Genomic DNA, 144,179 nt, shown 5'->3' with positions numbered 1-144,179 from the left:
CCAACAGGGTCATGTTTACTAGATTTGAGGACTCCAAAACAAAAATAATGCATAGTTCCTTCAATACTCCCCTAGATTGCTAGCAACCCAAGAAAGTGAATTAAGGCCTACAACTTGAAAACCTAGGATTGGAATAATGAAACTAACCACCCAAGAATTTTTATTCCTAATGTAGTTCAATATCACCAAGTAATAAGACCCTATCATCAATGATACAACCCAAATACTTGAAATCAACAATTAGACCTAAATGCTAATTAGGGAAATTTTTCAAAGGAAGTACCAATTAAACACATGGTAAAAACTTTAAACCAACTAGGTTAGATGAAAAACATCTCAAATAGCTTAATTCTATAGTTACAAGTCTTAGGAACAAGTTTTGGAGTCACAAAATGCTGCTACAGTAGGACTGTGTGCTGATGCATACAAGATATATGCATCTAGGGAATCACCTTTCTCCCTTGTCCCTACATATGAGAACCTAAAACCAAAATAATTTCAAAGTGAATTAGAAGTACAAGGATTCCACCAAAGGCCATAAATTTCCTATGCTGGAATATAGAGTTATAAATTGATTTCCTTCAAAACCCTACAAACCCTCAAAATCTAGGTTGTTTGCACAAAAATAGGTATAACCTAAATCTTACAAACTCTTAGAACATCAAACTAGTTGTATTAGAAAGTTGATTCAAGAATACATCCAACCATAGTAGGCATAGATCCCTAGGGATCCATACACATTCATACCATTTAGAATACTCACTGAAAATGTAGAAAATAGGGTTGTCTTTTTTTATTTTAATGCCAAAACATTACATTGTACCATCAACCCACCTGAAAGCGCTATATGAAGGTCTTCTCAAACTAATCAAACCAAATTTGAAAGGTTGTGACTATTGGGGGAATTATTACAAACAATTTTTCTTAGTTATACGAAAAGTTGCAAAGTTATATAGCAACTTTTGCACTTTTATTGCATTTTTTACATTTTAGAGCCTAAAAGGCATATTAACTACTCAGAAAAGTTTTAATTGACCCACTTAGGCTAGAATAAACAACCCTTGGATGAGAAGTCCATGGTTGTCAAAGAAACACCACATTTTGTATGCTTAAGGCACTTTATGCAATTTATAAGCAAAAGTTGCTCATTAGGAAAATTTGGGATTTTAAATTTTTTTGGTCAAGAAATCCTAGGATTAGTTATTTTTATTTGGTTTTAGGTATTTTGAAACCTTTTCCAAGTCCTATAAGTGGAATCAAGTGAAAAATGTAAGAATTGCACTTTTTGTGCCAAGATGCATTGTTGAAAGTTGTAAAAGTTGCTCAAATTTGTAGCTTAGTGGGAAAAGGGTTATAACTATTAAAATATTGGTTGTAACCATTAAATTATACATAGGAGATATATATGCCTCATTTTTGAGGTCAGGAGGGCATTAATGTATGAATTGGAAGAAGTTGCAAAGAAAGAAATTCAGTTTTGGAGTCATCATTACTATTGTTTGCACACTACACAAAATGTACACACTTTTAGACCAAATGTGATTGATTTTTGAGATATAGCTTTGAATCAGCTTTCTTTTTCTTCTGGTCTCATCATTCTACATTTTTTCTAACTCAAGTTATTGCATTTTTAGCGAAACTAGGTTTTTAGGACAACATTTTGGTGCACATAGCAAAAATGGGCCTCTAATTGCAATTTCCTTTGTTGAAATTTCATGGCCACTTGGTAAATGGTATTTAGTAGGGTCATTTTTAATATTCTATGGTTTCAAGACAGGAGGTTTTGTTTTGTGATTTTTCCAATTAAGCCCTAGGTCAAGTACCATGAAGGATTTGACCTCTTGTAGCGTATTGATTTGTGAATGGCAAGAGTTTGGGGATTGGTGAAGGGCTGAGCATTTGGAAATAAGTTATTTTAGTGTTATCAAACATTCCTAAGTATTTATTTCATTTCCATGACCCCATTTCCTACTAGTTTCTTTGTAAATCATTCATCTACTTAACTGGGACATGTTTGGGAACTAACAATCTCCATTTAAACTAAAGTCTCCATTTAAAGGTGGCAATGAGATTTTTGTTGTTCTATTAAGATCATTAATATATTTCAATGAGAAATTTGAGGTATCATGCCTATCTTGAGTGTCCTAGCTTCCCATGTCCTCTAAATGCAAGGCCATTGATGAATAGGCATTTCTAATTGAAACATTTGTGGTTTTGGAATGAACTGCATGACTAGATTCTTTGCCTACTAATGAGCCAATTTGAGGCTTCACTTCACATTGCTCTGTGGACATTTCCATAGCAATTTTTTCTTCTCTATCTAAAAATTTTGTGTCTGTGTACATGTGCACTCTTTTCCAATAGTTTTAGGTTTTGTCTCTTCATCCTAAGTAATTAAGATACCCTGGATAACACTAAGATAACAATTTTGTTTTGAAATGTCCTTTTCTGTTATATTAATCTCTATTAAGTAGGTATTTTATATCTTCCTTTGTATATTTAATAGATGTAGCTGCAATTCCTTTGTATATATTCCTCTATATATTAAGCTTTCCTTTGTATGAATGAGAAGGCATGGGGAGTGAGGCCAACTATTGGTCATTGTATTAAAAAGATAGTTCTTGGCCATGCCACTGATGGTAAATTTTCAATCTTATTTTTAATATTGGTACCTCATTTCAATCTTGCACAAAGTTGCCTAGGCATACATATCTATCTCATATCTCTCTCACCATTCATCATGGAATCAAATTCTCTATTCCATTAGCTCTAAGTGGCCAAGTAAACCCTAACCCCAAGCTCAACCTGTCCCGTTGAGTGCTCAAACATTCTCAGACATGCTGAACTGAAATGTCCCTAAGAGTACCTAAGTGCCCTAGGGTAGTGAACTTTGACAAGACATATTTGGGAGCTCGTGCAAGGTATGGATGCAATTCTAGGTGCTATAGGATTATGTTGCAAATACCAACAACAACCTCTCTCACTTTTTGGATATCTTACTCCGTTTTGATTTTGTGATGCCATCTTGGGTGATGCTAAAACTCATAGTATTGGCCAATACAAATTTTCCAACTACCAAATCTCCCTCACCATTCATTACGGGATTGAACTATCTATTTTGTTAGCTCTAGCTAGATGGCCAAGTAAACTCTAGCCTAAAGCTCATCCCATCCTGTTGAGTGCTTGAACATTCTTGGGCATATTGAGCCAAAACGTCCCTAAGAGTCAGTAAATGCCAAAGGGTAGTGATCTTTTTCAGGGCATATCTTGGAGCTCATGCAAGGTATGGATGCAATTCTAGGTGCTATAGGACCATCTTGTAGAGACCTATAATAACCTCACTCACTTTTTGGATATCTTACTTTGTTTTGATTTTGTGATGCCATCTCAAGTGATAATGACACTCATAGTGTTGACCAATTCAAAGTTGCTAGCTACCAAATATTCCTCACTATTTGTCATGGTATCAAACTATCTATTCCATTAGCTCTAGGTAGCTAGGTAAACCCTAGCCCCAAGCTTGTCCCATCTTGTTGAGCACTTGAATTTTTTTAAGCATGCTGAACTGAAATGTCCCTAAGAGTCACTAAATGCCATAGGGTAGTGATCTTTAACAGGACATATCTCGGAGCTTGTGCAAGGTATGGATACAATTCTAGGTGCTATAGGAATGTGTTTAGAATATCTACAATAACCTCTCTCACTTTTTGGAGATCTTACTCTATTTTGATTTTGCGATACCATCTTAGGTGGTGCTAAAACTTGTAGTGTTGGCTAGTACAAAGTTGTCAATTGCCAAATCTCCCTCACCATTCCTCATGGGATCAAACTATCTATTCCATTAGCTCTAGGTGGCTAGGTAAACCTTAGCCCTAAGCTCATCCCATCTCATTGAACACTAAAATGTTCTTGGTCATGTTGAACTAAAATGTTAATAAGAGTCACTAAATGCCACAAGGCAACGATCTTTGACAGGGCATATCTCAGAGTTTGTATGAGGTATAGATGTGATTCTAGGTGCTATAGGACTATGTTTTGGAGATCTATAATAACCTCTCTTTTTGTAGAGATCTTAGTCCATTTTTATTTTGCAATTCCATCTTAGATGATTCTGAAACTTGCAGTGTTGGCTAGTACAAAGTTACCAACTATCAAATCTCTCTCACCGTTCATCATGGGATCGAACTATCTATTTTGTTAGCTTTGGGTGGCTAGGTAAACCTTGGCCCCAAGCTCATCCTATCCTATTGAGAACTCAAATATTCTTGGGCATGCCAGACCAAAATGTCCTTGAGAGTCACTAAATGCCATAGGTAAGCAATCTTTGACGAGGCATATCTCAAAGCTTGTACAAGGTATGGATGCAATTCTAGGTGCTATAGGACCATGTTCTAGAGACCTATAATAATCTCTCTCACTTTTTGAAGAGCTTAATCTATTTTGATTTTGCGAAGCCATCTTGGGTGATGATGAAATTCATAGTGTTGGCCAATATAAAGTTTCCAACTACCAAATCTCCCTCACTGTTCATTGTGGGATCAAACTATCTATTTCATTACCTCTAGGTGATTGGGTAAACCCTAGCCACAATCTTGTCCTATCCCGTTGAGCACTTGAATATCCATAAGAGTCACTAAATTCCATAGGGTAGTGATCTTTAACAGGGCATATCTTAGAGCTCGTGTGAGGTATGGATGCAATTCTAGGTGTTATAGGACTGCATTGCAAAGACCTACAATAACTTGTCTCACCTTTTGGAGATCTTACTCAATTTTGATTTTGTGATGCCATCTTACGTGATGTTGAAACTCATAGTGTTGACCACTATGAAGTTTCCAATTGTGAAATCTGCCTCACCATTCATCGTAGGATCGAACTATCTATTTTGTTAGCTCTATGTAGCTAGGTAAACCTTGGACCCAAGCATGTCCTATCCTGTTGAGTGCTCAAACATTCTCGGGCAGACCAAACTAAAATTTTCCTAAGAGTCACTAAATACCATAGGGTAGAGATCATTGATAGGGCATATCTCAAAGCTCATGTGAGGTATGGATGCAATTCTAGGTGCTATAGGACCATGTTGTGGAGACCTACAATAACCTCTCTCTCTTTTTGGATATCTTACTCTATTTTAATTTTGCAATGCCATCTAAGGTGATGTCGAAACTCGTAGTGTTGGCCAGTAAAAAGTTGGCAACTAGCTAATCTCCCTCACCATTCATCATGGGATCAAACTATCTATTTTGTTAGCTCTAGGTGGCTAGGCAAACCCTAGTCCCAAGCTTGTCCTATCCCATTGAACACTTGAACATTATTGGGCATGCCAAACTAAAACATCCCTAAGATTCACTAAATGTCATAGGGTACAGACCTTTGATGGGGCATATCTCAGAGCTCATGCAAGGTATGGATGCGATTCTAGGTGCTATAGGACCGTGTTGTAGAGACCTATAATAACCACTCTCTCTTTCTGGAGATCATACTCCATTTTGATTTTGCGACGCCATCTCATGTGATGCTAAAACTCATAGTGTTGGCTAGTACAAAGTTACCAACTACCTAGTCTCCCTCACCATTCATTGTGGGATCAAACTATCTATTTTGTTAGCTCTAAGTGGATAGGTAAACCATAGCCCCAAGCTTTTCCCATCTCTTTGAGTGCTCGAACATTCTCAGGCATGCTGAAACCAAATGTCCATAAGAGTCACTAAATGCTATAGGGTAGTGATCTTTGATGGGGCATATCTCAGAGCTCATGTTAGGTATGGATCTGATTCTAGGTGCTATAGGATTGTGTTACAAAGCCCTGCAATAACCTTTCTAACTTTTTAAAGATCTTACTCCATTTTGATAGTGCAACACCATCTCAGGTGATGTTGAAACTCATAGTGTTGGCTAGTACAAAGTTGCCAATTGCCAAATCTCCCTCATCATTCATCATGGGATCAAATTGTTTATTCTGTTAGCTCTGGGTGGCCCAATAAACATTGGCCCCAAGCTTGTCCCATTCTATTGAGTGCTTGAAAGTTCTCAGGCACACTAAACTGAAACATCCCTAAGAGTCACTAAATGTCATAGGGCATCAATCTTTGATGGGGCATATCTTGGAGCTCATGCGAGGTATGGATGTGATTCTTGGTGCTATAGGACCATGTTGTTGAGGCCTACAATAATCTCTCTCTTTTTGAAGATCTTACTCTATTTTGATTTTGCAATGCCATCTCAAGTGATGCTGAAACTTGTAGTCTTGGCCAGTATAAAGTTGCCAACTACCAAAATCTCCCTCATTATTCATCATGGAATCAAACTATCTATTTTTTAATCTCTGGGTGGCTAGGTAAACCCTAGCCCCAAGGTCATCCCATCTTGTTGAGTGCTCAAACATTCTCAAACATGCCAAACTGAATCATCCCTAAGAGTCACTAAATGCCATAGTGTAGCAATCTTTGACAGGGCATATCTTAGAGCTGATGTGAGGTATGGATGTGATTCTAGGTGCTATAGGACTATGTTGTGGAGACCTAAAATAACCTCTCTCACTTTTTGGAGATCTTAATCCATTTTGATTTTGTGATGCCATCTCAGGTGATGCTAAAACTCGTAGTGTTGGCTAGTACAAAGTTGCCAACTACCAAATCTCCCTCACCATTTGTCGTGGGATCAAACAATCTATTCTATTAGCCCTAAGTGGCTAGGTAGACACTAGTCCCAAGCTCCTCCCATCGTGTTGAGTGCTCAAACATTCTTGAGCATGCCAAACCAAATCGTCCCTAAGAGTCAATAAATGCCATAGGGTAGTGATTTTTGATAGGGCATATCTCGGAGCTCGTGCAAGGTATGGATACGATTCTAGGTTCTATAGGACCATGTTGTGGAGACCTAAAACAACCACTCTCACTTTTTGGTGATCTTACTCCATTTTTATTTTGTGATGCCATCTCTGATGATGTTGAAACTTGTAGTGTTGGCTAGTACAAAGTTGCCAACTACCAAATCGAATCATCCCTAAGAGTCACTAAATGCCCTAGGGCAGTGATCTTTCACTGTGGTAACTAGATATGTCATCTCATCTAATGATGGAGACTCGTGACAAAAGGTAAAAGGGTGATCATTCACATCATTTTGAAATTTTTTTTTTTTTGGTAATAAGGTAATCCTTATTTGTAAGGTCAAGGAACTTGAGGTCACCTATAAACCCAAATCACCTTAGTCTTAATGATTTTCCTTTTTTTGTTGCTTTTCTTAATAAGTTGACTCAATAAGTGTTTTGAGAGTTATTACACCTTATATAGCTGAATTTTAACACTAAATGGAGTTAGTGGGAGATTTCAATGATCTTCTTCATTGTCTTAATAGTCATTTAATGGGTTTGAAACATAACCACTTCCCTTTGTGAATAGTTGTCCGAAAATCAACAAATTACATGTTGTTGCAAACAAAATACAGTCATAGGATGTTGGAAGATTGTTTACACTCATAGGATGTTGAACAATCTCTTTGAAGGATGGAATAGATGAAAAACTAAAGTTTTTGAGATAGTTATCAGGTATTCTTTGAACTGGCTAAGATGTTAGTTTGAAGCAAGAAGTTGATTATGATCCATTTCTCAAATTTGCTCATTTTTTCCTTATTGCTTCCCAAGTCTTGAATAGGGAAAGTGATCACGTAGTTTTGTGATGTTGGGTAGAAGTTTTTTCAATATTATAACCAAGTTGGAAAGAGTCTTTGAAGACACTTAGAAAGGTGGGAAAGGTAGTTTGCCTTAAAAATGTTCTTATTGGGAATCCACTAGCTTTTGGTGTAAGCACTCTACATCATTTTGGATGTAATTTACACTAAAATGAAATAAATGAAATATAATTAAAATATAAACAATAAAAATAAGATATATATTATGATAAACAATAATGTCATACATGAACAAACATATCATATGCAAGGTTGCACGGGGATGAGGGTACTTTGGGTACTTAGGGTATTGATACAGGTATGGGTACAATTATTTTTTATAATAGGGGACGGGGGTACTTGGGTATGTCAAACTTCATTTTTTATTATACTTTTATATTTATAGAAAACCTAAATTTATGAGTCATGAGCGCAAGTGCAAGAAGTTGGGTCTCACTTTTGGGCAAAAAGTGGAAGTGTTTTTCCTATTTTTGATTTTTTTTGTCAACTGATGTCAAAATTTGAGGCATTTAGAGTTTGAATATAAAAATACTTTAGAAATAAAAAATTTAGTATTTGGAATCTAGCTTTTGAATATGTAATTTATTTGTGTACACATGATAGTTTTTTTTTTGGTATAGATCTTTAAAAACCACTTTTTCAAAATGCCTGTTTCAAGACCATACCACACTCGTCTATGAACACCATAATTTGACACAAATAAATGAATTTTCATAAATCCTTTTAAAGGGGGTTACCTAATACACCTAAGATTGATGAAAATATTTTTCCTTAATTTTTTATTGAATAATTTTTTTATTAATAATTATTAATTGGATATAAAGGTAAATTTTTTAACCTCTCATGTACGGACACCATAATTTGATCAAAATTTCACTTTTTTCAAAAATTCTTTTTTTTAACCTCAAAAGAGTTATATGTAGATTGATGAAATATAAATTAATTTAAGAAAAAATAAAAAATAAAAAGCTTATTAAAGTTTTAGTGAACTTCACTATTTTACATTTAGGTACCACCTTTCATTCAAAAATAATGCAAAAATTATAAATAAAATCATAGCACTATAAAATTTATATTTTTGAAATTAGGACAATGAGAGCTCTAATGAATTTTTGTTTCATAAAAAATTTGATTGGGAAGACCCTCTAAAAATTATGGCAAGGCATGAATTTGTCAGTTCAATGCCTTAGCCAAATCTTGAGAGGTCAAGGCATAGGCTTGGTCTCACCAAGCCCATCCCAAACCAAAATCCAAGGTGGGAGAAAAAAATCCTGCCTAATGTTGTAAGAAATGGGTACCCATTATTTGAAATTCAAGAAATGGGTATTCATTTTGAAAATGTCAAATTGTCATACAAAAATGGGTACACATTTCTAAAAAATACAAATTTTTTATGTTTCAAAAATGGGTACCCGTTTCTTGAAAATAAAAATGGGTACCCAATTTTTTTAAAAATGGGTGCCTATTTTTTAAATCTAGGATCAAGTGTTGGAGCCAAAAATAGGCACTCGATCCTAGATTTAAAAAATGGGCACCTATTTTTGCCTATTTTTTAGAAAAGGGTACCTATTTCTAAAGGAGTAGAATCTCAATTTGTGAACTTCCATGGAATTGAGACCCAACTACTTGCTTCTACCCATGATAATGATTTTTTAAATCAAGAAGAGTGATAAAGTTTGCAAATGTAATGTATTGTTTTCAGTTTTAGATTTGCTATATGTTTGTAAGAATAATTTATGATAAATGTTTAGATGCATAACATAGAAGGTGGACTTTAAATATGAACAATAAGATCATAAATCATATGACAATGACATATTGCAAATGATAAATTTCTAGCTCTAATAGTGATAAATTTTATTGTTGATCAATATTGTATGAAAGTTTCAAACTGATTAGGTATTGAATTAAGCTTGATAAACAAATAAGAAAGAAGGAAAACTTTAAACATGTACAAGATCATAAATCATATGATGATGACGTATTGGAAATGATAAACTTATGCTTGAATAGTGATAAAGTTTATTGTTAATCAATATTCTATCAAAGTTTTGAACTAATTAGGTATTGAATTAAGCTTGATAAACAACAAGTTGATACACAAACCAAAAACCAAAGAAAATAACCAAAAATCTCAATCAAGGTCCTTAGCTATTATGCTCTCCATCGAGTAACTAATACTTGGGATACATGTACCTGATACTTAGGTACGTCGGTATGAGTACCAAGGGTGTTGATACAACTACCCATGCAACCTTAACAATATATTATGATAACCAATAATGTTATACATGAATGAACATATAATATATTATGATAACCAATAATATCATACATGAATGAAAATATAATATATTATGATAACCAATAATTTCATACATGAACGAACATATAATATATTATGATAACCAATAATGTCATACATGAATGAACATATAATATATTATGATAACCAATAATGTCATACATGAACAAACATATAATATAAAATGATAACCAATAATTTCATACATTAAAAAAACACATAATATATTATGATAACCAATTATTTTATACATGAAACACATATCATATATTAACCAATAATGTCATAAGTCTAATAATGTCATGCATCAAATATACATCATACATTAAATATAAAATGTCATATATACATCAAATGTATATTGAATATGTCCACTGATATAAAATCCTTCATATATGTCCACTAACTCCTATACATGTCTGTCTATCAACTATATCTTCTCCTTCCCACAAGGGGAAGTAAACAAATCCCTAGAGGTCTTTAGTTGTCATGTGGAGTGAGATGATAGGGATGATGGGGTCTTCCTCAGACGCTCACTCATCCTCTTGTTTAGGCTCTTCTCTAACTTGAGCTGATACAAAAAAGTAGATGTGAATCAATAATTATTATACATTAAAATCAAATATATAAACACACAAAATTAATTATTTTCTTACCACCATCAAATAGTCACTCTGTACATCCGCCTCAAAGGCTCATGGATGATTGGGTGTAGCAAGGCCCTACAACAATTCAATAAATATAATCACTTATAAATAACATTAGAAATTTTGATACTAACTATTGTAAACAACAACTAAAACCAAGAAAATTCTTGCATACCTTAGTCAATGGCTCTAAACTAGCCATCGCTATAGAAACACCACGATCGATGGACTAGCGAAGATGAGGAGGAGTCTCAAATATCAAGATCTCCATGTCATACAATACAAGTTACATGTAACATGAAACATGAAACAAATATAACCAAATGAATTAAATTAACATGAAACAAGTGTGCCTCTACAAAGCTCATATCATGCCTACACTCAAAGTCCCTAGTGAATGTCGATGGTCCTATAGAGAACTGATGCACATGCATAATTTTTTTTTTTTCAATCCTTATATGATTACTTAATAAATATATGTATTAATTTAAATGATTAAACTGATGCATACCTCTCGACTCATTGACAGGACGAAAAATGGGCTGGGGGATCTCTACTAGGGCTAGCAACACTTTGACCTTAAATTTTGAACAATGTCAATACAAGCTAATTAATTAGTCATTCACTATACATAAGAAATGTGATCAAATTGGTTTATCAGAATTGTAATTTACCTATGTGTCAATGCCAAATGTCTAACTTAGGAACTAATTAGTGACTAGCCCATCATCCATACTATCTCCAGCATCACTACCAAATGTGCATAAGGATCCATATGATGTGCACATGTGATTGTGATGCATAGAAAGCTCCTCCTCAACTAATGGACTCATGCAATGAATGAGACTTTGCATTAAAGCATCAATACTCCCTACAGTGCTAGCCTCTACATGTTCCTTCACAAATGAACGAATAATCACATGCTCACCTTGTTTCTTGACAACAATTGCCCTAACTACATTAGGATTACAATGTGCCCCTAGCCTCTCAAATGATGACCCCCCACCTTTACCATGAGATTCTAATATATCAAAATAATTGGCAATCTCCCCAAGGACAAATTCATAATACAATTTCTTTAAGAAATATATTGGAACCTCATGATTATTGCAGGGAGGGGCATCAAAGACCATCCACTATCTATCCCAAAAATTATTTCTAATACCATCATGTATGCGCCAATGGATGGGGAATCTTTTAGTTGTAGTTCCAACAATATTTTGTTCACCAGAATTTTTAAACAATGTGCAAATGCTACCTTTTGCTATTTTTTATTTTTTCTACATCTTGATATGATAATTTTTTTGCATAATATCTTCTTTTTTATCCCTCTTAACACACCAAATACCCAACTAACTACTAATAGAAGCTACATGGCTCATAATGGACTCGAGGGAGGATGCCAATTATGTTCTCATTGGATTGGTTTGTTCACAAGCTTTCAACCTACCAATGAGTGCTTCTAATTATTTTTTTCCTATTTATATTTCATTGATTATGTTGTCTTGTGTGCCAAGAGGAGGTCTTCCAATTGGTGTAGGTTGCAAAATTTCTTGCTCTTGTTGTGGAGGGTTTTCATATTGTTGATTCGGCTAGAAATTTGATGGTTCATAATTCACATTTCCTGATAAGAAAACAATTGCAATCTAAATAAATAAATAAATTTAAAACAAAATTGAAAAAAACCTACAAAAACAATGTAGAGACTTACAAAACAATGCAAAAACATTTAAAACAATGCAAAACCAAGAGTAGAAAACATACGACATGATCTCGATCTTGAACTTTAGTGATGAGGAGGCATTTTGACAAGGTGGGAGACAAAATTCTTCAACTTCTTCAATCTATGAGCACACTGTTTGGGAGAAATGAAAAGGCCAAATGAAATGATATAATGGGTTGCGGGTTTGTAGCCCATTTATAAAAAAATTCAATTTACAAAGCAGATACGTGCTATAGCACATACGTTCTTTGTAAAATTTAAAAAAAAACATTTGGAGTCATGTTTTTGGTACCACAACTTGGTGCACTTACTCTACCATCTTTCTGACTGGTCAAAGGTTATCATCACATATTGACCAACTCTTGGGAGACGGACTACTTTTTTAATATTCCTAAAATTCAATTTACAAAGCACATATGTGCTATAGTGCATACGTGCTTTGTAAAATTTAAAACAAAAACATTTGGAGTCATGTTTTTGGCACCACAACTTGGTGCAGTTACTCTACCATCTTTTTGACCGGTCAAAGGTTATCATCACATATTGATCGACTCTTGGGAGACAGACTACTTTTTCAATATTCCTAGGTCAGAGGTCCAAGTATATCTCCCTTGTGACACTCGTGACAACTTTTTCCTCTAGCACATAATGTTCAGCCAAGGTCATAATCAACTTTGATGATTGTACTAATGTCAAATGTGATCCTACCTTGACTAAGCCTGATCGCATAAGCACTAACACCAATGCATATCATTCTTTTAGCTTGTTACAAATGGTGAGGAATGTATTCCAGTCAATGTTGTTAAGCTTGGTGTCTCTAATTTTAGCATGTCCATCTTGGAAATGGAATTTTCTAGGTGCACCATGGTATTTGAAAACTATAGGTTTGGGAGCAATATCTTCAACCATTGAAGATGAAGATGATGCTATTTTATCTGCACAAAAGAGGAGACATTAGTCCAGAAAGCTGAAATCAAACCTAAAACCAAATCATAACAGACAAAACCCTAGCAAAAATATTCCAAAAAAGTGAAAAAGCTAGTTAATTCCTCCTTATGGTCATGATATGCAAAAAAGTTTACCTAGTGCACCCTAACAAATGGGTGAGGAAACTAGTCCCTATAAGACCATGTTGGTGTCATTGTCCACCTATGCACCTTGGTGAGGTGTGCATGTAAGAAAAGTGCTTGAAGGGGTAACCATTTACATTTTTTATTTTTTATTAAGTGCACAAAGCATGTGCATATGCACACCTTGATGGGGTGTGCATGTGTACACCTTTAAGATACATTGCAAAGCATGTAAAAGGGTGTGAATGTGCATACCTTGGTTAGGTGTGTTGGCATTATATTCTATTTTTCATTAGTGACAACACTTATTTGACTTTGAGTGATTATTGAGCTCATCACTTAGTCTACAGTGTATACCGAGCATTCAGTGGTTATCTTGTAGGTTCATCACTTAAGCAGTTCACACCAAGCATTCCTGAAGCTACCAAGTGAGTGTGCAGTCCAGTAGTTCACATTGAGCATTCCTGAAGCTATTGAGTGAGTGTGCAATCTAGCAGTATCTACCAAGCCTACAGTGTTCACCAAGCTTCATAGTGTCTATTGAGTCATCAGTTTGAGTGATGGAAGCTAGTGTTTATCGAGTGATGGAAGTGTAGTGTTTACTGAGTGAAAGCAAGGTAAATGAAGGATTCAATTTTTATCGAGTGAAACTATATCTACCGAGTCTCCAAAGGTTACCAAGTTCTATGCTACATTGTGTGATTAGTATGGACTAAGCTTCTACTTCTACCAAGTGCATGATGATGCCGAGTAATGCAGTGGATGCTGACTATCAAAAAGTCACCAAGTTAGCTTAAAGAATGTGAGTTCTCTACTATTTGGTTGACTCAATAATATTTTTTTTGCTTGTGTTTTGGCCGACCTTGCAATTGTAATTATTGGAATGATATATATGTAGCGTATTATATCATTTACAATATGACTGTATGTGTGTATCAAGGAATGGACATGTAATGCTTTGAGAAGAATAAATGTGAGTCAATAGCAGAGTAGAGTATTCAGCAAGGTCTACAAGGAGTGGTAAAGATTCATCAGTCACAAGAGGTTATTTGTACTTCAAGGATCTAATCAGCAATCAATTTGTAGGTAGATCCACTATTTCATCCTAACAGGTGAATCAATTTTGTAAATCCTTTAACAGGGTAGACTTAATAGTCTCTGTATAAATATCCTAACAAAGTGCATACTTCATTGTATGTTTGAAAATCCTCTAACAAGGTGGATCTAGCAATCCAAATTGCTCTTAACTAGGTAGATCATTAGAAGTGATCAATGTAAGCCCTAACAGGCTAAATTCATACTGTAGTAGAAAAGTTTTGTGGGTATCATCCCCACCCCAATTTTACTTTCTATTTGGAAGGTTTATGGGTCACCAAAATTCTGTGTTCATGTGTTATAAATGTTTATCTTTCTCATGCATACCGTAGATTAGATGACTGAATGATGAATGGATTAAGTATTGAATTGATTTAATGTTTTTGAGGTTACTGATTCACCCCTCCCCTCTCAGTAACCTAGCTAGTCTTGATTATTTTCAACAATTGGTATCAGAGCATTATGGTTCTTAGGATAAAGTTTGATAGCTTGAGAAAAGATCTAAAGGACAAATGGAGATATTCAAACTTAACAAATAAATTGAAAATGAAAAGCTAGATCTGGAAATGGCCATGGCTCAACTCAAGGAAGAAAAGGAAAACCTTTCACAGTCCCTAAAAATAAGAAAGGTACTTGCAAGAAAAATGAATGACCATTAGTATGTTGAAGAAAAGATTGAAGATCTCTTACCATCAAGTAGCTCAAATGAAGCTAATGAGGCAATCAAGGAACTCCTAGCAAAGAATGGCTCTCTACAAGAAGAAGTAAGAAAACTTAAAAGAGAACAAGAAATCCAATCAATTAGGCTATGTGAAGTTTTGGAACAAAGGAACAAGGAAAATGAAGACTTGGAGGCAAGTAACAATCAATCCAATCAGCATGAAGACCTCATGAATCAAATCTCTAGAGCAAATGAAGAAATCAAGATTCTCAAAGCATAGAATGAAAGAATAAGAAGTGATCTAAATAGTGAAAGGGAAGTTAATGAAAGAATATTGAGAGAAGTAAGATGTGAAAAGAAAATTGTTGAGAAATTAAAGAGTGACCTAAATACTGAAAAAAAAATCAATGAAAGAATAATGAAGTCACAAGAAGACATGAATCAACTGATAGAACAAAATGATAAAGCAGGACTTGGATACAATGAAGAACAAGGTGAACCTTCCAAGCAAGGTGCTCAAAGGAATCAAAGACCTACTTGCAATCACTATGGTAAGTTAGGTCATACATCAAACAAATTTTGGAGTAATGGAAAAGAAAAATTCAATGGAAAATGCTACAACTGCAATCAGCATGGTCACAAAGCTAATGAATGTAAGGAAAAACCAAAATTTGAAGGCAAATGTTGCAAATGCAAGAAGCATGGTCACAAGGCATTCCAATGCAGATCAAAATCATTCAATACAACTAAACAACTTGTTAAGGAAATATTTGGATGGGATTACAATACCTGGTGCAGATGTCATTATTGTGGAGAATATGGACACATTGGCAAAGACTGCTCAAGGCATCACTTGAGAAAAAGAGATACAATAGTGAGATGTTATATATGTACTAAACTTGGTCATATAGCCAAGAATTGCATGAATATAGGAAGAATTGAAGATGAAAAGAAAGCTAAAGCTGATAACATTTGGAAACAGATGAGACAATAGTGAATTCCTAAATCTACCGAGTAGAATAGTTCAAATGATGGCCACATCACTCAAGAAGTGGGTGACTCCACCATTTCTAATTAGATTCATGAAGGAGGATCTAGAACTGTATCGTCAAGCTATATCTAGAGTAGTTCCAAATAAAAAAAGAAAAAGAAAAAGATCCAATTACTATTTCAGATACAAAGGGTCACAAGAAATTAGGTCATACCGAGCAAGGTCAGTCACAGACTCAACTGAGCTAGATCGAGAGTAACAAATGTTTTGTTCAATCACTGAGTCTCAAGTTTCTACTGAGCAACTAAGTGGATGATAGCCTATCAAACACTGTCATCACAAAAACTTTTGTACTGAGCATTAATGGTAGAATCTTCATCAAAAAAGTAGAATTTCATTTCATTTCTTACCGTGTTTTCAAAATTCTCAGAGCTAAGTGATTTTAGGTGCATCTAGGCTATTTCAAGCAATTTTAGAGCAAAGGATTTGTTCAAAAAAATTATATCTTTTACTAAGAATCAATGGCATCAAGGAGTAGTAGTAGTAGCAAGGTAGAAAGAGGTTCAGAAATGCTAGTTAAAGATGTGGAGTGGAAAGTGCCAAATTTCAAGCTAGTTCTAGCAATTGCAAAGTCCCTCGACCCCAATGGAGCTCAATCAAAAATTCTACCAAAGGTACTCTTTATCAATGATATTTGTACACATTTCAAATGTTTTGTTCAAGAGATTGGAAACCTAGAGATAGACAATGCCCTAGGAGAAATGTGTGTTGATGGCTCTTTGAAACCTGAGCATAAGCATCTAGAGACCAAAGGATTAACCCATATCTCACATATGCCAAGGAATTTATAGATTAAGTGGATTAGGTACATCCTTAGTCATGTGCACAATGGTCAACTATAGCTAGAGCAGCCAATATTAATCACCAAGAAGATGATTCATAAGATTACTGGTCTCCCCATTCTAAGTAAAGCAAAAACTACCAAAACTCTAGGTCAGGATGAGCTTTAGAAGAAAACCCTAGCTGAATGGGACAGTAGAGGTTTGAAGGTTAGCATTGTTTCTGACATTGAATTAAGGTTTGACATTCACATCATTTCTTAGAAGATTTATAGCTCTAATCATTTGAATAGTGTGCCCTATAAGGCCATGGATTTGGCATTCAAGGTTGTGAAGAAAAATCTAGAATTTGATCTATCAGAACTATTGTTAATACAACTGAATAAGAATATGGACAGCATTAGGACTTCAAAGAACAACCCTTGCAAATTTGGTTATTTGTTAACATGTATTTTTCTATGTACAAAAATTCTTTCCATCCAAAGGATCTGTTGTGTGGAGAAAAGATATTCCTATTCTATATCAAATAACTGAGTTTGTAGCTGAAATGGGTGTAAACTTTGATAGCATTATGGATAATTATTTTGAAGATTTCAAGGAAAGGATGAATAATAGGTTTCAAATTCAACCAAAATTGGTTGAAGACTACAAAGATGATGTATGATATATGGTTGATTGTGATAGACTATACATTCATGTAGTCAGGCCCCGAGTTGCATGGGTGAAACCTCTTCCTTATGAGGTCAATATTGATGAAACCAGGGATATTATTGTGTTGGAAATAATCAAGAATAACAAGGTTACTGAGAGGGGAGGGGTGAATTAGTAACCCTAAAAATTTATAATAATTATGCATAATAACATATTCACCATTCATCCATCTAATCTATTGTATGCATGAAAAGATAAACATTTATAACACATGAACACACTGATTTGGTGACCCAGAAACCTTCCAATTAGAAAGTAAAACTGGGGTGGGGATGGTACCCACAAAAATTCAATACTGTAGTATAAAGTTGGCCTGTTAAGGTTTACAATGATCACTTCTAATGATCTGCCCTGTTAGGAGCAAGTAGGATTACTAGATCCACCTTGTTAGAGGATTTACAAACATACAATGAAGTATGCACTCTGTTAGGAGATTTACAAAAGACTGCTAAGTCTACCCTGTTAAAGGATTTACAAGCTAAAATAATAAAATAATGTATTTACATAGAGACACCAAAATGTGAGATAAACTCAGAATGTACCTAGAGAATGAGTTGTAGAGTTTTATCCCAATTCTTTTGTAGGATTTTGCATGTGGATAGAGCTACTTGAACTTCTGCAGAGAGTTCAATCACATGTTCTGCAATAGAGAAATTTTTGTCATGGATTAATGTTTTTGAATGTGTAATGTGCGTTTGCATTGTGTCTATGATAGGAAGGATCATATTCTAAATATCTAACAATATAGATCAGATCCTTGCCTCTTCTCTCAACAATTCTGCCTACTTTTCTGACAAAAATTTGATCCTGACGTGATGAGATGACCTTGAACTGGGGTCAAGCTTCAAGTTTTGTGTGCTTTCCTTCAGATCCTCATCTATCTTATTCAATTTCTCTCTTATCTCCTTTGTATACTCGGTAACATCACAAAGCTTAGCAAAATGAGATGTTACATTATTAAAAGAATTTTCAATGTTGGCCAAAACTATGGTTAATTCAACCTATTTTATTGCTATATGCTAAGCAATGTGCTCAAGCACCTTATTATCAAACTTTTTTTCTCCCTTCTCCATCAACTTTTCTTGACTGGAGGTATCCTCATTGAAGTTATTGACTGGCTCTTCTAATTGTATCAAAATGTGTTGAGAAGTATCAACATCAACACCTATAGCCTTAGTAATTATATTCTGAGCATTCTCAATTATTCTATATTCCTTATCCCTTTCAGACCTTAGCTACTTCTATGTAGCCTTCATCTCAATTAGTTCACTAGCATACCTCATTTCTTCAATGGTAGCATTTTCATAGTCAATCTTTGGGATTACTATCTCTGTGTCTAAGTCAATATCTTCAGGAATTTCCTTTCCAGTGATCATAAGCCTTAATGGTTGCTTTTTTTTGACTTCTGTGATGACTGGTTTGACCTTAGGAATAGACACAATAGTAGAGATGGAAGGACTAGCAATGAAAAATGGGATGCTTGAGGGTTGAGTGCCAATAGGAGTATATACCAGATCAAAAATTGGAGTACTTGACAAAAATGGTGATACACTCGGTAATGCAGTATCTGAACTTACTGGGTCTGAAGTAGATGCAGATAATGTTGACAAAATTGTAGAACAAATTGGAATTGACAAAATTGTGGAACTTACTGCTATACCAACTGATGATGATGGAGCTGAGGAGGCTAGCTCAGTAGCTAAGGAAGAGGGATGCAGCTCAGTAGATGAAGTGGTAGACACTTTCATTGATGATACCTTGAGCTAAGATGTGGCAGGTGTAGATGATAAATCTGATGTGGATGTTATCAAACCTATTGAAGCTAACTCCAACCTTGATGATTTCATAGTTTTAGGTGGAGAGTGAGTAAGGGATGCAATCACTGTTGCTACAATTTTCAATGGATCATCTTCCTCCTTATCTTCCTCTTTAGATTCTTCCTCCTTGTCTTCTTCCTCTTTATCTTCCATTAGTGCATGCAGCTCTCCTAGTGAGACTGTGATGGATGGAGTGCTCTCAAACTCATCATCGTTGGTGCTATCATCATCTTTGATTTCTACTGGGTCTTCACTAGGCTTATGTAGATGATAGATGTTTTTCCACATGTTTGTAGCATCATTTACAACATGTTCAATGTCTTTAATCAAAATCAAATAGGTGTGGAATCTGATCATCATTTTACCTTCATGGCTTTTCATTTCAATTTTTACTTCTTCTCCAGTGAGACTTGGTTGAAGAATTTTCAAGGATTGCTCATAAATATCTTTTACCATTTGGGTGGCTAACTCCCATCTCGGTTGCAATCTCTCCAGTAGTTCTTTTTGAGATTTGAGGGCAATCTGGTCTGGGGAGTATTTCCATTTACCCATCTTATTAAGTACCAGTTCCTCAATCTGCATTTTCTTAGCATCTGTTCTAGTTTCAAATTTCAATGCCTTGAAATTTGTGATGCCACCTCCTTCTTCCAATTGTTCGATCCTTTGCTCGAATGTGGGTGCAGGCCTGACTAGTATAGGTTCCTGCTTACCTTTTCTAGTTCTTCTGGTGAATACTGCAGTAGGCTTTTTCTTCGGTTTGGTAATGATTACCTTACCTTTCTTCTTTGGCTATTCTTTTGCAGATTCTTCTTCTTCTTCTCCTCCTCCTTCTTCTTCTCCTCCTTCTTCCTCTTCACCTATTTCATCTTCACATTTTCCTTCGGTGAGCATAAGAGGACCAGTCAAAGTCTTCAACTTGGCTATTTTCCTCTTGCCCTTGCTTATGGTTGTGGTAGCTTGATTTCAAGCTCAATTTTGGCCTTAGCTTCATCATAGGTTCCAAAAAATTTTTGCCTTGGGTCTATTGGCTCATTTACCAGTGCTTCCATAACATCTCTGGCTTCATCAATATTTACCTCATAGGGAAGAGGTTTCACCCATGCAACTCGAGGTTTGACTGCTTGAATGTATACCTTGTCACAGTCAACCATGAAGTATACATCATCCTTATAATCTTCAACAAGCTTGGGAGGAATTCTGAATCTGTTATTCATCCTCTCTTTGAAGTCTTCAAAATAGTTATCCATTACCTTATCAAAATTTATACCCATTTCTGCGATAAATTCATTTATCTGATATAAAACTGGAATATCTTTTCTCCATACAACTGTACCTTTAGAAGGGAAAAAAATTTGTACATAGAAAAATAGACAAACTAACAAAGAACCAAATTTACAAGAGTTGGTTTTTGAGGTCCTTATACTGTCCATGTTCTTATTTAGTTGTTTCAACAGCACATCTGCTAGGTCAAACTCAATATTCTTCTTCACAATCTTATAGGCTAAGTCCACAGCCTCACAGGGCACACTATTCAATCTGCTGGAACTATACATCTTATATGCAATTAAATGAATTCCAAATCTTAGCTTTGCATCAAATACATTGTTAGGTTTCAATCCTCTACCATCCCATTTAGCTAGGGTTAACTTCTAAAGTTCATCACGACTTAGCATTTTAGTGGTTTTGGATTTTCTCAACATAGGTAAACCCGTGATCTTATGAATTATCTTCTTCGTTATTAGGACGGGTAGCTCTAACCACAACTGACCATTATGCACATGGCTTAAAATGTATCTTATCCATTTCATTTGAAAATTTCTTGGCAAGTGCGAGATATGGGTCAAACCTTTGGTTTCTAGATGCTTGTGCTCGGGTTTGAGGGTTCCATCCACACATAACTCGGCTAGGGCATTATCCATATCTAGTGTCCCTATTTCTTGAATAGTGCATTTGAAATGTGTACAAATGTTGTTTATAAGTAGTACCTTTTGTGGAATTTGTGATTGGGCTCCGTGCGGGTCGAGCGATTCAGCTATGGCGGGAATGAGGTTGAAGCTAGGTGCTTTCCATTCCACTCCCTTCATAAGCATTTCAGAGCCTCTCTTTGCCTTGTTGATGCTAGTGCTTGCAGATGCCATTACTGCTTGGTGAGTAAATGATTTCGTAAAACAAATTCTTCGCTGGAAAATTACTTCAAATCACTTGAACTCACTTTTGTGCTCTTATAGATCTCTTCGCTCTATGTATTCTAAATTTGCGGTGAAAAATGAGATCAAATTTTGCCCTTTTTGATGAAAAATCTGCCATTAATGCTCATGTATGAAGGTAGATGAGATGACCTATGGTTTGTCAGATAGTCACCAACTTACTCGGTAAACCTTGCAACTCGGTGAATAAAAAAAACTTTTCATATTACCGACCTAGCTCGGTTAAGTCTAAAACCAACCTTGCTCGGTAGATGCACCATAGTGAACTATGTCTTGTATCTGATATACTAACTTTCCATTTGCACTCCTTCATTCTAGAACCGCTTAGGATATTGCTTGAAGATGCAGTCCCTGATCTTTCTTGATGAGTCTAATTAGAAATGGTGAAGTCACCCACTTCTTGAGTGACATTGCCATTATTTAAATTTTTTGGCTCGGTAGATTTAGGAATCCACTGTTGTCTCATCTGTTTTCGAATGCTGTCACCTCTGGCTTTCTTTTCATCTTCAATTCTTCTTATGTTCATGCAATTCTTTGATATATGACCAAGTTTGGTACATGCATAACATCTTATAGTAGTATCTTTCTTCCTTAGGTGATGCCTTGCACAGTTAATTCTAATATTTCCATATTCTCCACAATAATGACATCTACACCAAGTATTGTAGTCCCAACCAAATAATGCATTAATAATTTTTTCTATTGGATTGAATGATTTAGATCTACACTCGGATGCCTTGTGACCTTGTTTCTTGCATTTGTGACATTTGCCTTCAAATTTTGGTTTCTCTTTGCATTCATTTGCTTTGTGACCATGCTGATTGCAGTTGTAGCATTTACCATTGAATTTTCCTTTACCATTGCTCCAACATTTGTTTGATGTATGTCCTATCTTGCCACAGTGATTGCATGTGGGTCTTTGATTCCTTTGAGCACCTTGTTTGGAGGTTTCACCTTCTTCCTTGTATCCAAGACCAGCTTTACCTTTTTCTCTATGAAGATTCTACTCATTTTGCTGATTCAATTGATCCATATTTTCTTGAGATTTTATCATACTTTCATTGACTTATTTTTCAACATTTAAGTCATTTTCCAAACTCTCATTGATTTTTCTTTCAGATCTCAGATCACTTTGTAAGCTTGCATTGATTTGTCTTTTAGTGATTAAATCATTTCTCAAACTTTCATTCTCAGATTTTAGATTCATAATTTCTTCATTTGCATTAGATAGTTGACCTACAAGAGCTTCATGCTGAAGGGATTGATTATTTCTTACCTCTAAGTCTTCATTTGCCTTGTTTCTCTATTCCAAAACTTCACATAGCCTAATGGATTGGATTTCTCGTTCTCTTTTGAGCTTTCTTACTTCTTCCTGCAGAGAACCATTCTTTGCTAGGAGTTCCTTGATTGCTTCATTGCCTTCATTTGAACTGCTTGATGGTAAAAGGTCTTCAATCTTTTCTTCAATATATTGATGATCATTCATTTGTCTTGCAAGTTCCTTCCTTCTTTTCAAAGATTGAGAAAGATGCTCCTTTGCTTCTTTGAGTTGAGCCATGGCCATTTCTAGATCTAGCTTTTCATTCTCAATAGATTTGTCAAGTTTGAATATCTCCATTGTCCTTGACCTTTGCTCAAGCTATCAAACTTTATCCTAAGAACCACAATGCTCTGATACCAATTGTTGGAAATAATCAAGAATAACAAAGTTACTAAGAGGGGAGGGGTAAATCAGTAACCCTAAAACTTTATAATAATTATGCATAATAACATGTTCACCATTCATCCATCTAATCTACTATATGCATGAAAAGATAAACATTTATAACACATGAACACAGTGATTTGGTGACCCAAAAACCTTCCAATTAGAAAGTAAAACTGGGGTGGGGATGGTGCCCACAAAACTTCAATACTGTAGTATAAAGTTGGCATGTTAAGGCTTACAATGATCACTTCTGATGATTTTCCCTGTTAGGAGCAAGTAGGATTGCTAGATCCACCTTGTTAGAGGATTTACAAACATAAAATGAAGTATGCACTCTATTAGGAGATTTACAAAGACTGCTAAGTCTACTCTGTTAAAGGATTTACAAACTGATTCACCTATTAGAATGAAGTAGTGGATCTGGTTACAACTAATTACTGATAAGATCCTTTATGCTCTGATCACCTAATGTGATAGATATAACTTTTTTGCACCAATGTTGACCTTGTTGTATTCCTCTATTATGTTGTTGATTTGCTTTCTCTCTTTTCAAAATTATTGCAAAATAAAATCTCATCCACTTTCTTATTACTATACAAATGATATAATACATCACATATATACCATTCCAATATTTACTTAACAAGGTCGGCCAAACACAAGTGAACAAAAACATTATTGATTCGGTCAGATGGTAGAAAACTCAGGTTCCTCAAACTGGCTCGATGACCTTTTGATACTCAGCATCCACTACAATACATTGCATCATCATGTGTTCGGTAAGAGTAGAGGCACGGTTCATACTGATCATTGTAAGTAGCTTGAAACTCGGTAACCATTGGTGACTCGATGAATATTGTGTCACTCGGTAAAAACTAAATCAATTGATAACCTTCTTCACTTGGTAAACACTGATTCCTTCAATTTCCTTGTTTACTCGGTAAATACTAAGTTCTTCATTTACCTTGATCACTCAGTAAACACTAAGTTCTTTTTTTACCTTGATCACTCGGTAAACACTGCAATGCTCGGTGACCACTAACTACTTGGAGAACATTGTTATGCTCAGTAACCATTATGAACTTGGCAAACACTATTGAACTGCCCATATGCTCAGTTTACAAAGGAATGCTTGGTATGAGCTCGGTAAGGATTCAGAATCAAATAAGTGTTGTAACTAATGATAAATATATCATAATTCCAACATATTGAAGTGCTCATGAATGAGCCAGTAGATCCAAAGCAACCAATTTTTGGAACCTATGATGAGGCAAAGGCTAGAATTGAGCATGAAATCAAACTTCCTCAAGCAATTAATAAAGGCAAGAGAAAGCTTGCCAAGTTAAAAATTGCTACCGAGCCATTAATGATTACCAAGGGAAAAGGTGAAGATGAAGAAGAGGAGCAGGAATCAAAAGAGGATGAATCTAAGAAAGAGGCAAAGGCAATCAGAAAGAAGGGCAAGGTAATCATTACCAAGCCACCCAAAGCCTCCACAGTTGTGTTTACCAGAAGATCAAAGAAGAAATGAGGTAGTGAAGTTGTATTCAGGAATCCCCCTCTCACCTTCCAAGAAATATTGAAACAAATGAAAGAAGGTACAAGCATCTCAAACTTCAAGGCTTTAAAATATGAAACCTGAACAGATGCTGAGAAAATGCAAATTGAGGAGCTAGTACTCTCCAAGATGGGAAAATGGAAATATTCCCCTGATCAAATCGCCTCTCAAATGTCTAATGAGTTACTAGCAAGATTACAACCTAGATGGGAATCAACTCTGCAAACTGCGAAAGATATATATGAACAATCTTTGAGACAATTGCTACCGAGCCTTACCAATGTAGAGGTAAAGGAAGCAATGAAGAAGAATGAAGACAAGATGACAATTAGGTTTCATACTTGTTTAGTTTTGATAAAAGATATTTAGCATATAGTTAAGGATGCTACAGAAATGTGGAAGAATATCTATCATCTGCATAAGCCAAGTAATGATCCTATAGAAATCAAAGATAATGATGATGAAAGTGACAATGATGAAGAAGATAATGCTCCATGTGTCACTTTTGATGTTAAGGACTATTAGACATTAAAGGATGATGATGAAGCTGAAGAAGAAGACAATGATGAAGAAGATCTAGTAAAAATTGCAGCAAAAGTTATTGCATCCCTTCCTTGCTCTCCACCAAAGACTGTTACATCTACTATGGAGACAACTTCTGCAAGTGAGACTGTGAGCACAATTGCCACATCAATAGCTCAATCATCACCTGTCACCTCCCAGCTACAAGTATCTTCAATGGAAGTGTCAAGCACTTCATCTACCAAGCTGCAGACCTCCTCATTAGCTCTTGAGTCAGCTGTTGCAACATGTACAGTAAGTTTGTCAATTTTTTCTACAGTTTTTTCATCCATAGCTTCAACTATACCAATTTTTGTTCCAGTTAGTACTTCAGTTGTAAATATTCCAATTGGTACATTACCTATTGATACTTCATTTTTGGAAAGCACATCAATTTTGGATATAGTTAGCACCCCTCTTATTTTTCCTCCAGTTGGAGCAATTCATGTTTTTTCTACTAGTCCAACTTCATCAACTATTATTTTTGTTTCTAATTCCAAGGAAGTAAGAATTGAAGTAAAACCAAAGACTCCACTAAAAATTCTACTTACTAGCAAGGCAATTGATGAGAATATAGACTTGGACAAGGAAATTATTATACCTAAGATAGATTTGGATACTACCATAGTTGATGAAATGAGACTGGTCAGTCAACTTTTAGAGCAAAGAGCAAGGTAGAAACAACTTAGAGATGAGAAAGATCGAGAATTCACTATAATTGAGAAGTGCTAAAAATATAATTACTAAGGCAATAGGTGTTGATGTGGACTCATCTCAACACATTTTGCTACAATTAGAAGAGGCCATACATAATTTCAATGAGGAAACTTCTAGCCAAGAGAAGCTTATATAAAAGGTAGAGAAAAAGTTTGACAATAAAGTGCTTGAGCATATTGCTCAGCAAATAGCCATCAAGCAAACAAAACTTTCTACAATTTTGGCTAATATTGAAAATTCTTTTACAAATGTAACATCCCTTTTTGCCAAGCTATGTGATGTTACAAGGTACACAAAAGAAATAAAGGTAAAATTGAATAAAATTGATGAGGATCTGAAGGCCTATGCTCAAAAGTTATAGCTTGATCCCAGTTCAAGCTTCGCACATCACATAAAGATTAGATTCCTGTTAGACATAAAGGAAAAACTCTTGAGAGAGGAAGCAAGGATCCAGTCTACACTAATAGACATCTAGAACATGATCCTTCCTATCATGGATACAATGCAAAAGCACATTGCTTATTCAAAAACATTGATCCATGATAACACTTTTTCACTTGCAGATCATATGATAGAACTATCAGTAGAAGTCTAGGTTGCACTTCATATTTGCAAAATGTTGCAAGAGAACTGGGATAAGACATTAGCTCTTATTCTTAAGGTACATTTTGAGTTTCTCTCACATTTTGGTGTCTCTGTATAAGTATGATTACCTTTGGGATTATTGTCAAAAAGGGGGAGATTATTGTGAGTAAGAGATAGTAAAAGTCAAAGAGGAGTAAGAGATAATGGAGAAAATAAGGGAGAATATAATAGATTGATATATGTATAGTGATAAGCTATGTATATACCATGCCAGATGTATGGGGGAGATATGTAAAGACATGAAAGAAATGTATATACAACAAGTTTACAAAGATCAATTTTGAAAAATCAAATCTAGTATGTCAATGTACACAATGTTTGGCTCATAAGTATTTTTTTTGTCACTAATGCCAAAGGGGGAGATTGTTGCCATTATATTGTATTTTTCATTAGTGACAACACTTATTTGACTTAGAATGATTACTGAGCTCATCACTCAGTCTACAGTGTATACTGAGCATTCAGTGGTTATCTTGTAGGTTCATCACTTAAGCAGTTCACACCGAGCATTCCTGAAGCTACTAAGTGAGTGTGCAGTCTAGCAGTCCACACCAAGCATTCCTAAAGCTATCGAGTGATTGTGTAGTCTAGAAGTTCACATTGAGCATTCCTAAATCTATCGAGTGAGTGTGCAATCCAATAGTATCTACCGAGCCTACAGTGTTCACTAGGCTTCATAGTGTCTACCGAGTCATTAGTTTGAGTGATGGAAGCTAGTGTTTACCAAGTGATGGAAGTGTAGTGTTTACCAAGTGAAAGAAAGGTAAACAAAGCATTCAATTTTTACCCAGTGACACTATATCTACCGAGTCTCCAATGGTTACCGAGTTCCAAGCTATGTTTTGTGATTAGTATGGACCGAGCTTCTACTTCTACTGAGTGCATGATGATGTTGAGTAATGCAGTGGATGCTGAGTATCAAAAGGTCACCACGTCAACTTGAAGAACCCAAGTTCTCTATTGTTTGGTCAACTCAGTAATATTTTTTTTGCTTGTGTTTTGGCTGACCTTGCAATTGTAATTATTGGAATGATATATATTTATTGTATTATATCATTTGCAATATGTTGTATGTGTGTATCAAGGAATGGACATGTAATGCTTTGAGAAGAATAAATGCAAATTAGTAGTAGAGCAAAGTATTCAGCAAGGTCTACAAGGAGTAGTAAAGATTCATCAGTCACAAGAAGTGATCTATACTTCAAGGATCTAATCAGCAATCAAGTTGTAAGTAGATCCACTATTTCATCCTAATAGGTGAATTAGTTTTGTAAATCCTTTAACAGGGTAGACTTAACAGTCTTTGTATAAATCTCTTAACAAAGTGCATACTTCATTGTATGTTTCAAAATCTTCTAGCAGTCTAAATTTCCCTTAACTGGGTAGATCATCAGAAATGATCAATGTAAGCCCTAACAGGCTAACTTCATATTGTAGTAGCAAATTTTTGTGGTTATCATCCCCACCCCAGTTTTACTTTCTAGTCACCAAAATTATGTGTTCATGTGTTATAAATGTTTATCTTTCTCATGCCTACAGTAGATTAGATGAATGAATGATGAATGGATTAAGTACTAAATTGATTTAAAGTTTTTGAGGTTACTAATTCACCCCTCCCCTCTCAATAACCTAGCTAGTCTTGATTATTTCCAACAATTGGTATTAGAGCATTGTGGTTCTCAGGATAAAGTTTGATAGCTTGAGTGAAGATCTAAAGGACAAATGGAGATGTTAAAACTTGACAAAGCAATTGAAAATGAAAAGCTAGATCTGGAAATGGCCATGGCTCAACTCAAGGAAGCAAAGGAACACCTTTCATAATCCCTAAAAAGAAGAAAGGAACTTGCAAGACAAGTGAATGACCATCAATATGTTGAAGAAAAGATTAAAGATCTCTTACCATCAAGTAGCTCAAATGAAGCTAATGAGGCAATCAAGGAACTCCTAGCAAATAATAGCTCTCTGTAGGAAGAAGTAAGAAAACTTAAAAGAGAACAAGAAATCCAATCAATCAGGCTATGTGAAGTTTTGGAACAAAGGAACAAGGAAAATGAAGATTTGGAGGCAAGTAACAATCAATCTAATCAACATGAAGACTAGATAAGTCCACACCTATGAATTGAATGCACTTACACACCTAGAAAAGGTGTACATGTATGGTACTATGGTAGTGCACATTTATGCTCTAATACACTTAAAATCTCCAATTTTCTCCTAGTTTTGACACCTTATACTTCCTTAGTCAAATACTAAGGTTTGGCCCAGGCTTGCAAGAAGTTTAAAAATGACCCAAGCCCCAAACTAGGGGTTTGGGAGATAAAATATTTATTAGGGGGTCCCCATTTTTAGGTGAACTAGGGAATGCATTGTGAAACAATAACAATGTTATCATTTGTGAGAATGATGAAGAGGATTTGAAAAGAAAAGATAAAAAGAGTAGCTAGAGAAAGGTTGAGTTATTTAGTGTATAAAAGGAGCATTAAGACCAAGTAAGACATTGATACTATAGTGTATTGTTTATCTACTTAAAGTCTATAATGAAAGGTAACTCAAGAAAATAATGAAAGAAGATCAAGTAAAGAAATGTTTCTACCAAGCTTGACTAAGTAAATAGTGCAAGATGAGAAAATTTAGTTCAAGCTAAGTGGAAAATAGTAGAAGTCAAGTGAAAATCAATAGGTGTCAAGCAAAGTAGAAATATAGTTGAAGCAGAGTAAAGTTTAGTTGATGTCAAGCATCAGTAAAATTTAGCATGTTTCGAGTGAACTAGTATTGGCCAAGTGAAAAAATACTATAAGTGTCAAGTGATAGTAAAATGTGTTAAAAGGAAGAATTGACAAATCTTAGCTGACAAAGTTGATTTCTTCAATTATGTGAAGCATGTGGAATATAAGATGGAGGAGCCGAAGGAACAAAATTCAAGGTAAAATATTTTGAGGCAAATTGAAAGAAGATTAGAGAGGAAGTTTCTAGAAGGGACTAAAATGAAGGGTAGGTAGATTCATTGAGTCTTACCTAACCCTAAAATGGATGATTGTGGTGAAGTGACAAAAGACCTAAATTCTCTACTTATAGAGGTAGCAGGCTAGAAATAAAGGTTTTCATGTACGATAACCTAATGAAGACAAGAAGTTTAAGTTGTAGTTTTATAAGGTGGCTGAAGGGATGAATTTGCAACTGGCATGCTGAGCAAGACAACTTAAGGAGTTTAAAGCTTGAAGGATGAACAAGCTGATAGAGACCAAGAGGATGAATGCCAAGATTAGAATATAGGATTGAATCAAAGATCTATAATATGTAAGTGAGTTGTATTTTGTTATAAGATCAAGTCCTTCTGTTACTTTCTAACCATTTGTATCAGTCTTGATAAATTCTTTGGGTTAAGGTTGACCTAGCAGTCATTTGTAAATCCTTTGCCCAATCTAATGGAATTGTCTAAAGTCATGTTACTAGGCTCACTCCTAATAGGGTGATTGAAATTCTTTAACCAACTCACATTTAACAATTTGTATTATAACTTTTAATAGGGTTTTCCTTTCATAGGGAATCACTTAACAAGAGTGAAATTTGGTAGCATGTTATTCATGGTTCTTCCCAAATTGGGTCTCCATGTAAAATCTTTTTGTCAAAACGTGTGAATAAGTTTGCGGTTTTTTATGCTTACACTGCTGCAAAGTTATTTTGATCTAGGACAAAAATATGCAAATGTTTAAGGTATTTGATGATCTAATGGATGCATGGATGATATGGGAATATGCATATGAATCTTTTAAGTGCTAAAAAATTTATTTGTACATTTGGATTTTAGATAATTGTTTCACTCCCTCCCCCACCTCTCTTAGTTAGTCTAAAGAATTCCAACACATTTGACCATAAATTTGACAATGAGGAGTGAATAAGAATATTTTGAGTAGAGTACATGGAAATAATTTCTTGATTGGACATAAACCCATTGAAATTTCCAATAACCTAATCTATGAAGTGACATATTTAAGTAACAAATACATAACATTAGTTAATGAGAAAATTGTGAAGAAGATCATTGAAAAGATTACAAAAATTAAGTAGAATGGAAGAGGGATGATAAGAAAGATCAAATAAAATGTTGTTATATTTATTAGCAAAATCAAGGCTTACAAGATAAATTCCAATTCTAGACATGATGAGGTGTCAGGAGGATTTATTAATACAATTTATAAGATATGTGTGGATAGAAAAGAAGTCAACCTTTGTGAGATTTTGAGGTAACATCTAGTTGATAACCTTGAAGAAATAAAGAAGAATGAGTATGATACTTTTAGATTTGAATAACTAATCACTTACCTATTCTTGCATATTTTCAAAAGATTTCACAACATGCCTCAAGCTAAATAGAAATATGATAGGTGTAGGATGGAGTTAGTGACTTGTTACTACAGGGAAACTTTAAAGGAATATATGACCAAAAGTATAAATAACATGATGAGATCATTTTAGTTTGAGATGAAGAGGAGAGTAAGAACTCCACAATATCTTATAGAAAAATACAAGGAAGATATTTGTTTCATGATTAAACTAATAAGACATGCATGGAAGTTGTAGACCCAAGAGTTATGTTTGTTGAGCCACTTTGTTATGAAGTAATAGAAGATAATTGATGTGTTTGTAAATTGAATTTTTTTATTATAATTTGGATGATGATAGTGATAGATTGGGCATAATAGAAGAGATACTAGTAGAAGAACAACAATCATTGATATCTAAGGAAGAAAAGAAGAAAGTAGATAATGTAGTAATGAAAATGCTTAAGGAAACCCAAATGAACAAGTATTTTATACTGAGGATAAGAAAAAAACCATTTGAAATGAGAGAAACTGGACAATCAAACATTCTCTTGGTCCAATCTTTGTTAGTAGCACCATGATCAAGCATACTTTCATTTTCAATTATTCTACCAGCAACAACTAAACTTGGAACACTCTTGGAAGATTAGCCAACATAGGAAGAATAAGTTAGAATTATCAATCATCCTACACCTTCTACAAGGAAATTAACAAGAACATCGCCAATAGAGGACATAATTAAAAAAGAGGAAGAGGAACAAACACCTAAGAGGTATAGAAGGATTAAAGAGATGACATTTGGGCTGGAACCTAGGAAGAATCCAAAGGCATTAGCTACATTTTTTGGAAAGAAGACCAAATATCAAGAAGCAGAAGAGGTACCAGCTAAAAAGATGAGAGGATAGATGTCTCCTCCTAGAGAAAATCAAAGAATTATTAACCATATAATGGAAGTGGAAGCAATAGAAGAAAATGGAAGCTAGAGATAAGAAAAATGAATGAAATTATTATGAGTGAAGGTAACCTAACCAAGTTGAAATAAGTATATGATAATTATGATGCCAATCAAAAGAGAAACTTGGATATACATGTCATTAGGTATATGATCAAATTTAAGAATCCACTAATTAATCGAGGCAGGAGCCTACCAAAAGAAATGTATGAGAGATTGAACAAATCAAGATTAAGGGTAGTGGAGGAAGGAAAGAAACTAAGAGAAGTATGTATTAAAAAATGTTGAATAATAGATAATAATGAGTAAATGGAGGAAATCAAGAAAAATCTAATTCATCTACTAATAGGAAAGATAAGAGCTATAAAGATTATGGGTGGTGAAAGGAGAAACTAAAAAGATAATATATTAGATACTTAATGAGTCTAATACTATGAAACTATAAGTACCTCTAGTAGTTGTAGAAGAAGAACACCAACCTAACATTACTTTATGGAAACTCTGGTTAATAATACTCATGATTCCCGAAATGAGGAAGATGATAGTATGGTCATAAGGGGAGAAAGAATAACTAATGATATTAGGAAGGATCTCTTTGCTAGTATAACATAAAATCCATTTGAGAATTAGCAATCTTTAATGTTAGAAATTTTGTATTTGGAAAAATTGTTGATTATTCTAGTTCAAAGGATCATAAAGATGATGAAAATTAAGAGTTAGGAAGATCAGAACATTGTATGCAACCAAGAATCACCAAAAGTTATATTACTAATTGTTGGATTCAATTGATTAATTGTGTATTGTCTTTGATGTTACACAAAATGTCATATCATTAATAGTCAGTGGGTGTCGAGTTCACTCAGGTAGTGCAGCCAGTTCTCTATGTCTAATGAACATCCCTAAGTTTGACAAGCTAAGAAGAGAGTATCTAAAGTTCACCTAGGCATTAAAGGAAAGTTTGCAGAAGATGAGTGTTAACTGAGCTCACTCAGTTAATGAAGAAAAGGTTGGATGGAACCAGTGTTTACCAAGCTCACTTAGTTACCAAAGGAACTTTGTGAGTATGCAGTGTTGATCAAGCTTTAGTTGGTTAACACACGAAATCATTAATGAATTAATGTCTACCAAGCAGGGTCAACTAACAATGGATTTTCTTGTTTTGACATATTGAGTTCAATTGATTTATCTATTGGTTCTCACCAACTAAGAAGATGAATATTAATTATTCTAAGTTGTATTCTAGATGACTTAACAATATGAAAGATATAATTATAAGGTCAAATTGAGATTTAGAGTGTATGTGAGTGTATAGAGAATTTGATGATGCCAGGAAGAAGTGAATAAGAAGGATAAGAAAAATATCCCTGTGGAGCAACAAAGATATATTTGATTAGGAAAGGATCAAGTATAAGCTAGAATTGAGATCTATAAACAAATATTTAGTTGCATTCAAATAAGGTCATGTCATTGTTTCTCACTAACCATTGCAGTAGTGATCTAAATATCTTAATAAAGTTGGCTAAATAGCTATTTGTAAATCCTCTAACAAGGTGGCACTTCTATTGAATTGTCTAAAGACCTCTAATAAGGCTACTTCTAATAGGGTCACACCTAATAGTGTTTTTTGTAACCTTTAAAAATGTTGGCTCCTAATAGGGCTCACTTTAGAAAAGTGAAAAATAATAATTAGTTGCAATTGGTAGTTTTTCCCAAATTGGGTTTCCAAATCTTGGTGTCAATGTGTTCATGCTATTTATTTTTATATGTTTGCAACTAAGTTAAAGTAATGGAAATCATAGATAACAACTTAATATTTTCATGTTAAGTATTTGTTGAGCAATTTTAGTATTTACCAAGTTACAACATTTTATGTGTGTTTGTCAAGCATTAGTAGTATTTGGTTTTTAGAATTTATTTTGTACTAACATCTAAGGGATCTAGGATTTATTTTTGTGGTAACTGATTCACCCCTCCCCTCTTAGTTACTCCTCTTATATTTCTTGAACAATTGGTATCAAAGCTTTTGGTGCTTGTAGAGAAAGTTTCAAAGAACTAAGCCAATGATTAGGATGTCTTATAGAAGAGAGATTATTAGACTGAATAGAGACAACTCTGTAGCATGGCAAGGACTTATGAGGTTACATATAGCAACCATCAGTGGTTTAGGTTGTAAGTATCTTGATGCTGAATATAAGACTCCTACTAGAACATTATTAATTGAAGACATTGCTGAAAAGAAAAATCATAATATCATGATGATTGATATTGCATATGCTCTTAGTTATACTGAATTTAATGAAGTAACAGACTACAAAATAGCTCATGAGATGTAGACCAAAGTAAAAGACATTTATGGAGGAGATGAGACTATAATAAGAGCTAAAGCTTAAAGTCTTAGAGGTCAATTTGATCAGACGATAATAAGAGAAGATGAAAAGATTTCAAAATATGTGAAAAGAATCAATGAAAGTATGAGTGCAATCAAAGCATCTAGAGAAGACATTGATGAAAAAATAGTTGCAAGAAAGGTACTCATAACCCTTCTTCCTATTTATGAAATTAGAGTGTTTTCTATTCAAGAGATGAGATGTGATCCAAATAACAAGATAACTTTGGATGCTGTAGTTGGAATATTGACAGATTTTGAGTTGGATAACTATGATAACTATGTTCCTAGTTCCAAGAACATTGAGTCTACATTTGAAGCCAGACTCTGACTCAAAGATAAGAGCAAGAAATCAAAGTCCAATCAAACAGGAATTGAAGAAGAGTCATAAGAAAGTTCTGACAGTGGTCTTGAAATTGTTGAAGCCCTACTTGTAGGGAAATATTCTAAAGGCAAAGGTAAATACAAAGGTAAGGTTCCTCTAATCTACTTTTCTTGTGAGGAAGTTGGTCATATTGCTAATAGTTGCCCAAATAGAGAAGATAAGGGTGAAAAGAAAATTAAAAAGCACAAAAGCAAGAAGGATTTCAAGAACTACAAGGGAAAAGGTAAGAAATTTTGTTTTATGGCTAAAGATTCTTATAATAGTGAAGAAGAAATGGTTTATATTACAATAAAAGATGAATTAGATGATGAAGGAGATAAGATGGAACTTATATCTCATGTTAGTAAAAATGATGCATGGATAATTGACAGTGGTTGTTCACATCATATAACTAGATATAAAAGCACATTGAATATTATGATGGTGGTAGTGTAAGATTTGGAAACAATGAATCTTATAACATAAAAGGAAGAGGATGTATTTCTTTGAGAAACAAACTTGTATGTGATAATACTTATTAGGTTGAAGGATTAAAGCCTAATCTACTGAGTGTGGCATATTTGACTAAAATTGGATTCAAGGTAGAATTCATGGATGGAAAGGCTAAACTATCAGGTGGAAAAGGAAATCTAGTTGGATCTGGCAAGCAAACAAAAGGTAATATGTTTTATCTTGATCTTAGTGAAAGTTCATGTTTTATTGCTCAAGTAGAAGAAAGCTAGTTATGGCACAAAAGATTAAGTCATTTCAACTTTTATAATCTAATTAAGATAAGAAAATATAAAAGAGTAAGAGGTATTCCTAGTTTGAAGAAACCTAATATGGGTATATGCAAGAATTGTCGAATTGGAAATATGGGAAAGACTAGTTTTGAAAGCAAGAGTTATCATTCTGAAGAAGTCTTAGAACTTGTACATACAGACTTATGTGAACCTATTGGAATAGAGAGTTATAATGGAGAAAAGTTTTTCATTCTCTTTGTTGATGATTACTCTAGAATGATGACTATAATGTATCTGAAAGAAAAATCAGAAACCTTTCAAAAATTCAAGTGGTACTTGGAAAGAGTAAAAATAGAAACTAGAAAAAGATTGAAATGGTTAGGATCAGATAGAGGTCATGAATTTATCTCCAATGAATTCAATAAATTCTACATTGAAATAGGGATTAAAAGACAAGTGTCATCCCCTAGTACACCTCAGTAGAATGATATAGGTAAAAGAAGGAACAAATTCATCATGGATTGTGCAAGAACATTGATGTTAGAAAAGAATGATACAATCAAATACTAGAAAGAAGCAATCAGCACTGTATTTCATACCTTGAATAGAGTAAAACTAAATAAAGAGTCAAATCAAACTCCATATCAACTATGGTATGGCTTCAAACCGAGCTAGTTCAAACTGAGTCTGGCAGACCCAAGTCATAGACAATGGGACCCAAGCTTGATACTGAAGTTCATGATGAAAATAGTGAAACTCATGCAAAATATAAAGAACATGTGTTAGCAAGATATGCTAGAAGGCATCATGCACCTTATCAGATCATTGGAGACAAACCTGATGGAATAATGACAAGAAACAAATTGAAAGGTACATGTTTACTTGCTTAATTTGAACCTAGAAATGTTAAAGATGCATTGGATAATGAAAGCTAGATTGAAGCAATGAATGAAGAGATAGAACAAATAGAGAAGAAAAAAAAAACCTGGACTCTTGTTCCTAGACACAAGGATAAAAATGTTATTGGCACAAAGTGGGTGTTTAGAAACAAACTAAATGAAGATGGAAATTTTTCTAGAAACAAAGAAAGATTACTGTGTAAGGTCTATTCTCAAAAAGAAAGTATTTACTATGGTGAAATTGTTGCAAGATTAGAAGGTGTTAGAACATTACTAGCATATGTAGCACATAGAGAATTTAATGTATATCAATTGTATGTTAAATCTGTATCCTTGAAAGGAATTCTTGATGAAGATGTCTACATTGAACAACCAGAAGGATTTGTAGACCCTAGCAAAAAGGGCATGGTCTACAAATTACACAAGGCATTCAATGGTCTTGAGCAAGCTCCTAGAGCTTGGTATGAAAGACTACATAACTATTTGATACAGACTAGCTTTCAAAGAAAAAATGATAATAGTAGTTTCTATATCAAAGAAAGACCAGACAAGAAGATTGTGTTGACTAAAATATTTTTTAATGATACTTTATTCACAAGAAATGATGACTTGTGTAAGACATTTTAAGAAGAAATGAGTAAAGAATTTGAAATGTCTATGTTTGGTGAGATAAAATTCTTTGTTGGATTGTAGATTCAGTAGAACAAAAATGGCATCTACATTACTCAATCTAAGTACATCAAAGAAATCCTAAAGAAATTTGGAATGGAAGATTCAAGACCAGTTTGAACCCATATATCTACTAGACAAAAGATTTCCAAAAATGATGATTCTAAAGAGGTAGATCAGACCATATATAGATCAATGATTGGAAAATTGTAGTATATAGTACATACAAGACCTAATATTGCATTAGCAGTTGGTATGGTGGCAAGATTCTTGTCAAATCTTAGAGAAAATCACAAGATGAAAATCAAGAGAATCATGAGATATCTGAAAGGTACTAAAGACTATGGTTTATGGTACAAACTTGGAGGCAGTTTGAACTTAAAGGTATTTATTGATGTTGATTGGGTAGGAAGTCTTGATGATAGAAAAAGCACTAGTGGTGGAGAATTCTTTCTTGGTAAAAGACTAGTGTCTTGGAAAACCAAGAAATAAAATTGTATCTCTCATTCTACAATAGAGGCAGAATATGTAGCAACAATTGTTAATTTTTCAAACCTTGTTTGGTTCAAACAACTAAGGTTAGGAATGAAGATAGAGATCAAGGATCTAGTAGTCATATACTATGATAACAACAATGAAATTGATATATTGAAAAACCTAGTAATGCATACCAAAACAAAGCATATTGCTATAAAATATCACTTCCTAAGAGAATTGGTGCAAGACAAAGAATTCAAATTGGAATATGTAAATACAAAAGAGAAAATTGCAAACATATTTATTAAGACATTACCTAAGGATGAATTTTTTTATCTAAGAGGTAAGTTGGGGGTCATTCCCCTATCTGAAGCTCATAAATGAAGTTTAGTGATGCATCAATTAGAGCATGTTGAAGATTAATCAGTTGGTGTAGAATTGACAAGAGCATATTGCACATGAATCAATTTTTGAGGTACATTGATATTAACAAAATTATTATCTTTTGCATGTGTTTTTAAAGAGGGAGAATTTTACTATCATATCTCATAGAAATTTTAGTTATAAAGGGAGAAGTTTGGTGTAAGAGGAAGAAGTCTACTATCAGAAGAAGTTGTTACAAATAGAAGTCTTCTTATAGAGGGAGAAACTGAAGAAGAAAAATAGTTTACACTAATAGTGGGAGCTTTCATGGATGAGAATTAGAATGAAACTAAGGATATGTTCCTTACCTTAATCTTGTTCCAAAATTTCATTGTGTTATGACATGTTATGTTGCCATCAATGCCAAACAGGGAGATTGTTGGATACAATTGATTAATTGTATATTGTCTTTGATGTTACATAAAATGTAATATCATTAATAGTAAATGGGTACCAATCTCACTCAGATAGTGAAGAAAATTCTCTATGTCTACCAAGTTTCCATGAGTTTTACAAGCTAAGAAGATAGTTGATGCAAGAGCATCCTAGGATTTCCTACAATCATGCACGTTTAGAGGAATTTTGATTAAGTGATGAGGAGCATCGCGCTTGGATTTTGGTGGTGCTATGTTTTCATGGTTAGTGATATGTTGGAGAAACATTGGAGAACCTTTCCTCATGATTACATAAAGATTGGATGGATTAAGTTGAAGTTTGAGTTGTTTGAACCTTGATGCTAAAACTATGTTTTTTTTGGTTTCTGGGTGCCTATTATACACTATATAACTAATTATCCTTAATTAATGAGAGTCTATGCAATATAGAGATTGAATAGGGCCTAGAGGGATATCTCTAGTTCATAGTTAAATTCCTAATTCATTATAGGTTGGGAGATATGGTGATTCTTCTGGAGTATCAATTTCTAGCAGTTTCGAGTGATAGTCTATTGTGTGTAACTTTCAGGATGGATGCACACTTTTCCTTGGGGAATCAGCCTTTGAAAATTTAAGGGGTTGTAGAGGACCTAGATTTCTACCTATGGTTCAAAGGATGAGTTCTAATTGAATTTAATCTAGGATATATCATGATTTTACTCAAATATCAATTTCTAGACATTTAATTGTTGTTGCAGGCCAACTTGTGGCATTTAATTTATGTATTTTTATTTAATTTTTGTTATGGGCTGACTTGTGGATTATATTGGTATAAGTAGTGATATTCTAGAGTCGTTTAGTCATGGATTTTTTAGATAATATGAAGGATAGATACAAATTTGCAGGGCTAGAGCTACGACTTAAGAACTAGAGGATCTCTTCATGGACCTGCAGGTACAAGTGTGGATTCTTCTTGGTGTTCTTATATGGTTGTGTATTTGGACTAGCTAAGATTAATTGTAAGATATATCTTGTTAGATCTTGCAAAACTTATTGTATTTTATAATTGTTGTTTGTATTTGGCCCTGACCCAAAAGGCCTTACAACTAGGCACATTGCATCTAATTAGTTATATTTTAAGAATATATTATTGTGAGTTTGGTATCAGATCTTGCATTGTTGTTTCTTGCTGTTGTGTTTCCATTGTACATCTCCTTTGGGGGATTCCCCTACCTTGTACTATGTTAGGTGGTATTAGAGTGAAGGTTTTTTTCTGAGTGTGTTGATAGATTGTTGAAGCTAAGGCAGCTTACAACAAGATTTGCAAAGAAGATTGATCTTGTGGCTGATTGATCTTCTTGATTGGTGGATTTTTTGTAGAGGGTTTGTTAAAATTTTGGAAGATTCCTTCAAGAAGATTGAACCCTAGGGAAACTAATGATCTTATTGATGCTATAGAAGAATAGATCTTACAGAAGATGACAACATAATTTAGATTTGAGATTATATTGATGAAGAGTGACATGATTATTGAAATTGTAAATGCTTTAGGTGGTGTACCTAGACATGTGGGTACTAAAGGAAGTTATGAGAAAGTTGCTAAGGAATTTGAAACTACTAGATATAGGGCTAAGGATAGAACTGATCATATGGAGAGACCTATTAGAACTAGGCCTGGTCAGTTTGCTAGGCCTAGATCTCAGTTGAAGCTGAAGCATAAGATGAAGGTTTCTAATTTTTTAGGTATTCTGAATCCTAAAGACCTGACTGATTGGATTTCTAAATTGGAAGACTACTTTGACCTTGAGGATATTGAGGATCCACTCAGAGTAAGGTTGGCACCAACTAAGCTAAAGGGACATGCTACTCTTTGGTGGAAAGAACTACAAAGATATAGAGAAGAGGAAGGTGAAATGAAGATCAATAGATGGAAATTGATGGTGACTAAGTTGAAGACTAATTATATTCATACTAATCATGAACTTGAGTTGTTTAAAAGGTTGTAGAATCTAAAGCAGAAGGATATGACTCTAAAAGATTATACATAAGAGTTGTACAAGTTAACTATTTGGCTTAGGCATAGAGAATTGTCAAAAGAGAAGGTAGCTTGATATATTAATGGTTTAATATTCAATATTCAAGATGAGGTTGGTATACTAAATATTTCTTCAGTTGAGGATGCTTATCAGTATGCTTTAAGAGAAGAGGAGAAGCCAAAGAGGAAGAATCAAGATAGTTCCCGAGGGAAGGAGAAACAAGACAATTTGGCACAAGCTAAAACAAAAAAAGAAGGTGAACCAAAACTTGCTGATCAGAAAAAGAGGACACGTGGAGGTGGGTTTAGGGGTAATTATTTCAAGTGTGGTCTAGAAGGGCATAGATCTTTTAAATGTCCAATTGGGAGGACAACTTCTATTGTGAATGAAGTTGCAGTCTAGGATAGTCAGCCTAAGCAAAGAGAAATTTTTTTGGCTTGGTGAGTACTAATTGGTGAGAGGACATTGGATTCTCATTAGAGAACTAGTTTGTTGAAGACTTGTTGTAAGTTTGGTGGTAATGTTTGCAAGGTGATTGTGGATGGTGGTAGTACTAATAACCTTGTTGCTGAAGAGATGGTTCAAAAACTTGGTTTGAAGAGAATGAGACATACTTATCCTTATAGGATTGGCTAGTTGCAAGGTGAGCATACTTTGGAAATGAGGGAGAAATGCCTTGTTGATTTCCAGATTGGGAAATATAAGGATCAAGTGTTGTGTGATATTGTGGATATACAGCTATCATGTGTTACTTGGCATACCTTGGCAATATGATTGCAGGGTTGTGCATGATTGTGTTAGGAATGTGTTTACTATTGAGAAAGGTGGTAGGAAGTTTTCCCTGATTCCTTTGTAGAATGAAAAGCTTAGTACAAAGAACCTAAGCATTGGTAGCCGAGTTAAGTTGGTAGATTCTAAGAAGGTTGGATATCATCATGGAAAGTAGACTTATGAAACACCTGTGGTGGATGTAAAGAAAAGGAAGGAAAAAAAGGGAAAGAGTGTACAAGTTGAATACTTGGAGGACATGTATGTGAAGAACCAATTTTTTATTTATGTTTTGAATTCAAGAAGATGTTCTTCCAATCACTAGAACATCTTTTTGAACTTGGTGTGTCTAATTCAGGAGCATCCTAGGCTTTCCTGCAATCTTGCATGTTTAGAGGAATTTTGGTTAAGTGTTGAGGAGCATCAAGCTTGGATGTTGGTGGTACTATGTTTTCATGGTTAGGGATGCATTAGAGACACATTGGAGAACCTTTCCTCATGATTACATAGAGATTGGATGGATTAAGTTGAAGTTTGAGCTGTTTGAACCTTGCTACTGAAACTTTTGTTTTTTTGGTTTCTCAGTGCCTATTTTAGGCTATATAAAAAATTATCCTTAATGAATGAGAGGCTACACACTTCAATAATTCAAGAAGCATATAGTACTATCTCTAGTTAAGAGTTCAAGTCCTAATTCATTACAAGTTGGGAGATATGGCTATTCTCCTAGAGTATCAATTTCTAGCAGTTTCACACGACAGACTACTATGTGTAACTTTCAAGATGGATGCACACTTTTTCTTGGGGAATTAGCCTTTGTGCATTTAAGGGGTTGTAGAGGAGCTAGATTTCTACCTATAGTTTGAAGCATAAGTTCTAATTCAATCAAAGCGAGGAGATATCATGATTTTATTCAGATATTGATTTATGGACATTTAATTGATATTGTAGGCCAACTTGTGGCATTTAATTTATGTATTTTTATTTAATTTTTATTATGGGCTCACTTGTGGATTATAATAGTATAAGTAGAGGTCTTCTAGAGTCTTTTAGTCATGTATTTTTGGGATGGAATGAAGGATAGATGCAAATTTGAGGAGCTAGAGCTACGACTTAGGAACTAGAGGATCTCTTGGTGGACCTATGGGTACAAGTGTGGATTCTTCTTGGTGTTCTTATCTAGTTGTGTATCTAGACTAACTAAGATTGGTTGTAAGTTGGATCTAGTTGGATCTTATAGAACTTATTATATTTTGTAATTGCTATTTGTATTTGGTCCTAACCCAGAAGGCTTTAAAGTTGGGCACATTGCATGCAATCAATTATATTTTAAGAATATATTATTATGATTTTGGTATCAAATCTTGCATTGTTGTTGCTTGCTATTGTGTTTTTGCTATGTGGTTATATTGCTAGGGGGTAAGAAATATCCATTTGGGATTCTCCTACCTTGCACTATGTTGATAGTATCTACTAAATTCACTTGGGTTTCAAAGGAAAGTTTGTAGAAGGTCAGTGTTAACTAAGATCACTCGGTTAATGAAGAAAAAGCTAGATGGAACAAGAGTTAATTGAGCTCACTTGGTTACTAAAGGAAATTTGTGAGTATGTTGTGTTGACTGAGCTTTGGTTGGTTAACATAGGAAAGTGTTTATGAGTTAATCTCTACCAGGCAGGGTCAGCTAACGAAGGATTTTCTTGTTTTGACATATTAGGTTCAATTGATTTATCTATTGTTTCTAGCCAACTGAGAATATGAATATTAATTATTCTAAGTTGTATTCTAGCTAACTTAACAATATCAAAGATATAAGTATAAGGTCAAGTTGAGATTTACAATGTATATGAGTGTATAGAAGATTTGATGATGCCAAGAAGAAGAGAATAAGAAGGATAAGCACAATATCCTTGTGGAGCACAAAAGATATATTCAATTAGGAAAGGATCAAGTATAAGCCAGAATCAAGATCTATAAAGAGTGATTCAGTTGCATTCAAATTAGGTCATGTCATTGTTGCTCTCTAACTATTGTAGTAGTGATCTAAATCTCTTAACAAAGTTGGCTTAACAACTATTTGTACTCTAACAAGGTGGCATTTCTATTGAATGGTCTAAAGACGTCTAATAAGGCCACTCCTAATAGGGTGATTAAATTCTCTAACAAGGTCACACCTAATAGTGTGTTTTGTAACCTTTAATAGAGTTGGATCCTAATGGGGCTCACTTTAGAAGAGTGAAAAATAGTAACTAGTTGCAATTGGTGGGTTTTCCCAAATCGGGTTTCCACATTAAATCTTGGTCTCATTTATATGTTGGAAAATAAGTTAAAGTTGTGGTAATCATAGATAACATCTTAAGATTTTAATGTTAAGTATTTGTTGAGAAATCAATTTATGTCACCATTGGGGAACTATACTCTAGCCACCTTGGTTCAACTACAAGGAATTGGATATAATGTGAAACAATTGAATTGGGCCCATCTTGATTGATTCATTTCATCAAATTGGTTTTGAATTCTCAATGAGTTGGACTATTCCCACCCAACTGAGGACCTAAGAAAAGAGAGAAAGCTCATCAAGGTTTGATAGGTGATAGGCCATTATTTTTCTTTGATAGGCCATTATTTTTATAGGCTTATTGATTAGGTAAGTATTTATCAAGTTACAACATTTTGTGTGTTTGTCAAGCACCAAGAGTATTAATTTTTTAGAGTTTATTTTGTACTAACATCTAAGGGATCTAGGATTTATTTTTGTGGTAGTAGATTCACCCCTTCCCTCTTAGTTACTGCTCTTATATTTCCAACAACTAGCACCTGTATTTGTGAGCGTGGATGTTGACTATCAAACACACTAGTAGATGTTTTGAAGCAAGTCACAATAGTTATAATTTCTTTGACTTGAGTAGATAATGAAGAAGATAAGAGAGAATAAAAAAAATCATATGGATATTCATCCATCTTAACCATTAGTTAAGACAAAGACATAAACAAAAAATCAAGAGGATGAATCAAGATAGATGATAGTTCTATAGACCCTTCCTAAGGCAAAAAAATCTACACCAACAAGAACTTCAAATTGACCCTTTGAACCACTTTCTCATATTTCCCATTGGATATAACATGTATGCTAGAAGGAAGCACAAATATTCATTAGTATATGCAATTGTCAATTTTCTCAACTAGAAATATTATTGAAGAATGGATGAAGATGAGCAAGAATGCTCAAAGATTACCAAATTTTTCCATTGAGAAATTACAAAATACACTACCCTATTATGAAATCATTTGATACTAACTTCACTACACTTGAGGAGGAAACTAACATAAAGGTAAAAGAAGTTCATGATGCAAAGTTATTCAATTTAGTGTGTGGATAAATTAGGAATGATATTATAGCACTAGATCAATATATTCAAGAATTGAGGAACTATTCTATAGAGGGAGAGGATTTATATATAAAAATTGTGTACTTGCACACAAACACTCCCAAGATATCTCCAAGATAATTAAAGATAAAACTGATAATTTGGAAAAAGTTTTTAATGAGATCAAGGAACCTAAGGAAAATATCATGCATATTGAGAGGAGAATCAATAAGATCAATGATGAGCTGATAATTCTTGAACCTAACAAAGAAATAATTCTAAAAGGGTTCCCACTATTAAGAGATCACTTGATATTCAAGATTGATATTGTTGACAAGCAACTATATGCATACTTAGAAGCAAAAGAATCATAGGCTAAATTTTCTTATCCAATCCTTGATGTAAAAAAGGTAACCTCATTTATACTTTGTACTATAACCATTATTGCAAAAGAAGTTAAGGATATTTGGTACAAATAACTCACTAGTCTAAAGAAGAATTGTGTAGTTTGCATTGCACTTCTTTCTATCCAACCAGAAACATAATGAAAACTTAAAGGTAGCACCACAATTTTGACATTATATATCTTTTTGACTTGCCTCTCTCATTGATGTCAAAGAGTCAAGGTGAGAGAGTATAATATGAAAATTTGCATAAAGAAAGAGAGAAATTGTTAAAATATAGCATACATAGTATATACCAATCTTAAGGGAGATATAAGTTAGAGTATAATATAAGGGGGAGTATACTAAATGAATAAAAGTGATCCACATTTTAAAATTTTGATAGCCATGTGAAATACTTGACAAATTCTTTTTTTAAATTAAATTTTAAATACTTAGTCAATTTTTCCCTTATGTTGCCATCAATGTCAAAGGGGGAGATCGTTAAAAATTTGGATAAGGTGGTATGCTAGGGTTGTCATTTTTGGAAACATATATCTTATTTTGAGAAGGAAAATCAAAGGAAAAATTTGAAGTATAATAATTCTGAAACTTGTCCAAGCATACATCAATAGAACAATGTATAGTCATCTTAATTGAATTAGTGCACATCACTAGAAAAACTTGACCTTATATGGACTTACAAAAAGAAAGGACATGATCTATTTGACATGTGGCTAAAAGAGTTTAAAGTTTGGCAATGTATGAATGATGTTTTGACAATTTTTCTAGGTACATGTTAATAGAACAAAACATGGTTAAAGTCAGAGTAAAGGAATAATGGTTAAGGAATTGTTCTAGTTCACTTAAAAAATATTTGAAAGTATTGGGAGACCATACTATATATTAACCCATGTGTAGAAAAATATAATTTAGAATATTTATCAATGCATCAAGCAGTAATGCCAATAGGATGAAAGATTTTGGTATAAAAGGAAGAAAATTTCTTTTAGCAATGTGATGCATTGTATTATAATTATATAATGCTTGAATATACACTTCCTATGATCGCTATTGATGTGAATTTTCTGCAAGTATAGAATAGTATAGTTTTGTGATCAGTTTTGAGGAAGGTGCCAAAGGGACATATAAGATATTGAATATATTAGCACTATGTAAAACATTTTTGTATCTATCTCTTTTGATAGCATATGTAATATATTATTTCTTGTTTGATAAATGGGCTCTTCTTACATACCTTTTTATGGTAATATGAACTCCTAATATTTTTGAGGCTTCTAACAAGGTCTAATCCTCTGAAAAGGAAAGATGCATTATACATATGTAATAGACTCAAAGCATGATCAATATCTTTCAAAAGATGCATTTGATTAGTGGATCATTTTGTGGGTGTCATCCCCACCAAGGTTTTCCCTTAGCTTCTAGTTTAAAAAAAATGGTTTTATGAGTTGTATTGTGTTATGGTTGTATTTGATTTCTAGTTTAATCATATAGTCAAGTTTAAATATAGTTAACAATATCCATGGTTGTGCAAAAGATTGTGGCACAATGATTCACACCCCCCTTGAAGTATTTTCTTTTCTAACAAAAAGATAATCTAGACCTTATCACTCCTAAAATGAGTTGTTTGATCTAAAGGACTAACAAAAATTCAAATAAAATTCACCTTGAAAATGATTTACAAAATAAAACTATTAAGTCCACTTGGCTAAGAGATTTTATGCTACATTTGCTAGAGAGTAATAGAAAAATGTTCTAATAAAAAAGTAACTACCTTTTCTATTTGAGATCTTTATTTTTATCATCCTCTATCCCAATTTATTCTACTTTTTTTTATTGATTCACACACATCAACCTCACACTCCACTTACTTGATCTTATAGTACTGAAAAAGGGCGCTCCCCTTAATACCATAAACACATAACAAAAATGAAGAAACAATAGTAGTTGTGAGAACAAAATATGGGATTTTTATTGTTGTCGCAAATGCAGAATTAAAAAATTTGCAATTACAATTTGCTAACCCACATGGGTGCCTTCATTACTGTAATTGGCAAGACAAAGTTGTGAACTATCACTTAGAGTTGTCCTAGATCGTGTTCGAGCATTTCTTAAATAGATTATTTTATGTTGTCTGAGAAGGTTCTAGACACTCAAAATTAATAGGTAGGGCCAAAAGACCCTAAAAATACATATAAAGTCAACCAAATACAATTTTGACATTTATTTTTTATGTTTTGATTGGCCCAACTTCAGGAGACCATAACTCTTAAACTGTTTCTTTGATTAGTTATTATAACCACTTTTTGGAAACCCTAGCTGCTAATATACATGCATGGATTGGCTTAAGCACCCATCCATCAAGTTTACAGACCTTATTTGGGCACTTTAAGGCCTCCAAAAATGAGGCTCAAGTTTATATACCAAAATTGCAAACCAAAAATCCATAATAAATCCATGAATACACATGATGTCACGGAGTTTCAACTGGTATCCTAAGATATCCAAGATGAATATCCACCTTTGAAATTAGGACATTATGAGCTTGTATGAAAAAATTACTAAAAATATTAAGTTCCTAGAAATAGTAACCCCCATGTCTACTATTCCTGATTAAAATAGAAAAGGTTGAAAATAAAATAAAAAATTAGGTGACGCAAGATTGCCCTCACACTCAAGATGCTCCTGCATCAAATACAATCCTACTTGACATCTGCTTACATCTTCACCTTCACAAATAAATCTGATCATCATCAATAAACATCTCATTATCTTTTAAATTTACATATTATTTCTACTTAATCAGATTCTCCAATGTTCTTTCACTTAATCAAAGCCATCTGATTATCCTCTAACATGATACATTGAATCTAGATGCTCAATCAACACAGTTTGTGCTTGAACTTTAAACACTCTTCTAATCATTCAACCTCCATCATCACATCATAACTAACTTGATGTCTTTATTGAATTCACTCATTCACTTCATCATTATCTTAGAAACTTGTCGATCAATTAATTTTTTTACCAAATGTTGGTCTTAGATCGATTATTCCATAAATTATTCATCTTTTCTTTCCTCGATTAATGCTATACTTACTTGGTCAATACTAATCTCAGTTAACACTATACTTAACATGTGCTTAGTGAATATTAGTCCTTCATTTACCGACCTCATTTACTATCTCAGCACAACTCATTGTTTCTTTGTCTTTCCTCTTCATAACTTCTTTCCTTCCTTTCAAACCAAAGTAACTGACTTGTGTATCATTTCAACTTAATTAAATCATCTAAAACAATCAAATCATTATTATCTTTCCAAATTCTAACTCATCAATTTCTCATTGAAATCCATGTAATTATCAACACTTTCTTTCATTCCATTTTCTTCTTCGTCATTCAATTTTTATTATTTCTACCAACCTTTTCATCAATCAACACTACATCCTTTAGATGATTTGACATATTAATAAATTAGCATAATGTTTTTCCTTCTCATTCTTGACATAAATGACAACATAACAACTCATCTATCTACTCCACATACATTACAATCTCTCGTATCATTTGCATGATCAGTTGGAGCTAACACTATTACAAAAGGAAATTTAATGATTGAATGTTCTTAGGTTGTCTATAGGTTCTAGTAGTGATTGAGGAAGGATAGCTTTAGTTAGCCTACATGGGAATTAGTATTCAAAGTGGGTGATATAAATATAGAGGCTTTAAAATTTCGTTAATAATTTTATTAGGGTGGTTCAAGTCTATGACTCTTTCTCTATCTTTATGTTGATGGTGTTAAGTTATTTTGTTATTTGTAATCTTTTTATGGTAAAGGTTTTGGGAGTCCCATCAAATCCTATTTTCACTTAATTAAATATGACATATTTCAAAAATATGAAGCATTCTTCTATATATTTATTGTTTTCATTGTCAATAATAAAAATGATGCACAAGTTTTGAAACGATAGTGTTCATTTTCCTCAAAACAAAGAATATTAATTTTTTGTCAATTATGGATGTGAAGGCATAATAGATGCCATCCTAAATTATTTCATTATTTTTTAGGTTAAAGTGTTTCTATCATTGTTACATATTAAAAACTACTTTCAACAATTTTTAAGTTTAGTTTGAGATTTGGTCAATGTGACTGATTATTAGGTTGTTTCTTATGGAATTGCCAATTTATAGTGATAATAACTATGTTGCGATCGGCATAATATATCACAATTGATATTCTAACATAAAATTGAATTTTGTCTAAATTGAAGTGCTTTTATAGACCAAATTCAAGTGAAATCTATTGGTCATGAGTTCTATTCACTCATAAGCTAGACTAGAACTCAAAATTATGTAAATTTCTTAACTCTACCATATGATTCTTGTTGACATCCCTTCAAATTTTAGTTTAAAAATTCTAAATTATATTTTACATAGCTATTGTTGTGGTTATTTTATTTTAAAAAACTACATCGTAAGGAGTTTTATAGTAACTTTTTTCAAATTGAAGCATTAACTAGTTAATTTTCACATATATAGATTGTGAACTTATGATTCATAAGATAATCTCTAATAGGAGAGAATCTATTTTTGCATTTATTTCTTTGTAGAGAAAGCCATTTCTTTCAAATTTGACTAATATCTTTAATTTTCTTTAAAAATGTTTGAAGGCTATCTTATGAATTTGAGCAAAGGGCGACACTCCGTATCATTCTCAGCACTTTACTAAAAAACGGTGGTTAAAGTGGAAGAAAGCTAAGTTATTGAAAATAGTTTGAAGGAGAACATTTATAGATTTATAAAAATTAAATCCATCGAAATTATATTTATAATTACTTAGATATGTATTTACAGTATAATTCTTATAGTTGTTGTAGTGAGTTAGGGTATTTTAAATAACACACTAAATCCAACATATAGATGATTTTCCCAAATATTAATAATAAATTTATATTCTAAAATAGATATACATTTATATTTTAAAATACATATACATTAAACAATTAAAAATATATACATACATTTGTTTCATTTCAATTCAATAAAACTTATCAATTATCCATGTTTTAAATTATAACATGTTTCTTCAATGAATATTTAATTTCTTTAATATATTTTTTTAAAAATCTTATATTCTAAAAAATCAATGAATCGTTACTAACTATGGTTAAAGTGGAAGAAAGCTAAGTTATTGAAGATAGTTTGAAGGAGAACATTTATAGATTTATAAAAATTAAATCCATCGAAATTATATTTATAATTACTTAGATATGTGTTTACAGTATAATTCTCATAGTTGTTGTAGTGAGTTAGGCTATTTTAAATAACACACTAAATCCAACATATAGATGATTTTCCCAAATATTAATAATAAATTTATATTCTAAAATAGATATACATTTATATTTTAAAATAGATATACATTAAACAATTAAGAATATATACATACATTTGCTTCATTTCAATTCAAGAAAACTTATCAATTATCCATGTTTTAAATTCTAAACATGTTTCTTCAATGAATATTTAATTTCTTTAATATATTTTTAAAAAAATCTTATATTCTAAAAAATCAATGAATCATTTTATTTTAAAAAATTAATGTAATTGGATATTTCACCCCCACGAGCTGATACAAAGGATGGTGACCAAGCCCCTATGATGTTATTGATGGCTATGCTATTGCCCTTTGGCGTGTGAACTCTCACACGTGATCTTGTATCCTGACCCTTTTTTTTGAGGAATTCTAACTAGTATAATAATTTATTAATAGAAAAAGACTATTCATCAAAAAAATTATACCTAAATAACTGCTTACTTTAAGTTTATGAAATATCTTATATTACTCCTTTAAATAACTAGTTGAAATTTTTATTGGATATATAAATGTGTAAAAATATATTAGTCGAATGATAGGGATTTAAAACAATCACCCATAAAACGATTTCTTCGTCTTGTTATTTAATGGAGATAAAGCTACATCGCCATGATTATCTTTATCTGCAATACAAAGTGTTCAACTATGAGCATTGGGCATTGGCATATATAAATAGGAAGTAGACACATTCCACCCTAACTACTTACCAGAGGCGAAGAGCAGTCCGAATAACCACACGATTAGGATTTGAGTGCTCTGAATATTTTTCCAAGCTTATGTTTTGAACAATCTGCACACCATTCTGAGATAAAGTATGCTGCTCTTTATCACTTGTACTGCACCCATCTCTTTCCTTCAACTGAAAATCAAATCAATGCAATGCTTTCTCAGGAAACAAGCTCTGCATGAGTTCTTCACTAATTTCAGATTCAGCTCTTACTAAGTTTAATAATGAGATGAATCATTTCGATCTGTATTAAGTTTTGTTTATTTTTTATTAGTTAGACACTGATTTTGAAAGGTCGCCATCAATTCTTTGTGAACAATTTCATAAAATACAAATATGTTAAATCACTTTGTATACTCTTTCTCATAAATTCATGCCTCTTGAAAAAGACGTATCTACTTAACATTTGAGTCAATGTTAAATGATGGCGAAAGTCTCTTTCAATCTCTGATTTGGACAAGTGTATCAGATCTTCACAATTGCAGCAGAAGTTGTAAAAGCTAAGAATGATAATGATAGTTACGAACCATTTAGACTGTGAACGAATTAAAATTAAGATACTTTATATAAGATACACAATTTTTATAAAAGAATGTATTAAATAAGTCTCAAAATAAGTACATTACGTGTGTTATTGATTCATTAGAGCTTAGCTCATTACAAATATTTGTAAAAATTGAATCTTTATAGAGGATTAGAAGCTGTACGGTGGATATGTATTGTGAGAGTTTGGAGTGCATTGTATTGTGCCTGCCTCAAAGCCGAATCATGTAACACATTGTATTAATGTCATACAAATATTACTTATCAAATCCCTATAGTGGACATGAAAATATCTTTTATTAATTTGATATTCACAATTAGCGATCTGAGTTTGGTTTTTTCAAGAATATGGTTTACAATGATAAGCTTTTGGATTCTATTGTGTTTGTATGCAGTGTCTACTTTTTGCATCTCATTCTGCACTGTCATATGGGATAAAAGAGAGGAGACATTTATTAGTTTTTTTGAAATGATTTACTAAAAAAAACTTAAAACTATCACAAAATAATTAGTTATTTCAATATTTATGTTGCCTAAGTTACAAGCCTATACAACTACTAAGTGTCTTACAATCCTATTCTACTACTAAGTGCCTGTATGTGCAACTGTTATAGTGTAAAGGCCGATCATTCTTATTTTATTTTCCTTCCAATTATGTGTCTGTTGGTTTTAGAGACTTTTCATCATATAATGTAATTGTATTCTATATATGCTGCTTGTGCACCATTTCTAATTAACTTTGATAATCAATTCAATGCTCAGTGTGAATGTAGTCAGAAATTATGGTGAACCAGATAAATCTAATGTTATATTTGATTGTGTTTTCCCTTGTCTAATTTGTTTACATCTGTTGTTTTCTTTTTCACATTTAAATGGTTTTCAGAAACAAAGTATTTTTGTTGTTCATTTTATAACTCACTTGTTATCAGTAATACAATAAAGAATAAACATAAAATATTTTTCAAATTACAAATCTTGTTAATCACAGTGATAGTAATTAAATATGTTTTATAGAAAAAGTAATATGTTTAAAAAATAAATATTATAATAGATAAATTTAGGGAAACATGATAAGGAATAAAATAATCGATTGAACTAGTGTAAGACTTAAAAAATGGAGGCCTTGTATTTATTTCAAAAATGTATTTAAAAGATATATGATAGATGTAATAGAAGTGCAAATAAGACAATTTCAAAAAACGCAGTACGCTGTTGTCGTTGTAATAGAGAATGTGTCAGAATATTCGAAAGTGTCTGATTAGCGTATTTCGTTGTTGCAAATGTTGTGTCTAGTTATGTAACTAGTGCATCTCCTCTATATAAGTCAGCTTCAGATCAACGATAACGGAAATTCCTCCTCTTTAAATGGTATCAGGGCAAGTAGAATCTATTTGCATATCTGAAATGTAATCTTCGACAATTCGCATTTGAGTAAGAAATATCCAGCGTCTAAAATAGTTGCGACAAAATTGATTAATTCTTGTAGTTTTGATAAAAGAACTTGTTTGACGGGACATTGGAAGAAATTGATCAATAAGGAGGCTTGAATTCTTATCTTCTCCTGCTATGTAAGGTAATGTGGTAGAAGGTTTTGAACTTGATGGTCACTCATCTAAATTTTTAATCATAGTTTGATCATTTAAATGTATTTTGAGAAAAGTTTAGTTTATGAATAATTTAGTCAAATTTTTGAATTGATGCATATGCTATATAATTGAAAAAAAAATTTGAAAATAATTCTAGAATAGCAAAATATGTAGTACAACAAGTTCTATTAATTTCAAGTGCACATTTTTCATTTGGAAGGAAGAGTAGACTACTTTCCATTGATAAGTAGGAGATATCTTTCATAGCAAGTTAAATTGTGATATTGCTATGGGTAAATGAGTTTGACTCAAAAACCACACACTTATTCTGGTAGTTAAGTTTGACTCAAAAACTACATAATTAAATCCTGATAGCACTATGAAAATTCTACTTGCTGTGGAAAATATCTCATATTTATCAATTGATGAGCTTAATGGGCTTTCTATTGAACTGTAGCTACACTTGGTAAAGGTTTTGCAAAAGGTTGCAAGCAAACTGGGTTTAGGCATGGAGGAAACTTCGTAGTTAAGAGCCTTCAAGCTGAAGTAGTATTGGGATGGGTGATCACCTGGGAAGTCCCCAAGCTTCACCCATGTGAGCATCATCTAAATCCAATGAGTGCTAAGTGTTCCAATTATTCTCATAAGAGATGTATTAGAGTGAACTACTACTCATGTCCAAGGATAAGTCAACAAGTTTGACTCAAAAATACATAATTAAATTGTGATAGAAATAATACGACTGCTTCCTATTTTCAATTATATTGCAATATAACATTGTGTCAAATACACCTCTCCCAACTCTGAAATCTCGGTACGGGAGGTAGAACTATGAATATATAGGAAACTACCATATTATCTTCATGGTGCTTCGGTCTTACAGCCAAGAAAGCAGGTTCATTTGTTCAGTAAACAGGTCAGAGTTGTATGTCACAATTAGTTTGAAGAAATATTATCCAAATATTGTGTTCCAATACTAATGCTCTACCAATCACTCTTATTGTTATGTACGAAGAACGAGGAAAATAATGATATCGTGGTCCGATAGTCTTTGTATGAACACTAATAGCGTGTCTAAATTTGAGTTGCACCTGGTGGTGCCAATTTGTTCTTGACAACAATGATTGAGACAATATATTATTTTAATTGGGTTATACTTAAAACATTACAATTAAGGAAAAAACTGAAGTTTGGAAAAAGTATTTATTGCGTAGCATACAATGATACTCTAGGGCCTGATCCTAAAAAGGATGAAGTGTTTTTGTTTTTTTCCTGATAGAGGATTCGTCAACGCTAAAAGGTTGAGATGCTGCTACAGTTCAGGCACTCGCGAGATATACTTGGAGGGAGTGTGCATATCTACCACTCATAAATAAAGCAGCACTATAAATTTGATTATCACCACTCAAAAATCTAAAAATGATGGCAACTACATTTCTCTTGCTATCCAATAATGTTCTTTTCAATGTCTTAAAATGAAACCTCAACTAAAGTAGTTTGGGACAAACTCAAAGGTATATATGAGATGGCTTCAATTGCAAATAAAGTCTTTATCATACAGAAGCTATAAAAATTCAAGATGAAGGAAGTGTTATGTCACACCACATTGATGAGTTAAATATTCTAATCAGCCAAATAAATTAAGTTGGCATGACACAAGACGGTGATAACAAGGTTGTTTCTTGATGTGCTCATTACTACATAGCTAAAGTAGAGTTGTGACAGTGATTAGTACTTTAGTATCCGATAAGAATAAGTTGAGTTTTGATGATGTATTAGCTACTCTTCTCAGAGAACATCACATGAGAAGGAACCGAGAGTCCTCATGTAGTGAGACCTTAACGATTGTAAGCACTCATAATGGAGGAAGGAGCCATAATAGTGGCAGAAACAAGCATCATAAAAGAACCAAATCAGCAAGGAGATCAGAGTCAGGAAGGACGAGTAGTGATTGCTTGTTTTGTGGAAAATCCAGCCATGTAAAAAAAGATTTTAGAAACTACAAGAAAGAAAGAAAGAGTGTAGCACATGGGAGCCAATAGTGCTATGCAAAAGCTGATTGTATCTCAATTTTGGCAATAAGGGACACTACTTCAAAATTGTTGGTGCTTGATTCCGGTGTTTCCTTCCATGCCACTCCTTACAAGAAGGTATTTTCCAATTATCAAGAAGCTCTTTTTAGGAGACAAAAAATATTGAACAATCATTGGAAAAGGCGATGATTAATTATCATTTTGAGGGAGAAAGTGGTTACTTAAGGATGTACATCATATTTCTAAATTAAAGAGATTTTTGATATCAACTTCATACTCAAGACTGCAATATTGTCTTCAATCTTTATACTTGAGAAGTAACAAAGGGAGATAGAATTGGTAGTCTATGTATTTTATAAAATAACGAGGAAGTGGGGCTTCTACCTTAATTACATACAACATCTCAGAGCTTTGGCATTAAAGACTCAGTCACATAACAAAGAAGAAAGAAAGAATCTTGATGTTATGCATAAAAGGGAACAACTGCCAATTTTTCTATTCATTATCTCTATGGAAAAAAGAGGTGGCTCAGCTTCTTGACGACTGATAGTGAAAAGAATGCAACACTATTAGAGATTGTTCATTCAGTTGTCTTTGGACCCACTAAGGTAATCCCTACTGGAAAAGCTGATTATTTTTTCACTTTTCTAGATGATTGTACAAGAAAAGTGTGGATTTATATGCTTTCTATGAAATCAAATACGTTCTTTAAGTTCAAAAACTTTAAAGTTCGTGATGAAAATAAGATTGGGGACAGGATTGAGTGCCTAGAAAATAACAATGGAGTTGAGTTTTGCACCTCAGGATTTGATTCAATTTGTGGTGATCACTGTATCTATAGGATTAAAGTTGTTCCCTTTAATCCTTAGGAGAATGGAGCGGCCGAGAGGTTAAACAAAACAATTCATGTTTTTTATTGTCCAATTGGAAAAGAAATGTGGGGGGAGGGATGTAATACACTGATATATCTCATGAACTAGAGTCTGTCATCAAAGTTAGACTTCATTATTCTGAAAGAAGAATGGTTGGCTTAAAGAATCTCTTACATCTGCAAGTTTTAGATGTGAAGCTTATGTTCATGCTGTAAAAGAAAAAGAGGACAAAATTGGACCTTAAATCGCAAGGGCATATTTATTGATTATGGGGAGTACCAATTTTGATTCATAATTTGGCATCCAGTTGCAAAATAAGGTCATACGGAGTAGAGATGTTGTCTTCAATGAGAAGACATTTCCAGTAATGGATAAGCTGTAGAAGAGTATGTCTCATTTTCAAAACTTAATAACAACGATATACAGAAAAGATCTGTACAAAGTAATATGGGACACAGAGAAAGCAATGTATAAATCCATTTCAGTGCCTTCTGTGACAGGGTTTTAGAACACCCTTTTTCTTCCCCAACTCATGGCATAGAACGACTCTTTAGAGCAAGTTGTTGAGGAATTCCTCTCTACAACCCAGACAAATGAAGATGCTTAGTCTTATGAGCATACCAAATACCCCAATAACGTGGTGTCCACGTAGGTAATGATTTTGCAGAACCTCATGGGCGGTTGCAAGCAATTCAGTCCCCTGTTACCGATTTGGGCCATTCCTGTGCTGCATCAGACAAGAATAATAATTACTCCCTTAACCGTCTGTAGCCCTGCAATAATGAGAGTGTCTCCAGCATGCACCGCGGCGGAGATTACATTGACAATCCAACATCGCAGGAAGGAACATCTCCATTCCAACACAACAAGGTCACTTGAATGTTCTTCAACTCCTCCTCAGCTTGTGTGGTAGCATGAAGGTCTCCTTGGTTCCCTTATGTGTCTAATTATAGGTGCAAATAATAATGTTGTGACATCCTCTTATGCAGTCCCTCACCCACTTTGGTTTTTTTGACATAATTTGAGAGAGATAAAGAGGTCTCGAATCTTGATCCCACGCTCCAAGGGCACAATTCATTACACAGAACGGAGATGCCTGCTCGTGCATAGAAGATATATGTTACAAATTCAATATTATACAAAGGTTATATACCCAGCAATGGCAATGTGTACGGAGATCTACAAGGCAGACGAGGCTTCCCTCTAAACTTTCTAATTACAATTTATTGTTTCCTAAAGAACCTACAAATTAGAAGGACTCTTGCAAAGCCATTGATTGTTACAAATGGCACAAGGCATGCCTAAAGCGATGAATTCGCTATTACCGATTCATACTTGAGATTTGGTGCCCTTACCGCTTAAAAGGCAAGCCTTATAAATAAATGGGTTTACAAATCGAAAGCAGAGGATTGCTTATGAGCTAAACAAATGGTTAGATAACTTATTTGCCATGAACAATGTGGGGGCAGCCAAGAGTATACCTGGAATGACCATTTCATGGAATAGACACAAAAAGAAAATATACCTATACATTGAAAATGTACAATTGGAAGAATTATGTATGCTATGATTTCTACTCATCCGAATATTTATCTATACATCTGCTATCAGGAGTATTATGTATGCTATGATTTCTACTCATCCAAATATTTCTCTTGCAAGAGGAGTAGTAAAAAGATCTATGAGTGGTTCTAGTAAACCTTATTGGGAGGCTATTAAATGGATGTTTCTAATCCCACTTTCTATTTTGGGCAAGAAATTGAGCAATTATAGAGACTCAAATATTGGTGAAAATTTAGACAATTGATCATCTATTTATGAAGTTATATTTTCACATTTGGTGGGTCAATTATTTTTTTGGTCTTAAATTGCAGTATATAGTTGCACAATAATTTGCAAAAGCTCAATATAGGGGTCTTTCCAAGTGGAAAAGGAGATGGTATGGTTACAACATCTACTAAGAATTAGAATTGAATTGAAGCAGTCATATTATACTATTTTTTTTTTAGCAACAATGCAATATTTATGACCAAACATCATACATCTTGGTGATACTCTAACTATCAACTTGTTTTCTCACTCTATTTGGCATGTGATTAAAGAAGACAAGCTTCAATTTGTCAAGATTGACACAATGAATCTAGTTGATGCTCTCATGAAGAATGTAACATGGGAAAAGTTTGAGTTTTGTTGAGATTCTCTTGACATCTCCGATATGTGATAAAGCAATTGCAGTAGGGAAATGAACTATTATAGAATTGGGTGGTCTTTGAGTGGGAGTGTTGGCGGTGTGAATCCTAACAATCATTCTTGGCTCTCCTCTAATTGTCCTTGCCTATTCAACTTACATGATTAGATATTCAAGAGTCAAGTTTAAGATACATATTTATATGTAATCTGATGTAACTTGTTATGTATCTAATATTATCTGATTAATGAGAATTTAAGTACTCAAGTGTAGATGTATGAAAAAAAATTTGAACCATGATTAACAAATGTGCACTTTGTTCTTGTGTAGGCTTTTCATTTTTTCTTTCATTTTCTTTTTATTTATGTAGTTATGACATGTAAATATCTAGAAAAATAATTTATGTTGGTGATAATGTGTATTATCCCTTCTTATGGGATGTCATTCAAACCTCTCTAACACCACTCTAATTGGATGGTTAATTTTTTAGAAATAAGAACAAAGTTTTACTCATATCTCCATCTTTCTAGATTATTTTTATCTCTCTCAAGATCAGTCTTATTTTCCTATTAGATGTTTTGATTAAGTAAAAATAGGTTTTAAATGACCTGAAACCTTTTACAAAGTATCAAACAGAAATAGCTAAGAAAGCCCATGAGGAACTGTGCATCAGCACCAAAAAAACAAAACAAACTAAGACAAAAACCTTACAACAATAAACAAGAATAAAACAACAAAAAGATAGCACCGAGACAGCTATAGGTTCTTCAATAAATTAGGATATTTGTATTCACCATAGAAGCCTTCATCTCATCAATTTTTTTATCTTCCACAACTTCTATTTTCTTTGAATTAGCTCTAGTATGTTTATTATGGCCTTGATCCTCACTCCTATCCTTAGAACCATGAATTCCCTCCTGATATAGTTTGTCTAGCAGAGTTTTGATGTTGTCTACAACAATTTTCAATGTGGAACAATTCTGATTAGCAATTTTTTTAACAACCTTTTCCATGTGGTCAACTCTATTTCCCATGGCATCCATCTTTTTAAACATCTCCTTCAACATTTGTTCATTAGCTCTTTTCTTCACTTCTAGAGGTGAGACTCTCTTCAAAAAAACAATTGATTTATTTTGCATTACCAATAACCTTAGAGAGCCTATCTAGATGTTGATCAAGAGTCCTCTCCCCTCTAGTAGTCCTGCTCAGTTGCTCAAAATCCCTCTTGATATCCTACATTTGTTCCTTTATATTGGTTATATCCCTTTTCATCACACCTAGGTTACCAATGGTCTACTTCATATACCCCTATTCATCATAATCCTTGTTCTGATTAGGGTTTTCCTCATCTAAATCCATAGTGTTTCTTTCAATATCTGGCTCCTTTATGACAATTTCATTAGTCTTCCATTGAGAATGCACTTTCTTAGCTCTTAGCACCATCTTTTGAATAAGAGGTTCATCATCAAAGGGAATGTTCAAGGCTTTGTCTATCTTCTTCCCCTTGGTTTTGGTAACATGCTAGTTTTTCCTTTGGTTTTATTCCCTTTAACCTTCTCAAGATCCTCCTCATAATCTGTCTCCATCTCATAAAGCCCCTCCTTACCCTTACTTTTCTTAGTAGACAAGCTCCCAAGTGAGAAATATTTCGACTTCTTGTCAACCATTTCCTCATCTTTGTCCTTTGTTTCTTCTTCATAACTATCATCTTGATCACTCCCCTCTATATCACACTCTAAGGTTCTTTTACTAATATAGGGCATGTCTACATTTTTGGATTTAAAAGGATTCATGATCAGCACAATCAAGCCCTCATGGAAAACATTATCCACCTCAAGGTCATTTTAAAAGAAAGAATAGTGTTATCCAACGACTGCCTCTGGTAGAAAGGGAAGCTAATTCTAACCCTATGCCTAAAATGATTGACCAGCATAAAATGGTGCCCAAAAATCTTGGTAAAATGAACATCAAGGGTTAGGTATTGAATCACAAAAAACATCACAAACCTCCAAGGTATGCAAATGGAGTGAGGATTAAAATAGGAATTACTAATTTTCACAACCCTATTTCTCTCCTTGGTTGTAATCGCAAACTCATCAACAGCACAATCAAAAAGCTTCCTATCCCTATAGAAATTAATTTCGTCAAGCTCAAGACCGATGGCTTCAACTATAATGTCCTCCTTTAATTCCATTCTCTAGTTTCCCACCAAGATGTTTCCATTCTTCCATGTCTTGATAAATTTACAAGTAATTGTTGGATTACTACCCTTTAACTTCTCCATGAAGCTCATAAATTGCCCTTGTTCTAAAATATCCCAAATTTTAGTGTTTTGCTTCCATTCCTTGCAACTTGTGGGTTCAACCCTCTTTCTCTTACCACCCATGTTCAAACTGCAAGAAATCCTCACAGTCCTAGAAATCTTAGTCAAAATGGAAAACTCTATATCAAAATGCTAGCAAAGTATTCTCTTATGCCAAAATACCCACAATCCATGTGGTAATGAATGAGTTGTCTCATCAAATATAATCATCAACCACAACTCCCCATTCTTGAGCAACTCATAATTATTCCTTAATTTTATTTTCATCATTATTAAAACTCTTTTGCAAACTTCTAACCTTTTCATACTCTATAAATAATATCCAATTAGTAGGGATGTTGTCACCATGATTCCATATCATCTTTGTATGGCTTTTATATGCCACATTCAAAGCCCAATTGACCACTACATTGATTTCTCTATAATTATGAGTAATGACATGTCGTATTAGATGTTAATTGAGGTTGAAGAAATTGTTATTATCCCATGAACATGTCTAAATGGAAAAGGCAAGCCACTAATCTTCTTTGTAGCTTTCCAATCAATTTGCAATGCAGAATTAATTCTGAAAAAATACTTGTTTGGAGACTAACAATATTTTACTAATTTGTTAAAGACAAAAAATAAAATTTTATAAAACACTTGACGAAGATCCTAAATTAGAAAAGAGATTTGATATAGGTAAAAAAAATTACTTGCAACATTTTTAAGTTGTTCCCTATCGAAAAAAATCTTTTTATGTTCAAAACTCCTTCCTCTATGGTAGGGAAAAGGCTTAATTTAATTTCATTAATTAAATTATCTTTTCTCCCTTCTTAATATTTTTCTTTATGCACTTTTTACATTTTCATTTAATAATTATTTAGTAATTATTAAATAGCATTTACCTTTTAGGTTACCCTTTGTACCTTTTAGGTTAACCTTTTTAGGTTTCGATCTCCCTATAAGGATAGATTATTTGTATGCATCTTACATCTTTTCTTTTTATGAGAATACAATTTTGCATATTTTCAAAGAAAACCCTTGCCTACTCTTGTCTTTTTCTTCTCTATGATAGGTTTTCTACATGTAGGTATTCGAGGGCTTCATGGATTTGATTTGTGTATTGCTCAAATACTTCATAGTATCAAAGCTAGATCTACTATAGCTTATTCAGTATTTAGAGAAAAAAGAAGAATAATGGTTTGATTGATCAAATTTGGTGTCTTTTCAATTTTTTTGTGAAAACAAGGGAGTCTTTAAAATTTAGAGTAGTTTGATGTTAAATCAACCTCATGGTTGGATTCAAAAGGTGTCAAACCTCCCATTTTCATATAAAGTTTGTCTGTTTTGGACAATATTGATTGGGAAGGCAATTTTTTTTCCTAGAAGGTCATTTGGCCACCTACACACAGATCGAGAAGAATTTTCAAAAAAAGAAAAACCAACCACAAGCAATTTTTTGGCACATGGACCCATTTTCCAACATGTTGCCTCATTCCAGCATCGACTATGATTTTTCTTTTAAAGTTTGCTGGCATGCAAGTGTTTTTCGAGCCCATGAGCCCTTTTCCAACCATTGACCTTCCATTTTTTGAGTGCCACTTTGCAGCCACCATGCCAACACCACTCACCACTGCTCCATCGGGACTCTCCTCTAGTTGTTGCCTACATTGCCTCCAGTCTCCGCTCCACTGCCACTATGGCTTAGCCACAAGTTGCACCACCTCCTTTTGCCACTCAAGCATCACTTTGCCAATGGCTTTGCACATTAACCATGTGGCATCTTTTACTAGCCCTCCTCTGCCCATGTGGCATCATTGGCATCTACCAAATGCCACTAGTTCTACATCAACACCTGTAACGTGTCAGGTGCCACATCACGTTTTTTGGGCACACTACCATGTGGCATGCTACATAGCAATATTTTTTTCTACAATGGCCGGTGGGCCATCAATTTTAAAGTAGTAAAATGTTGACATCAACATTGCATCGTCACTCCTGCTTTCCCTTCACATCTTCTTTTGACATACTATTTGTTTTCTAATCATATCTTGAGCATACATAGCTGTTTTTTCAATCCAAAAGAAGCACCAAAAAGCTAGTTCTGAGATAGAGACAATGACATAGTAATTTTTGAGTTTTGATGTAGTTTGTTTTCCTGTTTGGGCAATCAAAGTTGAATGTTCTATTTTTCCCTCCAAAGGGCATATCTTGGGCATTCCACCTCCATTTTTCAAAAACATCATATTTTTGGAAAAGTGGTTTAATTCTCTTTCCAAAAATTCTAGTTTGTCTTCCATATTATGCTCCATGCTCTTTCTATCATTTTTTTTAATTGGACTATGGTGGATATCTTGGATGTTTTAGGTATAGGGATCATTTTCATGGCATGTGATTTCTTCTTTTGGGTTGTACTATCTATTGTAATAGTTGTTTGCCCTTTATGATTATTGTTGATATCACTTTTAAGCATGTTTATACAAACGTACTGAGATAAAGTGTCACTCCTTGCATTTTCAAGATCTTTCTCATCATTGTGACTTATTTTACTTGCACTAAATTATAAAGTGTCATGGGGGGATAGTTGTTTTCCTTTTAGTGCCCTCTTCCTTTATCAAGTGAGTGTCCCTTCAACGACATTAGCCCCATGATGTGTCAATGACACGTGCCTTTATAGGTGTATGTACCTCTTTCTCACTCTTGATGTTCTTGGTTCTTTCTATTTTGCAAGAGATATTGGCCCAATTTCTCACTTGCCTATCACCTCACCCTTGTTTGCATTATGAGGCGTTCTTCTATTGATTCTCATGCTTCCTTGGTTCAATTGATCATCTCTTTAGGATTTGGTGTTTCATTTCATCTATATCTTCGAGTTAAGTTGTTTTCCTTTGTCTACCTCCTAATTCAATGAAGATTATAGTTTTCTCCACCTAGTTAGGTTCTATTTCAGAGGAGGTTCTATAGATTAGTAGTTTCTTTTTTCTAGAGTTTTCTACTACTTCACTAATTTTTTCTTCATGATCACTATTTGTTCCTATTTTCTAGAATATTCCTTTAGTTGGAGGCTTCTATAGTCTTTCACTTGGTTTTCAACTATCTCTTTTTGGAGTAGAGATTTTCTCACTAGGTTTTCTCTATTTCTTCCTTTCATAGAGATTTGGTTGTGATTGGGTACGTTATCAACCTTGTTGCTGGAACCCAAGTTTGCTTTTAGCATTGTATTGTAGTTTCCTTTCTCTTTCTACATTGTTTGTAATTTCATTGTTTCTCATCTTAAGGGGACGTGTTAGAGAAAATGGTTAATTTAATTTAATTAGTTAAATTTCCTTTTCTCCCTTCTTAAGATTTCACTTTATGCACTTTTTTCATTCTCATTTAATAATTATTTAGTAATGATGAAATAGCATTTACATTTCAAGTTACCCTTTGTACCTTTTAGGTTACCCTTTTTGGGTTCCAATCTCCCTATAAGGATAGTTTTTTTGTAAGCATCTTGCATCTTGCATCTTTTCTTTATCTGAGAATACCATTTTTCATATTTTTAGAGAAAACCCTTGCCTCCTCTTTTCTTTTTCTTCTATGTGGGGCTTTGTGGATTCAATTTTCTTACTTTCTCAAACCCTTCACTCTACTAGCTTGGAACTTCTAAAAATTCTAGAGCAATCTGCTTCTCATTACACACATACAACTATTGTGGGATCAACTTTCTTCTTCTCATCTCAAAGAAAAACATATTTTTCTATCTATCTAAAATCTTCTAACTCCTTGATCTAGAGAATGTTTTTCCTTTTCATGTTCTTAGTTTATTTATTTTAATTTAAAATTTCAAAAGTACATACAAGCAGGCCCAGAATTTGATGATCATCCTATTATCATGTGTATTTTTAATGATGGTTTACTCATGCTAACACCTTTCGTTTTACATTTTAAGATAAATAGTGATTGTCAAACATCAATATAATGTATTATTAATTATTAATAATTACAAAATATCATATTTGAAGTTTCTATATTCGTAAATTTATTAAGATAATATAAAATTGTTGAAAGTAATTATAAATTAGCCTTAAGAAAGTTTAAAAGTTTATATTTTGTATACTAATATTTAAAATTGGGAAAACAATTTTATATTGTATATAATGAACTTTGATGGTTTATTGATAAACTTAAGTACCATATTGACAGTTTTATAAAAAATTAACATGTCAATATGGTCCAACAAATTTTGAACCTATCATATGTTGCTCAAAAGTGGAGGAGAAACAACCAATAGGACCATCAAATTCTAGCCCTCCCTACAAGGAATAAAATTTCACTCAAAATAGTTTACCTTTCTACTACTCTTTTGACATAAATGGGAGACAAGATCCCAATGCAATCTTCTAGACTACTCACACTAGGCTTCCTATTTTAAATTTAAAATATTCAATATATATTCATATTGATAAAGCATAAACTACTTTTTAAGTGCTCAAAAACATATTTCCTATAGGCTCTATTTTTAGGATCCTACATATACATATAAATGTTGTGGTTTGTTTGGCATTTTAAATAAACTCCTCTTATGAAATGGTGCCTAATACAAATATATTTTCTTTTCCTATGAAAAAATTATTTTTTCATTAAATATAGTGATGAAATTTTTTCCTAAAGTCTTTTTGTTTTATCTTATCATTTTTCATTCATATTTGATAATATTGTCCTTTGTCAAAAAGTTTGACATGATATTACTTTTACCTCTATATATTTAACCTAGTCTAGAAATGGAAATACTACTAGTTGTTTCTTGAAATCCCACGAGATAGCTCTGAGAACCAAAAGGAATATACAACCCATTGTCCTCCTCCTATCATCCACAATAATATCTTGATCACTATTCATGTATCCAAATAGTTTAAACTCATTCACTGCAATATATAGAATATTATATCCTTTATACCCATTCACATACCTTGGGATTTTCTTAACCACTTACTAATTGCATTTCTTGTGGAGCCTCCATGTATCTAGATACTTATTGCATATGTTATATTGGGTCTATTTTATGTTGAATATGTCAAACTTCAAAATAAGATTTTATACATGATTGAATGATTCAATTAACATTGCTAATTAAAAATTCCTTAATCAAGTTAAGCCTAGAAATTGTTTTTAAAGTATTAGATATCAGCCAAATGAAAGGGGGGCTAACCCCAAAGTATAAAAAGGCTAAAGAAAAAACTAGAAGAAAAAGCTTGGCAATTGTTAGTGTTGGTGTAGTGGTGACTATTATACCATCCAAACCTCTTTGTAATTGTTATGCATACATATATTCAAATATAAAAAGATCGTTGATCACTTCTAAAAAAATCCTAATACTTCAATTGATCAGTACTCAAGAACAAAAAATTTAGGGATATAAACTTTATCAACATTAAGAAAAAGAAGTCTCTAGCATTTGGTTACTCTCTAGATTTTCGCTTTTCTCTCTTTCTAGGAAGATGTTTTATTTTGGTCCTTGTAAAACTAATTTTCCATTAATAATTAATGATTTAGAATTCAAAATTTAATCAAAATATTTATGATATATTATTGGTAGATCTATATTAGAATATTAGTCTTATTGGCATTAAGGAAACAAGAATGGGATATGACATCTCACCAGCACTACTACTCTACTATAGAGATTGTGCTAGAACATACATCCGATGTTGTATTTACCATCAATCAACCAATCCAGAGCTATCTAGACCTATTTAAACATGATTCTCTTGTGGCCTATCTGATTTCTTTCCTTTCTAGCTATTTTTGTCAAGACTTTTTTTGGAGCAGGTGTCAAATAATCTATATGAATTGAAATATCTCTACAAAACTTTTAACCAAGCTCTTTTTGAAAAAACATTAAAACTAGTATGAATATATTTTAATGTACCTAGGATAGAAAATTATAGAGGGGTCTTGAGTGATAGTATATATAACTAATTGTTATTATAGTGTTGTATAATTGTACTCTCTCTTTCTAATTCTTTCACTAGTTAGAGTATCTTTTGTGTGTGTGTGTGTGTGTGTGTGTGTGTGTGTGTGCGTGTGTGTGTGTGTGTGTGTGTGTGTGTGTGTGTGTGTGTGTTTCTACACACACACACACAAGATACATAAAGTCCCACTTCCTTTTTTTAAAATTAAAAAAAATAAAAAATATTGACTATCTTGATGAGAAATATATCTCTACTATCTATAGAAATAATTCAGCCCTTTTTATTTTAATAGCTGCAATAAAATTGTGGCTCCCATTATTGTCATACATGGTGTACTCACTTTTACCTATTAACGTTTTATAACAATTTTGGACTAGTTGTCTACCACTCATGAAATTGGGCATTATGTTACTTACAAAATAGGAGTTCTCTATATCTTTCTTGTTATACTTTTTCATGGAGACCATCAAAAAGTATTTTCCCATTAATAGAATTACTCCATTATTTTCTATTTCAATCTCAAACATCACATTTTTATCAATAAAAAAAATAAACTTTTAAATTATTTCTCATGTGTCTATTTTGACTAATATCTAGATACCATACTTTAGGTGTCCCCTATTTATTAATATCACACATAGAATCTATGCAATGATTTTCTTGAACTTTTTCTTCATTGCACACATTTGCAACTTTTTGACAAATCATTCATTTTTCTAAAATATTAACTTGCATATTTAACAAACTTATTACAATTATTACCTTAAATTTTAATCTTATAACTACTCTAACTCAAGATGTTCTCCTTCTTGGTTCTAATTAATTAAAGAATCAAGGGAACAAATGCATAGAAAAAAATAACATTAAATCTAGAGTAGTGGACTAGAAAGATCACAAGAAGTGACCCTACCAAAAAAAATCAACCAAAAACAATAGCTACATCTAAAAAAGGGGAAACCAAAATAGTTAATCCTAGGTAGGTCAAAACTAAACCCCAATTAACTAATAGAGTTTTGAGATTGGCTAAGATGCCTCCATCTTAAACAGTAAAAATTAAAAAAAATTAATAACATAAAGGACCATGGCTAACCAAACCAACAATTAAGCATTGCACCACACCAACCAACAACCACACAATTGAAAAAGTGGCATCATGAACTAACACCAAAACATGAAACAACTACTTACTTCAGTAGCTCCTTGAGTTGGTCTAGAAAGGAGAACTTAGAGTCAGAAAGTGTGAACTTACTAAACCCCAAAGAAGTCTTTTCCTAACCTTCCACTTTTCTCAGATTCTCCTCCTTTTGTTTCCTCTTTTCCAACCTCTCTTCCAGGTGAGCCTTCAAACTCTCAATCGTCCCTTCCATCTTGGTATGGGCATGGAAGGTATGACTAATCAAATTTTTAATTTTATCACCTAGTAGGGCCTAATCCTTCTCTATAGACACCAAGTCTTTAATCACCTTCATATACTCTTCCTTAGTGGGGACTTTGATTCTTATGTGCTCCACCTATTACTCTAGCTTTTCCTAGCTATTGAGCTTGTCTTGCAGCTCCCTTCTACTTCCCATGAGACCTCATCTTGGTACGTAGGCATCTAGTCTACATACATTTTCTTGGCTTGCACAATAGCCCCAATCCTATTTATATTTCTTGAAGTAACGTGCATTTCAAAAAGGAGCCATTAAGTTGCCACTTTCAACTTGTTGTAACATAAAGACATCTCCATAGAGTAGAGGGTAAAAGTATCCAAACCAATATTTCCATCATCTTTTGTTAGAACCAGAATAGGAGAGGGATCTTTAGACACATTTGGGAATTCTGGGTAGCTTAAATGATGTGGAGGAGAGTGGGTACATAGTAGATCATAGGAAAGCAAGGGTAAAAAATTGTGACAAACTCTCTGAGGTCCCATCAATTTTAGTGGTTGAGGAGCCTTTCTTTGATTCCTCAACAAGTTCTACAGTTTCATCTTTGGAATTAGGAAGCTCATTCTTTTTGTGCTTATCTTTACAAGGAGGCAAAGTCCTAACCCCAGAACTAGAGGGAGTCATAGAGTGCAAGATTGTCTCACTATGGAAAAAATAGCCTTGAAAATGTTTTTATTAATCTTAGGGGCTAGGTGAGGGGAGGCATGAAGGGTCATGTTCCAATGGAACACATAGATCTTGAGTAAAATACCTTCATGTTTAGGAAAGGAACTTTTAACTTTACATTTTTTAATTGACAAAGAAAGGAAGGAGAAAATTTAGAAAGGAATACATAATAAGTCATTCCTATGAAAATGCTTCAACATGGGAAAAATATTAGAATGAAACCTATTATACCTTCTCTTGCACATAAAAAAATGGATGAGAACCTTCACTAGAGACTTCCACACCCTGTCCATCATCTCTTTGTTAAACCCATGAGGAAATTTTGGTATTTTATAGCCCATCTCCTTGAATGACATTTTAGTGTTTCTCAAAATCTTGACCCCTTCCATACTCAATCTAGTGATGGAAGATATGGGCTCCAGAGCGATGAGGAAAGTGACACAACCCACCATGACCTTTCCACAATTGCAAAACTCTACAACTTTCTATAAAAGTTTAGGGTTATAACACTTCATGCAAATGATGTAATGATTCAATCCACCCTTCTTAAGGATCTCCAAAAGATTACTGTCAATTTTTTATTCTACCCACACATCAGGCTCAATCTAATAGGAGTCTCCATCGATCCTTCTATATTAATTACCTAAGAAAATATAAACCACTTCAAGGGAAAAAAAACCCCACAAACAACAAGAACAATAAACTCAATATTTTTGTCACAACCACTTTTAATTAAAAAATTGAAATGTTAATCCAACTCATAAGAAAGACATGGAAAACTAACCCTATTAAAAATAATAATGGATAGATCATTAATGCACAATTTGGTTATGATTGTGATAGATGGAATTGTACACTTCGATGGGGATGGATAGAGGATTATCCCAAATTTTGAACCCCTTCATAAATTTCCCCATGGTTGCCAACCTATTAGCAACATTATTACTGTCTTGAAAGGTGTGTTAAAATGACACCTCCTTTGTGTTTCATGGTAGGTTTTTAGTTTTAACCACAAATCTTTGTAATTTCTCTTTTTCACTGCCCTTTTATTTAAAATATTGATCATGTTTAATGCATCCCTTTGGATGACATCCTTCCTCATATTTGGCCTAGTCAGCACAACAATCCCATGGTATAGGACTAGGATTTTGGCCGCATAACTAGTTTTGACCCCCCAACATGATCGAGTAAGCATCCATCATGTCGCCTTTTGAATTCCTTAAAAGGCCATCCCAACTTGGCTAACCTTGTTCTTGTTCTTAGTTGATCTAGAGTTGAATAGAGAATTGATTTATTTCTCATCTTTGTACTCTCATATTGACAAATAATCTCTACAATTTTTTCATGCAAAGTTTCCTATATCTCTACCCCTTGAGTTCTAGTGAGAGTTATTACCTACCCTCTACATGTAGCATTGGCTTGCACTTTAAAATCTTGTCCTTTAGAGGAAATTATTTACCTTGTTAGAAACAACTCATAGTTTTGAAGAAAGAGTGCTACCTAATTAAATGTTGAATTGACAAGTTCTCTACATCTCAAATTTTAATCACTATTGTATCAAATATTAGATGAAAACATTTTAAGATTTTATCAATGATCCTTCATTATTTCATGATTCCACAAATTTTCTTTTTACTAATTTATAATAAAAGGAACTTGATCAAGGATATAAAATAAACTCATTTTACTTTAGTTTATGAGTAGTAAAATATCTTTGAAGAATCTTTGCATTCACCAATGTGACTTTATTGGTCTATTTGAAACTTGATTAGCTGATCACCCATGCTTCCTTTGGATAGTTAAGTACATATATTATAGGAAAATATGATGTAGTCAATAATTTATCTACCAAATTCACTGTGTTATAATACTTCCTCGTCTTATCTTAGGTTTCAGTCATTTGGTTGTTCTTGACGAATAAATATTGAGCTAGATCAGATGGATATGAAAATGCACTATAAAAAATCTTGCATAAAAAATTTGTGTCTAAAATTGTCCTCATTTTCTTTTCACTCTTTTTTCCCAATGATTTAAATTCCTCTAAAAAATAATTATAGTTCTTGGTGGCTTGGCTATTACTCACATAAATATATTTATGAGCAATAGATGGTTCCCTTCTCTCATCTCTTTTTGCCAATACTCTATATCATTTCTATCTAGTTTTCCTTGTAAAACTATTTTTCTCATTTTCTTAGACATTTCTATTTTGATTACCCTTTTTTCTTAGAGGATAATTTTTACACAGTAACAATTGATAATTTAATTTTAAATATTTTATGCTTAAATGATTGGACTTGGGATCTATTTTGTGTTCTTTGGTATAGTAGATGATTAGTAGGATGAATTATTTTTAGTTGATCTATTAATTTTCAAATTAATGTATCTCCTTTTTTTAGCAATAAAGTTCAACAAGGATGCATAAGGATCCTAGGTGTAAGGGAAATATTATATCAATCTTTTAAAAAAAATGATTTTCCTTTAAATAAGGGTTATCTCAGCTAGTCTAATAACACCTAAGACCTTGACAGCTACAAAGGGATCACTTGGATGATGTATATAAAATGAAGACCGTAAGGACCTCAAAGGTCTTTAATCATTATAACTTGGGAAAATAGTTCCTATGGAATGTAAATGGAGCCATAAATATTCTATGTATTCAAACTTCCCTTGATGAGACAATTAATCCTTATAAAGGATCATTATCTGATGGAAAAAGGTCTTGTGGTCTTTGAGAGGTTTAAACAAAGTAAAATTGTGGAATATGACCATTCTTGGTTAGAAAATAATGTAATAAGGGAATTGTGATATAAGGGTACCTAAATTAGTCATAAGGCCTTAAAGGATAATAGGTAAGATGATAAGTCTAAAGGAGGAAGTTTAATTGTTTAATTCAAGAAGGATGGAAGAGTAAAGTATGGTTCCTAAGTTGATAGAAAGTTATCAAATTTTCAACATGTCTAAATGCATTTAATTTCTAAACATGTTGACTAATAAACTTGTCAACATATAAAAGTTTGACAATTGGGTTTCTTAGGTAGTTGGAGTTAGTTTAGAAGGCAGTTGAAGGGTTGGTTAGTCTTTTGTGACTATAATGAGTTTATTTAAAGATGAGAAGGCTCATATAATGTAAATATTATAAGTAAAAGGAGTTTGAAATAAATAAAGCATAATTTTTGTTCTGCAATTCAAGGTTTTTAATTGCTCACAGAGTTGATTTGTGATTTTTTTTTGGCTACCTATATTTTTCTAAAGGATTCTTATTGAGGAATGAATAAAGTTGAATTTAAACAATTTTTTGTTTAATGAGATAATTTTAATTCTTTCATTTTAGAGATAATTGCATTTGTATTGGACTTATCTTGAACTATTGATTAGGTTAACCCAAGAGCATCTAAAATGTCATGTTTTGGATTATTCATGTTGAATGATGCTCTCAATTTGATAGTGATAAGAAGGAAGATGTATGCTAACCATCTCAATTAGTTGCAAGCAATGATGCACAATTTTGCACATACATTTGATCAATAGAAGTAGACAGTGATATGTCAAAGATGGATTTTGATGGATTAAACTTACATTTAGGCTTTTTCTGCTAGTTAGATTTTATAAAAGGGAATGAAGGCTACATGAAAGGATTTTGAGGAATAATATTTGATATTAGAATAATATCTAAGAGGGAAGAGAATACAAATTAGAGGATTGAATCAAGAAAGTTGCAAGATTGGAGTAAACAATCATGTTAGGATAGTGAGGTAACATTGTTTTTTTCCAATATATGAAAGTGATACTCGAAAAGTCAAAGTTGGATGAATATGATGTGGGAATTTCATGGATTTTTAAGTTATATTTAATTGTATGGTAAGGGATACATCATATAGTATATGAACCTAGTTTTTTGTTTATTCAAATGCTCATAGAATAGAAAACAAAGTTGTCAAGGAGGGTTATTGGAAATCAAGAATATGAATACTAAATTAATCAGAAATAATATTTGAAGAAGGTGTTAACTTATAGAGGGATTATGGATCTAGGTAAAAGGAGAAGACCATTGAAGGTCTTGACATGATGATTTTTGGTTTTCGATCTAGAATTTATCCTTTTAGTAGAATTTTACAATTATCATTTCCAATAATTGTAGGAAATTAAAATTTCTTATAGAGTGAACTGGGTCCACCACACCTATGAATCATTATAGAAAAAGGTTTGGGATATATTTATTATTAATACTAGCTAGATGAGAAGATGGAGTTAAAAAAGTCTTAGAAGGAGATGCTTGAGGGATTCAAAGAATTAAGAGAAAATGAGAAAGAAAGAAAAGGGGAGTTTAAGAATTGAGAGAGAGAGAGAGAGAGAGAGAGAGAGAGAGAGAGAGAGAGAGAGAGAGAGAGAGAGAGAGAGAGAGAGAGAGAGAGAGAGAGAGAGAGGGAGGGAGGGAGGGAGGGAGGGAGGGAGGGAGGGAGGGAGGGAGGGAGAGAGAGAGAGAGAGAGAGAGAGAGAGAGAGAGAGAGAGAGAGAGAGAGAGAGAGAGAGAGAGAGAGAGAGATGTTGGTAAGAAAATATAAGATGGCATTTTAAAAGGCTTGTGACAAAAAGGAAAGAAATAATAGAAGTTTATAAAGAAATAAGAGTGGAAGAGGCTCATGATGAATCCTTATAGATAGATGGTGGTCTCATATTCCAAAAGGAATAATATGGAAGAAAAGATGAATTGGTGAAGAATGGGATGGTTGTCATTGTTCCGTATATAGGGAATTTGGGTTGTAGGAGTGTGGACAAATCCTAATAATGATGAGGAAGATAAGGTGTTTATTAATGAAAAACATGATTAAATGAGTTACATTTTCTAGGAAGGGATAGCCCAAAGTGAAAATGACTTGAAGAAGGAACAAGCATGGGAGAAGGGTCAATTGTAAAGATTATATTCAAACATAAAGTAAAAATAAGACATTTTTTTCTCTAACATGTTTTTGTCCAAGCATTTTGAAGAGGAATTCTAAAAGCTTCAAACTTGGGGACTATGGTGAGTTCCTAGGACTTAAAATGTTATCCAAGTGTCATTGGATGACCTATAGGAAATGAAGATCATAAAGACCTAAAAGGTCTTTAATCATCACAAATTAAGCCAATACATAGAATGTAAATGGATTCATAAAGAGCCTATGTATTCAAATATGTCATGATGAGGAAAATACACCTTATAAATGGTCATTATGTAATTAGAAAAGAATTTTTAATCTTTGAGAGGTTTTGAGGGAGTAAAAGTGTGTAATATGACCATTCCTAGTCATCAAATAATGTAATAAGGGAATTGTGATGTAAGGATACCTAAGTTGGTCATAAGGCCTTAAAAACTAATAGGTTAGTTGGCAATGTCTGAAGGGGGAAGTTGAAGTTTTTAGGTCAAGAAAGATGGCATAGTATCATATGGTTGTCAAGTTGACAACTATTTGTCAACTTGACAACATGTGCCTAAACAAATAGAATTTTTGAACAATTCAAATGATAAACCTACCATCACCTATAAGTATGTAAGTCATGTTTTTAAGGTAGCTATCAGGGTGACTTTCAAAGTTGGTTGAAGGGTTAGTATATCTTTTGGTAGTATAATAAGTTTGTTTTTTAAAGATGAGAAGCCAAACATAAGGGGCAATACCCAATGTAAGTGGAGTTTGAACCAAATTAAGCATGCTTTTTATTTTTCAATTCATGTTTTAAAATTGCGGACATAGTTGATTTGTAAGGTTTTCTCGGTGACCTATTATTTTAAAAGATTATTACCAAGGAATGAATAAAAATTGAATGTACTCCTTTTGTTATTGAATGACATTGTTTTAATTCATTCATTATAGAGATAGTTGAATTTGGGTTGGATTTATCAAACCCTTGATTAGGTTAACTTAAGAGCATCTAAAATGTAATGTTTCGCACTATTCACATCGTATAAGCCTCTCATTTGGATATTTTTGACATGAGGAGGATGTATGTTAACTTGCCCAATAAGTTTCAGGCACTCGTGAACATTTTGGAATATGCATTTGATCAATATAAGACTATGATCTACTAGAGAAGGGTCTTGATAGAGTAAACATATTGTTAGGCTTTGTCCACTAGTTGGAGTGAGTAAATAGACATATAGGATACATTAGAGGAGTGTGAGGAAGGGTGTTTGATATGAGAAAATTATTTGAGAAGGAATAGAATCCAAAGGAGGGGATTCAATCAAGAAAGTTGTAGGATTGGAGAAAGCTTTCATATTAAGCTAGTAAGAAAATATTTTTTTGTTTCAATTAATGAATGTGATACTTCATAAGTCAATTTTGAATGGATAGCTTTTGGGAAAATCCTCATGAGTTGCTAAATTTTCTTTGATGGTAGGGTAAGGGAGACAACATATAGTAGACAAACCCAATTTTTTATTATTTATCTAAATGTTAATAGGATAGAAAACATGTTTGCCAAGGAGGGTTATAGGCAAGTAGGAATGTGAATGCTAGAGAAGGTATTACCCTATAGAGAGATGATGGATATACATGAGGGAGAGGACCATTAATAGGCCTTGACATGAGGAGTGTGTGTTTTGGGTCTAGGATTGATCCTTTTAGTGGGATTTTATGAGCGTTATTACAAAAGGAATATTGAAGTTCCCTATAAATTGGGTCCACCATAGCCTTTGCATAATTAGTACAAAGTTGGTGTATATATAATATTAATATATGCATTAGGTTAGTTTTCTAATTTAAAATGTTTTGATTTCTCCCCGTAGATATATTGGGCCACTAATAAAGTTTAATTCTAATATCAATTCCATTTATGAAGTTATTAGAAATTTTGGGTAATGTTAGTAGGGTATAAAAAATTTCAACTTGGTTTTAAAGCCTTTAGAGGCTTCAAAAGGGGGTCAAGCTATGAATAACTAGACCTTTCTGGAGTTTGGAACTATACAAAATTTTGTGGTATTTTTTGAAATGTAATCGTAAGAGTCAATTGGAGCAACTAACAATTATTTATTATGTTTAGAAGTTGGGTCATTTAAAAGAAGAAGCTTCTAGGGATCACAAGTAGGAAAGGTTTTTTAGAGCCATTTTGAGCATTAGAAAAAGATTCAAGATTTAAGTTCCACGAATTATTAAGAAATATTAACCTAAAGGAGTTGATTAACTGGATCATTGATCTAAAATAATATTTTGAGCAGGAATTAATCAAACATTCTAACAGGGTCAAATTTGTGAAGGACAAACTAAAAGGGCATGCAAAAATTTGGTTGCATAAGGTTTTGTTGGAAAAAAATAGAAAAGAAAAGGAGAAAATTACACAATGGTATTGCATAGTGGAGAAATTGAAGGCAAAATTCATTCTCATTGATTATTAGTTTGATGTGTTGAAGAATATTTAGGGGTTGAAGCAAGATGAGAAATATTTTTAAGAACATAAATAGTGTTCTATTGAGACCCTATGACAACATGTCATGTAAAAGAAGAGAAGGAGAAAGTTGCTCGTTACCTGAATGGGATAAGGCCAATATTTTGGGATGAGTTAGGATTGGTTTGAATGACTAGTGATAAAGTGGCATACTCTTTTACCATCATGGAGGAAGTAGAAGTGGAATAAGATCTAATATATAGTCTTAAGGATACCAAAATGAAGATTAGCAAAAGAGTGATAAGGTAAGTTGATGTGAAAATTAGAGGGGAAATAAAATCAGCCATTCTATGATCAATATAGAAGGAGTTAGAGAGGAATATGAGGTTTTTATGTGACATATTTCCATTGCAATGAAGGCCATGGATCTTATGGGTGTCCTCAACATGAAGGAAGAACTAATAGAAGACCTAAGGGAAATGTATGATTTATACATGTATATAAAGATATTGAATCATGGCATTCAAAAGATGTTGAAAGAAGAGAGGCCCTAGTGGTCATAAAAGCCTTGTTGAGTGATGAAAATGAAACTAAAAAAGGAATAATTTGTTCCCCACTAGGTGCAAATATAATGCGAAGTTATGTGATAACATTATTAATGGAGGTAGCACAGATTATTTGTTTCTAGGGATATGTTTAATATGTAGAAGTGAGAAAAAAAAATCACCCCTACCAAATTGCTTGATTGTAGAAAGATCATAAGGCCTTTTCTAGTGAACAATGTCTAGTAAAGTTCAAGATTAGGAACTACCATGATGTGGTATTATGTAATATTATTCCCAAGAATAATTTTCATTATTAGGGAGATCCTAGTAGTTTGATCATTATTCAAAAAATGATGGGTAAGAAAGTGCAAATTATTTTACAAATGATGGAGTTTGACATAAGTTGAAGCCACTGAAGGAAACTAAATCTTAAAGGTATGTAGTGATTTCATAATATGTTGGGTTGATGGAAGGAAGTTCCTAGAAGGTATAAGGCATGAGAATATGTGATTTTATTTACTTAAAAAATTTGGTAAAGAGGAAGTAGACGATATACATTAAGAATTTGTAGATTTTTTGAATGTATTTCAAGAAATTATATCTATTAATGTTCTTGATGGATATTCACTACTGAGAAAGATCAGTCATTAGATGGATCTATTCTAGCTGTCAATTCACAAAATAAGGTAGCACAAAGAATGATTCTAGTAGAATATGAGGAATTGAACATACAAGTATAGAAGTTATTGAAGAAGGGTTTGATTCATGAGAGATTGAGGTCATGTGTAGTTAAAAAAATATTAGCACCAAGGAAAAATGTAGAATAAAGGATATGTATAGATTATGGATCCATCAAAATGATTACTATCAAGGACAGATTTCCCTAGCCAAGAATGGATGAAATTATGGATTATTTGGGTGTATTTGTGTATTTCACAAAATAATATCTAAAGAGAGGATATCACCAAATCCTGATATTAGAGAAGGAGATGAATGCAAGAAATCCTTCAAGACAAAGTTGGGCTTCTATGAGTGGTTAGTCATGCTTTTTGGTATAACAATTTTACTAAGAACATTCATGTAGCTCATGAATGAGGTATTAAAAGAGTTATTTGGTAATTTTTTCATTATTTACCTAGATGATATTTTGATCCTTATTAAGACATTGAAATAGAATATAATGTATATTCGTAGGGTCCTTAAGAGGTTAAGGGAAGAGAAATTGTTAATTAATCTAATGAAGTGCAATTTTGTTAAGGGGTTGGTGTATCTAGGATTTGTAGTTTTAGTAGAAGATCCTAAAATGGACCTAGGCAAGGTAAAGACTTCCTTGAATATCCTACTCCAAGGTGTGCTAACAAGGTAATATATTTTCATGCCCTAGTTAGCTTTCACAAAAGAAAAATAGAAGCATTAGCAGTTTCAATGAAACCTTTACTAAAATAATTAGAGGGGGTAGGAAGGAATTTAGGTCAAGTACAAAATAAGACGAGTTTCAAATGGTTGGAATGAAAACTTACAGATGAGTCTATTTTAGGTCTTCTAGATTTTAATAAGTTGTTTCAAGTAGATTGTGATGCTAGATGTAATGTAATTGGAGTTATCTTGAGTCATAAATGTAGATGTATTTCTTACTTAAGAGAGAAGTAAAATCATACTAAAATAAAATATTATATTTATGATCAAGAGTTATATGATATAGTTGAATAAGAGGATACATCATCTTTTTTCTCTCGATTTTTTTTATGCATTAATCATCAAGACTTTTTATATTTGAATTATCTACTAAAGCTGAATTAGAGGCATTTAAAAGAGGGTGAGTTTTTGCAAAACTATATATTTATTTTGAAAAAAGGGAGTGGGAAGTCTAGTAGGGTTGTAGATTCTCTTAACGGAAGATAGATTTTGTTAACAGTAATGAGATCAAGGTTGTTGGGTTCAAGAAACTCAAGACTTTGTATCTAGAGAATATTGATTTTGGTTAAGCTTGGAAAGCTTGTACAAGACCTTTTACTCTAGATAAAACTAGGTGGTTGGATTTTGTCAACTAAGGTTGTATTCTACTTAGAGGAATTCAGTTGTGCATTCCAAGGATTTATATAAAGGAAAATCTCAATAATGAGAATCATAGTGTAGGGTTGGTTGCACATTTTGGTTGAGGTAAAACTATTTCTTTGGTTAGTGAGAAGTATTTATGCCATTGTTATAACAATATTTCAATAAATTTGTATAGAGTTGTAGAGTATGCCAAATGGAAAAAAGGAGCAAAGTGGAATATAGGGTTATATCAGAAATTACTTGTACTAGAGAAGTCATGTAGGGATATCAATATGGACTTTATTCTTGGTTTACTAAGAACCCAAAGAGGGTATGGATAAAAACTTTTGGTGGTTGACTAGTATTCAAAAGTGGAATTTTTTGATCCCTTGTAAAAAGATTAATGATGTTGATCATGTAGTTGAATTATTTTTCATAGAAGTGGTGAGTCTACATTGTCTACCAAAGAGCATAATTTTAGATTGAGACATCAATTTTCTTGGGTACTTTTGGAAAATATTGTGGAAGAAGTTAAAGATAGATTTGAAGTTTATCCCACCACCATTAACAAACTAATGGACATGCATGAGTGGTGAATAAGAGTTCAAAAATTTTCTATGATGCTTGGTTGGAGATAAATTAAAGTGATGAGACTTGATTTTACCATAGGCATAACTAGCATAACATAATCCCATAAATAAGAGAATTAGAAAATCACCATTCCATATAGTTGTATAAAAGTTGCCCCATAAATTCTTCTGAATTGTAGAAATTTGAGAAATGGGAGAAAAGTAGTGCTTAAGATGAAAATTTTATAGAACGCTTGAAGAACATTTAAAACAAGGCAAGAAAATTGAATACATGGCACAAGGCTCTATAAAATGAGAAAAGGATGCATAAGAAATTTCATATTAGAGATAAAATCATAGTTAATTTGACAAATGAGATAGTTTTTGTGGAAACATATAATAAGTTAAGGAAGAAGAGAAGTTTGGACCATAGAGGATTAAAAAAGCATGATTTAGGAATTGCTATTGAAGTAGATTTTCTCAGTGAAATGGGCATTTCACTAGTGTTTAACATTTTATATCTAATTGATTATAATGAAGGAGGTCTTGAAGACAAGACCACACAAAAATGGCATGGAGTATCCTAGAAACTACTTTAGCTGAAGAGGTCATTGAAGGATTTTTAGACAACCATGTTGGTAGAAGCACAAGAATGAGACATATGAATAATATCTCATCAAGTGGAAAGGAAGACCTATGGAAGATTCATCTTGGATTCCTAGGGAGGAGGTTAACCATCTTTCTTTTCCTATGAACATCTATGATGTGATAGGGTAACTTCTAAAATTAATCTAGGTGGCTGATATATGAGCATAGTAGGTGTAAAGGAAATCTTGTATGACCCAAAATAAAATTCTATTTTGTCTTTCAATAAGGGTTATCTCGATGCAAGTTACTATTTCTAGAATATTAATATTTTAGTAAGCTAGTCATTTGAGCTCAAAATGTTATGATTTCTCCCTTGGAGGTTCATTTTAAATATATTAGGTTGCAAATAAAGTTTCATTGCAATATCAAGTTTATTTTTGAAGTTATTGAACTTTTTTGGTATTAGTAGTAGGGTATAAAAATATTGAACTCACTTTTGAAGGCTCTAGAGGCTTTTAATAGAGGTCAAACCTCATCTAACTATCATCTTATGTGACTCATGTACTATAGAGAACTTTGTAAATTTTCAAAAATAGGGTCATAACATCAATCAGCAATTGGTGATGAGTTATGGCCTTCAAACATTGTGTCAACTAAAATAGGCAAAAATAAAACTTCTTCAAATTTTATTTTGAGTTCTAAAAGTTGTTGGGGCCTACTCTAATGTAACAAAATATGAATAATAAAAATAAATTTTAGGTTTGGTTGGCCTTAGTGTCTATGATTAAAATTTCTAGAACCTTCTTGGGTAATGAAAAATTACCTATATAAAGAAGGCCCATATGGTTGTCTAAGATAGTTTTCGACGGATAGATGATGACTCTCACATATAGAATATTATAAGGAAAATTCCCATGTAGGCTTCCATGTTTTATTTCTACATATTGTAATTCTATTTTATTAAAGATAATAAGAAGCCTATTTTTTCTCTTTTAAATGGAATCATTATTTCTCTATCTTGTTGTATTTTTATTTGTGTTAATAAGGGGAGTTTCCTTAATCAAATATCCTAGCAATTTTCTTGGAAAATAATGTAAAATTAAACATATAAAATAGAATTTAAGTTATTTATATATGGTCAAAAAAAATTATTTTCTCAAATATATAATTAGGGATAGAGGAAAAACAATAATTTATTCTTGACTAATGAACATATGAAATAGGATTATATTTGACGAATATAAAATCTCATACAACTAGTCACAAAGATCTTTTTTATGGAAAATAATATTATGTAGTGTTCACCATAGAGATCATTCTTGAATCTAAAAAATTATCTTGTCTTTATTTAGGTATAAAACATAAGTATCACCTAGACTAATATACCAAAAAATGTCATAGATCTAAAAAATGAGTCTGCGAAGAAGTGAGATCAAAACTATTGGCTTTGACTTTATATGAAGGTTAGTAGGGCTAGACCCAACAAAGGAATCAACATACAACACTCAATAATAAGAAACATCGTGAATTTGAAGAGACACCAAGAGACTATTTATGTAAAATAAATGGGACATCTCATGAGAAATGAGAGAACTATTGATTGTGGAAATTCATGTTGAATATGAAAATAGAATCATTGATCTTGGACAACACTTTTGTGTTTAAAATTATTGACATTTGTCACAAAGATTTTTAACAATTTAAATATTTTGTAACATTGAACACAAAGATTACAAATAAATTCAAAAGATTCTAAAATTGGTGAAAAAGATTACTTAATGTTAAAAATATAATTTTTTAAAATAATTTTTTCATACTTAATCTATAAAAGTTTTTCTCGTAAAGATTATTACGAGGGACTTCAACTATGTTACTAAATTATTAAAGGTGTGTAATCATGATCTTTTATAAAACAACGTAATCAAAAGATGTTCTAAACAAGGATAAGTTTTATCGTCTCAAGAAAATTCTAGCAATAAATATTCATATTGTTTACATAAATAACCAATAAATCTATTTAAGTATAAGACACAAAGGATTGAATTAGTAGGAGTCGGAGAAAAATTTAGATTTCAAGAGGGAAATTGGATACAAATAAAATAGTGGAAGGACACAAATGAAGTAGGTACACAAATGAATTACGGGAAGGATATACCCACGAAGTACGAGTTTTTAATCCAAGTACACAAATTATTTACGGGAAGGATGAGTTTTTGGGTTCAAATCTGTGGTGCTTTCTACATTTTAAGTTTTGCATTTGGCATCCAGTTGTTGTTTGTGGATTAGTTTTAGTTTTATTGTATTTAGAAGAATTTAATTAAAAAAATTTTAGTTTTAAGAGCGCATCTATACAAGGATTTTCTTCCCAAAAATATATTTTCTCTTCTATAAGAATTCTTTTCATTTCCTTGGTGTCGTGCCAGTAGTCATGGACGTTATCTTGTTAGTTATGCTTTTTTTTCTTTTGTTTGTTTGTTGGAGGTCTTTGAGGCCAGTGATGGTGCCCTAAGATTTTTTTTCTATTTGTTGGATTTTAGATTTGTATAGGTTGGATGATGGTGAGTGTGATACCTTTATGTCTCTTTTGTATTATACCCACTTTTTATTATTTTCCTTTGATGTTGATCTAAAAGTAATCTTCTTGATTTTGGCTAGGATAGTTTTACATTTTGTTTGTTTGATTAAATATCTCTTATGTTTTAATAGAAGAGAAATTTGTATTTGAGAATATTGTGAGCATTCTTGCTAAAATTCTTTGCTTTTTTATGCTTAGGCTGTATTTTTTATTCTGCGGTGTCATGTACTGGCAAGTCTCTTATAAAAGTGAAGTTCTTCCTTGAGGTTTGTTTCCTAAGCTGTTATGTTCCTCATCTACTTGTTGTACTGAGGTGAACTCTTTTCCTATAGATGAGAAAATTATCAGTGTGACAGAAATAACATTATATTGTAAATGAAGTATTCTTAACCCTTTCTTTGAACATTGACTATAATATTGTTGATTTTGGTCTTGTTCATATTCCTCTCACTTCTATTGAAGTAGAACAATTGGAAATAGAAAGGAGTGATTGGATGTATTAGTAAAAGGCTATGGGAACATTTTTAAAGTCGATTGTATTAAAACTGCCCAAACCGTTTTTAAATGTTGAAAACTATTATAATTATGTTTTTGGTGAAGGTAGGAAGCCATGCAAATTCACAACTCAGATGCGGTAGCCAGCACATCACAACCACCCTTTGATGCCATAAAAAATTGCGCCCTTTTGTGACTTGAGCTGTTGCGTAGCACTCGCGCCAATAGGAGCCTCAAAGCTAATGAACCGTGAGGGAAGATGAAATGCCCACCCAAGCTCACGGTGATTCCCTTTACCTAGTGCTATGATAGACAAGACAACTATAACTTTTCGTACTAATCATGAGTCACAAAACAACTATAATTGTCCAGCTAAGTACCGAAGCCACCATCTGCTAAACATTATTTACCAATAATGTCTGCTACTACTTACAAAAAAAACTAGCCCAAAAATGCCCTACTAACACGCCCCCATATTTTCCCTAATCATTGATTTTCCAAATCAATCTCCTCCTCTAACTTAGTTTAGGCTATTTTATAGTTCTTACCTTGAGGATGGAAGTCAGATTGTCCGAATCAAATATTTGAGATCCTTGCTCTAGATTAACTGCCTCATTTGATAGCCTGTCGGCCAACTGGTTTGCCTCTTTAAAATAGTGACCATCTTCTTACCCTCAAGTTTGGGCAACAGTTTCAACACTTCCCACCAAATGCGCCCAGTCAATATTGGGGACGTAATCCTCTAGATTGCTAGAGAGGAAGAGTCTCTGAGGTCTATTAGTGTTGCAATTTGATCTTTTGTTTAACATAAGTTACACTAGTTTTGTTTAGATAATTGTTTCTGATGTATTAGATAGCAGTCAAAAGAAGAGGGCTGACCCTGTAGTACAGAATGCAGGAGAACAGCCGATAGTGATTTTTCTTGTTTAGTTAATTGTTGTGCTGTTATGTTCTATCTTTTGCAACTTATTCTGGCAAAACCTATTCTATCTGAATTGTAACTCATAAACATATTTAAATGTGGTCCCTCCTATTTACCTAGTGCAATGGAATAATGTATATATAAGACTGTTTAAAAATCAATTATATATTTCTCACCAAGAGACACATCCATCCACATGTGTTATCCACATAAGGGTTTTTGAATGTATAAGCTTAACAACAGAACAAATCTATTTAATATATCCAATCCCGCAATAATTAAAATGAGAAGATAAAAGAAGCTTAAAGCTGAACCTTTCTAATTTATATATACAATTATGTGCTTCGATTTATTTCGTACCCTTGTTTGCAGATTGTCTATCTTCTCAAATAGCATTTCCTCCTGTGTAAACAAAGGAAATAAGATTGATCTCTATAGTATGCTAAGACCCATTTATCTATATAGTACCTTAAATCCCAACTTTTCGTTTATTGTCATATGTGAAGAACTCTAACTTATGGTAGATACAAAAATTTTCAAAGAACGAAGTTAAGTATCCCACCTTTGTCGATCTTATGCATGCAAGGCTCCTCTCCATTTTAATTTCAAGCTGGTGGAGTTCACTTACATTTAATGACTCAAGGCCTTCTCCCGTTAGTTGCCTGATTTAACTCCGTATTCAAAAATAAGTCTGCGTTAATTTAATAAAGATTAACGGTAACATTTGCTTCAAAATTTTCCAGTAACAATATTAAGAGGTACTGTGATACATCCATTCATTCGAAGTAATACCTGATTGAATTCATTAGACTGTCACTTTGATGCCGGAGATTCCTGGCTTCCTCTTGCCAATAGTGTAAATTCTGCTCTTTTACCTAGTTAGAATCAAAACAATTCAACTGAAATAAGATTATTTACAATACACTGGGAAGGAAGATCAAATAGATTATTTGAAATGATCCAAGAACTTACTTGAGTATTCTGGGTAGTAAAATGTCCGTCCGGGTGCATTCTCTGAGCAGTTGTATCGATGTACTTCTGAATTGTTTTTTCGGCACTTATATACAAAATCCAAACAAAAGAGATTAGTATAATCAAACAGTACAAATTATCTAAGATTATCAATAGATCCAACACTTCAATGCTTAACCATTCAAAAGAAAATATAAATCATATGGTCGGATGGATTATTATAATAGTATTTAGTTCAATATCGAAGGCTACAGAAAATAAATTTACATGCTAAGTCATTTATCAGAACCATTCATAAAGAATCCATATGTTGCCAAAGAAAATTTACTGTGGAAACAGAGCAAATAGATATTCAATTCATTTATTTCGTAAAAGAATGTTTTTGATATGAATTGTTGTATGTATTTGAATGATATATAGATAAACATTTTATTGATCTATAGCATCATTGAAAAGCTTCTTGGATGCCCATGAAATTGCACGTGATCCCATATGAAATACATATCTGGAAGTGTTCTTCCTATCATCTATACTTCCAGCCCAATCACTATTAGTAAAACCCACAACTTGAAATTATTTGCTACAGTATACAAAATTTCAAATCCCTTGGTACCTTTCACATACTTTAGGATCCTTTTTACTGCTTGCCAATTAGAATCCTTTGGTGTTTGTATAAATTTTGAAATCAAACTTACTACATGCATCAAGTCTAGCCGAGTTGCAATCAAGTACATTAAACTTCCAAACATACTCTTGCATAGTGTTGGATCCACTCTCTTGCTAGAGTCTTCTTTGCTCAACTTCAGACCCATTGTTATTGGTGTTGTGGTTGCCTTACTATTCTACATTTTAAATCTCTCCAAGATCTGCCTTGCATATTTTTTTTGAGAGATGAAAATGCCATCATGCATCTGTTTTACTTCTATGCCTAGAAAGTATTTCAAGAGACCTCGATCTGTCATTTCAAATTCATTTTTTATGGCCTCTTTGAACTCACCAATTAGAGTCTTGTCATTACCAGTAAAAATTAAATCATCTACATACAAGACAACAATCAACACATTTTTATTCGATGCCTTGATGTAGAGAGTAGGCTCACTATTGCTTTTGCTAAAGCCATTGCCATCAAATATGAGTCAATCCTACTATACCATGCCCTTGGAGCTTGCTTGAGCCCATAAAGAGCTCTCTTCAATCTATATACTTTGTTCTCTTCACCTGCTACTTCATAACTAGGTGGCTGCTCCACATATACTTCTTCTTTCAATACACCATTTAGGAAGGCGGACTTCACATCCATTTGATATACCTTTCATTTGTGCTGAACTGCAATTGCTAAGACAACACGCACAGTTTCCATTCTTGCAACTGAGGCATATGTCTCATCATAATCTCTTCCATACTGCTGTTTGTAGCCTTTGACTACTAGCCTTGCCTTATGCCTATCAATCTTGCCTTCAGCATTGCATTTAGTCTTATAGACCCATTTAAGTCCAATCACTTGCATCTTGGGAGGCAATTCAGTTAGCTCTCATGTCTCATTCCTTTCTATAACATCTATTTCCTCATCCATGGCCTTACACCATTTCTTCTCCTTAATAGCTTCTTCAAAATATATTGGATCACTATAAGAAAATAATGCAAAATTAACACTCTCATCGTAATTTTCATACCTTTCATCTCGGTATATCTCCCTAAGACTCTTGGTTTTTCTTGGTAATAAGGAAGAGAGTGTGGGATTAGAATCTTCACTATTGCTGCTTTGTTAACTAGTTTTGTCTCCACTGGTACTTGGCACTGACACTCGGTCATGCCTAGAGGAGCTCGGCAATGACTGAGGTTGCTTGCCTTTTCTTCTATTTGATCATTTTTCTTGCTGTTCATCAGCATCTTCTTCACTCGAAATTGACACTTTACTTGAAATGCTTGGTGACTCATCAGTTGGACCATACCAAGACTGATTTTCAAGAAATTCCACATCTTTTTAAAGAGTCATCTTTTTGTTCAATGGGTCATACAATCTGTATGCCTTTGATTCTGAACTGTACCCTGTGAAGATGCACTTCACACCTTTGTCATCCAATTCCTACCTTTGCTCTTTAGGCACATGTGCATATGCAACACATCCAAACACCCTTAGGTGTTCGACTATCCATCTTCCTCGTGACCATGCTTCCATTGGAATTCTATCATGGACTACCTTTTTAGGACACCTATTAATTAGGTAAACTGCTATTACCACAACATCTCTCCAAAATTCAATTGGGAGACCTTTCTCTTTCATCATGCTCCTTGCCATTTCAACAATGGTCCTATTCTTTCTTTTAGCCACTCCATTTTGCTATGGTGTATAGCTGGCTATGAGCTCTTTCTTTATACCATGTTTCCTGCAAAAAATTATAAAAGAATTGGAGGTATACTCCCCTCCTCTATTTGATCTTAGGACCTTGATATAGTGCCCACATTCTATTTTAGCCTAGGGTTTAAATTCAACAAATTTATTAAATGCTTCAGATTTATTCTTTAAGAAATACACCCATGTCCTACAACTAAAATCATCAATGAATGTCATGAAATAAGTACTCCCCTCAATGGAAGTAACTTGCATAGGACTAACTAGGTCAGTATGCACTAACTCTAATGGATCTCTAGCCCTCCTAGAATTTCTAGAGTTAAAGAGAAGCCTATGTTGCTTACCCAAAACACAAGCCTCACACTTGTTACATGAATTTTCTATTCGTGGCAAATCTTCTACCATTCTTTTATTTGACAACAAATTTAAACCACCATAGCCAAGATGACCATACCTGAGGTGCCATAGCCGTGAGGGGTCTTCAATCACACTCCTTAGAGTTGATTGTGTGGAAGGCATAACACCAACATGAGATGAGAAACATGTCTCTATCTTCAAGGGAAACATTCTATTCTTTGTCATTTGAACTACTGCAAGTAAGTTCTTGCTCCTGTCCTTTTCATGAATGATACACTTTTCATTCTCCATCAGCACTTTGTATCCATTTTGAATGAGCTAACTAATGCTCATCAAATGTGCTTCATACCAGGGGAAAAAAATACATTTTGTATTTCCTTCTTCTCACCTTTCTTGGTGCAGACCATAATAGATCTTTTTCCCACAATTGGTAGGGTTCCATTGTTACCCATTTTAATCTTAGATTTGAAACTCTTGTCAATGAATGAAAACAAGGTTTTATTACCACTCATGTGGTTGCTACATCCACTATCGAGGTACCAAACCTCTGGGCTTTCTTTTTCACCAACATTACATATGATGAAGTCAGTGGCATTGTTTCCACTTCCCATGTTCACATCAACCACATTTTTTTTTCCTAACTGATCATTTTGCTTCTTCCAGCATTCACTTGCATAATGCCCATATTTATGACAGTAGTAGCATTCTACCTTACTTCTATTTGAGTTGTATTTTTCCTTACCTCCTCTTGAAGTATTTTGTGAGCTACTTGCTCCATCTTCTCTTCCTAAGCTTTTTGCTACAGTATTTCTTTTTCCTCCATTACCTCGACCACTACATTTGGAGTTTCTTACTAAGCCATTTCTTACTCTCCTCCTTTTTATTGAATTTGACTGGGCCTTGAATGCTTGCTCATGGGAAGAAGAAGATGTAGATCTATTGATCTTATGCTCATGGGTTTGAAGAGAACCCATTAACTCATCCACTGTCAAAACAGTGAGGTCTTTTGCCTCTTCTATGGTCATGACTAAATTGTCATATTTATGAGGTAAACTCCTCAATATCTTCTCCACTATCCTCTACTCTTGATAGTCTTCTCCGTTTGACTTCAGTTGGTTAATCACATTAGAGGTCCTTGAACTGAAGTTTGCAACTAATTCATTTTCCTTCATCTGAAAGTTCTCAAACTCCCTCCTTATATTTTGTAGCTTTACTGTATGGACTTTATTAGTCCCCTTGAAGTTTGTCTCAAGGATATCCGATGCTTCCTTTGCATAATTTGCTGCTGCAATCTTTGAAAAAATTGTCTCTGTCATTGTTGCCTCAATAAGACTTAATGCCTTTGCATCCTTTCTCCTTGACTCTTTCAAATGAGTTTTTTGTGCATTTATGAGGGTAGCATACTAAGCTAGGTCTGTCACATCATTGAACCCATTAATTACAAACTCTCACAAATCATTAGCAACCATTATGGTCTTCATCTTCTTTGCCCATGTATCATAATTTTGTCCATTGAAGGGTAGTGGTTTCTGCCATATCTTTCCTGCATCTCCCACCATGTCAAATATCCTAGAAAAAAAATACCCTAACTCATTGTGGATGTGGGGCCTCAAAGCTCTGATACCATGTGAGAAATATTAAAATAAATTCACACCTTTTAATAATTTTCACTCAGCACAAACTATTGTCGAGTGCCAAATTTACTTAGTACCTTAATAAACCAAGTGGCAGGAGTGTACCAAGTGAGTTCGGTAGATGAAGAACAACTCAACAACAATGGATGCCGAGTGAACTCAGTAGCCACTGCAAGGTAGAGCTCGGTAGTGTGATTACTGAGTGAACTTGGTAGCCACTGGAGAGAGGAGCTCAGAAGAAGAAAATGCTAAGTGAACTCGGCAATAACTATAAAGTTAAAAACTCAAATAAAGAGCAAACTGAGTGATAGACTTTCAATGTGAGTATTATCACCATTAAAACCAGAGAACCCAAGGCTTAAAATATTCAACAATAAACTTCACAAATGTAATGAACAAGAAAAAATGGATTCACATATGCCTAGTTTCTTGCTATTCAAATTTGATTGAAACTATTACAAAATCTGGGAGCATATGGCTTCTACTAGAAAACCCTAAAACTAGTAAAACTTCAAACTTTATAAACTTTAAACTTGCAGCTCTAATGGCTACATAGAATGGTGCCTGGAGTAAGCAATGCTTCACAAGACACACTCAACAAAACTATAAACTTACAGAATGACAGGTAGAAACACATGCAACTACAGGCACGAAAATGGTTCCTTCTGTCTCTGCAATGATTGATCTATTGATCACTTCCTTTCCTTTTTTTTTGTCTTCACCTTCACTCTATCTACTAGTTGAATGGAAAAAAAGAACATTCCTTTTGTCTTCTGCAAAAAATGTTTTCCCCCTCATTTGCAAATTTGAAAAACTCACCTACTTATAATAAATGTTTATGACTATTGTGCAGGTCGTCAGGGATGGTAGGTGGGTTTTTGGCTCCAGGGACAAATGTTAACTGCATTTAATATTCCAACAATACCTTCCCAAATATCAATCCTTTTATGCATGATGAATTTTGATTAGATACAATCTATTTTCTCTATATGCACAACTTAGGTTTGAAGTTGGGGAATCTAGAAGATCTGTGTTGATAATATTATAGGAGACATTAAGAAACGTGATGGGATATAGTTACAAATATCTTCAGTAACACCAACCTTAGGTATAAAGTTGACTTTTTCTCTGTTTATTAGTAATTTTAATAAATTTGGTGATGGTCTTCTAAATAAACTCTATGTAAATCAACGCCCTTGTAAGGCCAAACTACCTTGTTAGCTTCATAATGAAATCCATTACACCTTGGGAATTTGTCATCCACTATAGAAAAGTTTGCTTCCTTAAAATATTTAAGAATTAAAAATTTATCAAAAAAGGCTTCTTGTGACACAACCAAGGATAGAGGATCCCTAAAGGAGATTTCCAACCTTGTAGCTAGAGTAAGAAAAATATAGAGAATCCCTAAAGAAGATTTCCAACCTTGCAGCTAGAGTAAGGAATGGGAGAAATGCATAACCAAAACTAACACTAAATGAACACAATTGAAATTTTTTTTACTCTATTATCACCAAGTTGGCCTCCAAATGTAGATCTTACATCTCGATTCTCAATATAAAATGGTTATAGATTTGCATCTAATCGTCCTTCAAAATTAAGGAACTATAAATTGACACAAGTTGTTCAAGTTCTCTTCTGAATCTATTTTACCTCCTAATCATGTAGCATACATGCCAATTCTTCCACTACCTTGCATTTTTTGAAATCAAACCATTGCATTACTTATATACTAGATCTACAACTACTTGTTGAGTCCTCCAATAATTAAATTCCAAGATATGTGAAACTAGTAGAAGAGTACTGAACATGGAAAAGAGGATCAAGGAGCCATAAAATCTTGACTACTCAATGGATACATGTAAATAAACATACTATAATGCTTGAACGCAATTATGGCATTAGCATGTAATTAGGCTTATCAATTTGATGTAAATCCAAGTGGTCCTGAGAAGGACCATAGGTCCTAAAATATGTATTAGTGGTACGATGATGCCCAACAAGTCTAGTAGCTAATTTTTTCTCATTGTTGATGTAGTAGACCAAATGATAAGCCTTTAAGAAAGCTTTGGGGTCCTAAAGATCATAACATCAAATATTACAAATTTTAATATTTGAATCCTAATGGCTAGTTAGGAATGGGTGGGATTTACAAGTTTTTAGTTAGTTTGATTAGTTTTCTCTCAAATGGCTTAAAAAGTTACGTTGGCATGTAAAATGGACACTTATTTAACTTAGAAAAGGAAAGAGAAAAAGGAGCATAACATTGAGTTTTAAGATTCAATAAGAAAAAATTATGTTTTATGGGAAATTATCCATTTTTCTTCAAGATATTGGTGGAATTTTTGTATTGTTTATGTTACAATGCTTTGAAATCCATTGAATGATATTTTTGCAAGTTTATAATCCCTGATTCAAATCCATTTAGGGTTTAAACATGCCAAACAACAATCCTAATATTGACTACTTTGAAATAGTGTTTGAAAACTATTTCGATTTTGAGAGTCAAAGGGAATCAATGGTCCATTCCTATTGATGTTCTCACTATAGCTCAAGGAATGAATAATTTCAATTCTAAAATGCTATTTACTAATAGGATCTAATGTGGGAAATGTGAAATATGGAGAAATTATAATTCTAGGGCACAAGTTAGGTGGTTGAAGAAGGTCCATGGGTTATCCCATATGATAAAACTCCCAAATTTTTTCCTTCATATTGTGGTACAAACAATTGCAACAAAACTTCGAGGTGCTAGTGAAGGCCACCCACGAGGATCATAACATCCCACCATCCTCTGTAGTCTAGATTTTTGGCTAGATGTGCACCCATACAATAGGTCCTCCCTTGGTTGTATGAGCCCCAGACAAACACTGCAATGTCGGCATTGCCACTCGCTTTGAGACTTGAACCTAGGTGGATGCTCTGATACCACATGGTACAAACCATTGCACCAACACGCCGAGGTGCTAGTGAAGGCCACCCACCATGATCATAACATAAGGACCTCTTTTTTCTTATGTGATGTATCTATAAAAAGTTTACAAAAATGTGAGGGATCTTTCACTTGGGTCTATGATTATTTTTAGGAGTTATGTTGAGATAGGACGAGTTCTAGTGACTAGTTGGTGAGGGTTTATTGATTAACTATTAAAATAGAGTATTTCTAGGCAAAATAAGAAATATCTACTTGGTCTTGAGTCAATTTGGGATATTCAATGGAGTATTGGACTTTGGTTACAATTTTAAAGGGAACTTTCTTTGTAAAAGTGGTCTAGTTAGGCCTCAAACAACAATAAACCTCCCTAGTTGGTATTTTTGGTCTAAATGAGTCATACCCATGTTTGATAAATTTTATGTCACTTTGGAAAGGGTATTTAAAACCATAATATTTTTTCCATGAGTTTTGTGAAGAATTTGAGAAACCTAGGAAAAAACATTGAAAAAGGGCTACTAGGAAATAGCCTAGATTAGAAGGTGTCTCGCTAGTTTATAACCTACCCATTTTCACCCTTGACAAATACATGTTTTTGAAATTAAGAAGCTGCCAAAATGGGGCTAATCCATCACAAAGTAAAATAACTATCCAAATATTAGTTGGCAATCATTACCATCAAGTTACCCAACCCCCTTTCTAAATTTCAAAAACCCTCCCATAAGCATAACAGTAAGGTAAAAACTTCCAAAAATAGCAAAAGTATTAACAATATACATAAACTTGGTCATCAAATACAAATTGGCCATAATATAAGTCTAGCATAAAAACCCTAAGGGGGCCAGAAGGTTTAGAGAGTAACTAACATAAGAAAAAACAAAATAAAAAGCACACCAATAGGAGGACCAATCATAGGTTTCTTGGATTTTCTAGTAGGAATTGGAGCCAGTCATCAGCTAGGAAGTCGTATAGAGGATGAAAAGTCTCCACCTGCTTGTCACCATTGGCACTATCCTTGTTAGTCTATATGAGATAGAGTGTAGTGGCCGTCAAGTGTATGACACGCATTAAGAAGTTAGCGGCCCTATTGAACTTATCCTCTAGGTTTGTGTTCCTTTTGATAATGTCAACAATGGACCTTTCCAACTTCTCCACCTTCAAGTTTCCTACATTTTGTCATCTGTTTCCATTGTGGCATCTTTCTATTAAGTTTTCTCTCCCCCCTATTCCATACCCTTGTCTTCCCCTTCACCTCCAATGATCTCCACTTGGGTATGGCTACTCAGATTACCCATCCTAACTGGCATAGTGACCATTCCTTTCTCTTCAACATTCTCAGATTTTCTAGAATCCAAGGTGATGGTATCATTTTGGAAAGTATTTGAGACCTTAGAGTGAAAAGAACTATTTCAACCCTCCTCTATAACATCTTGATTTTTATCTTCACTCTTAGTTTCTTCCTTGTCCTGTTTCCCATAATTCCTCCAAGTGTTCATGCATTTAGGTCTAGGGTTAGAATTTTCCCCCAAGTTCTCTATCTTACAAATGTTAGGATTGGTTAAGGTGTTCTTCTCTCTCAGCCTCTTACTCGACCAGTTGATTCCTTTTCGAGAAGTGGTACTAGTATTTTCAACATCTAGGATTTTGATCTTTTCCTTCTTAATCTTCTTAGCCAAGGCCATGGATTCCTCTTCAAGCATGGGTTTCATGGGGGGAGAGAAACTTGGGCCAATAATTTCTAGGGGTGAAGGGCTATGACTCAGAATTTGAGGGTGAAGGCCTTTGTAAAATTTAAAAAGACAAAAAAATCAAACCTTGATGGTATAAAGAGTAATTTTTTTCCTTCCTTACATTTCTTCCTAATATTCTATACACAATCCTCAATAGAATGTAATAGGAGAAAAGGGAAGGAAATAAATTCTTTATTCCTTATATGATTCAGAATATGAGAATGATAGTAATAGAGAACCTTGATCCTATCCTTTATAGTAACATAGCACATAATAACATACAATACAATATCCTGTAGTTTAGGAAGATTTTCCTCTACAAAATAGTCACAGAAGTTGATAGGGGCTTCATTAGAGTAAAAGAAGTTCCTAAGCCTCATCTCATCTGCCACTCTAGGTGGCTTCCTCCATGATTTTCCTTCCATTGATAGGTTTTTTGTGTTATCTATCCACTCTTTAGTGGCATCAAAGGATATCTTGCTAATGGTAACCCAACGTTTCTTCCAAGAGTCAATGAACTGCCAAGCAACCATCTTGTTAGGCCCCTCAATGCTTTTCCATGAAAGGGATGAAACCACCTTCCTCCAAATGAGAGCTTGCCTCTTTGTCTTCCCTGATAGCTCTCTCATTTCTTTGATGGCTCAATTCTCTAATTCACTCTCTCCATGACCTCATCATCATCAAGGTCCATAATCATATCTTCTTTCCCCTCATTAATTTTGATAGTCATATCCTTCACCTATTTGAACAATCTATTTTTAGAAAACCACATATGGATCCTTACATGCTAGGCAATGATGTTTGAAATTATGAAAACCTCAATTGAATAAAGGCCATTTAGGAATTGTAGCAATTAATTTAAAATTATAATTAAGTTTCCAGATCACAATATATCCATGATTTCCTTTTGAAGCCCAGTTTCAAGATTGAAAATCACATCTTGGAAGACGTAAAATATTATCCCAAATATTGCATTGAATTTTAGCTTTCCAATTCCCATCTCAAGTAGTGATTGCCAACTTTCCACTCATGGTAGTACTATAATAAATAAAGGCTTCTTCTAAAGTTATCACCATCATAACATGGCCCACTAAACAAGAAACATAGTTACTGATCATGTAATATCCATCACAAAGCCCATTTTTGAAAGATAATCCCTGTTGTACATCAATTTGTACTCCACCATTTAAGAGACTCTTTATGAATGAGTGATTTGATCGCCACTAGAAGATCTTACTCATTCTTCCAAGCTTGAGCATTGATGACTTCGTGTTTGTATCCTACCAGGTTGTCCACCCCCTGGGTTCCTTTCCTATAGATGTGTTGTATCATAATGTCATTAAGACTATTTACAATACATTGGGTGTCCCTAATAATCAATGTGGTATTCCATCTTATCTTAATATCCATCTTGACAAATTTAATGACTAGCATAGAATCTCCCTCCATAATCAAATTTTGAATTCACATATTGTTAGCTAACTTCACTCCTCACAAGAGGCCAAGCACTTCCTCCTCATTGATTGACAGGCTCCCACATTTTTTAGAGTATCACCTAATACCGAAACCTTGAGTATTTCAAATTATTCCTCCTACAACAACCCCCTCTACATGCTTAAACCAATCAAAATTCATTTTCAACTTTTTTAGGGGAGGTGGCTGCCATTTAGTTTGCAACCTCTACTTGATCTTAGAATTATGAACTCTCTCTATAACCTTATTAATGCCCCAAATGTTTTCCCAGTCCTTCTCAATTTGTGCGGTAGGGCAAGGAGGTGGTTTCTATTTTTAGTTTAGAGAACCCTCACTTATTCTTCCTATACATCTAAAAATAACCACCCCTAGGGGGTACTTGTATCTCTAAAGATATGATTATTTTGTTCTTTCCATATGTTCCATCCGACATAGTGGGGAATGGCCTTCTATAACATTTTTATTAAGGGTGGTATAAAGGGCTCTACCATCCAAGGATAAATCAAGAAAAAGTATTATGAAAGATCCATGGAATTTGGAGTTGGCTAAAAATAGCCTAGCAAACCTATATAGAGCAAGGGTAGCAAATTAAAAGGTGAGGGATGGATTCTTCATCTTGGCAACATGAGACACACCAATTTCTCATCTAAAAGCCACACCTCTTAAGGTTATCAATCATGAGAATGTGATCATGCATAACTGACCACTAGAAGAAATTAATTTTGGGGAGGTAGTGGGAATGCCAAACATTCTTCCACTCCAAAGCTCCCTCCTCCCCAATTAGGGAAAAATAAGTTGATTTCACACTAAATTCCCCACTTGAATTTATGCCCCATATTATTTTCTCCATCACCAAGAAGGAGGGAATACAAATGTCCTTTAGGAGAGCATTTATTTCTTTAGATAATACTTTATTCATCCCGATGAAGTTATCATTGTTAAAGGTCTTCCACTCATTCTGATGGATGTATTGTTTAACCATTTTCCCCATCTCAATCTCCCCCCTCCCTTTTAACGCAATGAATTTTGTTTCATCTAATGGAACTTCCCCAATCCATCATTCCTTCTAGAATTGAATATGGTTTCCATCTCCAATGATCCATCTCCATTGACATACCTTCTCCAAAGAGAGCCTAGGTAAAAGTGGGGAGTTCAAGTACCTAGCACTCATAATATGATACCAAAGTGAAAAAATTTGGGCCAGTATCCAACCAACCTTCACCATGAGGGCTTTATTATGATATTGAACTCTTTTAGATTCAGACCTCCTTGAGATTTTAGTTTACACAACTTGTCCTAGCTATCAAGGCTTATCTTTTTCTTTTCCTTTGATCCCATCCATAAGAAATTATGTTCTATTTTCTCAATAATATATGTTAACTTGCTAGATATTTTAAATAAGGATAAAAAATAGATAGGAATTCCTTGTAGGAAGGCCAAAAGTAATTGAAGTTTACCAACATTACTCATGACCTTCCCCTTTTCACCTGCCAGTTTCCTCTGCATCCTCTCAAACACCATATTACATAATTGGGAGGTCACTTCCTTGACCATGAGGGGAAGACCCAGATAAGTATCAAAGAGGTTAGTAGTCTGGCATTGCAACTCCCTAATAATTCTTTGTAGAAGAGTCATCTCAGTATTACAGAAGTATAACTTGCATTTATTATAATTGATATTGTTGATATGTTGTAAAATACATGTTTTGTTCAAGTATTTATTGATTTTGTGAGTGCGTTGGAGGTTTTTGTTTGTGAAATGATAATTTTACAAATAACTCTATATCAAATTGGTATTAGAGAAAGGAAGTGTATAATTTTAACTGGATAAATAATTTGGAAGGTAAGAGGTGGGTCAAAATACTACCAAGGGTAAGTGTTGTGGTTGATAGGGAAGCCATAAAGGTCAAAGAGACAATGAGAAGAAGGAATAATGAAAAAAATACAATGAATGAATAAGTTGGGAACTTGGTAGGGAAGGGGAAGAAGAAATTTCTCAACAAAGAGGGGACCTAGATCTTGATGATGCTAGGATAGAAAAGCTAGTGAAGATTGTTAAATTTGGTGACTTAAGGGAAAAAGAAGATCTAACATGTATGGTGGTGGGACGATGAGGAAATTATTATATTGTTTAGTGCAATAGAGAACTTCTTTGAATTCCAAGATATAGAGGATAATCAAAAGGTTAGTATCTCTAACTCTAGGTTGAAAGGACATGCTCTTTCATGGTAGGATTGTGTTCAAGTAGAGAGATTATGGAATAATAAATGTAAGACCATGTCTTGGTATAGAATGATGGTCAAAAAAAATTATATTTCTATCCATGGACTAAAAAGTGAAATTTTAGAAGAAACTTCAAGGTTTAAGAAAATGTACATGGCTATCCAAAGTTACATAGAGGAGTTATACAAACTAGACATAAAGATTGCACATGATGAAAATGTGTAGGAGAAAGTGATGAGATATCTAATAGGCTTAAGTTTCAACATCCAAGATTAACTAAGTCTCTATACCTTGGGATGTTAGAAGAGTACTACAAGTTGTCATTAAAGGTAATGGGTAATATCAAGAGGAGGTCATTGGCTCCTAATTTGACAAGGTTTAGAAAAACTTTTTGGAAAATGAGAAATACTAATGAATTAGCTACAAAACATGACAAGTATCTCCAGTCATGCCAAAAGGACCAACTTACAAGATATGTTGAGTCTTATTCCATTTGAATTATAAATGATTCAGGAAGGTATACCTTGGAATTTATCACCACTTCCCTTTACAAGAACTTATGTAACATTAATTCCCATTAACCAAAAGATAGCCCCTAATTTTTCTAGTTTAGAGACAACAAAAGGATTGCAAGACAACCAACCCTACATATCTTGAAGCTTCCTAGATCAAGTATAGGTTAACAATGTCAGAGATCTACAACATAACATGAAATATTAAAGATTTTAATTAAAATTTTATACTATGTAGGTTTATCAATTTGCTCTGAATTATGACATGATTGGTGTTTTATCCATTTGGGTTATTTACTCATAGAATGGAACTGCAACTTTAGACTTACTTCTTCAACTTATGAAATAAAATCAATACACACTCCATATCTCATACTTATCACAAGCTCCACATGAAACCCTTTAATTCTCTCATATTACATTAAGAATTTATTTAACCAATTTAATTAACAACAAAATGTAAAATGAGATATAATTCAAAACTAATTACAAATGAAGGTCAACAAACTTGTCATTGAATCATAGAAAATTAAGGATCCTGAAACCAAAAGGTTCTTATAGGGATCCTGAAACCAAAAATCTCTTACATAAAAAAGGGCTACAAATTAACAAAACAAGCCCATCAACAAAAAGATGGCCAACAAAAAGGCTAGAACAAAAAAATAGGCAAAAAGCCAAAATAAAAAACACCTACAAAGGCTATAGAAACCAAGGACAAAACTTTAAAATTCTTCACTTACTCCCTCACCTTCCTTTCGAGGTCCTAGATAGTCTTTGTCGCTTCATAGGCTCTCTGATTCTCCTCTACCATGAGCTCCTGACTTTTTTGACAAGTCCAATCCAAGTAGCTTTAGGTTATGTCCATTATGGTATCCTCTTCCATCATGTCTCCAAAATTTTCCTTCTCATCCTTCTCCATAAAATAACCTTTGGCTTTTAGCTTACCACCAAGAAAAACAATGAGAATTCATAATAGTGAGCATCTGATTAGCCATGTTATGGTTGTAATTCTCTAGATTTTGCATCCTTTTTTCAACCAACCTTATTTGATCCCCCTAGTCTATCAGGATCCCTTGCTCATTCCTCTTCCCCTAGAATACCATCTATCCCATTCTATCTTTTTCCTCCTTCAACTGATGAAAAAGCCATTTAATAGATCAAAAGTTATCAATCTTGGTTTTTTTTTCATTATTGAGAAAATTCATACCCACCTTCCTTGCATTTTCTGTGATGGCCTCTAGCACGGGTTCTATTAGTTCCTCTAATTGGATCTTGCTCTCTTTTTCTTCAAGGATTTGATGATTCATAACTTCTTTAACAATTCCCATTTTTGAGGTTCTAGTGTTGAAATTTCTCTAAGCCATATGCCTATCTTTTATAACAACCTAACTGCCTCCCTCCTCCATTTTCTCCTTTTCCTTCTCCTATGGGGGAATGGGAAGGGGAGGGGATATAGAGATCTCTAGACATGTATCATTTTTCCCCTCCAAAGGTATGTCCTCCTCTTTATTCCTCTTCTACTTCTTTTTGGGGTTAGCAGCTGGCTCCTCTATAATCTTTACATCCTCCCCCTTATTCTCATCCTTCGTGTCCATATCTTCTCCTTCATCATTGTACTCTTCTTCCCCCTAACTAGATATTTTGGGCACATGATCCCTAGGGCCTTTCCTGCAAGGAACTATACTTGAAGTAGGAGTGTCCTTGTCTCTTCCACTGATTTTCTTCCCCAATAAATGATATTCTTCCTCCTCCTCCGAACTTAAGCTTTGGATTTCCTCCATGTCTAAGGATAAATTAGAGCTCCTCATTTCCTCCAAAGTATCCACAACATGAGCCAGAGATTTTCTCCTAGATTGAGCTTTAAAATATTCATAGAACAAAAGAAGTAAACCCTCATGTAGGGAAGGGTTACCACTAAGTTTTTTCTTATACCCCAAACTATTCTTGTTCATATAAGAATATAGGTAAAAAGGAATAGAAATTTTAGCCCCATAACAAAAATGATTGAGAAAAATAAAATGATGGATTCTAACCCTATCAAACTTTGTGTCCAAAGAAATAAACTTGATGATGGCCTTGAGCACATACTTGTAGAGCTTCTTGATTGAGTCCATCTCATAGTAAGTCTCACTCTTCACCAGCTCCTTCTTCTCATTCATGGATTTTTTTTTTGTCTCTATAGAACTTTAAACCCTCGTCAGGTATTTTTTTTTTATGGGCAATGACCTCCACATTTACATGATGTGACACCCCATCAATCTTAACCCTACCATCCTTGCAAGACTCTACCATGAGATTGGTAATAGCTGAATAATACCCATGAAGCTTGGCGATGTAGTTTGCAATGCCACCCTTTTCAATTTTCCCCTAAACCTTAGTTCTTTGTTTCCATTTGTCTACCTCTCCCACCAAGTTCTCTTCTACTCCATTCTCCCACCATCTTGATAAACTGAGTGATGCCCTTTCGCATAAACATAGTCCTCTCCTCTCCTTCCTCTGTCCTCTATTTATTCAATCAAAAATTGCATTTTCTTTCAATTCCAGTGAAATGGTAAAGAAAATAAGAAACCCATAAAGTTTGTTGATTAGACACTAAATGTGTCATCCACCAATTCCTCCTATATTTTCCATAAATGCATTGGCTTTCACACATATTTGCATTAGTTCCCATAATTAAATAGGGATTTAACCCGTACCTCCCTGGATCCTCTCCTGATTGATTAGGCCTTTTGCAACTAACAAAATATTCCTTCTGCTATTCCATATCATCACTATTTCTTTCTTGATTGCCTCATTGGAAAACCAATAAACTACCAAATTAGACTCCCTATACTCATGGCTGACATGAACACTCTCAAATTTTCCAACTATTATACAAATTTCTTCCACTATGTTTGCAATGGTCTAGGCAGGTTGGAGAACTCCTTTTATGCATTTGATGATATTGTATGAGTCCCACTCCAGCCATAGGTTTTTGACTCCCACCTCCTGAGCCAGTTTAACATTGTGGAGAGTAGCACTAGCTACCACATAGTGGTTTGTTTGATTTTCCAAGGGATAGGAAAGAGTAGCAACACCCACACCATGGCTATTTCTAATGATTTCCCCACATCCCAAAGGACCAGAGTTACCTTTAGCTTCTCCATCCAAATTGGCTCTATGTCATCCTTCAAGGGGGAGTTTCCACTTCACCTCCTATCTTTTCAATCTCCTATCCTTTTCCCTTTCCTTAATCTTACGTCCTTCATCAATATCTCCACCCTTCCTTATAACAAAATATTCTCTCATAGTGTTGTTGATTTTATCTACAAGCACATAAGCAAGAGCCTCCTTATTTCTAAAAATTTGATTGTTTCTCTCGTTCCAAACTCCCCAAAAAAAGAGGGGCAAAGTCCATATGCTAATACTATGCAATTTTTTGCCTTTGTACATGTTATCCCACTAACAAAAGAAGTCCAAAACATTTCTTGGCTTACACCAGCTTACCCCATAGTTCTTGGTGAGATATTCCCAGACCTCCATTGAATAAGGGCAATGGATGAAAATGTGATTAACCATCTCCAAGTGGTACTTGCAAAGAATACATCTATTAGGGATATATTGACCTCTATTTGCAAAATTATCCAGAGTGAGAATTTTATCTTGAAGCATTAGCCAGAAGAAAATGATAATTTTAGGGGTAAGGCCAGCAACCCAGGCCTTAGCCCAAAGAGGTTTCTCCTTTAGGATCCAAAGGGAGTTGTACCCCAAGGCCATCAAGTATGATCCACTAGGATTACCCTCCCATATCAGTTCATCGTTATTATTATTAAAAATCAAAGAATTCAACATCACCATTATCAGCTTCAGATCATTCAAAATCAAAGACAAATATCTCCATCCTAGGTCTGTTCTATAGTCTCTTACTTTCATTCCCAAAAACCTTATACAAGTATTGGCCCAATTATCATATGTAGGGTTATTAATGAGAAGACCTTGAATCAGAAAATTATCATGCAAAAAGAGAATGTTCTCTCTATTTCCCACTTTCCATTTGGCCTAAGAGTTAGCTAGGGTTCTTGCCTTTAAGATCCCATTCCAAATAACTAAACCATTCTTGATTTCAGTGACATTGATCAAATACCTTAGAGATAGCCTCCTCGCATACTTCTCCACCAAAATGTCCCTCCATAGCACTTGAGGAGACATACACTATCCTAGGCCACCAGAGGGTATCTTTTATGTTCCTCCAGGCTAGACCACAAAAAATCTCTCTATATCTTTTCCATTTTGTCAACATGTTTGACCAGGATCCCATAAAGACTCAAGGCATACATTGGAAGATTCTAAAGAGTGGACTTCATTAGAAGAAATTTTCCAACTTGGCTAAGGGTGGTACCTTTCCAACTTGCCAACTTCTTACTAACCCTATTAATAATCCCATTCTAGAAGCATCTGGTAGCTTTGTTCCCAATGGAAGTCCAAGATAGCTCAAAGGATTATTTCACACCCCACACCCAAGAATACTAGTAATCTTCTTTTGTCTATCACCAGGGGTTTTGATAAAGAAAACCAAGATTTTTCCCTAATTAATTAGCTAGCCTATTCCCCTACTATACAAATCTAGTAATCTCTTCATTAATTTGGCCTCCTAAACCAAAGCTTCTCCTCCCATAATAATATCATCCACAAATTATTGGTGAGTGAAAGAAACATGCCCTAAAGAGGGCTTTATTCCTCTCAAGATCCGTTCCTATCTTTTTCTCTAAATCAATCTCCCTATACACTCAGCTATGATAATGAAAAGCATGGGAGATAGGGGATCTCCCTAGCTTAAGCCTCTCGATGGTTTGAAGAAATTAGATGGAGCCCAATTAATCATGATAGAAAGCAAGGAGGTAGAAATAAGTTGGAAGAGGAGTTTACATACCTGATGATCAAAGCCAAAAGCCTAGAGAAATAATCCAAGGAATGTCCAATCCACCCAATCATAAGCTTTGGAGAGATCCACTTTGAGGAGAAGGTCCTCTATCTTCCTAGCCTCTAGTGAATGAACGACTTCAAAAATTATCATAATAGAATCCAGGATCTATCTGCCAGGGACAAAGCTTGTTTGCTATGAGGAAATTATCAAAGGAAGAACTTTGAGGATTCTAGTTTTCATAACTTTCAAAATAATCTTGCTGAAAGAACTATAGAGACTAATGGGCCTAAATTAGTACATAGTATCTACCCTAGGGATTTTGGGAATAAGTACCAGAAAGGTAGAGTTGAGCTCTTTTAGAAGATTCCTAGCTCCAAAAAATTCTTGCACCACCTTAAAAAAATCCACCTTAACCACCTCCCAATAAACCTGGAAGAAGAAAGTAGGAAAACCATCCAGCCTTGGGGCTTTATCAACTAGGAGAGAAAACAGAGCTTGTTTTACTTCTTGATAACTTGGCATCACCCTCAACATAGAATTATGGTGAGGTTGTATCAAAAGGGGAAGAGATGAAACAATTTCCTTTTGGTCTATCACATATAACATAGGATCCTAGGAACAAAGTGAAGAAAAACAATTTATAGCCTAAGCACAAATATCACTATCATTAGTCAAAAGAGACTATCCCTTCTTGATATTTGTAATTCTTTGATTTATTGTTGCATTACATAATTTTGCTACATTTCCCCCTCATACTATTTTTTGGTACAAACATAATTCCTAAAAGTTTTAGTCAATTGATCTTCAATCTTCTCTATCTTATCCTTGGATAATGTTGTTATTATTGTCAACAAACTAGAGGCTTCTTCACCAATAGTAGATCACACATTCCAAAATATCACACTCCCTTAAGGTGTGTCTCTTAGCTCTATTAACTTGGGTTTGTTTGATTCATGAGCTATACTCCATACAACCATGGTATGTGCACCTACATTGTATATGGATCCTCTTTGTAGTCCTCCTAGGCCAAAATATTCAGAATAAATGTATTTATCTTTTCTCTGAAATAGGGCCCACATGAACGAGGAGCTTAGATCCCACCTAGAGAGTAATAACATACCACTCCTTTTCACTAGATATCTAGCCTCTTCAATGTAAGAGTTCCACTTTTGGGGTCATATAGTTGCAATTTATCCACCAATTCAAAAACCTTTTCATCTTAATCACCAGGTTACAATGTCAAAGTCAATTCATTTTGTTTCAATTTAAATACAAAACTCTTAAACTTATCACTTATTACAAAGTCATCACCCTAAAAGAACTCCCATTCCCATAAGCCTTTTCACTTTTAGTAGCATTACTTATTAGAAATTTTTACTTTAAATTAGCAAAGTATTTACTTTTCCCAAGAAAGATCTACAAGGCTTTATCCCTAGACTTATGAGGGATCTCAATTAGTTTCTTCTTCTTCCTCACATCTTGCACCCATGACAATGTTTTAGCTTGATCATCCTCATTTTGTACTTAAGAAATATATCAATGTTAGGAGATGTAGGGTTTACCCTTTTGTCTTCTTTCTATTGAACTTCCTCAAGCATCTGAGACATGGTTTCCTTATAATTCTCAATACACTTAGTGAATCTATCTGGATATTTTGCGTCGATATAAAATTTTGGGAAAGTAGGGTTATTTATCCTCATCTCTTCCTCAACCATCATGATGTCTCTCCACTTTAGGGTTCTATCCTTACAGATATCACCAAATTTAAACAATTTATTATCACATCTACCTCCCATAAGGGTTTTTATGGAGGTAGATTATACCCTCTTATTTTCATTAGTGCAATCCTAACCACATCCTCAAGGTCATATGTCCTAGAAATTTAAATTGGCAACTTGTAAAGGCTAAGGTATGCATCAATTTCATCTAGAAAATCCTTAGTGATGTCGATATCCCCAACCTTAAATTTTTGTAGAGAAAGGTTCCCTTTCACCTAGTATGCCCTAGGTGTTTCTTATTCATCAAAACCTATTGCCAACATAATTCTATAATCCCTAATCTCTCAGGTATAAACTTGGATAGGATATGGGGTGGCTCTAGACATCCATAAACTCTCATCATAGTTCAATGTCTAGAAAATAAAATATCCCCCCATTTATGTTCCCATTTAGCATCTTCATCATAACATAAAGTGGGACTAAGTAACTTTATCACTATTTGTAGAATTATCTCCAAATTACTTCCTATCATACACATTATTGGAAACACAAAATTATCATAAAATAAAATGGAATTGGCATAACGATAAAACCTTTTCCATACCCTAGTTCATCATTGCATAGGAAGCTCCCCTCCAAACTCTTTAGTATGCTCAACATAGTTTTGATAGATATGGCCAACATTTTTGTACAAAATCTAATGCATGAGCACAGAATAATGGTGAAATTTGAAATTTCCTATTTCTCTTTATTGTGTAACCATCATATCATTATGAAACAGTATGATTATGTTCTTGACATAATCATACCACATATTAGTGTATAAATTTTAAATATTTATAGCCATTATATATGTCACACTAGTGGCATGCATAGGCCCATCAAATCCTAACACCTTGTTTAGACAAAAGACTTTCTTTTGGGAATATCCACACAGAAGTATTCAAGTGGAATGAGTTTATAAATAATAAAAATTATCTCCCATCTATTTCTTCCTCATGGGAATATTTTATGTCATGACCCTATCAGTAAAGAAGACCTTATGTGATTGGAAAGTTTCCTCAAACTTCTCCAAATCAATTTCTATACCCATCAGTCCTTCAAGACCAAAATATTTGTTGAATGATGCTCTATCTAATGTGTATAGAAAAATCTTGTCTCATTTATCAAATAATAGTTTGGTAAGATTATAAGCCTTGATCAAGTCCTTTTCCAAATATACATTAAAAAAAAACTTCTGGTACAATCAACTTACCTAGATTCCTATACCATGGGTAAGAAGTAGGAGGTTCTTCAACCTGTTATCATAGACAAACTGGAAGACTTCACCTCCATTGGTACTGGGGACTGTAGCATCTCTACATAAACTATATGGGTCCCTTATCTTGTGTCTATTTGCAGCTTGAGGATTAGAAGAGCTAGGGAAATATTTTAACTATTCTTCACTAAAGGGGCTTGGATTTTTAATTCTTGTGTATCATGGACTTGCAAGAACTTCTTTAATCTCTACCTCTATGACTAGTGCACCTTCTTGTCTTGCCATTTTTGAATTAACAATCAACTCTATGAGTCTCTATGAATTCTTCTCTCCACAAATTGTGTGGCTCTAAAAGTGTTGTAAAGTTTTTTATTTTGAATAGTTTAAGAGCTTTCACAAGTTAGAAATGATTTTAATGGCATTAAAATTATACATGCATAAATTCCTTTAGATTATCATAACAACACCTTTATTTATACTTTGTGGCACTTGTACAACTTTTTTGTTAATTCAACTTTTCTCAAAAAAGTGCTAGCTCATTTTTCTGGACACTAGTATACTTGTCTTTAAAATTGTTGCATGAATTTTAAACTAGGATTTGTGATGTTATGCTTGAACAATTCTTGTATGTTATTCATATTCTCACAATTGTTTGTTAGTCTTCTTCTTGATCCCTATGAGTTTTCACTTTGTTCCCTTTTATATTCATCTCTACTTCACAACCAGAGGTTAAATTTGACCCTTAACTATTATGATGTAGAGATTTACCACCAACCCTAACCACTTTCAGCTTGGTCAAAACTTTGCAGCCTTGAATATTACTATCCTTCATAATCCTACAAAGTTACACTACCAAATTAATCTCAACTTTCTAACTATTCTCCACAAGTTGTGTAAAGAAGTCTTGAATATGTGCTTCATCCTTTCCCCTCATGTGTAGCATCGTAATCTCATACCGTAATTGTGAAGTTTAACTTGTGAAGTCATGTTCAACCTTATGAAGTTAGGTCATAACTTATTTTTATTATTGAACTTTTACACTTGCCATGTTGCACTTAACACTTATCAAACCCCCATCGTGACATTGTGATGGTTAAGAGATGAAGTGATTTGGTGTGGAGATGTTATGCTTACCATTTTACATTTTCTATCATGACATCGTGACCTTTAACTCTAATAGTAAGGCTTGACTAGTGATTTTTCACTTTAACATGAATTTCACCACTCATCTCAACTTCATTACTTAAATCTTTAACCATGAATATAATAGTGGGAGCACACACTATAACCAAGAAGACTGACCCACATGGATTAGTGAGTATTATTTTATATTGTTGATATTCTACTTTCTCTTTACCTGATTCATCTATGTGGAAACATTTCTATTGATAACTAACCCTACAAAGTCACACATAAAAAAATATCACCACTTCACATCTTAAATTTCCTCTGCTTAAACATATTTTGGAGATATAGTACTCAATGTATTTCATAGAGCATCACAATCTCACAACTTGAATATACACTATAGAATTGACCGTACATATGTTGTGTTTTAACTACTACCATGCATATTGCCACTTTGCAAATACCTTATGTATTTCATACTTAACTATGGAGAAGTTATGATATCATAGCAAGAATAGTACTCACAACATCACCACCTTGATATCATCGTTATAAAAACCATTGCAATGTAGTGCTCCCAAACTAGTTACCTTTAGTCACAACTTTGAAACTTAAATATTACTATCTGGAAGAAGCCACAGACATTATGATCAAGTTCTAATTTCCACTTTTCAACTTAAATTTATAAGGCCAAATACACCGTGCAAAGTTATGCACACCTTTAAATCACTAGATTGTAACAATAGTTTCAAGATTTAAAAGGAGACCAAGGATATTACGCTCAAATGGACATCGCTACCTTGTGAGCTTGAAAATTTAAAACCTTAAAACTCTAGCAAAGTTATGGACCATGGAAAAGATAATGATAAGGTGAGGGTTGGGAAAATAAAACATTTGAAGGTTAATATGAGATATAAGATAGACCTAGGATTTTAAGCTTAGGGTAAAATATAACAGGGATAAAATGAATAAAAACCCTTCTTTAGGGAAAATGAATGTTGACTCTTAGAGACATAAAAAAAAAAACTAAGCCTATAAAAAATAGAGCTAATGGAGGAAAGAAAGACAAGGGCGAAAAAAATAGAGATGGTCAGTAAGAAGAAGTGGTACAAAACCTAATTAAGGATACTAATATCAAGGAAACTATGATAAAGGTAACAAACCTTTTTGTGATTAGAGAGGTGGTTATAGAGGTGGTGGTAGGTATAATTTTGGAAGAGGTAAACAAGTATTTAGAACAAGATGCTTTACCTATAATGAAGTTGGGCACACATCTTTCAACTCTTTATTGAATGTACAAGATAAAAAGAGGGAGGAGAAGGGAGTGTGGGGAAAGAGGAAAAGAAACAAGAGGTAAAAGTGAAATTTAATCTAGATCTAGCTATGCAAAGGGACTTCTTGATGTTTATAAAAGGAAAAAGCATTAAGATGAGACAAACCAAAGTATCAATCTTCAAAATACAACATTTGAGAGAAGGTAAAAGTGGCAAGATAATCATTGATTCAGGTTCAATTGTAAATCTAGTTTATTGTGAAATGGAGAAAAGTTGACATTAGAGTATTTTACACATAATAAAATCTCTAAGGCATCATGAGTGAGTACAACTAACAAATTATATTGGTTAGGGAACAAGCATACATTGAGTTTTCAATTGGTATTATAGAAATAAAATTTTGAGTGATGTTGTACAAATGACATGTTGACATGTCCTCTTTGGTAGACCATGGCATGACCTTAGTAGGGATATGCATGATGGGTACCTTAATATATGCATGGTTCACAAGGATAGTAAAAACAATATACTAAAACCTTTGCAAAGTGTTTAGGTTGATGAGAGGAGAATAGTATTCTATGGTAGACATAAGTATGTAAGTTTTTAGGTCTCTGTGGTGAAGAGAAGACACTTGAAGATAATAATAAATTACACATACAACAAAAAATTCATAATGACATGTATATTATATGTTATGAAAGAGAATATTATTTTGATGGGGATTATTGTATGTCTTTAGATGGATTGGGTCATGTATAAGGAAAGGATTTCAATGGACAAAATGGTAGAGGGTCATTTGAACAAGAAGAAATCAGTGAAAATTGTTTATAAATAATCAAAGAAGGAATATGTGAGACAATAAAAAATACACTTATGTTTGGGTACTAATTCCTTGTGTTAGTTTGGTTAAGGTACGAAAGAGAAAGAAGATTACACTACCCAAGCATTTGTAATTGAACTATATTCCTCATATGATGCAAAAGAGTAAAGGACCATATGTACAAGGATGAGAATTTTGAAGACAAAGGCAATATTCTCTTAGAAAGAGATATTGTATTCGACGGGCAAGAGGGATGACATAGGAGCACCCAAGGTGGAAAAGATGATCAAAGAGATATTAAGGATGGACCAATGGAAGGATGGGTATAGAGTACCTAAATATAATGATCTAAATCCAATTATGGAATTTGAATGTAATTGGACTAATGATTTTTATGTAAGTCTCAATGGTCGTAATAAGGACCATATGACTTAATATGTATTAGTGGAAAAAGGATGCTTGATGAGTCTAATAGGTTATGGTTACTTATGGTTAATGTAACAAGTTAACATGTGATAATCCTTTAAGAAATTTTTGGGGTCCTAAAGATCACAATATCAAATATAAACATTTTCAATTTTTAAATACTAATGGCTAATTAGGAAACAACAAGATTTGGAAGTTTTTGGTTATCTTGGCACATTTTTACCAAATGGATGATTAAAGAAAAGGTAATGTGTTCTAGGAGGATTTAATAAGACCACATAAGGTAAGAGAAACACGAACACAATGGTTATTTTAAGATTCAATATGAATAATTTCTAGTTTCTTTTAAATTGTCCATTTTTCTTTAGGATATTCGTGCATATCTTTTATTGTTAATGTTACTATGACTTGAGATGTAGTATATGGTGTTTTAATAGGTTCTAAACCATTTTTAATTTTTTTTTTAGGGTTTAAGTAAACCAATTAGCAATTCTAGTATTGATTATTTTGAAATAGCATTGGTAAACTAAGTCAATTTAGAGAGTCTAATGAAATACATGGTTTATTCATATTTATGTTCTCACTATATATTTTTCCATGGGTCATATAAATTATAAAATTTCATTTATGAATAGGACCTAATGTAGGAAATGTGGAAAAGTGAGAAGTCATCATGCTAGGGTGAAAGTTGTGTGGTTGAAGAAGGTGCATGGGTGATGCCATGATAAAGTTATGATGGTTTTTACTACATAAGGATTGAATTATTATAATTTAATGTGTCTAATAAATTTTATAAAAAGGTGAGTGATTTTTCATTTACGTTTGGAAGTGTTTGTAAGGGTCGTTTTGAGAAAGCAATAATTTTAGGGACTAGTTGGTGATGATTTATTGATTAATCATTCAAATGAGTATGAATATGGGGGGGGGCGGGGGCGGGAATCATTGTTTAGAAGAAAATATAGGATACATTACATATTTTGGTGCTTTATTTTTATGTTTAAAGGACACTTGCTTTGAAAAAGTGGTCTAATTAGGCCTCATGCAATAGTAATTTTCCCCATATGGCATAGTTTGCCCAGATGATTTATAGGCTAAATTGAGAATGTAATAAAATTGGGAAAAATGAGCCAAGGAAGAATACTAGGAAAGATGATGTAGAGGTAAGGGTGGTGGATTAATGGCCCAATTAAAATCTTATAAATTTGTGAAGGTTTAACTAGTGTTTTCCAAGACCTCAAGTACTTCAATGTCTTTAAAACCTAACAAAACTCCTCACAAATGTTCCAATTGATAGAGTTGATATATTTAGATGGAATTAGCTTGCATTTAATCATTATTAGGGTTTCTAATTTTTCTCAACTCTCTAACCCTTCTATTCTCTTCAAATTGTCTTCTAGGCCTAGTTGCCCCTATTAGGCGTCTAGCAATAAAGAACCTTGATTTCCTCTCAACTTTCCAAAATCCCAAGTCTAACTATATAGGTTTTTAGATACCCATTTATCTATATTCCAACATATCAAATTCCTAAGGTTCCTTTGGAACTGACCCTACTATCAATATATTGTGGCTCTAAAATGCATAAAAAGAGCGTAATTTAACAAAGGAACTATATGTTATTTTCACTCCCAAGACTACACACTCTATAAAATATCTTATTAGGTCATGAATGTCATAAATCCAAGAGGAATTAGACCCAATGTTTCTGCAACACTAAAAGCCCCAAATTGCTCTCGAAAACCCTTTAAAACTAGGGCTTTCTAATTAAATGTTGTCCCCACACTTCTGGGATCAAACAAGAGTAGATTCACCTGTATATAGGGTATATATATACACCTTAAAACATAAAAATTTCCCCTCCTTCAGATAGATTCTCTATTCCTGCTCCATGCCTACATTTTCATTCACCAATAACATTCCCTTCTTGGGTGATCACCATAAAACAAAATTTCATCTACACATGTCAGTGTTAGAATATCATTGTATAAGTTAGGGATGAGTCATTCCATGAGATTCAGAAATTTCATTCATGGAATGATCATTCAACCATTAATTCTTGTGGAACACTAGTGAAAAGAGCACTATTCCTAACATTGTCAGCACTAAATTACAAAATTAGATATCAATAATGGAATTCAAAGAATTTAAAATGGATCCACACAAGATATAATATCCTAAAAAATTTAGAACACCACTTGATCACAAAACTAAATATAAAACTTCAAGATTTCATCAACAAAATGGAGTTTCTATTAATCATCCTTGTATAGTCCATACAAAATGAATGATTCACATTCCTCCTACCCGTACAATGCCTCCTAATGATCTTAAAAACCTTCCCAAAAAATAACCCAACTGATTGGGATTGGTTTCCATGCTTGGTTAGGCTTAAAATTCCTTAAAACTACTTTCCCTCAAAAATGCACCAACCGTTAGGATTCAAAGATTTGAATTCTCCAACCTACAAATTATTGAATAAAACAACTATTTAACTTTGCAAACTTTTCTATTACGTTCAAAATGCCAATTTTAACCAATCCTAGAACTACCTAAGACTCCTTAGACCTATTTGAATCCATATGTCATTTCTACCCTTAATTCACCATTAGATATCCTAAAGTCCTTAATAGGCCCTATATTATGCGTTACAACTCTAACATTTTTAAAACCTCCTAATGCCATAATTAGATTCAAAATATATCAGTTTAATTATTCATACACTTCTTTTCCTTTGACCCACTTTATGTCTTCTATAGGGATTCTTCTATGTGCTAATGCTCTTGCATCATACTCCCCTCCTCCAATGAAACTCTTGTCACAAGAATTGATCTTCTTAGTCCAAGCATTGATTTGTAGTGACTATTGGTTTGTAAGGTTGAGGTAATTTACCAAGGTGACCTACCTTCTCATAAAATTCCCTAAACTCATAGATAATGAATTAGAAAAACAATGCATCCTTATTGACTATCCAGATGAAGAACATTAAGATTGTTTTAAGAGCTTCATTGTTGATTCATCCTTGGGATTAAAAATATGATTCTCCACTTCTTTTTTATTTCTAGATGGTGGCTCCATTGTAGGACATTAAACTTCCCCAAGTTTCACATAGTTCAAATCCCAAAGCTCTCCTCCTTTAGGACTATTTTGATTACTCAATGGTTGTACTCCCTTACTGCTATACCATCCCAAAACAAATGATAATTGGATCTTCTTGCCCCTTTGACAAGAGTTGTAACTCATACCTTCTACCTTCATGTTGGAATAAATACCTATGAAACCATAATTTTCTCGACCATTGCCAAGGTTTTCGTAAAATCAAATGTCCACAACTCATCTTGAGAACATCACACCATACCTTATCCTTGTACTTTCAAATTGAGCATTCAATCATGACTTGATCACTAACATGTATATTCTAACTCATGTTCACCCAAGTAGCATAATATGGTTGAGGATAAGAAAGCATTTGTAGATTCAACTTCATGAGACACTACATTATGGCCCGCCCTTGAGTCTATAATGAATTGACATACTTTACCTTGGATCAAACAAGTGGATCTAAACATACTTGGATTTTGATTTTTTCCTCTTCCCATCAGAAAATATTCTCCCTTTTCAAGTTAAACCACTATTTTTCTATACTCTTCTTCTTTTGGTTGGTTCTTCTTAGGTTAAAGTGACTTCCTTATCTTTGCCCTTGTCTTCAAGCCATTTAGGACATCTATATGACTGATTGACCACTTCATTACAAGGGAAAAATCTCCTTACAAACACCCCATCATCTCCTCCTCCATGTCTTCCTCCCCTATATCTTCCTCTATAGCCTTCTCTTGTCTCTAATATGTATAGTTTTCCCTTGTCCCTATCACTATTGTTCATAAAATTAGTATTATCTCTACCACCTCTTCCTCTCATTGATGAGCCTCCACTTGTGTTACTTTGTCTCTCCTTCCCTCTTTTGATCTATTCCTTAGCCTTAATGGCCAATTTGTAACACTCTTCAACTAATCTAGGGGTAGCAAGACTAGCTTCATCTTGGATATTGAACCTAATTCCACCTATGTATCTTGCAATATTCTCTTCAATATCTTCATGATGACTCATCCTTATGCCAAATTATGAAACTCTGTAGTGTACCTTTATACATCCATGTCTTTTTGGTTAAGACCCTACAAATTCTTGTATAACTATACCCTATGATCATTAGGTAATTTTTTTTCTTTCATCTTATCCATTATTGTGCACCAAGATGTGATTTTGGCTTCCTATTCCTCCAACTCTCTGCTTGAACACAATCCCAGCATAGTAGAGCATGTCCCTTCAACTTTCAATTAACTATCTTCACCTTCTACCCCCCTTCACAATCCTCATATTCAAATAAGTTCTTCTTGGCATTGAAGCAATCTATCAATTCCTCATCATCCATCTTTCCTCCATACATAGGAAAATTTGCTCTTGCCCTAGTATCTCCACTCTTTATAACTTTTACAAACTTAGCCATACTTACATCTTCAAGATCTAACATTTATTCCTCTTGGGGTACTTCTTCCTCTTCTCATTTCATTTCTAATTCCTCATCCTATCATTTTCTTTTATCTCTTTTCTCTAATGCCAAGATTCTTCCAATCATAATCTCTAGTGTATTATCCTTCTCATGACTCTCTTTCTCTCTTTGTTCTAATGATGCCTTCAAATTCTTATCAACCAGCTGGTCTTTGACTATCCTTTCCAACTCCATATTTTTCATCCATATGGGAAAATCTCCTTCCCCTTCAAACATGGTTCCTGATCTCCTTGACAAGCTAGATCAACTCAAGTGCTTCTCCTCAATGGATACTTCAACTCTAAGGGCTAACTAAGGATCCAAACTATCAAAGTGCTTAAGACCACTTTCCCAGCTTCCAAAGGATTCTTCCTAAGTCTCTGATACCACTTGATATAGAAGTAAGGGGGGTGGATTAATGCCCTAATTACAAGCTGATAAATTTGTGAAGGTTAACTAGTGTTTTCCAAGGCCCCAAGTACTTCAATGTCTTCAAAACCTAACAAAAATCCTCACCAAGGTTCCTAGTGATGGGTTGATATATTTTAATGGTATTAGCTTAGATTTAAGGATTATTGGGGTTTCAAAATTTCTCAATTGTCCAACCCTTCTAATCTCTTCAAATTTCATTCTAGGCCCGGTTGTCGCTATTAGGCCTCCAACAATAAAGAACCTTGATTTCTTCTCAACTTTCCCATGGACCAAGTCTAAATCTATAGGTTTTCAGATACCCATTTGGCCATATTCCAACATATCAAAAGGATACCTAGTTTCCTTTGTTCCAAACCCTTCTATCACTATATTGTGGCTCTAAAATGCACAAAAAGAGGGTAATTTAACAAAGGAAATATGTGTCCTTTTCACTCCAATACTACACACTCTATAAAGTATCTTCTTAGGTCATTAATGTCATGAATACAAGAGGAATCAGACCTAAAGTTTTTGCAACACCAAAAGCCCTAAATTGCTCCCCAAAAACCTCTCAAACTAGGGTTTTCTAATTAAATATTGTACCCAGAAACTTGGGATCAAAAAAGGGTGTATTCACCTTGTATAGGGTGTATCTAGACACCTCAAAAAATAAAACTTTCCCCTCCTTCAGACATATTCTCTACTGTTGCTCCATACCTACATGTCCATTCACCATTAGCATTCCCTTCTTGGGTGATCTCCATCAAGCAAAATCTCATCTGTACATGTTAGTGTTAAAAATATCATTGTTCAATTTAGGGATTATCCATTCCATGAGAATCATAAATTTAATTCATGGAATGATCATCCAACCATTAATTCTTATAAAAAACTAGCAAAAAGAGCACTATTCCTAATGTTCTTAGTACTAAATTGCAAAATTAGAGATCAACAATGGACTTCAAAGTATTTCAAATAGATCCACACAAGGTATAATGTCCAAAAATGTTTATAAAATCACTTTATCACAAAACTAAATAAATAACTTCAAGATTTCATCAACAAAATTGAATTTCTATTGATCTTCCTTGCACAGTCCGTACAATGGCTCCAAATGATCTTTAAAATATTCCTAGAAACTACCCCAACTAATTGGGATCGGTTTCTATTCTTATTTAGGCTTAAAATTCCTTCAAACCACTTTCTTTCCAAAATGTACTAATCGTTGGGATTCAAAGATTTTAATTCTCAGACATACAAATTATTGAGTAAAATAACTATTTAACTTTGCAAACTTTTCTATTAGGTCCGCAAGTCCAACTTAACCAGTCCTAGACCTACCTAAGTCTCCTTAGACATATTTGAATCCATATTTCATTTCTACCCTTGATTCACCATTAGAGATTCTAAGGTCCTTAACATGTGCTTAAGGATTCATTACAACTCTAACATTTTAAAAGCCCTCTTAGGCCATTTTTGGCTTCAAAACATGCCAATTGCCTAGTTCATACACTTCTTTTCCTTTGATCCACTTTTTATATTCTATAGGGATACTTGCATGTGTTGATACCCTTCCATCAAAAGAGTATAGATTCTATGGTATTTATTTTTTTCACAGCCTGCCTATTTTTACCGTTGTAAAATAGTTATTTATTAAAAGTGTTAGATATGTTGAATCCAATTGGAAGGCTAGGAGAAATTTGGACTATGGAGTCCATGATTAAAGAGGCTATTAAGAGCTAGTAAGGAATTGCAACATAGAAATTATTATGTAATTGTTTGGAGGGGTTTTGTAATCTTTAGTTTGGGTTGATAATTTTCTCATTTAGAGATATTAAGTTGACCTTGTATTAACTATATTAAAATATGTGATTCTTATTTTTTGAAATTTAGTTTCCTTTTTACCATAAGTGCTATGGTTAATTTACCTTAGTTTCCATTTTACCATAACTACTACGATTAATAATCTTTTCCTTTATTTTTGACTACCTTTGATGACTACACTATGTTTTTTAGTGATAGTTCCTTGTTCTTGGGAATAAATGACCTTTATCTCCTCTCAATATCCCTATTTGGTTTTTATACTAGGCCTACCCTTCACATTTGGGAATAAATATATTCTTGTCTCCAATGCCAACTCATTTCAAAAATTACTTATTTTCCATTGATCATACTACAAATTTCATAAAAAAATAAGACCTTGCATAGATTACTAGCTATTTAGCATTAGTTGATATTAATTTTTATGAATAGGTCAAAGTTCTTTCGGTTCATTGTATTTATTTGTAAAGAGTTATAATAGATTCGTTATGATTACTAGTAATAATGTTTTTGGTCAAGTACATTGTATTTTGATGATGTTTTTGCTTTAATTCTAAGAAATCAAATAAAAAATAAATAGTATTTCAATACACTAATAGAATTAAAATTTGGACATTGTAGAATGGGAAGTACAAGAGTATGAGACAAGAGTCTAAGAACTAATGAAAAATCAAAAGGTAAAGAAATTGGTTGTTGGTTTTGTACCCACGAAAATCATGTAAAAAGTATATATTTTAAATTATAAGAAAAAAATGATTCAAAGGAAAATGAATCCAATGAAGTAGAGAAAAAAGAAACAATTATAATTTTATCTTTAAAAAAAATATTTGGGTGCTTGATTTAGGAACACCATTTCATGTCACTAATGAAAGTAAATTTTTTAACTTCTTGAAAGTTGTGATTTTGGTAATAGTTTTCTTGGTAATAGGAGCTCACAGCATCTTCACTGAAGGATAAATATAATACTTTGTAAATTCACGTTGGGATATGTAAAATGGGAAAAAAGATGCAGAAACATATTTTCTTAAATAGTAGGAGTTAACTATTTCAAGGTTTGGGGTAAGAATTTGTGTAGAAAACAAGTGTAGAGTGTATTGGGTGGGCACTAAAGGGGTTTGAAAAAAAAAGATTTTGGGAAAATATCTTTTGAAAATAGAGGAATTCCTTAGTATTCAATGAAGACACATGCTATGATTTAGGCCTACTAAGTAAAATCTCTATGCAATATCTCTTTAGAGACAATTGTGAAAGTGAACACCAAAAACTGAAAAATTGAAATTTTTTGGCTATTGGAAAACATTATATATGTCCCTAAGCTAAAATAAATTTTAATTTATGCTAGTCAATTGGGCTTTGAAGGTTGTTAAATTGGTTTTGAACCCAATAGCTAGAAACTTGGAAAGGGGAATTTTAGATTTGTTAGGGGCTAAATATTAGATTTCTTTTATGTATGAGAGTGTTTCTCAAAAGAGAATATATTAAAATTCTTCATAATATCAATCCTTATATGCTTTAATTAGAAAAAGTGGCATAGGACCTGAACCAGCACAAAGAAATAGAAAACAAGATCATCAAAGTAACATAACTTAAATGGTAGTAAGAAAGGAATCCACAAGTAGTCGATTCAAAAGGATTTTGAAGGGAGCTAGAACTAGTTGGACCCAAGGTTGAGCACTTCTAATTTTAAATTTTGAAAAAAAAAAAAAGGTATAGGTTGGAACTAGAGAATACCCATTGTTCCCAAGAAATGAGGAACAAGGAAGAGGAATAGGGAAGGATACCAATAGAAGTAATTACAACTCCAACAACTCCGTAAGGTAACATAAAACCTCTAGAACTACATAGAAAACATAAAGATCAGCAAGAAGGAACTCTACAAGAACATTTGAAAAGAGGGGGAAGCCTCTCCAAACATGAGTGAGAAGGACAAGGCTTCCAATAGAATACCACTGACTTGAAACAAACTTGTCACCAAGAAACTAAAAGATAACTAGCACCCACAATTAGAAAATTCTTCTTACTAGCAACAACACACCTCCAAAGGATGTGCCTCCACATCAATAGAAACTCCCACCTCAAAAAGGAAACTTGAAAGAAGAGAAACAGGGAAAGAATACAACATCCTAGATCTTTTAAGAAAGCAAGTGAAATATCACCTTCAAAGAGAAAGATTGTCCCTTAATAAGAGGCTTGGAGTTTGATAACCAATTGAGTCATACCATTAGAAAGAAAAAAGGGAGTGGGACATACCTTAAGCCATATCTACCCTCTAGAGAAAAAAGGAACCAAAACAACAAGGATGAGATAAAATCCATCTTAAACCCACCAAACAGAACAAATAAGATAGTGAACAAATGAAGAGAAGAGGAGAATAAATAGATTCAAGAAGGCACTAAGAAACACCATCAACAAACAAGGAAACACAACCTCTTTAGTCACCGATAGGATAACAAAGAAGCAACCTAAGGCAAGACAATGTCTAATAAAAATGGACAACCCCACACCAAACTAATAAGAACCCCAAGATCCCAAAAATTAATATGAGAAAATGAGTCCCAAAGGGAAGAGGACTCATTGAAGAAGAGAAGGCTAATGAACCTAGAAAGAAGCATGGCAATAGAAAACCTCAACAACCAAAACCACAAAATCATAGAATACCCAAAGTATCATTGAAGGTGGCTGGCCAAAGTGCACCAATAACACCCAAAAATGACAAAAGCAAGGTGATTGAGAAGAGGCCCCAAACCCCCACTAGAAACCATAAGGCACCCTTATACAACAAAAGAAAAATAGAATATGCCACCATAGTCCATACAAACACAAAAAAGAAAACACAACTTTCTCTTAAATGCCATCTACACCATCTACATTGCTATCATCATCAACAAATTCCTCCAATTCCTCTTTGTTACCTCTTGAAACCCTATCTCTCCCACTCATATGTAATAGTGTTTCACCCCTCTATCATTATATGTTAAACATGATTATACTATTGATAATTGTTTTAATATGTTAGAATATGAATATAATGTTAATAATAAAAAATGATATTTATTTCAACTAGGATTTTTTGTAATCTTTCAAGGGAGATAAAAGAATGCTTACAAAAAAGAAGTTTTGAAGATGTGAATAACACAAAAACCTAAATAAAAATGATAATATTAATAGAGAGTGGGAACGATGGTGGCAATGGAGTGTCTATGGTTTTAGTGGTTGAAGGATTGAGAAATGGAGATGGAGGTGGGGATTCAAATGAGGATGATTCTGAAGGAGGAAGGAGAGATTTAGAGTCCACATTTTAGGTTGTTGTGTCTAGACTTGGGTTGTTGAGCGATGAGGATTCAAGGGATGAGGTTGTTAAGGCGATGTGGATCAATGTGTATTCTATCTCTTCTTGATGGTGTCCTACTTCAGGTGGGAGGTCTAACTTGAACAACTTCAGAGCTTCTCCTAGGTAGCAAGGGGTTTTTTTCTGTCGGCTCCACCTCTGTTATTTGATGCATCTCTTGGGTGCATTTGGTTGATGGACCTTCAATTTTAAGGATCCCTATGGATTTATTTTGGCTACCTTTTCTAGGTTCTTCCCTCCTTTGGTCCTCTTATTTTATTAGATTAGAGGGTTTCGATGGGACTTTGTTCCTTTAGTTGTTACTTTTGTGGCTTTCCTAGGTGAGCTCATTGGTTTACATTCTCCTAGGATGAAGCATGATCTATGACCTCGATGGGCATTTGGATTTATGGCCAATAGGTTTTGAATACTCTACAGTCTCCTTTGGAGGGAAGTTACATTTTTTCCCTCCTTTTCCTATGAGCTATGGGGCTCTTTGTGATTCTAAATATTTGGAATCTATGGGTTCTTCTAGGTTGATGTCACGAAGATTCCTATATTCAATGGTGGAGTTTCTTCCCATAATGGGAGCTAGTTCCTAAGTTCTCAAGGGCCATTTTTGGCTCCCTATGCTTGGTTAAGTGCAGATCTCTTTTATGGTGTGCTTCCCCATAAAAGAGTCTAATGCTTTCTATTCTTGAGTATCTAGTGGTCTTTGTGCTTTCTCCAACATTCTCCCTTGGACATTTCTATATAGATAAAGTCTCGCCTTTGATTTTAAAGGCACCTTTGGTTGGATTTTTGGTTTGATGACTTGGCCATGTTGTTGTCTATTAAGAACACAACTCATATTAAGGTGGAGATACCATCAATTGAGGCAGTGATATGTTGTGTGGGTGTTGTTGATAGTGGGTTAGACTTACCATCTCATAAGCTTGATTCTTTTAAGGTGGGGTAGCTTTAAAAAAAATGTGGGGGGGATTCTCTTCCTCTCCATTATCACTATTGAGGTGACACTCCTTTTTATTAAGCTAGAATGAAGCTATGTGGGGAGGATGAGTTTTTGTTATTCTTTTTTTTTGGATTTGGGGTGTTCCTTATAAGTGGTGGACTCGGAGTTTGTTGGTTGCTTCCTCCATGATTTTGATAGTGAGATTGACATCTACAAATGTGAAGTTCATCCTTGTGAGTTGGGTGGTGAAGGTAAACCTTTATCAAAGGGGAAGGTAGTTGGGCTGCCATTAGTGATAACACTAATGTTTGGAGGTTTCTCTACCACAACATTAGATTTGTTATCTTTCACCCACCCTCCTTCTGTTAAGGTGGATCCCTTTACTATTTAGGTGGGTAGGGAGTGTGTAGAGCGGCGTAAGATTTTAGGGAGTGCTAAACTGAACATGTGGTCTTTTTGGCTATGGATTGATGACTACGAGGGTTGAAGAAGAACATGTTACCCATTTCCTAAGGTTGGTTTATGGGCCTTTTGTGGATGGTTTTGTCTCCCCCTCTCTTTTTTTTCTCTTCCTATGATCGAGTGGTTGTTGGTAGTTTGGAAGGGCTCATCTCAGTCCTTTATTCTTGTTTTTGGCTTAAGAATGTAGCTACTAAGGGGACTTGCCCCATGGTGATCCTTAGCAATGTGAACCATATTTGGTTGATTTGTCATATTCAGACCTTTTTTTTTATAGAGGTAGACTTTACTTGATGTCTAGTACTAGGTGGTATTAATATGTTGTTTGACAATGTCTAGAGTTTGTTGTTGGTACCATAGATTAGCACCCTCTTGTTACTTCTCTTTTAATAAAAAATATAGAGACCTAAATAGTTTTAATTGTAAGTATGAAAAAGAACATAAAGAAATAAATAAGAAATATGCTCACAAGCACTAGCTATCATATAATAGCACACTGTCAAATCCAACATCTAAAACCCCACCATATATTCTCCAAAGGGAGATTTAGTGGAACAGAAAAATGTAGAGTCGTTTGGCATTCTGAAAAGATGAATTTAATATCCATTTATGCTACTTAAAGAAGCCAATAACCCCTTTTGAGTCAAGACACAAAAAACTTAAATATCTATCAAGAGCCAAAATCTTGGACCCCAATGTCAATATCAGTGAGTGGCGGTGAAATGAGCATGAAAAATAGGTTTCCAACAAAATAGGAAAGGCTATGTGGTCTCTTGGTGATTATTTGTCTCTCAAAGTTTGTGCAATTGGTGAGTTGATGATGCTTATTTCCTTCATTAAATTGCCAACTGTCTCCTATTGAAAGAACTAGTGTTAGGTTTTGTTTTGTAGATTGTTTTGTATAGTTTGGAAAAGGAAATAGATACCATGTGTGGAAGTTGTGGATGTTATTTCTTTGCACCTATTCACATCATATAACAAAAAATAAAAGGAGTATACTCTAACCACGTACCTTTATAAGATGGTTTTATTTTCAGGGTGGTGTGATATTCTGAAGAGTTGAATTTTCTATACCAAAAATTAAACATTATCTATAGGTGATGCTAGTTATGGATAATTTATATTTATGATATTGATGTTAAAAAATTCTTTGTACCTAAGCATAGTAAAGGTGTGAGAAGCAAATTAGTAGAGATGCAACTGTGGAGAACCCCAGTAAATTATTCAACATGGAAGAAAATAAGGCCCTTTATAATGTAGTTTTCGGAGTGGTTAGAAAAGTTGAAAAGCTTAAGCTGGAAGAAAGTAGAAAAGATTGATTAATTGAATTTTTGAATAGCATTTAAAGACATTAGCGTCTCATAGACTTGAAGTTTGAGGTTTGAAAATATAAAGGGATGCTAGAATATTTAATGTGGTTGTTATTTGCCCCTAGAGCCAAACACCCACCTACCACCCTTGACGGATTGCACAACAGCCAAAAAATTTATTATAGGTAGGTGAGTTTTCAAATTTTCAAATGAGGGGGGAAAACATTTTTGGTAGAGGACAAAAAGGAATGTTCTATTCCATTCAACCAGTAGACAGAGAGACATCAGAGTGAAGGTGAAGAAGAGCAGATCAAAGAGTTGCAGAGAGAAGAGAAGTGATCAGCAGATCCAATCGTGAGAGTGTAGAGAAAAGGAAGTTCATTTCGTGCTTGCAGTTGCACGTGTTTTTTCTCTAGTCATTCTATAAGTTTATTATTTGTTTGATTCAACCAGTTGAAGTAGTGATTGCTCCAAGCATTGTAGTATGCAGCCATTAGAGCTCTAAGTTTGAAGTTTTAGGGTTATTTTGGGATTTTTTGGTTGAAGCCGAATGCTCCCAGATTTTTGTAATGATTTAATCCAAGTTGAATAGAGAGCAAGCAGGCATACTTGAATCCATTTTTCTCCTTCTATTCATTGCATTTGAAAAATTTTATTTGGAAGCTTCAAGTTCTGGATTTCTAGTTTTAATGGTGAAAATGTTCATGTCATAAGTTTGCACTCGGTATTGTCTTTGGTAGAAGTCATTCTCTACAGTGGCTACCAAGTTCATTTGGTGCCTTCTTCTATCGAGCTCCACTCTCCAGTGGCTACCAAGCTCACTCGGTAATCGCATTGCTTACTGAGTTCACTCGGTAATCACACCCTGCAGTGTCTACCAAGTTCTTCATTTATCGAGTTGTTTCTTCATTTACCGAGTTGTTCTTCTACCGAGCTCACTCAACATCCTTTGGCTACCAAGTTGCTTACTCTTCATTTATCGAGCTCACTCGGTAACCTCTCCTACCACTCGGTTTCTTCAGTTACCAAGAAAATTTTGGCACTCAGTAATAGTATTTTCCAAATAGATTTTTTTAGGTTTAGGGTTGTGAGTTGTGTATTTAATTTTTAATATTTTTCACATGGTATCAGAGCTTTGATGCCCCACATCCATAATGAGTTAGGGCATTTGTTTTCTGGGATATTTATCATGGCAGGAGATGCAGGAAAGATATGGCAGAAGCCACCACCATTTAATGGACAAAATTATGATACATGGGCAAAGAAGATGAAGACCATAATGGTTGCTAATGATTTGTGGGAGTTTGTAGTTAATGGGTTCAATGATGTGATAGACCCAACTTAGTATGCTACTCTCACAAATGCACAAAAGACTCATTTGAAAGAGTCAAGGAGGAAGGATGCTAAGGCATTAAGTTTGACTCGAGAAATAATGACAGAAACTATTTTTCCCAAGATTGTAGCAGCAAATTATACAAAGGAAGCTTGGGATATCCTTGAGACGAACTTCAAGGGGACTGATAAAGCCCGTACAGTAAAGCTGCAGAATATAAGGAGGGAGTTTGAGAACCTTCAGATGAAGGAAATGAATCAATTGCAGACTTCAGTTCAAGGACCTCTAATGTGATTAACCAGCTAAAGTCAAATGGAGAAGACTATCAAGAGTAGAGGATAGTGAATAAGATATTGAGGAGTTTACCTCATAAATATGACAATTTGGTCATGACCATAGAAGAGGCAAAAGACCTCACTGTTTTGATAATGGATGAGTTGATGGGTACTCTTCAAACCCATGAGCATAGGATCAATAGATCTACATCTTCATCTTTCCAAGAGAAAGAATTCAAGGCTCAGTCAAATCCAAGAGGAAGGGGGAGAGGAAGAAATGGCTTAGGCAGAAACTCTAAAGGTAGAGGTTGAGGTAATAGAGGACAAAGAAATGCTACAGTAGAAAGCTCAAGAAGAGCAGATGGAGCAAGTAGCTCACAAAATACCTCAAGAGGAGGTAAGAAAAACTAAAACTCAAATAGGAGTAATGTAGAATGCTACTACTGTCATAAATATGGGCATTATGCAAGTGAATTCTGGAAAAAGAAAAATGATCAGTCAGGACAAGCAAATGTGGCTAATGTGAACATGGGAAGTGGAAACAATGTCACTGCCTTCATCATGTGTAATGTTGGTGAAGAAGGAAGCCCTGAGGTTTGGTACCTTGATAGTGGATGTAGCAACCACATGAGTGGTAATGAAACCTTGTTTTCATTTATTGACAAGAGTTTTAAATCAGAAATTAAAATGGGTAACAATGGAACCCTACCAGTAGTGGGCAAAGGATTAATTATGATCTGCACCAAGAAAGGTGAGAAGAAGGAAATACAAAATGTGTATTTCACCCCTGGTATGAAGCACAATTTGATGAGCATTGGTTAGCTCATTCAAAATGGATACAAAGTGTTGATCGAGAATGACATGTGTGTCATTCAAGAAAATGATGGGAATAAGAGCCTACTTGCAGCATTTCAAATGACAAAGAACATAATGTTTCCCTCGAGAATAGAGACATATTTCTCATCTCAAGTTGGTGCTGGACCTCCCACACAATCAGCTCTAAGGAGTGTGATTGAAGACCCCTCATGACTATGGCACCTCAGGTATGGTCATCTTGGCTATGCTGGTTTAAATTTGTTGTCAAATAAAAGAATGGTAGAAGGTTTTCCATGTATAGGAAATTCATGTGACAAGTGTGAGGCTTGTATTTTGGGTAAGCAACATAGGCTTCCCTTTAATTTTGGAAATTCTAGGAGGGCTAGATATCAATTAGAGTTAGTGCATACTGACCTAGTCAGTCCTATGCAAGTTACTTCCATTGGGGGGAGTACTTATTTCATGACATTTATTGATGATTTTAGTCATAGAACATGAGTGTATTTCTTAAAGAATAAATCTGAAGCATTTAATAAGTTTGTAGAATTTAAAGCCCAGTCTAAAAGAGAATGTGGACACTATATTAAGGTCCTCAGATCAGATAGAGGAGGGGAGTATACCTCCAATTCTTTTGTAAATTTTTGCATGAAACATGGCATAAAGAAAGAGCTCAAAGTCAGCTATACACCACAACAGAATGGAGTGGCTAAAAGAAAGAACAAGACCATTGTTGAAATGGCAAGGAGCATGATGAAAGAGAAAGGTCTCCCAATTGAATTTTGGAGAGAGGCTGTGGCAACAGTAGTTTACCTAATTAATAGTTCTTCTACAAAGGTAGTCCGTGATAGAATTCCAATTGAAGCATGGTCACGAGGAAGATGGACAGTTGAACACCTAAGGGTGTTTGGATGTGTTGCATATGCACATGTGCCTAAAGAGCAAAGGCAAAAATTGGATAACAAAGGTGTGAAGTGCATCTTCATAGGGTACGGCTCATAATCAAAGGCATACAGATTGTATGACCCATTGAACAACAAGATGATGCTTTCAAGAGATGTAGAATTTCTTAAAAATTAGTCTTGGTATGGACAAATTGATGAGTCACCATACACTTCAAGTAAAGTGTAATTTATGAATGAAGAGGATGTTGATGAATAGAAAGAAGAAGAAGCAGATAGAAGAAAAGGCAAACAGCCTCAGTCATTACCGAGCTCCTCTAGGCATGATCGAGTGTCAATGCCAAGCAACAGTAGTGAAGATTTTGATCCCACACTCCTCCCTATTACCAAGAAAGACCAAGAGTCTTAGGGAGATATACCAAGATGAAAGGTATGAAGATTATGATGAGAGTGTTAATGTTGCATTATTTTCTCATAGTGATCTAATATATTTTGAAGAAGCTATTAAGGAGAAGAAATGGTGTAAGGCCATGGATGAGAAAATAGATGCTATAGAAAGAAATGAGACGTGGGAGCTAACTAATTTCCCTCCCAAGAAGCAAGTGATTGGAGTGAAATGGGTCTACAAGACCAAATGCAATGCTGAAGGAAAGATTGATAGGAATAGGGCAAGGCTAGTAGTCAAGGGCTACAAACAGTAGTATGGTAGAGATTATGATGAGACCTATGCCCCGGTTGCAAAATTGGAAACCGTGCGTGCTATCATAGCAATTGCAACTCAGCACAAGTGAAAAGTATTCCAAATGGATGTGAAGTCCGCCTTCCTAAATGGTGTATTGAAAGAAGAAGTATATGTGGAGCAGCCAACTGGTTATGAAGTTGTAAGTGAAGATAACAAAGTATATAGATTGAAGAGAGCTCTTTATGGGCTCAAACAAGCTCCAAGGGCATGGTACAGTAGGATTGAGTCATATTTGATGAGCAATGACTTTAGCAAAAGCAATGGTGAGCCTACTCTCTACATCAAGGCAGCAAATGGAAATGTTTTGATTGTTGTCTTGTATGTAGATGATTTGATTTTTATTGAAAATGACAAGGCTCTAATTGGTGAATTTAAAGAGAGCATGAAAAATGAGTTTGAAATGACACACCTAGGTCTCTTGAAATATTTTCTAGGCATAGAAGTAAAAAAATTGCATGATGGCATCTTCATCTCTGAAGAAAAATATGCAAGGTAGATCTTGGAGAGATTTAAAATGCAGAACAGTAAGGCAGCCCCCACACCAACAGTAGTAGGTTTGAAGTTGAGTAAGAAAGATTCTAGCAAGAGAGTGGATTCAACACTATACAAGAGTATGGTGGAAAGTTTAATGTATTTGACTGCAACTCGGCCAGACCTAATGCATGCAGTAAGTCTTATTTCTAGATTTATAGAAACACCAAAGGATTTCCATTGGCAAGCAGGAAAGAGGATCCTAAGGTATGTGAAAGGTACCAAGAGATTTGGAATTTTATATACTACAAATGATGATTTCAAGTAGTTGGAATACATAGATAGTGATTGGGCTAGAAGTTTAGATGATAGGAAGAGCACTTTCGGATGCATGTTTCATATGGGATTGGGTGCAATTTCATGGGCATCCAAGAAGCAACCTATTGTTGCTCAATCTATAGTAGAGACTAAGTATATAGCAACAAATGCAGCAACATGTCAAGCAATTTGGCTAAGGAGGATCTTGATAGATTTGAATGAAAGGCAAGAGGATGAAACCACAATTTATTGTGACAACATCTCATCAATTGCATTGTCCAAGAATCTAGTCTTCCCTGGGAGAAGCAAACACATAGAGATCATATATCACTTCATCAGAGAGTTGGTGGAGAATAGGGATATCAAAATGGAATTTTGCAAGTCTGAGCAGCAGCTAGTAGACATATTTACTAAGCCATTAGGCATTGATATTTTTGTACACCTAAGAGAAAGTCTTGGTGTAGTTGATTTGGATCAGTAGTGATCTTTGTTTGTTTGGCTCAGGACAAAGGGGGAGTGTTGGAATATTTAATGCGGTTGTTGTTTTCCTTTGGAGCCAAATGCCCACCTACCACCCCTGACGGATTGCACAATAGCCAAAAAATTTATTACAGGTAGGTGAGTTTTCAAATTTGCAAATGAGGGGGGAAAAATTTTTGGCAGAGGACAAAAATGAATGTTCTATTCCATTCAACCAGTAGATAGAGAGACATCAGAGTGAAGGTGAAGAAGAGTAGATCAAAGAGTTGCAGAGAGAAGAGAAGTGATCAGCAGATCTAATCGTCAAAGTGCAGAGAAAAGGAAGTTCATTTCGTGCCTACAGTTGCACGTGTTTCTTCTTTGATCATTCTGTAAGTTTATTATTTGTTTGATTCGACCTGTTGAAGTATTGATTGCTCCAGACATTGTAGTATGCAGCCATTAGAGCTATAAGTTTGAAGTTTAAAGTTCAAAGTGTTTCCAGTTTGAAGTTTTAGGGTTATTTTAGGGTTTTCTGGTTGAAGCCGAATGCTCTCAGATTTTTGTAATGATTTAATTCAAGTTGAATAAAAAGCAAGCAGGCATACTTGAATCCATTTGTCTCCTTCTATTCATTGCATTTGAAAAGCTTTATTTGGAAGGTTCAAGTTCTAGATTTTTGGTTTTAATGGTGAAAATATTCATGTCATAAGTCTGCACTCGATATTGTCTTTGGTAGAAGTCATTCTCTGCAGTGGCTACCGAGTTCACTCGGTGTCTTCTTCTACCGAGCTCCACTCTCCAGTGGCTACCGAGTTCACTCGGTAATCACACCCTGCAGTGTCTACCTAGTTCTTCATTTACCGAGTTGTTTCTTCATCTACCGAGTTGCTCTTCTATCAAGCTCACTCGACATCCTTTGGCTACCAAGTTGCTTGCTCTTCATTACCGAGCTCACTTGGTAACCTCTCCTGCCACTCGGTTTCTTTAGTTATCGAGCAAATTTTGGCACTCGATAATAGTATTTGCCGAGCAGATTTTTTTAGGTTTAGGGTTGTGAGTTGTGAATTCAATTTTTAATATTTCTCACAAGGGAGATATAGGGAATATGCTAGATTGTTTGCCTTGTAGTAGCAATGGGCTGCTTCCGAATAAGACATTGTAGGTTGAAAAATCGAACAATCACACTTTCCTTCTTACTCTCTTTCTCCTTCATATTTTTCATATTCGTAATATATTTACTTATACAGTCATACTAATGTATCTTGCAATTTTATCTTTTTTTTTAATGGCCATAATAATATATTGCACTATTTATAATAGACATAGCTTTGATGACTAGCCAGCATATAATTTATGTGTGGTCTGTTTGGATTCTCTATTTTTGTTATTTAACATTATCAATTTATTGCCGATCCTCATTTACTTTATCTATTTTTTTTCTTTTACAAAACCTTCAAGAAGAAAAAAAAAGCATACATACTTACAATTGTTTGTATCGTTCTACCGTATAGGCTATTGGTAAGTTTCTTAAATATTTCTTGAAAGTGGACATCGCAATAACTGCAATGACTTAAATTATGGAAGAAATGCATGAACATTTTCGGAAGAGATCTGTAATTGGCTGAATGCAAACAAAGCGTTACTCCCTAGGTGGTATGCAATACAGTCTCTTTGTAAATAACGAATAAAGAAAACATCACTGCTTCACTTACACGCAACTGCAGTCAACGCATACCGAATCAATATAGAAGTAGTACAAATAAAACAAGAATGAAAGGGTAATGTTGAAGAAATGTACAGTTCCGCGCCCACGCGCATATATGAGAACCAATAACCAAAAATAACTTATTAATTACAACATTGCATGCTAATCTTAGAGAAACGTACGTACATATTCTGTTTGCTAAATCCCTCAATGTATGACAGAATAAGTCCATTAACATTAGAGTACTATTTCTCCAATGGTAGTCTCTTATAATAAATTATTAAAGTTCAACGAAAATAACAAAATTGCTCAATTCGAAGCCCGTCAATTTATTGGAATAGTGTGTAAGCTCTCCAACATCACATTATCACGAATTGCATGAAGTTAAAAATATATTGTTTGCTCTTTAATATTCTCTCAGCTCTATCTTTTCAGAAAAAATTATCAGACTTCAATTTGTCGAAGACTTTTATTAACGACCGAATATGTAATGGACTCTTATGTTTAGTTCCATTAGTCCGTCATAATGTGATCAACGTAGGTTTGGTATACCATTTGAATGAATAAAAGAGTTATTTCTGTTTATTGTTATAGCCATTTCTTTGTCTCAGAACTGAGTTTCTCTGCTTGGCTAAATTGCTAAAACATGACAGTATGTTCAATGATGGAAAAAGAACACCCTTACCGATAGATGAACAAACAGAGATTTTTTAGATGAATGGGTGGATTGTTTAATATTTGTCAAAATAGCTATTCAAGAAAGGATTCCATAACTTAAAGACGTCGACATGTGTGTGGAAAAATTACATAAAGAAGCAGCAAATCGTTTCATATAACAGGTCGCTGGCTTGACAGAGAAATCCGTAGAAAGGAGGTTGTTCGGGCTTTCGGAGGTAACACAAGTACATCATAGGGATTTGGGCAGCCATGTAAAATCTCTATTCGATAAGGTAGTAGTCATTCATTTATGTTTAGTTAATCTAATGTTTGATAATTTTTAAACTTATCTCTATTATATTTTAAATTTCAATATACTATAATATTTATTAAATATAATCTTTTCATCCCCTAAATAATACTAACAAATTATGTGTTTTTCAGCTATTTTTATGAGGAATATAATATATATTCACTTAAACCTTCTTTGGAAAGTGATGTCTATGGATATTTTTCTTGTAGTTTTTAAGTTTTTGAATTTAAGAGGCAGTCCAAATGGGGGCTGACCCAAAAGCAGAAGACCAACTATCCGAAGATCAGTTGGTAATAACTACCATAAGATTACTCCATCCCCTTTGGAAAACATATGTAGTTTCTATGTTTAGTAGACTATTTTGGTGGTTTCTAAGTTAGCTAGATAGATCTTTGCAATTTCTAAGTTTTATTTAGTAACATGTTTTAAAAAGTTAGTTTTAATGAAAATATTGTAATCTTGTTTTAGTTCATTCTCCTCAAAGCTTGTAGTAATGATTTAGTCTACATACAACAAGTTTTTTATATACACTTCTGTAATTTCTTTCTTCAACATGTTTTGCTGAGAGCTATTTTAAATAATAGAAATTGGGCTAAATATCAAATATAATTTGTATAACTATTTATTGGTATTGTTGTGCTCATTCTAGTTTTGCTATTTGATATTCAAAATTTTCTTTTATAACTGTTATTCTCAATTGCACATTTGGTATCAAAACATCAAGAATTGTAAAAGGGTTCATTGGGGGAAATACTTTTACAATCCTAGAGTTGACAATGAATATTGGTCAATTAAGTTGAATTTTGTTTTTAAGAGGTAAATATTTTTGAAACATTGTTGAATCAGGTATGAGGAGCCTAATGATGGGATGATCTTCAAGAAAATGAGAAAAGGATTAAGAAGGAAGTTGAGAGGAAAAAAAAAATGACACTATTTCACATTCAAATGGCTCTTGATAAGTGCATATTTTCTAGAATTGCAAATTGAAATATGACTAAGGTTACCTAGAAGAGTCTAAAAGAATCTTACCAAGGAAGTGATCATATCAAGGCTATGAAGTTACAAACCCCAAAAAGAGAATTTGAGAACTTAGAAATGGAAGAAAGTGAGAATGTGAGTATTTTTTGTGCAAGGGTTAAAGTTGTGAATACTAATCTTGTCACTTTGGATGAAATTACAAGTGAATAAATTATAATTTTAAAGAAGTGATTAGATCACCTACACTAAGATGAACCAATGTAGATATGATTAATGAGGAGAGCAAAAAATTGTCCACTCTAGAGTATCATAACCTTGTTGGATCTCTTATGTCATGTGAGGAAAGATTGAGAGATTCATTGATAGATCTAAATGAGAAGATTTTCTCCTCTTAGTTACAAATTCCAAACATTGAAGTGTAAGAAATAGCCTAAAAGACAATTGAGGCCAAGGATGACGTCAAAATTAGTTTTCTTCAAGAGGAATTAGAGGAAGAATAGATGGTCAAGGAAGAAGAGGTAGATGAAGTTTTGATAAAAAGAAATATTCTTCATTACCATTATAATAGGTATGGTCATTTTTGTAAACATTGTAGATTGAAATCAATTAATAGAAATAATAATGCACATTTATGTTCCAAAGAGTTAGGATTCTTTATCCAAAAATTAATTATTGTCTTTTGATAAAGTGGAAAATAATATCAATGATGCGTGGTATTTACATATAAGATTCTCTAATCACATGTCTTGTAACAAATAAATATTTTCTAAACTTGATGAGGGCTTTAAATCCAAAATTCTACTTGGTAATGAAAACACACTAGAGGTTGTAGTGAAAGGGGCAATGGAAGTATATACAATGGAAGGTATGAAAAGTGTCCAAGATATATTTTATATGCTAAATTTGAAGAACACCTAACTAAATGCTGAACATATATGTGAAAAAAATGTAAGTTTGTCTCTAAAGATTAAAAATGTACAATATATGATAAAAAATGAAGGTAATCAAGTGGCTATAGATGTTTCTATGTAAAAAGTAGGATGTTTCCATCAAATTTTATTGAACATTGAAATCAACTTACCAATATAGTTTATGAGGATAAGAGTTAGTTATGACACCTTAGATTGAATTTTTAGTGGCTCAAAGTTTCTTACATCAAAATATTTTCTGTTTGGATTGCCTTTCAAGAACAAAAGCAACCTTGTTAATATTGTGCTAAAGGGAAGGGGAAGCATGTAAGAGAATAATTCTCTACAAACAAAATCTAGAGGGTTCATTACCTATGTCAATTAATCTATTCAGATATTTATACTCTTATGGAGACCAAAAGTTAGAGTAAGTCATCATACTTCATTACTTTCATTGATGATAACTCATGCTACTATTGGGTTTGTTTTTTGAAGTCAAAGGATGAAGATTTTGATAAATTTAAAAGGTTTAAGGTTCTTGTAAAAAATGAGAATGGTTGTAAAATGAAAGGTTTAAGGAATGATCATTGAGGCTAGTTTTTGATCTAGAGACTTTAAGATTTCTTATGATTTTTGTGGCATCAAAAGGAAACTCACTATTGTATACACACCTCAATACAATGGGTGGGCTTAAAGAGAAAATTATATAGTGGATGAAATGACAAGGAGCATGTTACAAACTAAAGAGTTATATTATATTTTTTAGGCTAATGGAGTTGCTACATCCATGTACATTCTAAATTAGAATCTGATGAAAAAAGAAAAAGTTGTATTCTAAGAGTAAATATTGTATTTTTATTTAGTATACTGAGCATAGTACGGCTTGTATAGGATATATATAGCCCAAGTACCAACAATAGTACTATCTCAAGAGATGTGATTTATAATGAAGGAGAAGTTTGCAATCAAAATCATCATATTGAAAAGTACAAATCTATTTAAAATGGTACTATTTCTGACAGTGATAATGGGAAGCCAATTTATAAGTCATTTCCAAGTTCTCCACATTCAGCATGCAACCCCAACATCAAGCCCAAGTCTAAAAGGAAAGGGTATAAGTTTAGCTAATATTTATTTTAGAAATGGAGGTCAAGTACATGAGGAAAATCCTAGAGGTTAGATGGTGCAATTTGCATTATTTTTGCAACCTAATTTTGAGCCATCATTTATGAAGATGGATCTACTAAATATATTTGGATGCAATAAATACAACAAGAGATGAATTATATTAAATCAAGAATGATATTTGGGAGCTTATAGAGCTTCCACACAATAGGAAAATGATTGACACTAAATGGATCTACGAGACCAATTACCATAGTGTTGGAAGTGTTGAAAGACACAAAACAAGATTAGTTGCTAAAGGACACACTCAAAGAGATTGACATAGATTATGAAGAAAATTTTGCACTTGTACAATTTCAAGAAATAATTAGGATGTTTATTTTTCTTATAGATTAAAAAAAATATGAAGTGTAAGAAGAGCCTTCTTGAATGGGTATTTAGAAGATGATATTTGTTTATACTAGACATAAGGTGTTGTAGTGCAAGGAATATATCATCTAGTATATAAGTTGAAGAAGGCCTTGCATGACCTCAAGCAGGCACCAATAAAATTGTATGATATGATTGATAGATATTTACAGGGTAATGACTTTAGTAGAAGTAAGTGTAAACCTACCCTTTACTACAAACTACAAGATTATTGCATTCTTATTTCAAGTTTGTATGTTGATAACTTTCTATATATGGGTAGTAGTGGTATGATGAAAGAAAAATTCAAATTTTGTATGATGAAAGCATTTGAGATGTCAGATATAGGAAGGTTAAGAAATTTTTTTAGGCATGAAGGTTTATCAAAGTAAGGATGAAATTTTCTTGTGTCAATCCCAATATGCTAGAGATATGTTGTTTTTTTTTATATGGCTGATTACAAATAACTCTCTACTCTAATTTCTCATGGTTTTTGTGTATATATGATAGATCTCAAAAAGAAGATGAGACAACTTATAGGAATGTAATGGGAAGTTTAATGTTTCTCACTCAGTCTATATCTAATATTGCATATGTAGTTTCTCTAATTTCAAGACATGTTACAAAATTTACATTTGAAAGAGGCCAAAAGAATTTTGAGGTATGTAAAAGAAACTTTTGATTTTGGCATTCACTACTATGGTTCTAAGAAATTTAATTTAGTTGATTGTAGTAATTTTGATTGGGAAGGTAGTGTGGATGATTGAAAAATATACTTCAAGGTTGATTTCATGGAGTTCATAGAAGAAACGAATAGTTTTTCTTTCTTCCATGGATGCCAAATATGTTGTAGTAACTTCTACAAGTACTCAAGCATTGTGGCTATGGAATGTTCTTGAAGAGATATGTTAAAAATAACTTTGACTTACTATGATCCCTTGTGATGATATGAGTACTACAAAGATGGAAATAAAATCATGTGCATCATATTAGAATGAAGAACTTTGATTTAAAATATCATGTTATTAAATAATTAGTCTAACAAAAAGAGATAGAACTCTAATATAAGACTTCTAAACAAATTCATGATATTTTTAGTAAGATTGTTGCTAAGAATCAGTTTTTGATGCTACGAAGATCTTCTTGTGAGTTCTCTCTCCATCAAGAGGATATGTTGGAAAGTAATGCATAAGGATAAAAAATTTCTCAGTAGTTTCTAAGTTAACTAGATTATTTTCCCCAGTTTCTATGTTAACTAGATAGATCTCAATAGTTTCTATGTTGTATTTAGTGATGTGTTTTAGAAAGTTAGTTTTGATGAAAATGTTATTATCTTAATTTAGTTTATTTCTCTTTAAAGCTTGCAGGGATGCACAAGTCTTGGAGGAAACAGGTTCTCTATATATACTTATATAATATCATGTTACAACATAGTCTTGTTGAAAACCATCTTAAAGTTGCTAAGAACAATAAAAATTGAGGTGAATATTAAATCTACTGTTGTTATTTTTTTCATTTTCATTTTATTATTTGATATTCTAATTTACTTTTAGAACGGTTTTTCTTCATTCTTCACCCTCACCCGTAGCATTAAAGGTTTCTTTATAGACGGTTGAAGATATAATAAGAATAATGCAGAAATATATAACACAGGCTGAAGAGAAAACAGCAAGATCAAATTTTTTGTTATTCATAAGTGAGGATATTGTAGATATATGATAAACCATTAGTCTTCAAGCAGCTTAGTATGATTGGTTAGCGCAGAGAAGGTCATGATATTCTCATAACGAAATTTCTGGCTTTGTACAAAGTCTTTCTTCAAATCGTATTCTTTAAATTCAATAACTTTTATTAACTAACGCTTTGTACTGCGGTTTTAGATGACAAATATTGTTGGAGCAATGTTTTAAAGCTAGAATCGCAATAAGTAGACTTTCACAGTAAGGAAAAGAGAATAAGTTATCCGAAAATGAGATGTATTGTTGGAATATTTTTACAAATATACAATGCTCTTCTTACTATAAGAAAGAGGCTAGAAATTGAAGAGAACTGGAGCAATGTAATCGAACGGAAGTACGTAGTAAGATTGACAACTATCCTTATACAAATAATACTACACCCTAGAAAAAAGTCAATGAAAACTAATATATTAATAACCTAAATTGAACATAAAGACCCCAAGTAGAAAGATTTAGATTATAAATGCCGTCTCTTCAATAGTTCAAAGTAAAACCAGCTCTGGCTATAACTTTGTATAGTCCCATTGAATTAATGTCTTTCTCTGTGTCATACTTTATATGACATTCTGCAATGATATAAATTTCATTAAACTTCAAGGCAGCCTTGTAATAGGACGTTTTCTCTCGTAGAGGGTTCTCCCACTTAAAGGCCCAACCTGATGATATATTTTCATCCTTGTATTCCCTAAGATTCTCCGTCTTTCTTTATCTATCATTTATGCGAGCAGTTTTGTCTTCAATCCACTTTAATTAATTATAAGGGTTTTTGTGCAAGTTTCAGAAGAGAAATGAACAAGTTATTGTGTCTTCAAGACTGTTGCTAGTGGCAAGCAACACGCAATGCCCCTCCATTGAGAACTAACTTCGAGAAAGTCATTCGTATTATGAGAGGGACAGAACATCTAGGGTAAATAGAATCCACAATGCGGAAACCAAAATTGTCTTTGACTCTTATTTTATTATGATCATTTGGGATACAAAACAAAAATTTGAACCATTAGGGCAAAAGGGTTTGATAACAGTATGCTAACTTCTTCGATCCTGTCAATCTAGATTTATTGCTTATATTCACCCTAAATAGTATCATATGTCATGCAATACAAATAAAATTGTTCAAGATATTAAATTTAAATCAATACAAACAACGATAGTCATTATTGTGACGCAGATCTGATAAAACAGTCTATTGATAAAAACTAAAAGGAGAGTAGCCCATTGTGAAGCTGCATATGTAATGATCATGAAGAGAGTAGAGAAAAAGAATTGCATGTACCTGTTGCTCGCATATTGATAGAGTTTCCCACTGTTGGAGTAGACAATAAGAGCCAGTTCTGCATCACAGAGAACTGAGAGCTCTTTGGCCTTCTTCAATAACCCACTTTTTCGCTTACAAAATGTAACATGCCTGTTGGTCCTATTCTCAATCTTTTTCAGCTCAACCTTTCCTCGTCCCATTGAATATGATTTATGCAACTTTGTCTCCAAAGCTCAGCTTTAAATCAACGCATTGGACAACCCAAATGCTTCATCATGGCAGCCACAACTGCCTTTGAAGATATATGTAGTGTTATGATTCCGAGCTAACCATGATTATTGCGTGATTACTATTAAAATACAATCAAGTACCCTTCAAATTCGAAATGGCCATTGGACCAGATTGATTTAATAACCAAAAACAAGATTACTGTTTGCCGTGCATGTAATTGATGTGGGTACTTAGAAAGAGGTATACCATTGATTGAAGAGAAGAAAAGAAAAATATTGACTTCAGGCAGATATTAGGGCGACATGATTTGCAAGGCCCATGTGAACACAATAATTGATAAAACTTTATCCTACATTGGACAAAGAGAGGTTTTAACTCATGATCTCACTAGGGTTTCTTTTTCTGTCTGTTCATTCAAACATTTGACCACTTATACGTAAGCTAACAATATCTATCTAACAATGTTAAGCGACCAATTCATACCATCTTTAAATATATTATATTCACTTATTAATAATAGAATTTCAGTGGGTGACATAACTTTGAGGAAACGATAGCATATATCATGAATTTAATAAAGTATTACGTGCAACCTACCCACTACTAATAGTAAGATACAGCCTTCCCCATATTATTAGCGTATACAATCAATTATGGAAAGCAAATCCCAAATATACCTACCCCGTATAAATCTATAAGAGTTAATAAGTATCAGAGCCTTCCATCGGCACATTTTTTTAATATTCCACTTTTTGTCAACCAATAACAGAGCACCCAAGTCATTGTAGTTCTGACTTATTCACTTGTTCTGATTGAGTTTTTTATATTAATGGAGAGGGTATCGTTTTCTCGAACAACCATGTAAGGATCTATAAATGGAAATCCTAGTATGTTTTAGTTCGGAGACAATAAAGGAATGTGTGAAGATACTGATCCTTGTTGCTAATTAAGATAGAATAATAGAAACTATACATCCATTAAGTTGTATTTTATTTAAAAGGTGAATATAACCTTGATTATTTATAAGAATATAAGTGGTGTTTGATTATTTATAACTTGCATTTGAATTTAATGTGAAATTTATATAAAGTTTATTTTCATTTACTTTTGTGATTTTTTTATAGAATAATTTAAGGCAATTATGTAAAAATTATTAGTTTTCTAAATTAGATTTGATAACATTTATTTTCCTTTACTCCACAAAACAAATCTACTATTCACATCATATTTTCTTACCATTTATATTAAGGAATCAAAATTCCATATTGTGTAGATCTCTTATTTGAACACTTTCTCTTTTGGTTGTGCTGATTGAATTCATTGTGTGTGGTATTGTGTTCTATTGTATGTAAGAATTAGGATTTAGCAACTTCTCTGTTGCAGATGTTTTCTTATTATACATTTTTGTAAGCCTGACTTGTGTCATTTTCTCTTATGATTATTTGTATGCGTATTAGACATCTAGATCTTTTTTGTATGGATGTTTTTATAACATCTTTGTTACATTGTATGCATCTAGATACATAGTTTTAATTTGGTGCTTGGATCTACATTGACATTAATTAAATTATTTCATTTAATATATTCTCAATGTGAAAAGGAAAAGAAAAATGAATTTTGTTTGATAGATCTAGTTCATTCTTATGAATTGCATTGCATTTTGTTAAAATCATTAAAAAGAGAAAAAATATTACTTACACTATATTGCCTTTTCGTTTCAATAAAATTTCTATCTTCATTTCTTTGATCAGTTTTAATTTTTCTTAAAGAGCTTCAAGATGTTTCCTTTTCATATGCACATGATGACACTTTACTTATTCATTTCCATAATGTATATCCTTCCAAAATTTATCATAAGCTCATAGGAAGGACGATTGCCATCATTTCTTTTATGGATCTCCCCCTTACTGAAGAGGCCTTCAACAATGATGATATGTATTTCAATATTCCTTATAGGGGCAACTTGGTTCAAGGTGATTATAACATGACTATTTCTTCTAATGATAAAAGAATTCTTATACATTTCATTGACATCCCTTCTATTTTCAAGGTTTTAGTGAGTTATATTTTCCCTTCTGCTAAAAAATACCTTAGAAGTGGAGAATGATATCCTCTCTTTTCCTAAGGAATCCATGTAAATTAATAAACCTAATCAAGTAAATTTTATTCAAGGTACATGTCATTACTAACCATTTTTTTTTGTAAAAGAGGATAATGCTCTTTATGTTTTTCCTTATCCAAATCCAACCTTAGAACATAATTATCCTAATCAACCCAACCTTGTTCTTTCTTTAGTTATTCATCCCATGTAGACTCATTAAGATGATGATTGGGGAACACTAAACTTCGAAACAACTCACAAATAAAAAGGTCAAAATCCTTGAATTTGTGAATAAAATAACTATATATATTGTTTGGGCCTCTTTAAATTTCAACCCAATCACATGTATAAGAGACTCTTTTCTTGATGGATGAAGTATAAGATATTTGCAAAAAACCATAAAAAAATATGAGGAATCTACAAATTATTTAAACAAAGCTCAAGGTTTCCAACCTTACCATTTTCATAATAAATCAAAAAATTCCTCTTCTAGTTTCTTATCATGATATAATATTTGTTTGAGAATATTAAGGCCAAATTCGTCACTCTTCCTTTGAGAAAAAAATTCAAAAATAGCAAAGGAAAATTAGAGAATTCTTCTATTTCTCTATATTATTAAATTCATGGCCACAAGGCTAATGATTTTTATGACTTCAAGTACAAAATTTATTAATATATTAATTTTGATATATTGAAAATTACCTATAATAACAAGTTCCTCCTTTTGTATGACCATTATGAAAAACATCTATATTCCTATTACATTTCTCCTTATTATGTGAAATTTCTACCTTATCCTCTATAGGAAAAAAGTTGTTATATCTTTTCTCCTCACTTGGGGTAAAAAATTACTACAATAGTTTTATGTTTATCTCAAGGACCCATTTTCCTCCTTTTTTTGACTCATTTCTTTTATAAACTGACATCTTTTCTTATATGCATTTGTGGTTTTACATAAGGATATTCTTTTTTCTAGAAGATTGGCATTTTGAGTTGCAACCTTATGGTTTTTTGATAGTTTGTGTTTATTATAAATAAAATACTAGGGAACACAAACATCAAATCTTGTCAAGTATCCCCTCACCTAGAAATAGAAAGGCGACATCTATAGTTGGCCCTCCTTCCTTTTTTTCCTTTTTGTTTCCAACAAACCCAATATCTCTTATAGACTTGTTTCTTTTATGGTAGGATTTCCTTCATGGATATTTTATTTGTTTTAATGCAATTTTTTTTTTTTTTTTAGAGTACTTACATCTCAAGGTGCAACCTTATGCTTTCTTGAAAGTACATGTATGTTATAGAACATTTATTACTTAGAGTTTATAGTGGGTTATCTTTTTCCTTGTACTCTCACTTGGGGGAAATGTCATTTTATCTCAACTATTTCTTTATTTCAAGGAATAGTTATCTCCATTTTATCATCTCTTTTGAACTATTATGTCCTCTAGTGTATTGAATTATTTAATAAGACCATTTTTTTCAAATGGAATTATAATCCTCCTTATAATTTCCTCCATGACTCAAAGTGCAATTCTTATATAACTGGGCTGAACACTAAGTCAACATAATGTGACATACTTATTTTTTCTCTTCTTTGTCACTTTAAGGATTGAACTTATCTCATGAGTGTACATACTTTTTGGTATGAGATACTTCATTTCACACAAAATACTTATATCTTTTCTTAGTAATCATATTCCATGCCTTAGAGGTTATGTCCATCATAAATAGTCTTCCATGTCATTTATATATTTCACCATTCTTGGTCATGATTTACTTATTTTTTGTCACGACTTACTTACTTTATGATGTGATGTCTTTTCTAGTGTAAGTTTATCTATTTTACAATAGGAATTCTCTCTAAATTGAAACTTATTTTAAACTTGGAATCATATATTTCTTTTGAAATGACTAACACTAGAGATGTATTGCATTTTAAAAATATTTTCTTTAAAATTTAGAGTTAAGATTTCATGTTTCTTCCTCTCCTCCTTTTCTAGGGATCTATTTTCCTTATTACAATGGCACTTTTTAATCACATGACAATATTTTTTTTTAATAATTAATTATTGTGACTCAAAAATCTCTCTGATGCAATATGAATTTATCATTGATCACAACCTTTATTTTATTTGTAAAACCATGTTCATTATAATGAAATTACCCTAATTTTTTTTTCAATATATGTTATCCTTCATAGAAATTTTTTTTTTCACCTAACAATAAGGGACTCAAATGTTGCATTCTTTTTCACTTCACCTCTTTTACCTAAAAATATTATATTTTTGAGGAGAATCATCCTCAAGGTAGATTTATTCAACCTAAGATCTCTTACTTTAAAGAGCGTCAAAAAAAAAATCCTTTCATGTTTATCTATTTTCAAGAGTCAAATCTCATAGACGAATTTATGACATACATTAATTCCTAAATGATATATTCTTATTATTGGATGTAGATATCATTGATTTTTCTCTCTGTGTGATGTCACCCAATTTTTTATCATAAGAAATGGGGAATAGATACAACTTCCCTTGTATATTTTATACAGCCTTATTTTTTATTTATTCCTAAGAATACAATTCTTTCCTTAGGATTTATACCTTTTTACGAATCCACATTGATGTATTTATGAGTTATAAGATTGAACCCCAAGTCCCCCATATGTTTAAAATATTTTTGAGTTTTTCCTATGTGCAGTTCTTTTTAAAGATATCCTTCTATGCAAAACTATTTTCAATCTTTCCTTGTGTATAAATATTTCAAGGTAGAGTTGACTAGAAAAAAAAAAAAAAAAAAAAAACTTGCTAGACCATTAGTTGTTAGTTCTCTTTGTGATGAGTGAAAGAAGAATTGTGCATATTTATATCTTTGTACTTCTCTAACCCTCTCTTCTCTTTTCATGGATCACCTATCATAACATAATTTTCTATCCTATATGATTCATGCTCTCTCTCTTTCTCAATCTTTGGTCTCATGGATATGATAGTGGGTTAAATAATAGAATTCATATTAAATATATGACAATACTCTTTCTATTTCTATGTGATTATTTATTCCTTTTCAATACGTTTCTAGATATGATAATTGGAAAGACATTTTTGGCTGATAATTGATGTGGAGAATCATTTTTAGTGTTTAACCTTTTTTAAGTATTTGTCTTTTGTATGCTTTGCCTCTCTTTTTTTGTGTCTATGTACATAGATTTGGAGTTGAGATCCTTAGATTAGAGGATTGTTGTCTTGAACTTAGTGTTATCTCACATTTTTGTAATTAACCCATGATCAGAAATCTCTTTCATGATTCCTTATTTATTTTACATCTTCCTTTACCATGAGCATGATCTTGTCTAAAAATCCTACTAAACTTGGGGCTAAATCTACAGTCCTAAGAAGTGAGAGATTAACTTGGGCTCATTTAGGGACCTTTTTGTTCCTACTTTAGTTGTTTTCCTATAGTAGGACTCATATTTCACTTAAATACATACCTGATTCAAATATGATTTCTCCTCCTCCTTCAGTATTATTTAAACATGAGGATGTCTCTAACTTATATGCATAATTTCCTTTTTTAAAATTAAATCTTGTAATTCATTTCCTCACATAGGACCTATGCATTTTATTTTAGATTTGGAGTATTTCCTAACATTTTTTTACATTTTTTAAATTAAGAAAAATAGGTTTTACAGGGATCCTAAAACCCAAAAGTGTTTACAAACAAGCTAGCCACATAATATTAAATAAAGCCCTAACCCAATAATTCTACCTACATAAGGCTATAACAAAAGACAGGCCAATGGCCAAAATGGAAAAGCCAAAAAGACCCAACAAAAAAAGGATAGGATAGGAAATAAAACCCTTACTACTCAGTCTTCCTATCAAGATCCTGCATTGCTTTAGCTACTTCATAAGCACTCTAGATCTCCTTGTTCACACGCTCCTAGTTCAAATCATTAGAATATTCAACTAGGCCCTTTATCTCATTCATTTCCCCCTTAGTATGCTCAGATTCCTCATTGACCCTTTCATCCTTTTCACCACCAATTCCTACATTTTTCAGCAATTCACCTAGGCTGTTGATGTTCTCATTGAGAATGTTTAGAGTGGTGATCACTTGATTGGCAAGATTTTGGTTTGATATCTCCATCCTTTTCACCCTTTTCTTGACCTTAGAAAGATAATCCTTCTGGTCTACTAAAAGACCCTATTCGCTACTCTTTCTTTGGCCTTCCTCTTGGGCCTTTTTCTCCTTAAGTTCTTCAATCTCATGGAAAAGCCACTTAATTGAGTAGAAGTTATCTATAATACTATTTTTGGCATTATTGAGAAGGTTGAGCCCTATTTCCCTTGCATTGTCCAAAATTACAACCAAAGTCAGGTCTATGAGTTCCTCGAAATGAACTTTTCCCTCCTTATCTTTGAGAACTTGAGGATTCAAGGTCTCCCTAGCGATCCCCATCTTCACAATTTTTGTATTGAAGTTTCTCCATGACCTCCTCCTTTCTTTCATTGCCTCCTCTCCACTATCTCCCACCAAGATCTCCTTTATCTTCCCCTAGGGTGAAGAGAGGGAAGGGGAAGGGCCAAGAATCTCAAGTGTCTCATCACTTCTCTTTTCTAGAGGCAAATCCTCCTTAGCCTTCCTCTTCTTGGGATTACCAGGCATAATAGTGATGTCCTCTCCATTCTTCTCATCCTCAGACTCCATTTCCTCCTCATCCTCATTATACTCCTCCTCTCCCTATTCCATAAGCTTGGGTGTTAATCCTCTAGGACTCTTCCTACTTGGAACTTTACTAGTGGAGGGAGAAATTTTTTCAGCCCCCTTAGCTTCTTACCTGATGAGGGAGTATTATCCTCTTCCTTCAGGCTTTGGTTTTCCTCAAATTCAGAATAATTCATGCTCCTGGTATCCTTTGAAGCATCCCTAGAGTGGCCTAAGGATTTTACCCTAGTTTGGATCTTAAGATATTCATAAACCAAAAAGAGTAAACCCTTATTAAGTGCCAAGTTTGCACT

The 144,179-nt window shown here is 33.5% G+C and overlaps 1 protein-coding gene across 1 annotated transcript; it reads right to left on the bottom strand.

Annotated features, from left to right (window-relative positions):
* Positions 1–51,207: 51,207 nt before the first annotated feature.
* Positions 51,208–137,053, bottom strand: LOC149554463 (MADS-box transcription factor 23-like). The gene is made up of 6 exons (XM_089828885.1): positions 136,851–137,053; positions 84,871–84,955; positions 84,691–84,773; positions 84,461–84,560; positions 84,259–84,300; positions 51,208–51,363 (listed from the first exon to the last, which is right to left on the bottom strand). Exons 1-6 carry the CDS (start codon positions 137,030–137,032, stop codon positions 51,208–51,210), a joined length of 648 nt encoding a protein of 215 aa, XP_089685011.1. The 5' UTR covers positions 137,033–137,053.
* Positions 137,054–144,179: the final 7,126 nt, after the last annotated feature.

The sequence above is a fragment of the Cupressus sempervirens genome, chromosome 5 (assembly GCF_028749045.1).
Source record: "Cupressus sempervirens isolate cs-2001-9-10 chromosome 5, ASM2874904v1, whole genome shotgun sequence".
NCBI classification, from domain to species: Eukaryota; Viridiplantae; Streptophyta; class Pinopsida; order Cupressales; family Cupressaceae; genus Cupressus; species Cupressus sempervirens.
Note: the sequence above shows the minus strand (reverse complement) of the source record. Positions and strands in the feature narration are given on the sequence as shown.

Excerpts from the sequence above, each read along its gene's own strand:
- LOC149554463 (XM_089828885.1), bottom strand. The coding sequence starts at position 137,032 with ATGGGACGAGGAAAGGTTGAGCTGAAAAAGATTGAGAATAGGACCAAC. Across the intron at positions 84,774-84,870 it reads TTACTACCCAGAATACTCAA|GTAAAAGAGCAGAATTTACA; the intron begins GTAAGTTCTTGG and ends GATTCTAACTAG. Across the intron at positions 84,301-84,460 it reads CATGCATAAGATCGACAAAG|GAGGAAATGCTATTTGAGAA; the intron begins GTGGGATACTTA and ends TTGTTTACACAG.